Raw genomic sequence first — 128,780 nt, 5'->3', positions numbered from 1 at the left:
GAAGATGAAGGTGTGATGGTTGTCATGGGTGGACTCACAGAACTTGTGATGTTGGAGTGTTAAGAAGTGAGTATCAAGCAAGTGAAGATGAAGGTGTGATGGTTGTCATGGGTGGACTTACAGAACTTGTGATGTTGGAGTGTTAAGAAGTGAGTATCTAGCAAGTGAAGATGAAGGTGTGATGGTTGTCATGGGTGGACTCACAGAACTTGTGATGTTGGAGTGTTAAGAAGTGAGTATCAAGCAAGTGAAGATGAAGGTGTGATGGTTGTCATGGGTGGACTTACAGAACTTGTGATGTTGGAGTGTTAAGAAGTGACTATCTAGCAAGTGAAGATGAAGGTGTGATGGTTGTCATGGGTGGACTCACAGAACTTGTGATGTTGGAGTGTTAAGAAGTGAGTATCAAGCAAGTGAAGATGAAGGTGTGATGGTTGTCATGGGTGGACTCACAGAACTTGTGATGTTGGAGTGTTAAGAAGTGAGTATCTAGCAAGTGAAGATGAAGGTGTGATGGTTGTCATGGGTGGACTCACAGAACTTGTGATGTTGGAGTGTTAAGAAGTGACTATCTAGCAAGTGAAGATGAAGGTGTGATGGTTGTCATGGGTGGACTCACAGAACTTGTGATGTTGGAGTGTTAAGAAGTGACTATCTAGCAAGTGAAGATGAAGGTGTGATGGTTGTCATGGGTGGACTCACAGAACTTGTGATGTTGGAGTGTTAAGAAGTGAGTATCAAGCAAGTGAAGATGAAGGTGTGATGGTTGTCATGCGTGGACTTAGAGAACTTGTGATGTTGGAGTGTTAAGAAGTGAGTATCTAGCAAGTGAAGATGAAGGTGTGATGGTTGTCATGGGTGGACTCACAGAACTTGTGATGTTGGAGTGTTAAGAAGTGAGTATCAGGCAAGTGAAGATGAAGGTGTGATGGTTGTCATGGGTGGACTCACAGAACTTGTGATGTTGGAGTGTTAAGAAGTGAGTATCAAGCAAGTGAAGATGAAGGTGTGATGGTTGTCATGGGTGGACTCACAGAACTTGTGATGTTGGAGTGTTAAGAAGTGAGTATCAAGCAAGTGAAGATGAAGGTGTGATGGTTGTCATGGGTGGACTTACAGAACTTGTGATGTTGGAGTGTTAAGAAGTGACTATCTAGCAAGTGAAGATGAAGGTGTGATGGTTGTCATGGGTGGACTCACAGAACTTGTGATGTTGGAGTGTTAAGAAGTGAGTATCAAGCAAGTGAAGATGAAGGTGTGATGGTTGTCATGCGTGGACTTAGAGAACTTGTGATGTTGGAGTGTTAAGAAGTGACTATCTAGCAAGTGAAGATGAAGGTGTGATGGTTGTCATGCGTGGACTCACAGAACTTGTGATGTTGGAGTGTTAAGAAGTGACTATCTAGCAAGTGAAGATGAAGGTGTGATGGTTGTCATGGGTGGACTCACAGAACTTGTGATGTTGGAGTGTTAAGAAGTGAGTATCAAGCAAGTGAAGATGAAGGTGTGATGGTTGTCATGGGTGGACTCACAGGACTCGTGATGTTGGAGTGTTAAGAAGTGAGTATCTAGCAAGTGAAGATGAAGGTGTGATGGTTGTCATGGGTGGACTCACAGAACTTGTGATGTTGGAGTGTTAAGAAGTGAGTATCTAGCAAGTGAAGATGAAGGTGTGATGGTTGTCATGGGTGGACTCACAGAACTTGTGATGTTGGAGTGTTAAGAAGTGAATATCAAGCAAGTGAAGATGAAGGTGTGATGGTTGTCATGGGTGGACTCACAGAACTTGTGATGTTGGAGTGTTAAGAAGTGAGTATCAAGCAAGTGAAGATGAAGGTGTGATGGTTGTCATGCGTGGACTTAGAGAACTTGTGATGTTGGAGTGTTAAGAAGTGAGTATCTAGCAAGTGAAGATGAAGGTGTGATGGTTGTCATGGGTGGACTCACAGAACTTGTGATGTTGGAGTGTTAAGAAGTGAGTATCAAGCAAGTGAAGATGAAGGTGTGATGGTTGTCATGGGTGGACTCACAGAACTTGTGATGTTGGAGTGTTAAGAAGTGAGTATCTGGCAAGTGAAGATGAAGGTGTGATGGTTGTCATGGGTGGACTCACAGAACTTGTGATGTTGGAGTGTTAAGAAGTGAGTATCAAGCAAGTGAAGATGAAGGTGTGATGGTTGTCATGGGTGGACTTACAGAACTTGTGATGTTGGAGTGTTAAGAAGTGACTATCTAGCAAGTGAAGATGAAGGTGTGATGGTTGTCATGGGTGGACTCACAGAACTTGTGATGTTGGAGTGTTAAGAAGTGACTATCTAGCAAGTGAAGATGAAGGTGTGATGGTTGTCATGCGTGGACTCACAGAACTTGTGATGTTGGAGTGTTAAGAAGTGACTATCTAGCAAGTGAAGATGAAGGTGTGATGGTTGTCATGCGTGGACTCACAGAACTTGTGATGTTGGAGTGTTAAGAAGTGACTATCTAGCAAGTGAAGATGAAGGTGTGATGGTTGTCATGGGTGGACTCACAGAACTTGTGATGTTGGAGTGTTAAGAAGTGAGTATCAAGCAAGTGAAGATGAAGGTGTGATGGTTGTCATGGGTGGACTCACAGGACTCGTGATGTTGGAGTGTTAAGAAGTGAGTATCTAGCAAGTGAAGATGAAGGTGTGATGGTTGTCATGGGTGGACTCACAGAACTTGTGATGTTGGAGTGTTAAGAAGTGAGTATCAAGCAAGTGAAGATGAAGGTGTGATGGTTGTCATGGGTGGACTCACAGAACTTGTGATGTTGGAGTGTTAAGAAGTGAGTATCAAGCAAGTGAAGATGAAGGTGTGATGGTTGTCATGGGTGGACTTGCAGAACTTGTGATGTTGGAGTGTTAAGAAGTGAGTATCTAGCAAGTGAAGATGAAGGTGTGATGGTTGTCATGGGTGGACTCACAGAACTTGTGATGTTGGAGTGTTAAGAAGTGAGTATCAGGCAAGTGAAGATGAAGGTGTGATGGTTGTCATGGGTGGACTCACAGAACTTGTGATGTTGGAGTGTTAAGAAGTGAGTATCAAGCAAGTGAAGATGAAGGTGTGATGGTTGTCATGGGTGGACTCACAGAACTTGTGATGTTGGAGTGTTAAGAAGTGAGTATCAAGCAAGTGAAGATGAAGGTGTGATGGTTGTCATGGGTGGACTTACAGAACTTGTGATGTTGGAGTGTTAAGAAGTGACTATCTAGCAAGTGAAGATGAAGGTGTGATGGTTGTCATGGGTGGACTCACAGAACTTGTGATGTTGGAGTGTTAAGAAGTGAGTATCAAGCAAGTGAAGATGAAGGTGTGATGGTTGTCATGCGTGGACTTAGAGAACTTGTGATGTTGGAGTGTTAAGAAGTGACTATCTAGCAAGTGAAGATGAAGGTGTGATGGTTGTCATGCGTGGACTCACAGAACTTGTGATGTTGGAGTGTTAAGAAGTGACTATCTAGCAAGTGAAGATGAAGGTGTGATGGTTGTCATGGGTGGACTCACAGAACTTGTGATGTTGGAGTGTTAAGAAGTGAGTATCAAGCAAGTGAAGATGAAGGTGTGATGGTTGTCATGGGTGGACTCACAGGACTCGTGATGTTGGAGTGTTAAGAAGTGAGTATCTAGCAAGTGAAGATGAAGGTGTGATGGTTGTCATGGGTGGACTCACAGAACTTGTGATGTTGGAGTGTTAAGAAGTGAGTATCTAGCAAGTGAAGATGAAGGTGTGATGGTTGTCATGGGTGGACTCACAGAACTTGTGATGTTGGAGTGTTAAGAAGTGAATATCAAGCAAGTGAAGATGAAGGTGTGATGGTTGTCATGGGTGGACTCACAGAACTTGTGATGTTGGAGTGTTAAGAAGTGAGTATCAAGCAAGTGAAGATGAAGGTGTGATGGTTGTCATGCGTGGACTTAGAGAACTTGTGATGTTGGAGTGTTAAGAAGTGAGTATCTAGCAAGTGAAGATGAAGGTGTGATGGTTGTCATGGGTGGACTCACAGAACTTGTGATGTTGGAGTGTTAAGAAGTGAGTATCAAGCAAGTGAAGATGAAGGTGTGATGGTTGTCATGGGTGGACTCACAGAACTTGTGATGTTGGAGTGTTAAGAAGTGAGTATCTGGCAAGTGAAGATGAAGGTGTGATGGTTGTCATGGGTGGACTCACAGAACTTGTGATGTTGGAGTGTTAAGAAGTGAGTATCAAGCAAGTGAAGATGAAGGTGTGATGGTTGTCATGGGTGGACTTACAGAACTTGTGATGTTGGAGTGTTAAGAAGTGACTATCTAGCAAGTGAAGATGAAGGTGTGATGGTTGTCATGGGTGGACTCACAGAACTTGTGATGTTGGAGTGTTAAGAAGTGACTATCTAGCAAGTGAAGATGAAGGTGTGATGGTTGTCATGCGTGGACTCACAGAACTTGTGATGTTGGAGTGTTAAGAAGTGACTATCTAGCAAGTGAAGATGAAGGTGTGATGGTTGTCATGCGTGGACTCACAGAACTTGTGATGTTGGAGTGTTAAGAAGTGACTATCTAGCAAGTGAAGATGAAGGTGTGATGGTTGTCATGGGTGGACTCACAGAACTTGTGATGTTGGAGTGTTAAGAAGTGAGTATCAAGCAAGTGAAGATGAAGGTGTGATGGTTGTCATGGGTGGACTCACAGGACTCGTGATGTTGGAGTGTTAAGAAGTGAGTATCTAGCAAGTGAAGATGAAGGTGTGATGGTTGTCATGGGTGGACTCACAGAACTTGTGATGTTGGAGTGTTAAGAAGTGAGTATCAAGCAAGTGAAGATGAAGGTGTGATGGTTGTCATGGGTGGACTCACAGAACTTGTGATGTTGGAGTGTTAAGAAGTGAGTATCAAGCAAGTGAAGATGAAGGTGTGATGGTTGTCATGGGTGGACTTGCAGAACTTGTGATGTTGGAGTGTTAAGAAGTGAGTATCTAGCAAGTGAAGATGAAGGTGTGATGGTTGTCATGGGTGGACTCACAGAACTTGTGATGTTGGAGTGTTAAGAAGTGAGTATCAAGCAAGTGAAGATGAAGGTGTGATGGTTGTCATGGGTGGACTTACAGAACTTGTGATGTTGGAGTGTTAAGAAGTGAGTATCTAGCAAGTGAAGATGAAGGTGTGATGGTTGTCATGGGTGGACTCACAGAACTTGTGATGTTGGAGTGTTAAGAAGTGAGTATCAAGCAAGTGAAGATGAAGGTGTGATGGTTGTCATGGGTGGACTTACAGAACTTGTGATGTTGGAGTGTTAAGAAGTGAGTATCTAGCAAGTGAAGATGAAGGTGTGATGGTTGTCATGGGTGGACTCACAGAACTTGTGATGTTGGAGTGTTAAGAAGTGACTATCAACCAAGTGAAGATGAAGGTGTGATGGTTGTCATGGGTGGACTCACAGAACTTGTGATGTTGGAGTGTTAAGAAGTGAGTATCTAGCAAGTGAAGATGAAGGTGTGATGGTTGTCATGGGTGGACTCACAGAACTTGTGATGTTGGAGTGTTAAGAAGTGAGTATCAAGCAAGTGAAGATGAAGGTGTGATGGTTGTCATGGGTGGACTTACAGAACTTGTGATGTTGGAGTGTTAAGAAGTGAGTATCTAGCAAGTGAAGATGAAGGTGTGATGGTTGTCATGGGTGGACTCACAGAACTTGTGATGTTGGAGTGTTAAGAAGTGAGTATCAAGCAAGTGAAGATGAAGGTGTGATGGTTGTCATGGGTGGACTTACAGAACTTGTGATGTTGGAGTGTTAAGAAGTGACTATCTAGCAAGTGAAGATGAAGGTGTGATGGTTGTCATGGGTGGACTCACAGAACTTGTGATGTTGGAGTGTTAAGAAGTGACTATCAACCAAGTGAAGATGAAGGTGTGATGGTTGTCATGCGTGGACTTAGAGAACTTGTGATGTTGGAGTGTTAAGAAGTGAGTATCTAGCAAGTGAAGATGAAGGTGTGATGGTTGTCATGGGTGGACTCACAGAACTTGTGATGTTGGAGTGTTAAGAAGTGAGTATCAAGCAAGTGAAGATGAAGGTGTGATGGTTGTCATGGGTGGACTCACAGAACTTGTGATGTTGGAGTGTTAAGAAGTGAGTATCAAGCAAGTGAAGATGAAGGTGTGATGGTTGTCATGGGTGGACTCACAGAACTTGTGATGTTGGAGTGTTAAGAAGTGAGTATCAAGCAAGTGAAGATGAAGGTGTGATGGTTGTCATGGGTGGACTTACAGAACTTGTGATGTTGGAGTGTTAAGAAGTGACTATCTAGCAAGTGAAGATGAAGGTGTGATGGTTGTCATGGGTGGACTCACAGAACTTGTGATGTTGGAGTGTTAAGAAGTGAGTATCAAGCAAGTGAAGATGAAGGTGTGATGGTTGTCATGCGTGGACTTAGAGAACTTGTGATGTTGGAGTGTTAAGAAGTGACTATCTAGCAAGTGAAGATGAAGGTGTGATGGTTGTCATGCGTGGACTCACAGAACTTGTGATGTTGGAGTGTTAAGAAGTGACTATCTAGCAAGTGAAGATGAAGGTGTGATGGTTGTCATGCGTGGACTCACAGAACTTGTGATGTTGGAGTGTTAAGAAGTGACTATCTAGCAAGTGAAGATGAAGGTGTGATGGTTGTCATGGGTGGACTCACAGAACTTGTGATGTTGGAGTGTTAAGAAGTGAGTATCAAGCAAGTGAAGATGAAGGTGTGATGGTTGTCATGGGTGGACTCACAGGACTCGTGATGTTGGAGTGTTAAGAAGTGAGTATCTAGCAAGTGAAGATGAAGGTGTGATGGTTGTCATGGGTGGACTCACAGAACTTGTGATGTTGGAGTGTTAAGAAGTGAGTATCAAGCAAGTGAAGATGAAGGTGTGATGGTTGTCATGGGTGGACTCACAGAACTTGTGATGTTGGAGTGTTAAGAAGTGAGTATCAAGCAAGTGAAGATGAAGGTGTGATGGTTGTCATGGGTGGACTTGCAGAACTTGTGATGTTGGAGTGTTAAGAAGTGAGTATCTAGCAAGTGAAGATGAAGGTGTGATGGTTGTCATGGGTGGACTCACAGAACTTGTGATGTTGGAGTGTTAAGAAGTGAGTATCAAGCAAGTGAAGATGAAGGTGTGATGGTTGTCATGGGTGGACTTACAGAACTTGTGATGTTGGAGTGTTAAGAAGTGAGTATCTAGCAAGTGAAGATGAAGGTGTGATGGTTGTCATGGGTGGACTCACAGAACTTGTGATGTTGGAGTGTTAAGAAGTGAGTATCAAGCAAGTGAAGATGAAGGTGTGATGGTTGTCATGGGTGGACTTGCAGAACTTGTGATGTTGGAGTGTTAAGAAGTGAGTATCTAGCAAGTGAAGATGAAGGTGTGATGGTTGTCATGGGTGGACTCACAGAACTTGTGATGTTGGAGTGTTAAGAAGTGAGTATCAAGCAAGTGAAGATGAAGGTGTGATGGTTGTCATGGGTGGACTCACAGAACTTGTGATGTTGGAGTGTTAAGAAGTGAGTATCTAGCAAGTGAAGATGAAGGTGTGATGGTTGTCATGGGTGGACTCACAGAACTTGTGATGTTGGAGTGTTAAGAAGTGACTATCTAGCAAGTGAAGATGAAGGTGTGATGGTTGTCATGGGTGGACTCACAGAACTTGTGATGTTGGAGTGTTAAGAAGTGAGTATCTAGCAAGTGAAGATGAAGGTGTGATGGTTGTCATGGGTGGACTCACAGAACTTGTGATGTTGGAGTGTTAAGAAGTGAGTATCAAGCAAGTGAAGATGAAGGTGTGATGGTTGTCATGCGTGGACTTAGAGAACTTGTGATGTTGGAGTGTTAAGAAGTGAGTATCTAGCAAGTGAAGATGAAGGTGTGATGGTTGTCATGGGTGGACTCACAGAACTTGTGATGTTGGAGTGTTAAGAAGTGAGTATCAGGCAAGTGAAGATGAAGGTGTGATGGTTGTCATGGGTGGACTCACAGAACTTGTGATGTTGGAGTGTTAAGAAGTGAGTATCAAGCAAGTGAAGATGAAGGTGTGATGGTTGTCATGGGTGGACTTACAGAACTTGTGATGTTGGAGTGTTAAGAAGTGACTATCTAGCAAGTGAAGATGAAGGTGTGATGGTTGTCATGGGTGGACTCACAGAACTTGTGATGTTGGAGTGTTAAGAAGTGAGTATCAAGCAAGTGAAGATGAAGGTGTGATGGTTGTCATGCGTGGACTTAGAGAACTTGTGATGTTGGAGTGTTAAGAAGTGACTATCTAGCAAGTGAAGATGAAGGTGTGATGGTTGTCATGCGTGGACTCACAGAACTTGTGATGTTGGAGTGTTAAGAAGTGACTATCTAGCAAGTGAAGATGAAGGTGTGATGGTTGTCATGGGTGGACTCACAGAACTTGTGATGTTGGAGTGTTAAGAAGTGAGTATCAAGCAAGTGAAGATGAAGGTGTGATGGTTGTCATGGGTGGACTCACAGGACTCGTGATGTTGGAGTGTTAAGAAGTGACTATCTAGCAAGTGAAGATGAAGGTGTGATGGTTGTCATGGGTGGACTCACAGAACTTGTGATGTTGGAGTGTTAAGAAGTGAGTATCAAGCAAGTGAAGATGAAGGTGTGATGGTTGTCATGGGTGGACTCACAGAACTTGTGATGTTGGAGTGTTAAGAAGTGAGTATCAAGCAAGTGAAGATGAAGGTGTGATGGTTGTCATGGGTGGACTCACAGAACTTGTGATGTTGGAGTGTTAAGAAGTGAGTATCAAGCAAGTGAAGATGAAGGTGTGATGGTTGTCATGGGTGGACTTACAGAACTTGTGATGTTGGAGTGTTAAGAAGTGAGTATCAAGCAAGTGAAGATGAAGGTGTGATGGTTGTCATGGGTGGACTCACAGAACTTGTGATGTTGGAGTGTTAAGAAGTGAGTATCAAGCAAGTGAAGATGAAGGTGTGATGGTTGTCATGGGTGGACTTACAGAACTTGTGATGTTGGAGTGTTAAGAAGTGACTATCTAGCAAGTGAAGATGAAGGTGTGATGGTTGTCATGGGTGGACTCACAGAACTTGTGATGTTGGAGTGTTAAGAAGTGAGTATCAAGCAAGTGAAGATGAAGGTGTGATGGTTGTCATGGGTGGACTCACAGAACTTGTGATGTTGGAGTGTTAAGAAGTGAGTATCTAGCAAGTGAAGATGAAGGTGTGATGGTTGTCATGGGTGGACTCACAGAACTTGTGATGTTGGAGTGTTAAGAAGTGACTATCTAGCAAGTGAAGATGAAGGTGTGATGGTTGTCATGGGTGGACTCACAGAACTTGTGATGTTGGAGTGTTAAGAAGTGACTATCTAGCAAGTGAAGATGAAGGTGTGATGGTTGTCATGGGTGGACTCACAGAACTTGTGATGTTGGAGTGTTAAGAAGTGAGTATCAAGCAAGTGAAGATGAAGGTGTGATGGTTGTCATGCGTGGACTTAGAGAACTTGTGATGTTGGAGTGTTAAGAAGTGAGTATCTAGCAAGTGAAGATGAAGGTGTGATGGTTGTCATGGGTGGACTCACAGAACTTGTGATGTTGGAGTGTTAAGAAGTGAGTATCAAGCAAGTGAAGATGAAGGTGTGATGGTTGTCATGGGTGGACTCACAGAACTTGTGATGTTGGAGTGTTAAGAAGTGAGTATCAAGCAAGTGAAGATGAAGGTGTGATGGTTGTCATGGGTGGACTCACAGAACTTGTGATGTTGGAGTGTTAAGAAGTGAGTATCAAGCAAGTGAAGATGAAGGTGTGATGGTTGTCATGGGTGGACTTACAGAACTTGTGATGTTGGAGTGTTAAGAAGTGACTATCTAGCAAGTGAAGATGAAGGTGTGATGGTTGTCATGGGTGGACTCACAGAACTTGTGATGTTGGAGTGTTAAGAAGTGAGTATCAAGCAAGTGAAGATGAAGGTGTGATGGTTGTCATGCGTGGACTTAGAGAACTTGTGATGTTGGAGTGTTAAGAAGTGACTATCTAGCAAGTGAAGATGAAGGTGTGATGGTTGTCATGCGTGGACTCACAGAACTTGTGATGTTGGAGTGTTAAGAAGTGACTATCTAGCAAGTGAAGATGAAGGTGTGATGGTTGTCATGGGTGGACTCACAGAACTTGTGATGTTGGAGTGTTAAGAAGTGAGTATCAAGCAAGTGAAGATGAAGGTGTGATGGTTGTCATGGGTGGACTCACAGGACTCGTGATGTTGGAGTGTTAAGAAGTGAGTATCTAGCAAGTGAAGATGAAGGTGTGATGGTTGTCATGGGTGGACTCACAGAACTTGTGATGTTGGAGTGTTAAGAAGTGAGTATCTAGCAAGTGAAGATGAAGGTGTGATGGTTGTCATGGGTGGACTCACAGAACTTGTGATGTTGGAGTGTTAAGAAGTGAATATCAAGCAAGTGAAGATGAAGGTGTGATGGTTGTCATGGGTGGACTCACAGAACTTGTGATGTTGGAGTGTTAAGAAGTGAGTATCAAGCAAGTGAAGATGAAGGTGTGATGGTTGTCATGCGTGGACTTAGAGAACTTGTGATGTTGGAGTGTTAAGAAGTGAGTATCTAGCAAGTGAAGATGAAGGTGTGATGGTTGTCATGGGTGGACTCACAGAACTTGTGATGTTGGAGTGTTAAGAAGTGAGTATCAAGCAAGTGAAGATGAAGGTGTGATGGTTGTCATGGGTGGACTCACAGAACTTGTGATGTTGGAGTGTTAAGAAGTGAGTATCTGGCAAGTGAAGATGAAGGTGTGATGGTTGTCATGGGTGGACTCACAGAACTTGTGATGTTGGAGTGTTAAGAAGTGAGTATCAAGCAAGTGAAGATGAAGGTGTGATGGTTGTCATGGGTGGACTTACAGAACTTGTGATGTTGGAGTGTTAAGAAGTGACTATCTAGCAAGTGAAGATGAAGGTGTGATGGTTGTCATGGGTGGACTCACAGAACTTGTGATGTTGGAGTGTTAAGAAGTGACTATCTAGCAAGTGAAGATGAAGGTGTGATGGTTGTCATGCGTGGACTCACAGAACTTGTGATGTTGGAGTGTTAAGAAGTGAGTATCTAGCAAGTGAAGATGAAGGTGTGATGGTTGTCATGCGTGGACTCACAGAACTTGTGATGTTGGAGTGTTAAGAAGTGACTATCTAGCAAGTGAAGATGAAGGTGTGATGGTTGTCATGGGTGGACTCACAGAACTTGTGATGTTGGAGTGTTAAGAAGTGAGTATCAAGCAAGTGAAGATGAAGGTGTGATGGTTGTCATGGGTGGACTCACAGGACTCGTGATGTTGGAGTGTTAAGAAGTGAGTATCTAGCAAGTGAAGATGAAGGTGTGATGGTTGTCATGGGTGGACTCACAGAACTTGTGATGTTGGAGTGTTAAGAAGTGAGTATCAAGCAAGTGAAGATGAAGGTGTGATGGTTGTCATGGGTGGACTCACAGAACTTGTGATGTTGGAGTGTTAAGAAGTGAGTATCAAGCAAGTGAAGATGAAGGTGTGATGGTTGTCATGGGTGGACTTGCAGAACTTGTGATGTTGGAGTGTTAAGAAGTGAGTATCTAGCAAGTGAAGATGAAGGTGTGATGGTTGTCATGGGTGGACTCACAGAACTTGTGATGTTGGAGTGTTAAGAAGTGAGTATCAAGCAAGTGAAGATGAAGGTGTGATGGTTGTCATGGGTGGACTTACAGAACTTGTGATGTTGGAGTGTTAAGAAGTGAGTATCTAGCAAGTGAAGATGAAGGTGTGATGGTTGTCATGGGTGGACTCACAGAACTTGTGATGTTGGAGTGTTAAGAAGTGAGTATCAAGCAAGTGAAGATGAAGGTGTGATGGTTGTCATGGGTGGACTTACAGAACTTGTGATGTTGGAGTGTTAAGAAGTGACTATCTAGCAAGTGAAGATGAAGGTGTGATGGTTGTCATGGGTGGACTCACAGAACTTGTGATGTTGGAGTGTTAAGAAGTGACTATCAACCAAGTGAAGATGAAGGTGTGATGGTTGTCATGGGTGGACTCACAGAACTTGTGATGTTGGAGTGTTAAGAAGTGAGTATCTAGCAAGTGAAGATGAAGGTGTGATGGTTGTCATGGGTGGACTCACAGAACTTGTGATGTTGGAGTGTTAAGAAGTGACTATCTAGCAAGTGAAGATGAAGGTGTGATGGTTGTCATGGGTGGACTCACAGAACTTGTGATGTTGGAGTGTTAAGAAGTGAGTATCTAGCAAGTGAAGATGAAGGTGTGATGGTTGTCATGGGTGGACTCACAGAACTTGTGATGTTGGAGTGTTAAGAAGTGAGTATCAAGCAAGTGAAGATGAAGGTGTGATGGTTGTCATGCGTGGACTTAGAGAACTTGTGATGTTGGAGTGTTAAGAAGTGAGTATCTAGCAAGTGAAGATGAAGGTGTGATGGTTGTCATGGGTGGACTCACAGAACTTGTGATGTTGGAGTGTTAAGAAGTGAGTATCAGGCAAGTGAAGATGAAGGTGTGATGGTTGTCATGGGTGGACTCACAGAACTTGTGATGTTGGAGTGTTAAGAAGTGAGTATCAAGCAAGTGAAGATGAAGGTGTGATGGTTGTCATGGGTGGACTTACAGAACTTGTGATGTTGGAGTGTTAAGAAGTGACTATCTAGCAAGTGAAGATGAAGGTGTGATGGTTGTCATGGGTGGACTCACAGAACTTGTGATGTTGGAGTGTTAAGAAGTGAGTATCAAGCAAGTGAAGATGAAGGTGTGATGGTTGTCATGCGTGGACTTAGAGAACTTGTGATGTTGGAGTGTTAAGAAGTGACTATCTAGCAAGTGAAGATGAAGGTGTGATGGTTGTCATGCGTGGACTCACAGAACTTGTGATGTTGGAGTGTTAAGAAGTGACTATCTAGCAAGTGAAGATGAAGGTGTGATGGTTGTCATGCGTGGACTCACAGAACTTGTGATGTTGGAGTGTTAAGAAGTGACTATCTAGCAAGTGAAGATGAAGGTGTGATGGTTGTCATGGGTGGACTCACAGAACTTGTGATGTTGGAGTGTTAAGAAGTGAGTATCAAGCAAGTGAAGATGAAGGTGTGATGGTTGTCATGGGTGGACTCACAGGACTCGTGATGTTGGAGTGTTAAGAAGTGAGTATCTAGCAAGTGAAGATGAAGGTGTGATGGTTGTCATGGGTGGACTCACAGAACTTGTGATGTTGGAGTGTTAAGAAGTGAGTATCAAGCAAGTGAAGATGAAGGTGTGATGGTTGTCATGGGTGGACTCACAGAACTTGTGATGTTGGAGTGTTAAGAAGTGAGTATCAAGCAAGTGAAGATGAAGGTGTGATGGTTGTCATGGGTGGACTTGCAGAACTTGTGATGTTGGAGTGTTAAGAAGTGAGTATCTAGCAAGTGAAGATGAAGGTGTGATGGTTGTCATGGGTGGACTCACAGAACTTGTGATGTTGGAGTGTTAAGAAGTGAGTATCAAGCAAGTGAAGATGAAGGTGTGATGGTTGTCATGGGTGGACTTACAGAACTTGTGATGTTGGAGTGTTAAGAAGTGAGTATCTAGCAAGTGAAGATGAAGGTGTGATGGTTGTCATGGGTGGACTCACAGAACTTGTGATGTTGGAGTGTTAAGAAGTGAGTATCAAGCAAGTGAAGATGAAGGTGTGATGGTTGTCATGGGTGGACTTAGAGAACTTGTGATGTTGGAGTGTTAAGAAGTGACTATCTAGCAAGTGAAGATGAAGGTGTGATGGTTGTCATGGGTGGACTCACAGAACTTGTGATGTTGGAGTGTTAAGAAGTGAGTATCAAGCAAGTGAAGATGAAGGTGTGATGGTTGTCATGGGTGGACTCACAGAACTTGTGATGTTGGAGTGTTAAGAAGTGAGTATCTAGCAAGTGAAGATGAAGGTGTGATGGTTGTCATGGGTGGACTCACAGAACTTGTGATGTTGGAGTGTTAAGAAGTGACTATCTAGCAAGTGAAGATGAAGGTGTGATGGTTGTCATGGGTGGACACACAGAACTTGTGATGTTGGAGTGTTAAGAAGTGAGTATCTGGCAAGTGAAGATGAAGGTGTGATGGTTGTCATGGGTGGACTCACAGAACTTGTGATGTTGGAGTGTTAAGAAGTGAGTATCAAGCAAGTGAAGATGAAGGTGTGATGGTTGTCATGCGTGGACTTAGAGAACTTGTGATGTTGGAGTGTTAAGAAGTGAGTATCTAGCAAGTGAAGATGAAGGTGTGATGGTTGTCATGGGTGGACTCACAGAACTTGTGATGTTGGAGTGTTAAGAAGTGAGTATCAGGCAAGTGAAGATGAAGGTGTGATGGTTGTCATGGGTGGACTCACAGAACTTGTGATGTTGAAGTGTTAAGAAGTGAGTATCAAGCAAGTGAAGATGAAGGTGTGATGGTTGTCATGCGTGGACTTAGAGAACTTGTGATGTTGGAGTGTTAAGAAGTGAGTATCTAGCAAGTGAAGATGAAGGTGTGATGGTTGTCATGGGTGGACTCACAGAACTTGTGATGTTGGAGTGTTAAGAAGTGAGTATCAAGCAAGTGAAGATGAAGGTGTGATGGTTGTCATGGGTGGACTCACAGAACTTGTGATGTTGGAGTGTTAAGAAGTGAGTATCAAGCAAGTGAAGATGAAGGTGTGATGGTTGTCATGGGTGGACTTACAGAACTTGTGATGTTGGAGTGTTAAGAAGTGACTATCTAGCAAGTGAAGATGAAGGTGTGATGGTTGTCATGGGTGGACTCACAGAACTTGTGATGTTGGAGTGTTAAGAAGTGAGTATCAAGCAAGTGAAGATGAAGGTGTGATGCTTGTCATGGGTGGACTTACAGAACTTGTGATGTTGGAGTGTTAAGAAGTGAGTATCTAGCAAGTGAAGATGAAGGTGTGATGGTTGTCATGCGTGGACTCACAGAACTTGTGATGTTGGAGTGTTAAGAAGTGAGTATCTAGCAAGTGAAGATGAAGGTGTGATGGTTGTCATGGGTGGACTCACAGAACTTGTGATGTTGGAGTGTTAAGAAGTGAGTATCAAGCAAGTGAAGATGAAGGTGTGATGGTTGTCATGGGTGGACTCACAGGACTCGTGATGTTGGAGTGTTAAGAAGTGGGTATCTAGCAAGTGAAGATGAAGGTGTGATGGTTGTCATGGGTGGACTCACAGAACTTGTGATGTTGAAGTGTTAAGAAGTGACTATCTAGCAAGTGAAGATGAAGGTGTGATGGTTGTCATGGGTGGACTCACAGAACTTGTGATGTTGGAGTGTTAAGAAGTGAGTATCAAGCAAGTGAAGATGAAGGTGTGATGGTTGTCATGGGTGGACTTACACAACTTGTGATGTTGGAGTGTTAAGAAGTGAGTATCAAGCAAGTGAAGATGAAGGTGTGATGGTTGTCATGGGTGGACTCACAGAACTTGTGATGTTGGAGTGTTAAGAAGTGAGTATCAAGCAAGTGAAGATGAAGGTGTGATGGTTGTCATGGGTGGACTTACAGAACTTGTGATGTTGGAGTGTTAAGAAGTGAGTATCTAGCAAGTGAAGATGAAGGTGTGATGGTTGTCATGGGTGGACTCACAGAACTTGTGATGTTGGAGTGTTAAGAAGTGACTATCTAGCAAGTGAAGATGAAGGTGTGATGGTTGTCATGGGTGGACTCACAGAACTTGTGATGTTGGAGTGTTAAGAAGTGACTATCTAGCAAGTGAAGATGAAGGTGTGATGGTTGTCATGGGTGGACTCACAGAACTTGTGATGTTGGAGTGTTAAGAAGTGAGTATCTAGCAAGTGAAGATGAAGGTGTGATGGTTGTCATGGGTGGACTCACAGAACTTGTGATGTTGGAGTGTTAAGAAGTGAGTATCAAGCAAGTGAAGATGAAGGTGTGATGGTTGTCATGCGTGGACTTAGAGAACTTGTGATGTTGGAGTGTTAAGAAGTGACTATCTAGCAAGTGAAGATGAAGGTGTGATGGTTGTCATGCGTGGACTCACAGAACTTGTGATGTTGGAGTGTTAAGAAGTGACTATCTAGCAAGTGAAGATGAAGGTGTGATGGTTGTCATGGGTGGACTCACAGAACTTGTGATGTTGGAGTGTTAAGAAGTGACTATCTAGCAAGTGAAGATGAAGGTGTGATGGTTGTCATGGGTGGACTCACAGAACTTGTGATGTTGGAGTGTTAAGAAGTGACTATCTAGCAAGTGAAGATGAAGGTGTGATGGTTGTCATGGGTGGACTCACAGAACTTGTGATGTTGGAGTGTTAAGAAGTGATTATCAAGCAAGTGAAGATGAAGGTGTGATGGTTGTCATGGGTGGACTTACAGAACTTGTGATGTTGGAGTGTTAAGAAGTGACTATCTTGCAAGTGAAGATGAAGGTGTGATGGTTGTCATGGGTGGACTCACAGAACTTGTGATGTTGGAGTGTTAAGAAGTGAGTATCAAGCAAGTGAAGATGAAGGTGTGATGGTTGTCATGGGTGGACTTACAGAACTTGTGATGTTGGAGTGTTAAGAAGTGACTATCTTGCAAGTGAAGATGAAGGTGTGATGGTTGTCATGGGTGGACTCACAGAACTTGTGATGTTGGAGTGTTAAGAAGTGAGTATCTAGCAAGTGAAGATGAAGGTGTGATGGTTGTCATGGGTGGACTTACAGAACTTGTGATGTTGGAGTGTTAAGAAGTGACTATCTTGCAAGTGAAGATGAAGGTGTGATGGTTGTCATGGGTGGACTCACAGAACTTGTGATGTTGGAGTGTTAAGAAGTGAGTATCAAGCAAGTGAAGATGAAGGTGTGATGGTTGTCATGGGTGGACTCACAGAACTTGTGATGTTGGAGTGTTAAGAAGTGACTATCTAGCAAGTGAAGATGAAGGTGTGATGGTTGTCATGGGTGGACTCACAGAACTTGTGATGTTGGAGTGTTAAGAAGTGAGTATCAAGCAAGTGAAGATGAAGGTGTGATGGTTGTCATGCGTGGACTCACAGAACTTGTGATGTTGGAGTGTTAAGAAGTGACTATCTAGCAAGTGAAGATGAAGGTGTGATGGTTGTCATGGGTGGACTCACAGAACTTGTGATGTTGGAGTGTTAAGAAGTGAGTATCAAGCAAGTGAAGATGAAGGTGTGATGGTTGTCATGGGTGGACTCACAGAACTTGTGATGTTGGAGTGTTAAGAAGTGACTATCTAGCAAGTGAAGATGAAGGTGTGATGGTTGTCATGGGTGGACTCACAGAACTTGTGATGTTGGAGTGTTAAGAAGTGAGTATCTAGCAAGTGAAGATGAAGGTGTGATGGTTGTCATGGGTGGACTCACAGAACTTGTGATGTTGGAGTGTTAAGAAGTGAGTATCAAGCAAGTGAAGATGAAGGTGTGATGGTTGTCATGCGTGGACTTAGAGAACTTGTGATGTTGGAGTGTTAAGAAGTGACTATCTAGCAAGTGAAGATGAAGGTGTGATGGTTGTCATGGGTGGACTCACAGAACTTGTGATGTTGGAGTGTTAAGAAGTGAGTATCAAGCAAGTGAAGATGAAGGTGTGATGGTTGTCATGGGTGGACTCACAGAACTTGTGATGTTGGAGTGTTAAGAAGTGACTATCTAGCAAGTGAAGATGAAGGTGTGATGGTTGTCATGGGTGGACTCACAGAACTTGTGATGTTGGAGTGTTAAGAAGTGACTATCTAGCAAGTGAAGATGAAGGTGTGATGGTTGTCATGGGTGGACTCACAGAACTTGTGATGTTGGAGTGTTAAGAAGTGACTATCTAGCAAGTGAAGATGAAGGTGTGATGGTTGTCATGGGTGGACTCACAGAACTTGTGATGTTGGAGTGTTAAGAAGTGACTATCTAGCAAGTGAAGATGAAGGTGTGATGGTTGTCATGGGTGGACTCACAGAACTTGTGATGTTGGAGTGTTAAGAAGTGACTATCTAGCAAGTGAAGATGAAGGTGTGATGGTTGTCATGGGTGGACTCACAGAACTTGTGATGTTGGAGTGTTAAGAAGTGACTATCTAGCAAGTGAAGATGAAGGTGTGATGGTTGTCATGGGTGGACTCACAGAACTTGTGATGTTGGAGTGTTAAGAAGTGACTATCTAGCAAGTGAAGATGAAGGTGTGATGGTTGTCATGGGTGGACTCACAGAACTTGTGATGTTGGAGTGTTAAGAAGTGAGTATCAAGCAAGTGAAGATGAAGGTGTGATGGTTGTCATGGGTGGACTCACAGAACTTGTGATGTTGGAGTGTTAAGAAGTGACTATCTAGCAAGTGAAGATGAAGGTGTGATGGTTGTCATGGGTGGACTCACAGAACTTGTGATGTTGGAGTGTTAAGAAGTGACTATCTAGCAAGTGAAGATGAAGGTGTGATGGTTGTCATGGGTGGACTCACAGAACTTGTGATGTTGGAGTGTTAAGAAGTGACTATCTAGCAAGTGAAGATGAAGGTGTGATGGTTGTCATGGGTGGACTCACAGAACTTGTGATGTTGGAGTGTTAAGAAGTGACTATCTTGCAAGTGAAGATGAAGGTGTGATGGTTGTCATGGGTGGACTCACAGAACTTGTGATGTTGGAGTGTTAAGAAGTGAGTATCTAGCAAGTGAAGATGAAGGTGTGATGGTTGTCATGGGTGGACTTACAGAACTTGTGATGTTGGAGTGTTAAGAAGTGACTATCTTGCAAGTGAAGATGAAGGTGTGATGGTTGTCATGGGTGGACTCACAGAACTTGTGATGTTGGAGTGTTAAGAAGTGAGTATCAAGCAAGTGAAGATGAAGGTGTGATGGTTGTCATGGGTGGACTCACAGAACTTGTGATGTTGGAGTGTTAAGAAGTGACTATCTAGCAAGTGAAGATGAAGGTGTGATGGTTGTCATGGGTGGACACACAGAACTTGTGATGTTGGAGTGTTAAGAAGTGAGTATCAAGCAAGTGAAGATGAAGGTGTGATGGTTGTCATGCGTGGACTCACAGAACTTGTGATGTTGGAGTGTTAAGAAGTGACTATCTAGCAAGTGAAGATGAAGGTGTGATGGTTGTCATGGGTGGACTCACAGAACTTGTGATGTTGGAGTGTTAAGAAGTGAGTATCAAGCAAGTGAAGATGAAGGTGTGATGGTTGTCATGCGTGGACTTAGAGAACTTGTGATGTTGGAGTGTTAAGAAGTGACTATCTAGCAAGTGAAGATGAAGGTGTGATGGTTGTCATGGGTGGACTCACAGAACTTGTGATGTTGGAGTGTTAAGAAGTGAGTATCAAGCAAGTGAAGATGAAGGTGTGATGGTTGTCATGGGTGGACTCACAGAACTTGTGATGTTGGAGTGTTAAGAAGTGACTATCTAGCAAGTGAAGATGAAGGTGTGATGGTTGTCATGGGTGGACTCACAGAACTTGTGATGTTGGAGTGTTAAGAAGTGACTATCTAGCAAGTGAAGATGAAGGTGTGATGGTTGTCATGGGTGGACTCACAGAACTTGTGATGTTGGAGTGTTAAGAAGTGACTATCTAGCAAGTGAAGATGAAGGTGTGATGGTTGTCATGGGTGGACTCACAGAACTTGTGATGTTGGAGTGTTAAGAAGTGAGTATCAAGCAAGTGAAGATGAAGGTGTGATGGTTGTCATGCGTGGACTTAGAGAACTTGTGATGTTGGAGTGTTAAGAAGTGACTATCTAGCAAGTGAAGATGAAGGTGTGATGGTTGTCATGGGTGGACTCACAGAACTTGTGATGTTGGAGTGTTAAGAAGTGACTATCTTGCAAGTGAAGATGAAGGTGTGATGGTTGTCATGGGTGGACTCACAGAACTTGTGATGTTGGAGTGTTAAGAAGTGAGTATCAAGCAAGTGAAGATGAAGGTGTGATGGTTGTCATGGGTGGACTCACAGAACTTGTGATGTTGGAGTGTTAAGAAGTGAGTATCTAGCAAGTGAAGATGAAGGTGTGATGGTTGTCATGGGTGGACTCACAGAACTTGTGATGTTGGAGTGTTAAGAAGTGAGTATCAAGCAAGTGAAGATGAAGGTGTGATGGTTGTCATGGGTGGACTCACAGAACTTGTGATGTTGGAGTGTTAAGAAGTGAGTATCTAGCAAGTGAAGATGAAGGTGTGATGGTTGTCATGGGTGGACTCACAGAACTTGTGATGTTGGAGTGTTAAGAAGTGAGTATCAAGCAAGTGAAGATGAAGGTGTGATGGTTGTCATGGGTGGACTTAGAGAACTTGTCATGTTGGAGTGTTAAGAAGTGACTATCTAGCAAGTGAAGATGAAGGTGTGATGGTTGTCATGCGTGGACTCACAGAACTTGTGATGTTGGAGTGTTAAGAAGTGACTATCTAGCAAGTGAAGATGAAGGTGTGATGGTTGTCATGGGTGGACTCACAGAACTTGTGATGTTGGAGTGTTAAGAAGTGACTATCTAGCAAGTGAAGATGAAGGTGTGATGGTTGTCATGGGTGGACTCACAGAACTTGTGATGTTGGAGTGTTAAGAAGTGAGTATCTAGCAAGTGAAGATGAAGGTGTGATGGTTGTCATGGGTGGACTCACAGGACTTGTGATGTTGGAGTGTTAAGAAGTGAGTATCTAGCAAGTGAAGATGAAGGTGTGATGGTTGTCATGGGTGGACTCACAGAACTTGTGATGTTGGAGTGTTAAGAAGTGACTATCTAGCAAGTGAAGATGAAGGTGTGATGGTTGTCATGGGTGGACTCACAGAACTTGTGATGTTGGAGTGTTAAGAAGTGAGTATCAAGCAAGTGAAGATGAAGGTGTGATGGTTGTCATGGGTGGACTTACAGAACTTGTGATGTTGGAGTGTTAAGAAGTGAGTATCTAGCAAGTGAAGATGAAGGTGTGATGGTTGTCATGGGTGGACTCACAGAACTTGTGATGTTGGAGTGTTAAGAAGTGAGTATCAAGCAAGTGAAGATGAAGGTGTGATGGTTGTCATGGGTGGACTTACAGAACTTGTGATGTTGGAGTGTTAAGAAGTGAGTATCTAGCAAGTGAAGATGAAGGTGTGATGGTTGTCATGGGTGGACTCACAGAACTTGTGATGTTGGAGTGTTAAGAAGTGAGTATCTAGCAAGTGAAGATGAAGGTGTGATGGTTGTCATGGGTGTACTCACAGAACTTGTGATGTTGGAGTGTTAAGAAGTGACTATCTAGCAAGTGAAGATGAAGGTGTGATGGTTGTCATGCGTGGACTCACAGAACTTGTGATGTTGGAGTGTTAAGAAGTGACTATCTAGCAAGTGAAGATGAAGGTGTGATGGTTGTCATGGGTGGACTCACAGAACTTGTGATGTTGGAGTGTTAAGAAGTGAGTATCAAGCAAGTGAAGATGAAGGTGTGATGGTTGTCATGGGTGGACTCACAGGACTCGTGATGTTGGAGTGTTAAGAAGTGAGTATCTAGCAAGTGAAGATGAAGGTGTGATGGTTGTCATGGGTGGACTCACAGAACTTGTGATGTTGGAGTGTTAAGAAGTGACTATCTAGCAAGTGAAGATGAAGGTGTGATGGTTGTCATGGGTGGACTCACAGAACTTGTGATGTTGGAGTGTTAAGAAGTGAGTATCTAGCAAGTGAAGATGAAGGTGTGATGGTTGTCATGGGTGGACTCACAGAACTTGTGATGTTGGAGTGTTAAGAAGTGAGTATCAAGCAAGTGAAGATGAAGGTGTGATGGTTGTCATGCGTGGACTTAGAGAACTTGTGATGTTGGAGTGTTAAGAAGTGAGTATCTAGCAAGTGAAGATGAAGGTGTGATGGTTGTCATGGGTGGACTCACAGAACTTGTGATGTTGGAGTGTTAAGAAGTGACTATCTAGCAAGTGAAGATGAAGGTGTGATGGTTGTCATGGGTGGACTCACAGAACTTGTGATGTTGGAGTGTTAAGAAGTGAGTATCTAGCAAGTGAAGATGAAGGTGTGATGGTTGTCATGGGTGGACTCACAGAACTTGTGATGTTGGAGTGTTAAGAAGTGAGTATCAAGCAAGTGAAGATGAAGGTGTGATGGTTGTCATGCGTGGACTTAGAGAACTTGTGATGTTGGAGTGTTAAGAAGTGACTATCTAGCAAGTGAAGATGAAGGTGTGATGGTTGTCATGGGTGGACTCACAGAACTTGTGATGTTGGAGTGTTAAGAAGTGAGTATCAAGCAAGTGAAGATGAAGGTGTGATGGTTGTCATGGGTGGACTCACAGAACTTGTGATGTTGGAGTGTTAAGAAGTGACTATCTAGCAAGTGAAGATGAAGGTGTGATGGTTGTCATGGGTGGACTCACAGAACTTGTGATGTTGGAGTGTTAAGAAGTGACTATCTAGCAAGTGAAGATGAAGGTGTGATGGTTGTCATGGGTGGACTCACAGAACTTGTGATGTTGGAGTGTTAAGAAGTGACTATCTAGCAAGTGAAGATGAAGGTGTGATGGTTGTCATGGGTGGACTCACAGAACTTGTGATGTTGGAGTGTTAAGAAGTGAGTATCAAGCAAGTGAAGATGAAGGTGTGATGGTTGTCATGCGTGGACTTAGAGAACTTGTGATGTTGGAGTGTTAAGAAGTGACTATCTAGCAAGTGAAGATGAAGGTGTGATGGTTGTCATGGGTGGACTCACAGAACTTGTGATGTTGGAGTGTTAAGAAGTGACTATCTTGCAAGTGAAGATGAAGGTGTGATGGTTGTCATGGGTGGACTCACAGAACTTGTGATGTTGGAGTGTTAAGAAGTGAGTATCAAGCAAGTGAAGATGAAGGTGTGATGGTTGTCATGGGTGGACTCACAGAACTTGTGATGTTGGAGTGTTAAGAAGTGACTATCTAGCAAGTGAAGATGAAGGTGTGATGGTTGTCATGGGTGGACTCACAGAACTTGTGATGTTGGAGTGTTAAGAAGTGAGTATCTAGCAAGTGAAGATGAAGGTGTGATGGTTGTCATGGGTGGACTCACAGAACTTGTGATGTTGGAGTGTTAAGAAGTGAGTATCAAGCAAGTGAAGATGAAGGTGTGATGGTTGTCATGGGTGGACTTAGAGAACTTGTCATGTTGGAGTGTTAAGAAGTGACTATCTAGCAAGTGAAGATGAAGGTGTGATGGTTGTCATGCGTGGACTCACAGAACTTGTGATGTTGGAGTGTTAAGAAGTGACTATCTAGCAAGTGAAGATGAAGGTGTGATGGTTGTCATGGGTGGACTCACAGAACTTGTGATGTTGGAGTGTTAAGAAGTGACTATCTAGCAAGTGAAGATGAAGGTGTGATGGTTGTCATGGGTGGACTCACAGAACTTGTGATGTTGGAGTGTTAAGAAGTGAGTATCTAGCAAGTGAAGATGAAGGTGTGATGGTTGTCATGGGTGGACTCACAGGACTTGTGATGTTGGAGTGTTAAGAAGTGAGTATCTAGCAAGTGAAGATGAAGGTGTGATGGTTGTCATGGGTGGACTCACAGAACTTGTGATGTTGGAGTGTTAAGAAGTGACTATCTAGCAAGTGAAGATGAAGGTGTGATGGTTGTCATGGGTGGACTCACAGAACTTGTGATGTTGGAGTGTTAAGAAGTGAGTATCAAGCAAGTGAAGATGAAGGTGTGATGGTTGTCATGGGTGGACTTACAGAACTTGTGATGTTGGAGTGTTAAGAAGTGAGTATCTAGCAAGTGAAGATGAAGGTGTGATGGTTGTCATGGGTGGACTCACAGAACTTGTGATGTTGGAGTGTTAAGAAGTGAGTATCAAGCAAGTGAAGATGAAGGTGTGATGGTTGTCATGGGTGGACTTACAGAACTTGTGATGTTGGAGTGTTAAGAAGTGAGTATCTAGCAAGTGAAGATGAAGGTGTGATGGTTGTCATGGGTGGACTCACAGAACTTGTGATGTTGGAGTGTTAAGAAGTGAGTATCTAGCAAGTGAAGATGAAGGTGTGATGGTTGTCATGGGTGTACTCACAGAACTTGTGATGTTGGAGTGTTAAGAAGTGACTATCTAGCAAGTGAAGATGAAGGTGTGATGGTTGTCATGCGTGGACTCACAGAACTTGTGATGTTGGAGTGTTAAGAAGTGACTATCTAGCAAGTGAAGATGAAGGTGTGATGGTTGTCATGGGTGGACTCACAGAACTTGTGATGTTGGAGTGTTAAGAAGTGAGTATCAAGCAAGTGAAGATGAAGGTGTGATGGTTGTCATGGGTGGACTCACAGGACTCGTGATGTTGGAGTGTTAAGAAGTGAGTATCTAGCAAGTGAAGATGAAGGTGTGATGGTTGTCATGGGTGGACTCACAGAACTTGTGATGTTGGAGTGTTACGAAGTGACTATCTAGCAAGTGAAGATGAAGGTGTGATGGTTGTCATGGGTGGACTCACAGAACTTGTGATGTTGGAGTGTTAAGAAGTGAGTATCTAGCAAGTGAAGATGAAGGTGTGATGGTTGTCATGGGTGGACTCACAGAACTTGTGATGTTGGAGTGTTAAGAAGTGAGTATCAAGCAAGTGAAGATGAAGGTGTGATGGTTGTCATGCGTGGACTTAGAGAACTTGTGATGTTGGAGTGTTAAGAAGTGAGTATCTAGCAAGTGAAGATGAAGGTGTGATGGTTGTCATGGGTGGACTCACAGAACTTGTGATGTTGGAGTGTTAAGAAGTGACTATCTTGCAAGTGAAGATGAAGGTGTGATGGTTGTCATGGGTGGACTCACAGAACTTGTGATGTTGGAGTGTTAAGAAGTGAGTATCAAGCAAGTGAAGATGAAGGTGTGATGGTTGTCATGGGTGGACTCACAGAACTTGTGATGTTGGAGTGTTAAGAAGTGACTATCTAGCAAGTGAAGATGAAGGTGTGATGGTTGTCATGGGTGGACTCACAGAACTTGTGATGTTGGAGTGTTAAGAAGTGAGTATCTAGCAAGTGAAGATGAAGGTGTGATGGTTGTCATGGGTGGACTCACAGAACTTGTGATGTTGGAGTGTTAAGAAGTGAGTATCAAGCAAGTGAAGATGAAGGTGTGATGGTTGTCATGCGTGGACTTAGAGAACTTGTGATGTTGGAGTGTTAAGAAGTGACTATCTAGCAAGTGAAGATGAAGGTGTGATGGTTGTCATGCGTGGACTCACAGAACTTGTGATGTTGGAGTGTTAAGAAGTGACTATCTAGCAAGTGAAGATGAAGGTGTGATGGTTGTCATGGGTGGACTCACAGAACTTGTGATGTTGGAGTGTTAAGAAGTGAGTATCTAGCAAGTGAAGATGAAGGTGTGATGGTTGTCATGGGTGGACTCACAGAACTTGTGATGTTGGAGTGTTAAGAAGTGAGTATCAAGCAAGTGAAGATGAAGGTGTGATGGTTGTCATGGGTGGACTCACAGGACTCGTGATGTTGGAGTGTTAAGAAGTGAGTATCTAGCAAGTGAAGATGAAGGTGTGATGGTTGTCATGGGTGGACTCACAGAACTTGTGATGTTGGAGTGTTAAGAAGTGACTATCTAGCAAGTGAAGATGAAGGTGTGATGGTTGTCATGGGTGGACTCACAGAACTTGTGATGTTGGAGTGTTAAGAAGTGAGTATCAAGCAAGTGAAGATGAAGGTGTGATGGTTGTCATGGGTGGACTTACAGAACTTGTGATGTTGGAGTGTTAAGAAGTGAGTATCAAGCAAGTGAAGATGAAGGTGTGATGGTTGTCATGGGTGGACTCACAGAACTTGTGATGTTGGAGTGTTAAGAAGTGAGTATCAAGCAAGTGAAGATGAAGGTGTGATGGTTGTCATGGGTGGACTTACAGAACTTGTGATGTTGGAGTGTTAAGAAGTGAGTATCTAGCAAGTGAAGATGAAGGTGTGATGGTTGTCATGGGTGGACTCACAGAACTTGTGATGTTGGAGTGTTAAGAAGTGACTATCTAGCAAGTGAAGATGAAGGTGTGATGGTTGTCATGGGTGGACTCACAGAACTTGTGATGTTGGAGTGTTAAGAAGTGACTATCTAGCAAGTGAAGATGAAGGTGTGATGGTTGTCATGGGTGGACTCACAGAACTTGTGATGTTGGAGTGTTAAGAAGTGAGTATCTAGCAAGTGAAGATGAAGGTGTGATGGTTGTCATGGGTGGACTTAGAGAACTTGTGATGTTGGAGTGTTAAGAAGTGAGTATCAAGCAAGTGAAGATGAAGGTGTGATGGTTGTCATGGGTGGACTCACAGAACTTGTGATGTTGGAGTGTTAAGAAGTGATTATCAAGCAAGTGAAGATGAAGGTGTGATGGTTGTCATGGGTGGACTTACAGAACTTGTGATGTTGGAGTGTTAAGAAGTGACTATCTTGCAAGTGAAGATGAAGGTGTGATGGTTGTCATGGGTGGACTCACAGAACTTGTGATGTTGGAGTGTTAAGAAGTGAGTATCAAGCAAGTGAAGATGAAGGTGTGATGGTTGTCATGGGTGGACTTACAGAACTTGTGATGTTGGAGTGTTAAGAAGTGACTATCTTGCAAGTGAAGATGAAGGTGTGATGGTTGTCATGGGTGGACTTACAGAACTTGTGATGTTGGAGTGTTAAGAAGTGAGTATCTAGCAAGTGAAGATGAAGGTGTGATGGTTGTCATGGGTGGACTTACAGAACTTGTGATGTTGGAGTGTTAAGAAGTGACTATCTTGCAAGTGAAGATGAAGGTGTGATGGTTGTCATGGGTGGACTCACAGAACTTGTGATGTTGGAGTGTTAAGAAGTGAGTATCAAGCAAGTGAAGATGAAGGTGTGATGGTTGTCATGGGTGGACTTACAGAACTTGTGATGTTGGAGTGTTAAGAAGTGACTATCTTGCAAGTGAAGATGAAGGTGTGATGGTTGTCATGGGTGGACTTACAGAACTTGTGATGTTGGAGTGTTAAGAAGTGAGTATCTAGCAAGTGAAGATGAAGGTGTGATGGTTGTCATGGGTGGACTCACAGAACTTGTGATGTTGGAGTGTTAAGAAGTGACTATCTTGCAAGTGAAGATGAAGGTGTGATGGTTGTCATGGGTGGACTCACAGAACTTGTGATGTTGGAGTGTTAAGAAGTGAGTATCAAGCAAGTGAAGATGAAGGTGTGATGGTTGTCATGCGTGGACTCACAGAACTTGTGATGTTGGAGTGTTAAGAAGTGACTATCTAGCAAGTGAAGATGAAGGTGTGATGGTTGTCATGGGTGGACTCACAGAACTTGTGATGTTGGAGTGTTAAGAAGTGACTATCTAGCAAGTGAAGATGAAGGTGTGATGGTTGTCATGGGTGGACTCACAGAACTTGTGATGTTGGAGTGTTAAGAAGTGAGTATCAAGCAAGTGAAGATGAAGGTGTGATGGTTGTCATGCGTGGACTTAGAGAACTTGTGATGTTGGAGTGTTAAGAAGTGAGTATCTAGCAAGTGAAGATGAAGGTGTGATGGTTGTCATGGGTGGACTCACAGAACTTGTGATGTTGGAGTGTTAAGAAGTGAGTATCAAGCAAGTGAAGATGAAGGTGTGATGGTTGTCATGGGTGGACTCACAGAACTTGTGATGTTGGAGTGTTAAGAAGTGACTATCTAGCAAGTGAAGATGAAGGTGTGATGGTTGTCATGGGTGGACTCACAGAACTTGTGATGTTGGAGTGTTAAGAAGTGACTATCTAGCAAGTGAAGATGAAGGTGTGATGGTTGTCATGGGTGGACTCACAGAACTTGTGATGTTGGAGTGTTAAGAAGTGAGTATCTAGCAAGTGAAGATGAAGGTGTGATGGTTGTCATGGGTGGACTCACAGAACTTGTGATGTTGGAGTGTTAAGAAGTGAGTATCAAGCAAGTGAAGATGAAGGTGTGATGGTTGTCATGCGTGGACTTAGAGAACTTGTGATGTTGGAGTGTTAAGAAGTGACTATCTAGCAAGTGAAGATGAAGGTGTGATGGTTGTCATGGGTGGACTCACAGAACTTGTGATGTTGGAGTGTTAAGAAGTGACTATCTTGCAAGTGAAGATGAAGGTGTGATGGTTGTCATGGGTGGACTCACAGAACTTGTGATGTTGGAGTGTTAAGAAGTGAGTATCTAGCAAGTGAAGATGAAGGTGTGATGGTTGTCATGGGTGGACTCACAGAACTTGTGATGTTGGAGTGTTAAGAAGTGAGTATCTAGCAAGTGAAGATGAAGGTGTGATGGTTGTCATGGGTGGACTCACAGAACTTGTGATGTTGGAGTGTTAAGAAGTGAGTATCTAGCAAGTGAAGATGAAGGTGTGATGGTTGTCATGGGTGGACTCACAGAACTTGTGATGTTGGAGTGTTAAGAAGTGAGTATCAAGCAAGTGAAGATGAAGGTGTGATGGTTGTCATGGGTGGACTTAGAGAACTTGTGATGTTGGAGTGTTAAGAAGTGACTATCTAGCAAGTGAAGATGAAGGTGTGATGGTTGTCATGGGTGGACTCACAGAACTTGTGATGTTGGAGTGTTAAGAAGTGAGTATCAAGCAAGTGAAGATGAAGGTGTGATGGTTGTCATGGGTGGACTTACAGAACTTGTGATGTTGGAGTGTTAAGAAGTGACTATCTAGCAAGTGAAGATGAAGGTGTGATGGTTGTCATGGGTGGACTCACAGAACTTGTGATGTTGGAGTGTTAAGAAGTGAGTATCTAGCAAGTGAAGATGAAGGTGTGATGGTTGTCATGGGTGGACTCACAGAACTTGTGATGTTGGAGTGTTAAGAAGTGAGTATCAAGCAAGTGAAGATGAAGGTGTGATGGTTGTCATGGGTGGACTCACCGAACTTGTGATGTTGGAGTGTTAAGAAGTGAGTATCAAGCAAGTGAAGATGAAGGTGTGATGGTTGTCATGGGTGGACTCACAGAACTTGTGATGTTGAAGTGTTAAGAAGTGAGTATCTAGCAAGTGAAGATGAAGGTGTGATGGTTGTCATGGGTGGACTCACAGAACTTGTGATGTTGGAGTGTTAAGAAGTGAGTATCTAGCAAGTGAAGATGAAGGTGTGATGGTTGTCATGGGTGGACTCACCGAACTTGTGATGTTGGAGTGTTAAGAAGTGAGTATCTAGCAAGTGAAGATGAAGGTGTGATGGTTGTCATGGGTGGACTCACAGAACTTGTGATGTTGGAGTGTTAAGAAGTGACTATCTAGCAAGTGAAGATGAAGGTGTGATGGTTGTCATGGGTGGACTCACAGAACTTGTGATGTTGGAGTGTTAAGAAGTGAGTATCAAGCAAGTGAAGATGAAGGTGCGGTGACCACTTATCCTGGCTCATTAATTGCTAATCAACATATGACTACATACATTGTGTAACTTTAATCAACATGTAAGTCCAGAAGTGTCTCGTTACCTAATTAGGTCACATAATTGATCATTGTTAATCTCTGTGTTTATTGTAATTGTTCTTATACGTTTCAGGTGAAGGAAGCAGCCATGGCAAATCTTCCTTTGTAGAGACATAGTTGTGAAGGGAGAGAGTCATTTTCAACTCGTGCAAAGAACTGCGAAGGTCCGCAACAAGGACAGCCACCCGTGTCCAGGAGGAGGTATTCACACAGATTACACGTGCAGTTTGGAAAAAGTCACCACAGATGTGCCACGTCTATGAGTAGTTGAACGTCTCGGCAAGGACGCCGTGGAACGTCTCCGCTTGTGCACCCAGCTGACTGGACAAGTTGAATGAACTGTTTTTGACTTGATGTAACTGATCTACATGGATGTCGAATAGTAGTAAAATAGGGGAACCAGAACTCTGAAGTCTGGTAGAAAGAAAACCCATTGAGGAACGTTACATTGACATTCACCTTGTGTATGCAACATTATTTCACGTTAAACCCACACGCAAACACAATGCATGGGAAGCACGTGCACAACGTGGGAGCCTCCTACACGTGCATGGGGCGTCATGAAATTTTGACGTTTCTCAGACAGATCGATAAATCACCCTAGACCATTTTTTTCCGATAATTTTCTTGCATCTGTGCATGGTCAGGGTTTTCAGAGTTAAATCACACACTACTGACTGTAAATTGTAAACCTGAACTTTTCATGTCATTCTCCAGTCACTTAACAAGGGGGATAACTGAACGAACAGCTTTGCTTTGAATGAAATCCATGTAGTGATGCATTTTCCAAACATCCATTATTATTGTATCAACATTGATTCAATCCCATATATCTCCCAATTTCGACAATCGTACATTGAAAGTACAGTTCCCCTACTTTTTTGAAGAGTATATAGTACACAAGTGCAGGTACACTAAGTAAGAACCTATATAAACTACAAACAAATAGTATGGGAACACCCTAACATTTGATAGTCATGTATAAACTTGGACATGGCGAGGTCATCTATACTCTATGGTTAATGCAACTCTGTGTGTGCAATTAAGGGACATGTTGGAACATGCAGTGAAGCAACTGAATCAATATTCGTTGAGCTTGATATGAGTGAAATGAAACATTGTCAAAACAGCGAAAAACGAGAGTGCTGAAAACACACAGGCACCAAGTTTCATTCAAACACCCAAACACAACAGCCTAGCGCGTATACATGCCCTCACCATATGTAGCTTAGCTATACATCTGTCTTCTTGTTTGTTGAACATATGATTTCTTGATGTGTAATAAACATCAAGTTTTGTCTGATACTACTTCTTATAATTAGCAAATAACACAATAGTGTATGGCCATGTTGACTTTTCTGTGGCCATCTTAACGTTTTGGCATGACCATTTTGACTTTCTTGTTTTGTGGCCATGTTGACGTATTGCCATTTTGACTAGGACCACAGGAACGTAGTCACGTATGTTGCCTCTTTAACCAGATCGTACAAGGGTCTTACAGTAAGTGTTTTAAATTTGTGAGTGTTCAGAAAATCAGAGTTTACATCTAATACACGGAGAGGAAAAACGAGAATGAGGTTACGGAAGTGACGTCATAATCTATCGATATATAACTTATCAGATCATCTTGGCAGATCATCATTTTTGGCCGTTTCGCAAGTCCCGTTTGGGTCCGTTTTGGTGAAGGGTCGTATTAACACCAAATAATCCCTTCTAAGCAGAAGAGTTCTCTGTACACACCTTTGAAAAGTACAAGTCAGGTGCGATGGCAGTTCTCAGCGTTTTTGTTGGAAGTATCTGATAGCATTGATACCACTCCTCGAACAGGTGGAGCTCATTGCTGGGCGATGTTAGGTTAGACTCAGTAGATGTACCAAGGTTATGAGAATAATATTTAGACTAATGCTCAATTTACAATTCATGACAACCTGTTTTTGACTTAATTGTTATTTTAGATTAACATTGGTACACAAATCCAGCGTGCTCATTCTTTTTTCACGAAACGTGGAAGTCCGGAAGTAAAGAAAAACAAATTTATTTCGTCCATGAATAATTCCAAATTTTCGAACTGTCCTCCTGCAGGAGGGAGACCAAAACCACAGGGGCTTGTAACGCTGAAAACTGCCATCAAGTATATGTTGTCCCTATTGTAACTACTTTTTTTACTACTATATCCTTTCTTATTGTAGTAATACACCATTAGGGGCAATATATACCTTGATGGCAGTTTTCAGCATCACAAACCCCAGTTACCTTTTATAGTAGTAATACCCCATTAGGGACAATATATACCTTGATGGCAGTTTTCAGCGTCACAAACCCCAGTGACCAAAACCGATACAATACGTCGCTATGCTCAGACTTCATGCTGCACTTTGCCCTGATCAGGCAAACTCAGACTCAAACTTAAATCAAGAGGAACAAATTATTCAATATATTTGCTTTTGCTTCCATAATGTTTGTCATCACCATGACTGTTCTAATTGATTTTAGAGTGATTGTAAACATCCCAGGCCTGCCTTCCTCACATTTTAGGCTGCAACACAGTGATGTCACTGAAAGGGTAAGAGTTCTGTTTGTACCCCCTACCTCCATCGAAAACCAAAATTACAAACTGACATGCACACCTCACCCTAAATATTCATTCGATAAGCAAGAACAGGTGTAACAAACAATCAGTGAACTTATTTCAGTGTTGGAATATTACATCGGGGAAGAACTCTCCTGGAGCAAATTTACTATGTGAAAAATACGGGTGGAGTACGGGGGGATACGGATGGAGCTCTTTCCCACTGAAATAGTGACCAAAGCATATTTAACCAAAGCCACTCCGACCCATGGAGATCTGTACCCCGTTTCACACAGTTCTCATATGCCTAACATCTCGTTACTCGTTAGCAATCATACTAGGGTTTCCAAGCAAACCCACTCATTTAGAACCCCATACTGTTCGTCACATAATCATGGCAGCATGTTGACACTGTGAAGACAGCTCAGAGAAAAGTAAATATCTAGTGTGATAAAAAAAACCTGGGACAACCCCTGTTGATAACTGACTGCTTAACAAGACATTCAGGTATTGATTGTTTGCGATGGGCGTGGCAATAGAAATATGGAGACGGAGATTTGGGTGTTTTTGTCCGCAAGTCAAGACACCTCGGACTATGTACCCCGGTATAAGGTACCTGGGGGTATACAGGTAGGCTTCAGACTGTGTGTGTTGACATTGGCTTTACTGATCATTGCTGGGGACGTAGAGTCCAACCCAGGGCCTGGTGACAGGACCACCACAAGACAGAGTGCAGATAAAGCTATCGTCACAAAATGTATCAGGGCAATACTCTGTACCTACCGATACTGATAAAGACTCTTCTCTCACACTTGCAGACCTTGCCATAACATTGAAAGGTATTCAGACCCAAGTTACCTCCCTTAACACAAAATTTGATCAGTTCACATGTGAATTTAACGAAAGGCTCCAATCAGTTCATACTGAAAATCTTTCACTAAAACCTTGTCTTAGTGAGTTAGAGCTCAGAAATGATAAGATGAAAGCCCACTCCCGGAAATGTAACTTAATGTTCCATGGGCTGCCAAGTAAACATGGGAGTCATGGGAAGAAAGCAAACAATGTGATGGAGTTTTCTTGAAAATACTCTGAAAATGGAAACATCCCACAATATTTCAGCTGAAAGAGCATTAAGGCTTTATTCCAAGTCTCTGAGTCCAACCTTTGACGTCATATTTTCGGTTTTTAAGGAGGAGGCTGCAGTGATGGCATCCTCGATAATTCCAGGGTATATGTTCCGATAAATCTCCACTATACCCTGGACGCATCTGCAGCTCAGTCCGATTAATTTATTACCTCCCTTGGCTGGCTTTTTATCCAATCAGGTGTCCATGCTGGGAAATTGAGCGAAGCAATCACAACTCACTTTCCCTTTTTAAATTAACTAACCGATTAAACTTGGCAAAACAAACCATGAAGAGGTTCTCTGCAAGAGGTAGAAGGGGGTTTTGCATACATTTTTTAAATGTTTCAGACCTATAAATTTGTCTGTATGCTTTCCACCAAATCTGAGTCGCACTGCGAGCAAACCTTCACAGTTGCGACCGTTACTTTTGTTGACACTGGCAAGCTCAGTTATAACGGCGGCCTAGCTGATTGGCTACTGTGAGAATGCGGAGCCAGTGAAGGGAGGTCGGACAGCTGGTAGTCTAGACTACGTACTTTGAGTACCTCTTTGATAAGTGTATATTGGCATGGCTCCCATGGCCGAAAGCTATGATTACACAATGCCATTTAGAAAGTGGTCAAATGCAACATATGTCATATTTGGGACCTCACTTTCTTAGTAAAGTACAAATTCTAGTCCTTTTTCGGTTGAGTCCCATCTGGAACTTTCATTTCGTGGAAGTCGCAGTGGCTGAGTGGGCTAGGCGGCTGACTTTCTGTGCTGGCGATAAGGTGCCTGACTCTGAGGGTGCAGGTTTGAATCCCTGATGGGACTCAACCGACAAAAGTACTAGAATTTGTACTTTGCTAAGAAAGTGAAATCTGAAGTATGACATATGTTGCATTTGACCTCTTTCTAAATGGCATTGTGTAATCAATGGACATTTGGTAGAGTAAGATTAAAAATTGTATCGTATTATAAATATTTAGGCATCGTGTTCTCATCCAGGCCACAGCATGCCATGTTCTTGTATTGCAGGCTTCTAAAGCTGTTTTCCCTGTATAGATTGTTTTATAAGAACAAGTTTTTGTCTTTTTTTCAACAGCATGTATAATTTTTTATGGAAGATTGCACCTATTTTATTGTATGTATTGGAAATATGGGGCCTTCAATATCGTGACTGTATTGAAAAGATGCAAACATCCGATTTCAAACGTTTCATGTGTGTTGGGAAATTTGCAGCATATAAAGCAATATTAAGCAAAATTGGTCATACCAGTATGTTTGTTTTAAGTAGCTACAGAGCTGTTAAATACTGGATTAAATTGGTTAGAATGAGTGTAAACATATATCGGCATCAATGTTATAACATGTTGAAAGATCTAGATGACAGAGGTGAAAGGAACCGGGTTTCAGATATCTGTCTCTTACTGTTTGCTTGTGAGTATTCACACATATGGGTATAATTAAATGTTGGAGACGAAAACTTGTTCCTGTATATGTTAAAGTAAAGATTAACAGATATTTATATCCAAAAATGGCAAGGCAGTGTACAAGCTTCACATTTTTTGAGTAATCAAAGACTTGTAAATTTAGGATTTTAGCCTGAAGCGTATATTACATACCTGTTTCATGATAACGTTACTGAAGGTATTTTGTATATTTCGACTTTCCCTGCATAATTTGAATGTGAATGCAACCAGACAAAATAAGGATGCTGAAAGACAGCACATTTTTTTAACCATTGTAACACTGGACAAGTCCAGGATGAATTTCATATTTCACTACAATGTCCAGAGTTTAATAATTTGAGAATAAAGTATTTAAGATTTCTTGATGGCAAATATTTGTGTACATCCCAAATGAAAAATTTGCTTAATTCACAAAATAGACATACTGTTAAAGCAATAGCAACATTTCTGAAATGTGTACTCTCAAAACAATGTTTGAAACAGTGTCTAAATATGGCTTTTCTATTTTCTTACCACGTGACAACAAACGTGTTGTAACAAGAATTGTAACATGGGCCAGTTCGCCAATATTACAGAATAAAATCTGTCTGTCTGTCTGTCCATAGCTACTATTTGTCCATGGGCTTAATTCCAAAGTGTGTCAATTGTGTCCTTTGCCCTTATTCTCAAACGAACTACGAACGGTAGCCCTAAGAATTCCTAAATTTGATCATAGCCAATGTGTTAAGAATGGGCTAAAGAAGTTAGTAGGACTAAGAACATTTCGAGAATACCTATCCATCATCCCAGTATTGCTCCAAATGGAGAAAAGGTGGTTATAGCAGATCTGAACAGTTGACCACGAGGGATGTCGGATATGCAATGCTCATCAGAAATATGGACAGTGTGGCTTGGAAAATGCCTGCAACTAACTTTGCTCTTTACTATTTTTTTATTATGTGCAACAAATATGGTGTATGCATAAACCATATTATGTATTTTAACTTCAAATTAAACATCTCAAATAATAAAAACATTTTGCACAATTTGATAAATTCAAAAGGCCGGGAGATACATCATGACACTGGCCAGCACATGGTGACTTACGAAATGTTATAGTAACGTAATAATCTATTTTATCTCCCATACAGTACAACTGAGCATGTAGCTTGCATTTTGAAACTGACGGCTAGACAAGGAATTGCACGATGCATTGTGTGACTCCACGAACCAGTAGACCTACTGGGAGGGAGTGGAGAATATAACTTATATGCGAGAGTGATTGCCATGTTAGCTGTTAAGTGCAGAGTTACGAAACACCCTCTACACCAAGGATGATAACTTGTTACAACACAAGTCAGTGTGCCCAAGTTGTGAGCTTATCCGTTTCATTCTAACCTAAACTGTACTGTAACTTTTCTTTAGGTTAAACATAACAAGCAATTAAAATATTTGACACAGTTTGATAAATACAAAAGACAGGAAGATTCGTCATGAAATGGTACATGTAATGATGTAAGTTATCTCTCAGCCCTAATAAAGTAAGAAAAGTATAAATGTTAAAACCTTTTCTCTGAACACTACAATGCAGTCACTTTGTAGACGAAAGAAATCTTAGAATTTCATACTTTTAACTCTGAACATAAGTAAATAATACAACCTGTTTTGCAGGGAGGGCCTTCCCAAACCTTTCCACTGGTTTGATTTTGCAGTTAGTATAGATATCCCAATAGCAAAAATGTGCAAAACCCTAAGTCTTGTATGAAAAGCCCAAGACCAGCCACCCCTTCTAAAGGAATGGCCTGTAATAGTACCCTCAACACTTGCTGACTGGGAAACATGCTGAACTGTAGCTTTGAAAGTATCATAAGTCAAAGCATTAAACTGGTTAAAGGCCTGTCACCCAAACTCTGGTCAAGAATGGAGATGAAATTGGCCATAGCCGAACAGGGTCCAAAGGATCTCCACTAAGGCCTGGCAAGCAAATAGACAAAACCCTTTCTCTAAACTGAAGTTTCTTTGTCAATTTACATAACACTGTATCATGGCTAGCAGCTTGACATACATCCTCTGTTGAAATGTGTTTTGTTACAATCCAACTTGCCTTGACACAAAACGTTCTTGTCTATGTAGACCAAAGAAAAACTAACAAACATGAAATCCATATTGAGGCACCAATTCGGCATGATGTGTCAATCCATTTGTGCAAAATTAACAGATGTTAGGGTGAAATTGGTAAGACCATGTAATAAATACGTCATATATCACTTTTCTGTAACTGGACACACAGTTTGCTATGACATTTTCCCTGCCTGGAACATATTGAACCGGCAATTTAAAGACCAAACAGCCACGTACACTACACCATCTAGCTGCAGCCAGAACAGTTGCCATTGTCTCTTTGATATTAATGTGCATACCCAAAATTTCAGGAATGTCACTATGCCAGTTAACATATAGCTGAATGGATAGAATTCTGCTCCGTTATCAGAAATGAGCGGGCCACTGGAACTTGATAATGCCCACAAAATGCTTGACCGACGGGCCATTATCAAGCCTGTTGTTAGATGACATCATAAGTAGCTCAGCTGTTGAAGGTCAATCACCTATGACTCGTTGGAAGTCTAACATTGTTGAGCATTGAAAACAATGGTGGCTTGTAGTATGGGCAAAGGTCAAGGTCGAATTTCATCTCTCTCAATAGTGATGGCATCTGTGTTCTCTGATGTGTGTATATTTTTAAAAAGTGGGTCAGTGACCTCCGTTGTTTGTTTTTAACAGTAAATGCTGCTAAACTGATGCTTTCGTTTTTATTCTTAATTTATTCAAAATTAAAAATTCTACTCTTTTTAGCTATATAAACAGTAACGCTATTTTTCAAGGCATTATCATTTGCAGGAGCCCAGGGTCTCAGGACCTCAGGTTTCTGCAAATGCTAATGCCCTGAAAAACAGTGTTTACCCTTGTAATGACCATAGTAGTTGGCTCCAAACAGCATTGTACACAGTTTTACACTGTTTTCTTTTGTCATCATACGGAATGACATCAAATTCCTGATGATGCAATAAGTTGCCAGATAATTTATTGAAGGCCACAAGGGCCTGCAAATATGTGAAACTGCCAGCCCAGTACAGTATCAACGAAGCTCTGGGCCTCTGGGCCAGCGGTTATGTCAAACGCTGAGGCGGTGGGGTAGCCTAGTGGTCAAAGTGTTTGCTCCTCCTGCTGAGGACTGAGGTTTGATTCCCTTCATGGGTCCAATGTGTGAAGCCTGTTTCTGGTTTCCCCTGTTGTGACTTTGCTGAAACATTGCAGGCAACCTTTACAATTTTATTCTTTATATTTACATTAAGTAGGGAAACTTATATATGATAATAAACAGAGTGTATAATCAAAAACATTATTTTAAGAGTCCTGTTTTACGTTTATGAGTCCTGAAAGAATTATTGCTGACACATGTTAAAAATACTTTTATTCAGGTCATTCGTTCTCCATAACAAGATAATTGATCTTCTGTGTGTCGTTGTGTATTTGCCACAATACAGACCACAGCTGATATATACATTGCATTATGGAAGCATGTATCTGACCTTAATATTGTGTATTTGGTATGTTTTAGATAGGTAGATGTTGGGCCTGAGGATGTGAGATGTACAATTTGACTGTGAGTGTGGATTACATTCTGCATCAAGTTGGCCAGCTGGACATTGACTACTTACGTTGGGTGGTATGGCTAACGTACCCCATCATCATCTCCTTTCTGCTGCCACTGGTCCTCCTTTTGTTCCTCTATGCCTCAGTCTTGTTCCTACTGGTGTACAGACAGAGACACAGACTCAGAGATGCATATGCTCAAGACTTCTGGGATGGAGCGAGGAAAACTCTAGCAGCTTTGTGGGATGGTCAAGGCAGAATTTGGCATGGTATATGTTTATTGGTTTGATGTCAGTTGATATATATTGCTTCTTGAAAGCAGACTTGATTGTTTTCAGACAACCACCATGTAGATGGAATTTTACTGAGTGCACTGTAAAACTAAACTCACCCTCTAACCATCTCAAAAGTGTTATAATTACTTTGATTAGCATCCCTCTATTACATCATATCTACAAATAATCTGTGATCACATTATGAAGTCTATTACATTTTGTACAAACCTGTTTAGTGCCACATGTTTCAGTAAATAGTTAACCCTTTTCTGAAGTTAATTCAATTATGCATGTGTACGTAGTCACACTGAAATTTTACAAATTATAGATCACGGCAAATATAGATCAAGGCTCAGCTTACATTGAGTTTGCTCAACTTATAGGCCAGTGGTGGAATATAACAGTTTGAAGTTGTAGCTCAAGATGTTTGTTTTGCACCCCACTCTCAAAGGATAAGTTCATAAAAAATCCAAGTTAACAAGACTGAGTGAACTTTGAAGACTAGATCATGTTCAAACTCACCCTCAAACATATTGGAAGGGCACAGGTTGCCATTGTAATCTTCCCACATACACTTATAAATGTAAGGTTGTTTTGTACAACGGCAGCCTGGTCATTATACCCACAGACGATAGCAAGCGTCGACCAATGAGAGGGCTTGGTTTGATCTCACACCCTTTTATGCAGCCTTACGTCCTTGTATCAAGATTGTTTAGTTGAGGGTCAAAATCGGCCTTCAGTCAACCTTTAGAAATAATAATAAAGAACTGGTAGGTGAAGAACATTAGTGGTGAGCGATAGGCCAATCACCCGTGATTATGTTAAATGAAGTTTTAATCAGTTGCCTGCGATGATAGCGTAGCTATCGGCAAAGCAGGCAGATGGGGTACACCGAAGTGTCCGGCCTTGTCTAGATATATTGTACTGTGAAGCATTTCAAGTCAGGGAATATCTCAAAATTTTCATATTTTTAAAAAAAATCTTTAGTCCTCGCAATGACACAAGCATCTGTGTCTGATACATGTAACTTAACACGGCTCGCAAGGCTGAAAGCTATGATTGCAAAATGCCATTTAGAAAGTGGTCAAATGTAACATATGTAAAGATAAGGTGGCAAGTGCTTGGGTAAATCCCAGGTGGTCAGACTTGGAGGGTAAGGTGGCGAGTGCTTGGGTGGTAAATCGCAGATGGTCACATTTGGAGGGAAAGGTGGCGAGTGCTAGGGTAAATCCCAGGTGGTATGACTTGAAGGGTAAGGTGGCGAGTGCTTGGGTAAATCCGAAGTGGTTAGACTTGGAGGGTAAGGTGGCGAGTGCTTGGGTAAATCACATGTGCTCAGACTTGGAGAATAAGGTGGTGTTTGCTTGGGCAAATCCCAGGTTGTCAGACTTGGAGAGTAATTGGTGAGTGCCTGGGTAAATCCAAAGTGGTCAGACTTCGAGGATAAGGTGGGGAGTGCTTGGGTAATCTCAGGTGCTCAGACTTGGAGCGTAAAGTGGCATCTGCTTGATTGCATCCAAAATGTCAGACTTGTAAGGAAGGGTGGTGCCTGTTGTGGCAGATTCAAGGCATCATGAAAGAATTAACTTTTGGTAGAAACAGACTATTTGCACAACTGTTGTCTTTAAATCAGGTGAACATATTTGATGGGATGAAATGTAGTTACTTTTATTTTTACGATATTGATTAGATGGTGTTCATTATTTATTCTCAGAATATTTGGATATCATTGATAAATTTTGTCAAGTGGCTCGCTTTCTTGATATTGTGAATTGTTTTCCACACATCTGCTAACATCCTGACTCCAAAGTATAACTGATTAATGGTTTAGTGAGTGATAACTTGTGTATTTGCTATTTCAGGTTATGAGGTTGTAGGGCTCCAGGAGATACCATGCACTGGACCTGCTCTGGTCATCTACTACCATGGAGTAATCCCAATTGATATATATTATATCATGGCCAAAGTCATCCTGGAGAAAGGTCGTGAAATCAGAGCTGTTGGAGACCGCTTCCTATTCCACATTCCAGGTATCTTACCCTTTTTGAGGAAAGGTTTTTATAAACCTTAAACCTGTTAACGCGTTAACTTATTGTGTTTGTGAAAACCCCCTGTTGTTCAGTTTCATCATTGTCAAAACTTATTGTTTTGTTCACCATGAACATGTCTGTTGTTGCATAAAGAGCTACACCTTCATGCCATGTTCCAAAATAAAAGGCTGGACATATGTTCATGCAGAAGAATATTGATAAAATGTTCAACCAAGAATAGTTTCAAAGCAACACATGAATTTTCAGGTAAAATTTGCATATGTTGTGGTAGGGGACTATGTGTTCAGCAGCATCCGTCCATACATACATACATCCCTTAACACAGGTACATGCATTCTTAACACCATATCTTATGAAGTTTTGCGCTCAATGTCTTCATGGCAGCCAACACAGGGTGATTATGCAGACCTTTGGGTGACCTTGATCTTATTTCCAAGGGCACCAGGACACTTCGACATCTTTTCTAACTCTTGTTAATGCCACATCTGATGTGTTATGAGAAGATTTGCCTGTCTTGGATATAGCTGTTTCAGATTCTCTAGAAGGTTACATTACTTATGATGAATTACTGGAGTTGCTGAAAAACAAAACAAAGTCCTGATACAGATGGTTGTACTGCAGAATTCTTCAAGATGTTTTGGATTGATTTTGGTCATTTTGTGTTGCAGTCAATCAACACTGCTATCGACATTGACAAGTTATCCTTTATTAAAAAATTAGGTGTCATTAATTGTATTGGTACGGGTGATAAACCTCAGCCTTTTCTTACAACTTGGAGGTCCATTTCCTTGCTTAATGTAGTTTACAAAATGGCTTCTTCATGTATTGCAGAAAGGCTGAAATAAGTCCTACCATTTCTTATTAATAATAACCAAACAGGCTCAATATATATATGATTTGCAGGGATTTGGTGGGATGAGCCAAAACCCCCATTACTAATACTACTATTGGTGATAACATAAGAATTGTTTATGATACTTGAGTTTTTACAGAATCACAAAATATCCCAGGTATGTTATTATGAGTTGATTTTGCTAAAGCGTTTGATTCTGTTTCATGGACATTTATACAGAAAACATTATCCTTTGTTTTGGTTTTGTCATAAGAAGATGGATTGAATTTTTTTATAAGGCTATTAATTCCTGTTTCACTATAAATGGCAAAATGTCCTCTTCTTTTGAAGTTCTAAGGGGCTGTAGGCAAGGAGACCCCTTGTGGCCATATATTTTCCTGCTGTGTGTGGAAATATTGGCAGGCATGGTGCGTGAAAACAAGGATATAAAAGGCATACATGTAAGCAATACAGAGCATGTAATTTCACAGTATGCAGATGATACTGATTTTCTTCTTGATGGGAGCAAACGTTCCTTTGAAGCTGTTGTTGAGTCACTGGAAGTCTTTGCTAGTATGTCAGGTTTGAAGATTAATTATGATAAATCCCAGGTAATAGGGATTGACAGTATGAAAAACAGTGCAAAAAAATATTTATCTCATTTAAAGCTTCAGTGGAACCACTCATCATTCAAGGTTTTAGGTGTTACTCTTAGCACAAATATTTCAGATATTGTTCATTCCAAGTTTGACTCCAAACGTTTTGAATTTAAACAGGTGATGAATAAGTGGATAAACAGAATCTTAACCCCATTTGGAAAGATTGCTTTGATCAAATCATTACTTATATCCAAACTGAATTATCTTTTTCAAACTTTACCTAATCCTCCTGATGATTTTCTTAACAAAATGCTATTTAATGTTGTATGGAATCAAAAACCTGACAGGATAAAGAGAGAAACCATCTGTAGACATATTTTAAATGCTAGCTATCCCAAATGTAGTAATTTGATAAGCATGGCAAAGAATTTTTGACAAAAATTGGCTAAAATCTAAAAAAATCCTTTCTGGAATGATTGTTTCAATGCTTTTTATGATTTATCAGGTAAAATTTAGTCTGATAATTTTGAAGAGTTCTTGTCTCAGAATATATTTTACAATAGCAACATTGTTATTGACATGAAAACTTTACATATGAAGGGTGGACATCTCTCAAATTTGTGATCTTGTTGATGAAAACAGCAGTTGTCTGTCTCGGGTCAATTTTATTGAAAGGTATCAATTGAATATGTCTTTTTTAGAATAATATGGAGTCATTAGTTGTATAAGAAAGTATTTTGTTGGCTTGCCAATAGTGAAAAAAACATTGGACATTGTACATTGTAAATTACAAAAAAAAAATCCCAACTCTTGTTAATTTGTCATCTCATGCACTGTTGCATTCAATGTCTTCAAATATGATAGCTGCCTACATTGGGGGATTTTTCAGGCACCAGTCTATTTTGATGACCTTGACCCTAGTTTCAAAGTCATGACACTTTGACCACTTTTCAAGCTTACATAAATGTGGTATTTTTTAAAACATTGTACCCAGTGTCAATAATTATGTTGACAGCTTTCATTGGGGGAATATGCAGACATTAGTCTTTTCAGGGTGACCTTGACCTCATTTTCAAGGTCACATGACACTTTTCAAAATCTCACTCTTCGCAGTACCCAGACCCTTCAAGATCTATCATGAATACAGGTTTTGTATTTGTCTTTGAAGATTTAGACATATTTAAAGTCACCTGTATTGAATATAATACATGGTAAAGATATTCAAAAAGTTTAGCCTCGGGGCTTATAAATTTGGTGTTAGGTATTAACATAACAGGTATCAAGGTAATGGTGGTTGGAGTACCTTGGTAGAAAAATTGGACCCCAGCCTTAATGCACACTTATACTGACAGTGGATCTGCATCTGTGCATTCAAATCTACTATATTCCTGAAATATTAGTTAGCAGAAGATATTGAGAAGTGACCAGACTAAACACAGCATCACAGAACTTATAATCTTCTTTGTGACCAAAGGATAAAAACTAGTAAATATGTTATATTTCATTCTCTTTAGCACATTCTCTTTGATCACTCTCTCTTGATCTGTAGCTCTTTTTTGTATGATTGTTTTAAGAGAGTCTACTCTTTATATGTTATTTCAACGATATTAGTATTAGTATTTATGCTTTAGCCTATGTTTTTCTCTGTTTTATTTATATATCACATTCACTGTACATATGCATATATGTTCATGTAAGTTTTTATACACTTCTCCCAGGTGACAAAGAAAGACACTGTCTACTGAATGGTTCATGTAATGTATCTACTGGTGTTACAGGCTGGCGACTGTTGATGGAGGTGTTTCATGTAACCCCAGGCACTGTGCAGAGTTGTGTAGATGTACTGAAGGCTGGACACATACTCACTATATCCCCTGGTATGTACACCAGTCATCAATTTTCGCGAACAAGTTACCCCCTTCAACTGAACTTGTCCCTTTGAATTCATTTGCAAATTTGGAGAATCATATTCATGAATTATGTCCCATGGGAGACCAGCTTGTGGTTGTTTCGTCATATATAAACAGACTCATATTAGTTTGTGCTTGTAAGGATTGCTTGTCACTGAGCGCAAATTCACTTATGGATTCAAATTGGAAGTTTAGTATTCAGTTGACCAGGCTCTACATATGAAACACTGTGCATTTATCTCCAGAGGGACCTCCACTATTGAATGAACATAATGAATTTTGAGTGGATTATGATAATGGGAATCACATACAATAACCTAAAAACAAATGACAGCATTTTTATGTTGAAACATTGTTAGTATACATGTATTGCGGTGTTCAGGTGATAAACCAATACGGGGTCTTCTGTGAGGAGCTACTCTCAAGATACCCTCAGAGTCATGCATTATTTGTCAATAACCTGTTGACTAACATCCCACGATGCAGGTGTTTACTCGTATTTTTCTTTTATTGTTTCCCTGTCATATAATCATGAAACATGGAGCATCATAGAATTGTTGATTCACAGCTAACCCCATAGTTAAAACAGCAAAAAGTTATTAAATTGGGTTCAAACTACATTGAGTTAAGAAAATATAGAATGAAACAGTTATACATACTTTTACTGAAGGAAACCTAAATCTACATTTCCAGTATTTTATCATGTTTGTTTCTTTGTTAAAAGATTGGATATTAATGTAGAAGCCAGACCTCTGTGAATGTGTATCAAGACATGACATCACAGAGGTCTTATAATTCTTTTGAGTACGTTCTTCTAACACTACATTGCCTTTTTATTCCCCCGGCATGTATGATTGGGTCATGCATTATCATTCATGAGGATAAAGTCAATAATTGCACCAGCAAACAGGATCAATAACATCCAGAGTCTCATTCCTGTAATGCACACCTGTCATTGTGCCTCTACTACATGGAGATTAGTGCTCCCAGCCCTGCTGATACCAAACCATTGATGAGCCAGCTCCCCAGCTGTCCTGTTCAGCAAGTTAACATAATGAAATCCCTCACCTGTTCTTGGCTACACTCGTGCACATCAATCAGTGAAGTGCAAACAGTACCTTGACTCATCTTTGAAGAGTATGAATGCCCAATAATTGACTGTCCTCTCTTGCCCACTCCAGTTGTGCATGTCAGTAACGTCAGGTGGTGTTCTGGAGTTCATTTCGTAGTGTGGTTGCCGTCTCAAAGTGATGCTGAAAGCAAAAGAAACCAGTCATTATGCTGACTTGTGGAGCATGCTCAACTACCTGCATGTCGATGGTTTGATGAACCATGAGTGTGATACTGATTCCAAGCCAGACTCGGGGAGCTTGGACTTTTGGATAGGATCTGTCTGTTGTTCCAAAGAATTGGGAAAGGAAGAAAGTATGATACAGTCCTAGCACAGATTCTTTATAATATCACAGCATATAATAGTTTCAGAGGCCTTTGTGTACCAGAAGAATGGCCTGAACCGAAAGTTAAGCAGTTATGTATAATCAGGTGTAATGTTTTCTTACACTGACAACAAGTCATTAATTTGACAAATAATTTATACTTCAAATACTTCAACATCCTTGCACGAAAACATACAGGTCACATGCAACCAAAAAATCAAACATAATTAAAACACAGTTATCACTTATTCATGACATATAATATACATTGCTGCTTTTAAAAAAACAAACACAATTATAAGCGTACAATCGCGATTCAAAAGTGCAATATTTTGTACTTAGGCTTACTCCCCCCGAAACGAAGCCCTCGGGAGACCGAACTCAGCCATAGCGGGTGGATATGCACTCAAGTGTAACGACGGCTTCCGATTGGCTGTTTCATTTGCTGATATGCTGAGGGTTCATTGTGTGTACAGAAAGATGATCTGTTTGATAGGCATTTTAGAAGTATAGCCAGTCACAAGAAAGTAAGATTCTTTATGGATAACAACTTCTTTTTGTGTACTTGATGCGTCTTTTCAGTATGGAATCATACACTGTTGTCAAACAAAATCATATACACGAAAAGAAGTTATCCATGAAGAATGTATATAGAGATGTTGGGTTTGGAAAATACAAACTCTGAATTTGTGCTCGATCCAATCAAAAATCATGTCAGTAGAGATGGTAAACTACTGCGTGGCTGGAATCTGTCATTCGTCCAAGTACAAAGCAGGACTTGAAACTGACAAGAGTTTGCACCAGTTTCCGTCAGATCCAGTCATCGGAAAAAAATGAATGTAGTTTGTTTGCAGCCCACAGACATAAAAACATGTCATGTGTATCACACGTGCCTAATTACATAATGTGGCAGACACGGGACTCGGGTGCACGAGTCATAAATCAACTTATTTTCTTTATGTCGTATAGTCTGATAGGTGTTAAGTTCAAATTGCACTTGGTCGATGATTAAAGCTGTGTATTGCACGTTGTCTTTAGCAGACATTCAGGCAGACATATAGGAGTGAATAAACCAGACACTGAGCTTTCTCTGTGACAGTGACTGCTTACCACACATCAACAAGTTGTTTTACGTGACGAGTAGATTATTTAATTGTGTACACAACCAAGAGTAGACTACTGCTCACGACGCTGGGCATGCATACTGTTTCAAGCTCCGTGAACCTATTCACTGTGCATGCGTTATGGACGCAGCGCAGCACAGCTGTTGAAACCAGTTTTCCCCCCAGCACTGGGGGGAATTTAGTGAAACGTTTGAACTCCGATTTCGCGGGCTTTTTTTTCATCACATTTTTTTTTCAACTTTATAGGTTGAATTGGCATTTTTTATGATTTGTTTCGGTAAGTGCATACCAAAAGGTACCAGAATCTTCAAAGTTGTGTTTTACGTTTCATGTGACCTTTAATTAAGCATTTTTTGTTGTCAACAGGTTTCTGCTAACATTATTTGTTGAATACTGATGGCAACGTAAAGTAAACTTATGTTCTGTTAATGATCATGACACCAGTTCTACTTTATGTAATGTGACAATGTTCATGTATATTAGGATTCTGGCAACTTTTACAAAATGGTCATGAAATTGGTGCTGTAAGTATGCCAGAAACACTCTGCCAAGCTGTCTGGAGAATTACCTGGTGCACTCTGTCAGTATGAGGTCTGAAGTATGGTATCTTGTTTCGAGCTGGAAACCCTTCCAAATGGCATGCCACTTGTTATGGGGAATAACAATGATGTATTTTATGAGAACAGAAAAGCATGCTTAATAACCTTCCTGAATACCCTTTATTGATGTCAGCAAGCGGATAGCCTTGAAATTCATGTAGTGTTGTTGTATTTTTATACAGGTGGGGTACGAGAGGCACTTTTCGGAGATGAATATTATCATGTCATGTGGGGGAAAAGAACTGGATTTGCCAAAGTTGCTTTGCAAGCAAATGTAGTAAGTATTTTTGAATGCAAACATTTAGAAAATTCTACATTGTGAATATGAGAACCTGCAGTCTGTAAGTTTTATTAAGAGAAAGTATGCCAGACCAGACATGTTATAAGGTTCACTTTTGAACAAATTTGAGTCAAAGTTCCACAATAGTAGAAACATAGTATAATGAAACATGGATGTAGTGAATTCAAAGTACACAAATATGCCCGTAATCATATCTGAAACATCTAAAATGGGGAACAAATAAAACTAAACTACACCTCTCAGATGATTTCATGCGTCTGATTAGTTATGATCCATGATTTTCCACGGAAACAATTTGGACTTTGCCTCAAAAGTGAATGGTTGGCTTCATTTCTGGAGCACAACTCAAAAACCATTCAGTATGTTTCAACAAAATTTGGCATCTATATATCAAACAGATCTTGAAAATGGTGCCTTTTGCATTTTGATCATTTTTGGCATTTATTTTTTTCATGATTTCCATGGAAATGATTTGGACTTGGTCTAAAAACATGGACTTCAAGTAAATGGCAGATGATTTGTTCTTCAATAAGATGGCATTGTCTCAGATTCCGGAAAATAGGTGTTTGTAATGCCCACCTACGTCTTCATAATGCCCATGGGCCATGCTTTATCCAACTTGTAAACTGACCGAAGATAAACCTCAGATAGAATTTCAATATTTGGTACTCACTGATGAAAATCAGCTGTGTTGAGACTGACAGTCAAGGCCTCGCATTGCACTTGCAGTGCATGTATTGTGAGGAACACATGGTTCATACCGAGAACAATCTCATTCTTCACAGCAATCCTTCATAGACTAGAGGAACAAACCACTAAGTAGCGAAGGGATGTGGTATGTGGGTTCAAAACCAGATGTCAGCACTATGAAAATTGTCAATAATGTTATATTTTACGTTCATATTCAGAGATGGCAGGACAAAGTCATATCTATCTTCAAAACAAGTAATAATTCAAAGTTCGGGGGCAGAGGGACAGTACTGAAGTAATATTCAGGGGGAGAGGGATGATATTGAAGTAATGACCCCTCATTGACGGTCACCAGGATATGACAAGAAATATTCCTCACGAGAACAATAGAGTGACGTCACTGGAGGTTTATATTTGGTGTTGGCAGTCGCTGAGGACAGGAAGACAACCAAGATCCTTTAACTTACAGGGGCATTTTCAACAGACCGAGTATTCATTTAGCGAGCATGCGTCACTGCTCTCAAGTGGTCACATGTGTATTCAGAAAGGGTCTTTGGCATACATTGCTGGAAGACCATGGAACAAAGTTTAACAGAATCCTGGGATCTAAATGTGGAACTGCATGTATGTTTTTCGTGAGGAGATCTAGAGAAGCACTCAACACCTGATCTTTCTAAAACCTCAACTCGAGGATTTTCCTTTTGCCATTCTCCACAGTGGCTCAAGTTACTGAACTTCATGTTTATGACATCTCAGGTTGCTTTTTAAGATGGGTATGCAGGTGGCAATTCATTGTTGGCTGTGTAACCCCATGTCTTTGATTTTTTGTGCCCATACTCAATGAGCCTGCTGGTCCGGACCCACTCAGAACAAACAATCCCCATGAGAATAGGGTAGTAGTGCCCATGATTTCAATTGACAGCATCTCTGCTGCTCAAGAAATCATGAAAGGGTGTTTCTGGAAATCAAAGAGTCTTCACCAGCCCTTCCTTCAATAGCATTAGCCAACATCAAAGGTTGTCGCTGGACAGGTTGCTGTAACCTAGGTAATTAACTCATTGGAGTTCCTTGTGAGGGAAAACCGTGTTCATGTACCGTCCTAATGCTCTGTCCATCAGATTATGTTTACTTACCTTAATATTATGGAACGAGGTGGTCACATCCCAAATCGGACATGTTTGACACCCAGTATTCCTAGTAACGCCTTGTTCCCAAATATCTGATTTCAGATCATATATAAACTCACACGCAAAAGAAACGCAAGTCTGACATGTAGCATCACTGTATTTCTTTTTCAACAGTTAAGTATACAAATACGAGTAGAGTCAGATGTACAGAAATTTGAGCAAACACAGTTCATTGGTATCCATACTCAATAAGGTCTTTACAATTTGTGTCAGCAATTGCATTTTCCGATTTCGATCATTTGAATTACGTCATTCAATACCTGGTGTGCCCACCATTAGCATTGATCACTGCCACACATCTCCTGTACATAGAGTTGATCAGACGATTTGTGAAGGCCCTTGGGATCATTCTGCACACTTCCAGTACAGCTGTACGCAGGTCATCAGCAGTTGCAGGCGCTGGTTGCACTTGGTGGAGACGCCTCTGAATCTCATCCCACAAGTGCTCGATGGGGTTAAGGTCAGGGCTAAGGGCCGGCCATTGCATGACGTTTATGTTGTGCTGTTGAAGAAAGGCCATGGTAAGTCTTGCAACATGCGGACGAGCATTATCTTGCTGGAAAATGTGATTCCGATGTCGGGCAAAAAATGGAGCAACATGAGGTCTGATGACTTGGTCAATGTAACGCTGAGCTGTGATGCCGCGTCCTCGACCTTGACCCACATTCTGGAAGCACATTGGTCCAAGCCTAGCATTAAGTCCAATTCCGGCCCAAATCATGACACTAGGACCACCCCATGCATCCCTTTCCAACACGTTTCGGTCAGCAAAACGCTCTCGTTGATGTCTCCAAACCCTGACCCGTCCATCTGCATGTGACACACAAAAGCGACTCTCATCAGAGAAGATGACACGTCTCCACTCACGCTGACGCCAATTTTGATGACCCTGTGCCCATTGAAGTCATGCTTGTCTATGGTGTGGTCGGAGTATTGGACGACGTGCTGGTCGGCGACATCGTAGGTTGGTGGCGCGCAGCCGTCAGATAACGGTGTCACGGCTGATGCGTCGATTATGTGTCCCGACAGTATCACGAGCAGTTTGGCTTGCTGTTAAGAAAGGATCACGCTGGTGTTGCCGTGTCATGAGACGATCTTGCCTAGGGGTCGTGACCCTTGGTCGGCCGCTTCGTTGATGGTCATTGGTTGACTGTGTTGTGTTATAGCGATGCTGGAGACGGTAGATTGTCGTTATGTTGACGTTAAAGTGCCGAGCAATGTGTTGGACAGACTCTCCAGCGTGTAAACGTCCGATAGCCCGATTCCTCTCATGTTGGTTTAGTCGCGGCATTGTTGAACAATGAAGGATATGCCAAGTTCTTGGCGGTTTTTATACCCACTACGGGTAGTGAAAAATCGTGCATATTCAATTCCACGTGGGAAGTGTGCATCATGACCACATCTTCATTTGAGTGGTGCATTTTGGCGATTCGTTTTCGTCTTGTTGTGATCACATTGATCTTATAAAATGATACAGAAAATGTTCCAAGCATCGCCAAGCATCGCCAAGCATCACTATGTACCGAAGGTATTATGAAATTAGGGGTCCAAATTTGGTTCTTCAGTTCAGATAGAAACTTGCGTTTCTTTTGCATGTGAGTATATAAATTTGTGAAATCTTTTTTTATTTATTGGAGCTCTGGATTAGTGAAGGATCCTCAAGTAAATATTTCTTGTTTCAGATAATTATGATGCTCTGACAATGTTAAATGTTCTAAAATGTGTGAAATTCTGTTATTCACCGGAAATTGTTACTATTGATGGATTTCAAGGTTATACTTCTTGTTTCAGACAGTATGACTATTTCAAAATGTGTGAAATTCTGTTATTCATTGGAAAATGTGAATAGTGATGGATCTCTCTCATAGCAAGGGAATGATTGTTCTACATGAGTTTGACATCCTGATTGTTTAAATCCGTGTCTGATTTACTTTTAAGAAGTGGGCTCTTATCCCATGTTTAATTAAAATAGTGGGACATTTGCCATTGTAGATGGGTCATCAGATAAGACAAGGGAGACAATGCATTCACTATGCAATCTTATTGAATTTGTCATGCAAACAGCTGTTCAGTTCTGTCAATTAAAGTGTTAATTTAAATTGAATCACTGTCTTTTCTTTACCATGAAGCATATTTTTCACTGCCTCTTTCATTTGTCCCTTCAGCCATTCAGCCTGGACAGCAAGTTTGTGGTCGGCACTATAAGCATGTCTCTTGAGCATGGAAGTACAGAAATTATCAGTTCCAACAGTAAAAACACTATGTTTTCCAATTTTCAGACAAAGTGCACAAGTCATTTTGTTTTTACACTCATTATTGGGAACCCCTGGGAAATACACTGGTAGGGGACGTAACTCCTAACGTATAATGAAACAGCACGTCATGAATAAGCTATGTTTTATAAGCTCCATGCATTGATTTGGAAACTGCATTAGATATGGGAAATCTTGTACAGCACTGCAGGGATTATGAACGCTGATTTATGTCTCGGAATTGTGAAAATATGTTAAATATTAAAAGGTTTTTAGATGCATGTTTTTACATTATTGATATGAATCAAATTATTTTTATAGTGCGCCAATGACACCCAACAAGTTAGTGAGTGAGTTAATATTTAACGTCACATCGGCAATATTGCAGCCATATCGTGACTCCCAACAAGTTAAAGAACAGTGCATCATATTGTGCCAATGATGCAAGGGCAGAGTCTAAATTTGACTCTGTAAATGCACAGTTTATGGAACTTTGGAAACTTTATTAACTGGAAATTTGGACATTTTGCTCCTACTTAATGAATAGTATTCATATGCTTGTCAATTGCATACTGTACAAAAGTGTATCACATTAGTTATATTTTGTTGACGTGTCTCATGTAAAAGGGAATTAAATATGACAGTTTCGGAAATCATCATGTAAGATTGAGATGTAGCGATCATTATTCCCTACAGGGAAGGTGCACGGTCCAGTCTAAGCAAACCTATCCTCAGTACTTTTTGTTACACTCCCCTACTGAGTAACCTTTGAAACTGACCAATCAGAACACAGCTTACCAAATCACGAAAGTGCTTATTTGCACATACCTTTTAAACTTTTTATCTCGAAAAGGTTCATACCCGAACGATTCTGAATGCTATATAACATACGCTTGCTTCCGGATGATGCACACAGCATACGTACAGCAATGACAACAGTGAGTAAACAGTTGCTGAAAATAGTGTTTTGGCAATATTCATGAATGTTATCTTGCGAAAATATTAGCTAATGGTAACCATGTCAACAGAACCTCCAAAGCATAGATACTGCAGGTCAAATAACTGTGTTATATGTGGATTTTTGTTTTTGCAGAGATCTGTGTCAGTGACCCGAATGTTTTGATAGTCCCTCTGATCCCTAAACAGTAGCTGTTGTCTGATTAGTTAAATCTTTTTAGCCGTCATTGGATGGTCATTGGTCACTCAATGGTTACCTGACACAACCTTCTACTTGGTTTTGTTAGACTCAGTGGTGGAGTGTAACGAAATACACTGAGACTAAGTTTACTTAGACTGTTGCACGGTCCAGTTGGTTTTGCTGACCTTTACATAATTTTCAAGGTCATGGTGACACTAAGAAGGTTTCAGCATGTTAAGCTGCATGTAAAGATTGTCAGCACAATATCTCAAAAACCATTCACTGGACTTCTTCATATGTTCACATCAAGCCTCATCTAGTGAAGGCACAAGGCCCAGTCAGTTTTGGTGACCTTCACATTATTTTCAACATCACAGCAACACTTTGAGGACTTCAGCTTGTTATACCACAGACCATATAATAGATCTGTTAAATCGTCCCTGGTTACACTGCATGTTAAGATTGTCAGTGAGATATCTCAAGAACAGTTCACTTGATTTCACTCTCACACCCGCAAAGTCCCAGGGTAGAATAGAAGAACCTATGCTTGCCATAAGAGGCAACTAATGGGATCGCATGGTCAGACTCGCTGACTTGGTTGACACATGTTGATCACTGGTTTGTCTGGACCAGACTCAATTATTTACAGACCTCTGCCATATAGCTGGAATATTGCTGAGTGTGGCATAAAACTAAACTCACTCACTCACTTATAGACTTTCAAAACTTCCCTTGAATGTTTATCAATAAGGAATGTCTTTACACTATAGAGCATGTACTCTAAACTACAACACTTGTGTCAAGGTCAAAGTGAGTCTTGACGTTATTGGTGTGTTTGAACACCTACAGAGCGGTTTAATGGTCATGTTTTTGTTGACATTTAACTTCATCTTAAACTACGACCTTCACTTCCATTACTTGTCTAGTTTGATTTGCTAATTTGTGGCAGGGCATTATGTCACCTCAGTGACAGTGCTTGTCTAATATTTGTTTCGCATAACATGACTAGGCAACTAAGAAGTCAGGCCCAAGGTTTTGTAAATCAGTTTTGATGTTCTCAAAACTATATATTTACATTATTTTTCATTTCTGATTTCCTGAGAGCATAAGAATGATGCCATTACTTACACCTATTACTTTCAGGACAAGCAGCAAATAGACGGAAGTGTCCTACTTTTCAGGAAAGATTATGTCTGTGCAAACTTAAAATGCATTTCAGTGCTCGTATAAGAAGGCACTTTACATGCTTCCTGCGTTTGTCTAGCAAAACAGTAATAATAATTATCTTGTTCTCAAGTATCATGTTTCATATCAACAATAGATAAAAGAATTGAAACTGTATCTTCTAACTGACTAATTGCAAAAGAGAAGAAAGATAAGGGGCCGTGCTTATCAAACAACTTAAGTCATTAACAAACTTAAGTCTGTTCAATAACTTTTTCTTGGTTTTTCGACTAAGTTTTGTGTAAAAACTTAAATCATATTTATCATCAGACTTCAGATCTATAAGATTTGTCATTTTTGACTTAACTATTTAAGACTCCCCTTGCTAGGCTTAAATCAACTTGTTTTGACTTGAGTCATGTAAAACAAAGATGGCTGCCACGCGTAATCCAAGAGTATTTAATGAAAGAACAGACGTTCTGCATACATTAGATGATACTGACCTGCTCCAAAGGTACAGATTTGACAGAAACAGTATTGTTTACATCTGTGATCTACTTGAACACGATTTAAGTCCCGTAACGCATCGGAGTTGTGCAGTGTCCTGCATTACAAAAGTTCTCGTCACTTTACGTTATCTTGACGCTGGCAAATTTCAAATGTGCAATGGCGATGACCATGGACTCAGCCAACCCACCATTTCAAGAGTTGTCGAACAAACGCTTAATTCACTCACAAGCCAGCGTATGGTCAGAAGATTTGTCACCTTTCCCACACAAGCCCAAGAAGTAAGACGACACCAGCGTCAATTCTATCAGACAGCAAACTTCCCCAGTGTAGTTGGTGTAGTTAATGGCATGCACGTTCAAATTCAGGCCCCATCAGTTAATGAGAATGAATTCATTAACAGGCACCACTATCACAGTATTAATACACAGCTAGTGATTGACAGTGACGACCGTATCATCGACATCGTAGCACGTTGGCCTGGCTCAACACATGACTCCCGCATCTTGACAACAAGCGGGTTATGTCGGCTGTTTGAGGGGAACCATGTTCCCGTAAGATGTCATCTGCTTGGCGACAGCGGTTACCCATGTTGGAGGTGGATTCTAACACCATTTTTATGCCCTCTTCCTGGACCACAGGCAAACTGCAACAGGTATTTTGGTCATTTCTTCGAGTCAATTTCGAGTGCTAACCAGTATAGAGTAATTTCCCTTGGTTATATGAAATTCAACATCCAACATAAAAATGAAACGTAAGAGTTACATATCTGCTAAGTGCATTTTTCGGATAATATGTCGTACATTGTGTACTTCCTCAGTCGTAAATGCATCCTAGGTGACTTATCAATGAAATGATACATTTGGTCAAAAAGCGTGTGTCATGATATAACCATTTTGACATAATACCACCCATAAACATTATAAGATCATTTGATGATTCCAGCTATATTTATTGCAAATTTTCAGATCTCATAAAAAGACCAGAAATTGTGTGGAAAGAGGTATTGGACAACTGAAGCAATGGTTCATGTACTACATGGAGAAATCAGACTCTTCCCCGTAGAAGGCTTGCAAGGTATAGCATTACAAAAATGTTTTTCCCAGGACTCTATTGAGGTAACAAAAATCATAATCTGAATGAAATCTAAATACACCTATAATTTCCCCAATAATACCCTAAGGTGTTCATATGCATTGGATAAAAATAGCTAAAACAATTATTAAGACAAACAGTAACATTTATTTAATGAAGACCGTAACAATTATCAAACATGAATGTAAAAATGTCTATACTTTCTACAGTCAACAGTAACATAAAGAAAATGGACAAGTTAGAAATATGTGATCTTACTGTCAATAGGACCTCACTCAATACAGACAAATAATAATTACATAGTAAAACATTGCCACAGGATGAAATACTCTAAGTGTGAGATTAGTAAGGGTTGGAATTTTACCATCACTTTATTATATGTGAAGTGCACCCTTTTAAAGATAATGATGCCAAAAAAATTATTTTTGAACAAATAATTTTTATAGATGAAGGCCACAATGATTGATGAATACCAGGGGTTGGGTATTCAAATACAATAAGTTCCATGGACGACTTTCTCACAAACATTCAAACATTTAAAATTACACATTTCTTGGTCAAATACATGTAACAATAAGTCATCTACATCCTACATTTAAATTAAATTGACAGAAGTATCTTGAAAATTTGTTGTGTCAGTATATACTATTTTTTTCCAATATTCACCTAGGTAATAATTGCCTGTGCTGTACTACACAACATCAGCAAGGACAGGAATGTCCCAATGCCAGCTCCATGTGGAGGCATCACTCAACCTGGACAGCTTAATCACAGATGCAAGGTCTTGCACCAATTGCTCCTACAACAACAGGAGCCAGATACAGAGAACAGTTTGCGATCAGCTTCTTCTAATGTACATATTTCTAAAGGTACGGTTCCATGGTTGTCCGAGATTTTGCATTGATTATTAATATATTATTTTCATTTTCCAAAGTGCAAGACATCTAATACCAGTTATTGCAGGGTTTATTCAGACCACCCTATACTGTGAATACTGCACATTCTACTCTTCTAGTTTCTTATTTCTTCTTGTAACATACTCTATTTTCAATTTCAAATATTCAATCTCTAATTCTAGCTTTTCTTTCTGTATTGACTCCACAGAAGGCTGATGCTGGCACTGGCAGGCTGTTGTCATCTCTGGCAGTTGGTGTGTAATCAGCGTGTCCTGGACATCGTTACTGACCATGATTGGGCTATAAGAGATGAATCAGCATTTGTGAAATATATAACCGAATGAAACATATTTTATTTCCGCATCCTGAGCCTTGTTTCATTCAGATTCATGACAGATCAAGAAGGAATGTATTTCAATCATAAAATCTAATTTCACACAAACTTTAGAACATTATATAATTTATACAGGGCAATATTAAGTTTTTGTGTTGTTTGGTTGATAAAAGTGGAGGCCTGAGAAGGTTCAGTATTTTCAGATAGCTGAGCTTACACTAATCCGGGCCTAATTGGCACCTGTGATTAGTGTACTGACAGACCTCACATCTACTCAGGGATAATCTACAACATTGTAGTCTCCCTGACCTAATGTGCGAGTCGGTATTTCAGGGATAATCTACAACATTGTAGTCTCCCTGATCTAATGTGCGAGTCTGTATTTCATAAGGAACTGTGAGGTCATTCTGAAAAAAATATTGGAGTGTTTTAGTGCTGTATAAAATCAGATTGACATTAGAATGTATATCACATGTACCTTTCCTTTGATGTGATGGAATCACGCTGTTGAAGGGCAGAGGAATCACAAGAATCTGAAATTCCTGTCAGGTTCACATTTTCCCTTCCAATAGCCTCAACAACTGCACTGGTCACCGGACTAACTGGCGTGGGAGGTGGTCCACCTCCTGTAAATGCAAAAAGAACTTTATAGATTAATTGCTTAAATATGATGATAACAGTTGGAAATATACCACAAACATATCAACATCACTGTAGGTGTATGTTGTAACTTGTAACATATGTCATGTTTTGTATCACACTTCCTTACCTAAGTACAGATTCTAGAACATGTGATGGGATTCAACCCATGCCCTCATAGACAGGCACCTAATCACTTGTTACACTTGACCACTTTTTAAATGTCACTGGGTAATCATAGGTCTTTGTGACTTGAAAATGTTTAGTGTACACAAGCACTGACTATGCAGAAGTGGAAATATTGTGTGCATGACACTTTTTCCCACTTTGACATGTGTGACATCATTTATGTAGCCATTATTCATAATTACAAGTAATATTGTACACATAATCAGGTTTACCAGTAGCAATGGTTTGCTGCCTGAACTTGGAATGTCTTCTTCGATGAGCTTTTCAAGTTCTTCCATTTTTTTCAACCTCTTCCCTGGTCCTTTTTTGAGTCAGGCTTGAGTTGAGGCTGTCTGTAATCATCTAAAATGTAAACAGAAAATATCAAATGGGGAAAAATCTCATCAAATTACATTAAATATATTTAATTTAATCATGGTACAAATACGTGTCCTTTTACATGTGAGCTAGTTACCAAGCGCATTTGTGTTCTTATTATGACACTAACATGCAGTATGCATTTTCAAAATATATAATTCTTTTCTAACAGATCAAATGCTATAATTTTAGTGTGGGAATAAAATGACGTACATACGTTTTTTTTGCAAATGGCACCAAAAGTCATCGGGAAACAGTACCCAACATAACCAGAATTGACCACGACATTTGCATCTAAATGTCTGATTTTATCAGTTAGGTAATGTGAAGCGAATCAATCAATAGCATCAAAATAACACTCGCTATCGTGGAACTTCGAACACGTACCTGCCACGCCTCCTGTCGTTTCATGGAGGTGATGCCTGGCCCAAACTTGCCATCTAACCACCACTCTGTTGGCCGCAACTAGCTCTGCTAGCAAAAGTGTCTCTTCTTTTGTGAAGTTAGGCCGCCTCTTCTTCGTATCGTCCGTCATGTTATCTTATTCGATACTGTTCGCTGATGTCATCTGCTAGATATCCGGGAATTTCCCTCGCCGTTTTTCTGTCTCTCAGAAAAAAAGAGTTCCACTGGTTGGCTATAAATAACCGGGATATCCAATAGTGACTACGTGATCGCATTCGGTGAAATCGACTTAGTTTGTGTTGTCGGACTTAGCTAAGTTTCAGACTTAGCCCGTTTGTTAATACAGTCTTAAGTTTTTGACTTGGCTAAGTAAGTTTTAGGAAACTTAAAGGTCACATGCAACCAAAAATCAAACATAATTAAAACACAATTATCACTTATTCATGACATATAATATACATTGCTGCTTTTAAAAAAAACAAATAAACAAAATTATAAGCGTACAATCGTGATTTAAAAGTGCAATATTTTGTACTTGGGATTACTTCCACCGAAACGAAGCTCTTGGGAGACCGAACCCAGTCATAGCGGGTGGATATGCACTCAAGTGTAACGACGGCTTCCGACTGGCTGTTTCATTTGCTGATATGCTGAGGGTTTATTGTGTGTACAGAAAGATGATCTGTTTGATGGGCATTTTAGAAGTATAGCCAGTCACAAGAAAGTAAGATTCTTTATGGATAACAACTTCTTTTTGTGTACTTGATGTGTCGTTTCAGTATGGATTCATATACTGTTGTCAAACAAAAATCATATACACGAAAAGAAGTCGTTATCCATGAAGGATGTATATAGAGATGTTGGGTTTGGAAAATACATGTTCTCTGAATTTGCGCTTGATCCAATCAAAAATCATGTCAGCAGAGATGGTAAACTACTGTGTGGCTGGAATCTGTCATTCGTCCAAGTACAAAGCAGGACTTGAAACTGACAAGAGTTTGCACCAGTTTCCATCAGATCCAGTCATCCGAAAAAAAAATGAATGTAGTTTGTTTGCAGCCCACCGACATAAAAACATGTTATGTGTATCACACGTGCCTAATTACATAATGTGGCAGACACGGGACTCGGGTGCACAAGTCATAAATCAACTTATTTTCTTTATGTCGTATAGTCTGATAGGTGTTAAGTTCAAGTTGCATGTGGTCAATGATTGAAGCTGTGTATTGCATGTAATCTTTAGCAGACAGGCAGACAGACATATAGGTGTGAATAAACCAGACAATGAGCTTTCTCTGTGACAGAGACTGCTTACCACAATCAACAAGTGTTTTTACGTAACGAGTAGATTATTTACTTGTTTTGCGTTATGGACGCAGCGCAGCGTTTAGTGAATTTCGCAGGCTTTTTTTTCGTCGCGGTTTTTTTTCAACTTTATAGGTTGAATTGGCATTTTTTATGATTTGTTTCGGTAAGTGCATACAGAATCTGCAAAGTTGTGTTTTACGTTTCATGTGACCTTTAAGTGTTTTTCTTAAGTCAAAACTTAGTTGTTTGATAAATACGGCCCCAGGAACATCTGGAGAAAGCATAAGGCCTCAATCATATGTTTGCCAGACATCCATACTATGAGGAATGAATAGGGTTTAAAATGAAAGGCCATTTAGGTCAAAGTCTAGAGGTGTTGTGGTTACACAATGCCATTAAGAAATTGTTCAAATGGTTAGGGGCTATGATTAATAGTAAAAATATCACTTGTAGTGAAAATACTCTTCCTAATCCACCAAAAGTATTTATTAAAGACAGATAACCATTCTTTTATTTATTAAGCTGAAATAGTTGTACTGGAGAGATGCCATTGTAGAGCTACCTGAAACAATCCCTGCCATGTTCCTATTAGACCATTACTTCATTTAGGGGCTAATATTGATCAATTTAAGAAAGCTGATAATCTTTATGGGAAAGATGGTTTTTCATGCATGGAAGAGGTATAGATCTTTCTTCAGAGTTGACCAGTGTGATCATCAGAAAATACTTCATTGGTTCAATAAGGGTGTGACCAAGATTAGGGACTTATGTGACTGTGACAGGCTATTATCATTTAATGAATATAGAACTGGATTCTTAGGTAAAGGTACTCTTTTCGATTACAGCAGAGTTTTGAGCAATAAGAGACAATGAGTATGCATAAATTATGACAATCTCATCTTTGTCCCACCTCCTGTGCTGACATCTAAACTCATGGTATGTTCATGGAATGTGCAAGTGTCCAGAAACAAGTGTGAGGATATTTTGATAACTATCACTGATAGCAATATTGATATCATGATCCTCACAGAAACCTGGCAGAGAGCAGATGGAGATGCCAGTATGGCACCCCCTTGATTCAGGTTCTTCCATCAGCCAAGACAGTCTCATGAAAGTCAGGTGAAAGTCACCTTTCACAGAAGATCTACAACTTGAAGTTGATCTAGAAGGCCAAACGTACATCGTGTGGTCTTAAACCCCATCCCAACCAAAGTTCTGTTGGACAATGTTGATTTCCTGCTCCCATCTCTCAGAACATCTTAAGACCCATCATCTGTATGACTTGTTCCAGCCTGAAACAGCGCTTCTCAGAGTACTGAATGACATGCAACTAGGCGTGGATAGCAGGCAGTTAGCTTTGCTGTGCTTCTTAACCTCAGTGCCGCTTTCAACACTATTGACTAGAGTCGCCTGCCTCAAATGGAATATGATTTTGGTATCTCTGGAATTGCTTCTATGTGGATCAAGTCCTACCTCTCACAACGATACCAGTATGTGCTTGTTGATAGTTCAATTGAGAATTGTTTTTAAAGTTCTGTGCATCACCTATAGGTGTGTTAGAGGTACTGCTCCTGTAAACTACTCCAGCTGTACACACCAGCAAGATCTCTCAGATCTGCTTCACAGAACCTTTTGTGTGTACCCTGATTCAGAACCTCCAGGTTTGGCCAAAGATCCTTTGTGTTCTATACTGCCACCGAATGGAACACCCTTAGAACTGTACCATCATACTCAGCTTTCAGGTCAAATCCGGAAACTTATCACTTTCAAAAAGCCTACCCTACATGCTGAAGTGTATCAAATGATCTTATTTTAATCCTGTACTGTGTGACTGTGAACAATGGGCACTTTTAGCATGTATTATGCATGGAGAAATGCGCATTACAAATGGAACATTATTAATATTCCCATTGCTTGAAAGCCACAATACACAATCATAAACTCAAAAACCAAAATCTTGGTATGTGATATCAATACTACTTTCACCCACTAAAGGTTGTGGAATATTTTATGATAAACTGATGAAAACTGATAGACTTCCTGAAGTTGGCAGAAGGCGGGACATTTAGAAAAACATTACTTTAACCTTAGGCTGCTATTTTTTAAATTATAGAAAGTGTACAAATGATATTAAACTCTTAGACATTTCAGTACAGATTTATTCACAAAGTTATTTATATACAAGAATTGGTAAAGATAAAAATAATAGATATTGACTGCTGTACAGTCTGTAATAAAGAATCAGAAAATGTACATTTGTATGCATTCTTAGTGATATTGTTTGGACATTCTGGAACGGTTTAAGTTTATATCTTAATGATACTGTCAATATTAACATCTCATTCACACACAGACTTCCCAATATTGTTAAGGATCAACAGTGGCTATCCTTTTGTTAATCATATTGTTTTTGCTGGAAATAGGTGCATATACCTAGCCAGTATAAATGACAGAAAACCGACTTTTGACAAGGTCCTAAATGCGCTAAAAAATCTTTTATCAATCGAATGATACATAGACAGGAAAAATAACAACATGGCAAATGGCCCAAGGAAATGACATTATGTCCTTAGCCTGACTGTACTTTCTCTTATAAGCGTATGATTTAATTTTATCCCTCTAGCATGTAATGGGGAGAATATAGTCGAAGCCTTGTCTGTTTGATCGTCTGTCCATCTGCTTACCCGTTCGACCGTAATCATTTTGTTTCCAGGGCATAACTTAAAAACTGGTCAATATTTTTGGACCAAAAGTAGCAGATATAAAAAACTGAATCTGTGGTTGTGCCTTTTGCTATTTACAGATTTTTGTTTTGGTCTTAGTCTAACTGGAGGGTGCGCTTCATTTCCGGAGCATAACTCAAAAGCTGTTCAATATTTTTCTGCAGAACTTGGTAGATATACCAATCAGAACCTAAAGTGGTGCCTCTTGCTATTTACAGCTTTTTATCTGTCTGTCAGTAATCATTTTGTTTCTGGAGCATAACTCCACCATTCAATATTTTTAGACCACAATTGGAAGATATAATAAACTGAACCTATGGTTGTGCCTTTTGCTATTTACAGATTTTTGGCATTTTTATTTTTATTTGTTTTTCCATGGAACGTTTTGGTCATAGTCTAATGGTAGGGGTGGGCTAAAAACATCAAGTAACTGTCAGATGATTTGACCTTTCAAATAAGTGGGGGCCGGGGGATATGTCTTTGTTTAGTATTTTCGCTTTTTCCATGGAAACATTTCAAATACTTGTCAGATGTGTGAGGCAGATCCTAAAGTGGTGCTTTTTGCTGTTTACAGATATTTGTCATTTTTAATTTTCCTGGTTTCTATGGAAATGATTTGTCCATTGCTATATGTCGGGGCTGGGGAGATTTGTCATCTTCTGATGACTCTTGTTTAAAAATTGTGATACATTAGGCACACTGTTTTTCCCAACCAGAAGTGAAATGCATATAGCTTAATGTGCAGACCAGTGTTTTCTTAAAATGTCATTTAACTGAAAGTGCACATATGAGTGAGGGAGTGAGTTTAGTTTTACGCCGCTTTTTAGCAATATTCCAGCAATATCACGGCGGGGGACACCAGAAAATGGGCTTCACACTTTGTACCCATGTGGGGAATCGAACCCGGGTCTTTGGCTTGATGAGCGAACGCTTTAACCATTAGGCTACCCCACCGCCCGAAAGTGCACATATGGTTTCACTAACCATAAATAACAGATGATTAGAAGTCCTAACATCACTCAGTTAAAGCTTTGAGGGACTCTGCGGTGTTGCATTTTCTCAAACCTTTTAAGTGTCATTAGATCTGTCACACTTCATGTGTTTAAGTTCTTCATGTAATCTCAGTTAAGTATTTTCAATCTGGTCTGAGGTATTCCCATTGTATCCGACTTGAAACATGGTGACTTTTAATCCTGTCTGACAGTCAGGATCCTTTTGGAAATGCTGATGAAGGACCTGTTTTTTTTGTAAATACATGTAAGTTTACGTAAGGAGAAAGTCATGCTGTTTGTAATATGAATTTCACTAAACTGGGAACTTACAATGCTATTAATTTCATTTCTTTCTTGCCAGCCTGTCATTCCAATGTTCACAATGAATTGTCGGGAAGCCTTCCGAACCCCTGGCTGGGGAAGATGTAAGTATGTTTAATCTCATTTGTTCTGCTGGCAATGGAGTACCATGTTGTCTGATGCTACCTACTGATCAACTGTTATAAACTCTTATGAAATGCAGTACTAATATACTTCTCAAAAAAAATTAAGCAACACATTTTTAGTGTCATTACATTTTCATTTGTTGAAATTACAATGAATGATTCAATGGAATGATGCAATAGAAAGATGAAACACATGTACACATGGTCAACAAAATGAAATGATTTTGAGCAATATTAGAATGACAAATCATCAAAAGTGAGTACCCATGAAACAGTCATGCAAAATGTGATGCATTCATGGGTAAAATGTTAACAATAAGGTTCAAGGCAGTTTGTGACAGTGAAGCAGTATTCAGTAACGCGTATGACCACTGTGAGCTAAATGTCAGCTTCTACGTGTCTTTGCATAAACCCAATGAGTTTTTATAGTTGCTGTAGTGGAATGTTCTACAAAACTTGGTAAATATGTGTGGCAGACCCCAAAGTGGTGCCTTTTGCCATTTACAGGTTTTCATGATTTATCATTTTCTAGGTTTCCATGGAAACGATTCTGACTTAGTCTCAAAACTTGGGATGGGCTTCGTTTCCGGAGCACAACTCGAAAACTTCTCAATATCTTTCAGCAAAACTTGGCAGAGATTTGAAAATTTATCATTTTCTGGATTTCCATGGAACTGACTCAAACTTAGTCTCAAAGGGGAAAAGAGGGAGGGATGGGTTTCCTTTTTGGAGCACAGCTCAAAAACTTCTTAATATCTTTCAGTAGATTTTGGCAGATACATGAATCTTGAAGTGGTTTTGAAGAAGGCCTTTTGCTATTTGCAGATTTTTGTCATTTTTATTTTTCTGGGTTTCCATGGAAACGATTCAGACTTAGTCTCAAAGGGAGGAAAGGGCTCCGTTTCCCAGATCACAACATCAAAACGCCTTAATGTAATATCTTTCTCCAAAACTGTGAATAGTTTCGCGGACCTTGAAACAGCATGAACCTTCCTGGAGTATGAGGTCATGAGCAGTAATCTAATCTTGGTTGTGTACAGAAACAAGTAAATAATCTACTTGTTACATAAAAAAACATGTTGATTGTGATAAGCAGACTGGTTTATTGACACCTACATGTCTGTCTGGATGTCTGTCAATGACAATATGCAATGCACAACTTCAGTCACTGACCACATGAAATTAACACCTATCGGGCATCTGAGCCATAAACAAAGAACCAGATAAGCGTATCGGCAAATGAACCAGTGGCCAGTGAAAAAGCTTTGTTACACTTGAGTGCACACCCACTGGCCCTGACTGGGTTCGGTATTGTGGCTGCTTCATTTTGAGGGAGGTAAACCCAAGTACAAAATATTGCACTTTTCATTTGCGATTCTTAATTTTATATATCATGAACAAGTGATAACTGTGTTTGAATTATGTTTGAGTTTTTGGTTGCATGTGACATTTCAACTACAACCTTCACTTTCATTATGTTTTACGGTTGATTTGATTTGCAGCTGGGGATTATGTCACCTTAGTGACAATGCTTGTCTAGTTTAAAATCACTTTCAACTGTGATCAAGAGTGAATACTATCCTAAATATATTATCTTTGTCATTGAGACACCCATCAGAAAGCTGTTTTTACCAGAGGCACTTTCTGTGTGTACCACTTCTGACTGACCAACAAGATTCAGATATCTTTCATAGTATAATAAGTTTCATGGTTAACTTTGTGTTCAGTAAACAGGCCTTCTGTAGGAGGGTACAAACTGTACCAAAGGTATCTCTACCCATGCTGAATGGATGTTCTTCACTGCCCTTCTTAATGATATAGTTTTCTTTTTCAGCTCTGTTGAGAAAATTTTATGAAATAACAAGACTGCCACTTGTTCCTATATATGGATTTTTCCCAGTAAAATTGAAGTAAGTTGATGATTCTCCTCTTGAGTTGCAATGTTCACCTGTCAATGGTTGGGGTAATCACTGTCTCCTTGCCTCATCACTAATACATTTACTTGTTTGTCCTCTGTTTAAAGAAGGCATAAACTTTGGGGGTTTTTTGTCCTCTTTTACATATGAAAGGTTTGTGGTTAGTCTTAAGCAGACCAGGGCGGTGGGGTAGCCTAGTGGTTAAAGCTTTCGCTCGTCACGCTGAAGACCCGGGTTCGATTCCCCACTTGGGTACAATGAGTGAAGCCCATTTTCTGGTGTCACCCGCCGTGATATTGCTGGAATATTGCTAAAAGCGGCGTAAAATTAAACTCACTCACTCACTCTTAAGCAGACCACCAAGTTCATTCTTAAGAAACTTGGTTGATTAATGCTGAGCATAATCATGAGCAATGAAGAGCTGCCAAAAAGTCATTTGTCTAAAAGTCGTTGCCAATGAAACCACTGACAGGTTAGGTAACTCTGGTGCCAGAGTGCTGCAGCGAACTGAAATGATGTAATGTGAGGAAGGATTTTGGGTTAGTTGTATTTAAACTGTGTAACAAGCTCATCAATTTGTTGATTTCTCGACATCAACAAAGACATGCCGAATTGTTGCGCTGTTGTCAGTTGCCCCTAGGGGTCAGTTGATGGTGTCACTATGCACAGATTTCCACCTAACCCCACAGTTCGTGGAAAATGGGTTATGTTTGTGCTTTGAAGATAGAAAATGCAATTTAGATTTGTTTTCATTGAGTTAAAAAATCAAAACTACTTACTAGTTGTAGTAAATGATTGATGACCAAACAGATTTTGCATGACACAACTTCTTACATAACAATGTATGACCATTGTGACAACAAGCTATTTTGACAGATTTGTTAGATGTCGGAAGTTAGTCAAAGCAGGGGACAAGATTTAATGACAGTAGGTTTTTGAAAATATAAAGCTTTCGTTTTTCACTACAGTTGTCACGATTTCAGGATATGACAAAGCTGTAAACAAGATAATTTACACTGGGAAATGTAAATGAATTCTGCAGTTGCAGTGCCCCACATAGGCATACGTCTCCTCTCTGATCGGTTAAGATTTCGTTCCTGGCAGGGAATTGTGCACTGTTGTTAAAGAGGTCGATATAAGGTAATTAAATGTTGAAATGAGTAGTTATAATGATGAGGTTTCTTTCATACTGATACCAATAACTGATTTATGTATTTGTACTTCCCTGGAGTATATCAGATGTTTAAACTCTTCTGTCTCTCTTCTCAGAACAATTTGATGCTATAATGTCATTCAAATTAGAAATGTGAAATATTGTGATTACAGCTTTCACTCACGGTAGTTACGTTGATGCAGTTATTTTTGCATACCATAAACAAACAAAAAACATTTCGACATGTATTTCTGTTTGTGACTTCCACACATCTTTAAAACAAATATAACGAACAAATTATGATAATATATGAGAGCTGGTCATCTCTTACATGATTTGGTAAAGTCAATAATTCAATAAACATTACTCTGTTAGAAAATGGTTCTAACTTCTGATTTTGCATAGATTTCTTGCTTATTTTATCACAAACGTACTTACATATTAACTTTGTCAAGTTTGTGTGTAAACATCACCTTTAGTGAAGCATGGAACAGCCAGAGTTTTACCAGCATGGACATGTTTTAATTTTTTGTTACCAATGTTGCCCATTATTACATCCGACTATTTATGAAGTAGTATAAACAATGGGGTTATTGGACCACCTCATATAACCCATGGAATAAAAAACTGTCCTTCCCTCACTCTTATTAATTTATAAACCCTGTGATATTTGAGCATCGCTACATAAAAAATACAATAGAGCTTTAAACTACATAGACGGTGCTTATACCACCCTAATGACAACTAGCATGGGATTAGGAGCAGGAGGAGTTGGATTGTTGACAACCATCGTAGCCACCCGGGTTGTTTTAGGACTTGAATTAGCAGCTATAGTTACAGGAACAGCTGGGTCAGTGTTTAAATTTATAACCCGCAAATTGATTCTTAAGGCAAAGAAACACGATGAAATTAGAATTCTTGCTGAAGCAAACTTAAACATGATAAAGGACCATATTTCCACCACACTCAATGATAATTAAACTCAGAAGAAGGGTTTCGTTTGATCCTAGGTGAACTAGAAAAATACAACAAAATGAAAGAAGATATCTTCATTCAATCAAAGATTCATAAAAAAAAGTTCTATCAGCGAGGACGAGAAAAAAACATATATAAAACAAGGGATACTGCAAGCCCAACAAACATTTATTACGAAACCCAACGACATAATAGAAGATACACGTTAAACTGTTTTGCTGAAGTCAATGTTTTAAATTGACATGATTACTAATTTATTCCCTTCCTATATAAACTAGTCCCCATACCCAACAGTTTTCCTCTCACTAGGAACACGGTTGGGTACTTTACAGGGGAGATGAAAAGTAGTCCTGTTGTGGGGTGTATAAATTAATATGAGTGAGGGAAGGATAGTTGTTTATTCCATGGGATATATGGGTTGTTTATACTACTTATTATGTTATGTTGTGCCAAAACTTTCATTCTTAATTTTATTTTCTGATTCGTGTAATTATGAATATATCGTGACTGTAATATTGCAAATACATAATCCAGAAATATTGCTATGAAGTGTTTTGTAGGGTCATGTGTATGACTCAACTAGTATGCATATATGTTGTTGGCAGAACATACTTAGGGAAGCCTCTTTACCCAGCATCAGATGACACACCAGATTCCTTTGCTTCAAAGGTAAGAGAATCCAACAAGTGTATTTCAGTTTTGTTCTTATCAGCAATTGGATTGTGATGGGATATATTTGGGAATTGTTTGTTCCCTTACATACAAATTTTTAGCAAATCCTGCATTAATTACTTCCTGCACTCATTGCTTATGTCTCAAAAAGCATGGCTTGCCAGATGTGTTAAAAGACATAGAACTGCAGTCACTTCCTGGTCTCAGCTACTACTTGTCTGCGGATGGATCTTATGCATTACAGTGTCTGAGGATACAACACTTGATGCTCCATCCTACATTGTTGCCAATGTTGTCACCGCAACATCCGATGGGTCACCAGTTTGTGCTGTATCAGACGCCTCAGGCTCCTATGTCGCAGTCCTTTCCAGTGTTCCTGGGGTAGGCGCCTTACGTGTATTGCATACCTATGGGTTGTTAAGCGTCTCGGGTGTCTATGATGCAGACATCTTACGGTCAACTGCAGTTTGATATATCCACACTCAGCACTCTCTTGATCTTATTATCAGATCAGGCCAGTATGTCAGCACATATGTCATTTATTCCTCTACATCCTGCAGCACCTATGACTCCTTTGCAACCTTTACTACCTCTGGCACTTTCGGTGCCTATGTCTCCACCATGAACACCTATCCTGTCTACTGTGTGAGCACATGTGCCTCCGTCTCCTGTTGCTTCACTTCCCTGGCAGGCTTCTTCGTTATAGGTCACGACCTAGGAGCAAGGGGTCTCCTAAGGCGTCATCTGAGTGTAACTGCTCCCCTCTGCCATTCTGTTCACCTTCCTTGTGGAAAGACTTGCCCCAGACTGAGAATGATACCGGATCTAATCACCTCTGGTTATGATTAATGTCATGACAAACAAGAGTTGACTGGATTGCTGATCATTTAGTAGCTTCTGTTCATTCAACGGGACCTGATCTTGAAAAGTCGCTCACCATTTAGGACTTGCCCTCCTTAATGTTACTGACACATTAGGTGCTGAGGGAGATTATATCTACACTTGATGAGTCTTTTGTAGAGATGTCTTTCAATATGACTATTAAAACATCTCGAGCCCATCTTTGGTTTGGACTTTGCTCATACAGCGACTATGGTGGATGAGGAGATAAAACATGTGACAGGTTCTTCCTTCATTTCCCCCTATAAAGTTCAAGATTCAAAAGTGGCGACTTTGGAATGTATCCACGTTGACATCAGAAACTGATGCTATAGCTCAAGACTGTGTGGAGGTGAATCCCAATAGACTGGACCATCAATCAACCATGATGATGTGACAAGGTAAGGTGCTCACCAAACTTCATGAGTCTCAGCTCCCCCTCCTCACCAATCCACCTCTGACATTCCAACAATGGTACAGTCACTCCCAGATTCAACACAACCATTTAACAGAGAACATAGCTATAAGAAACATCAAATTACTTCCTCAGCCCGTCACAGCACTAGGGTTTCATTCTCTAATATTCTTAGTGCAGAAGAAAGGGTCCAAGAAAATGAGGATGATCCTCAATCTGTCCTATTTCAATGAGATCTTCCTGGAACATCCTCCACAGTTCTGAATGACTTCGCTCAAATGCCTCAAATCTTGGGTATGCATCAATCATTTCCTCATCAGTCAGGACCTTCTTTCATGCTTACCTTCATGTTCCAATGAACCCCAGTGACAAGAAGCACTTTTATTTTAACAAGCAACATTTCCAATGGGCTGTCCTCCATTTGGAATTTCAGTGGCCCCATGGTTGTTCACACATATCACAACTCCAATTTCCCGGTATCTTCATTTGAGATGCATCAGTTTCAACACGTATCCGGATGACTGCACCTTTTGGACTGTCTGCTTTTTACAACAATGGGGTTTCACACTCCATCTGTTACAGCAACTAGTTTGGCTTGTCAACATGGACAGGTTGCAGCTTATCCCATATCACAATCTGACATCCAGCAGATTCAGTCTCTGATCCCACATGCTCTCTCCAAACCTTTTTTTCTTTGTGAGTGGCTGGCACTTTTAGGATTGTTAATGTTGACGTAACACCTAACAAACAGAGTATGACTTCAACTTCATCTCCTTCAGTGTTTTCTTCAGCTGTACATCCACCAGGTGGAAGTTCATCAACATTTCTATCTTTTGCCTCAGTTTCCCATCCTGAGAAGTCTAATGGTAGGCGATCCTCTTCCACTACCCCAGTGAGTGAGCTTCATGCCTTCAAAGTGACTATTGTCAAGTTTGAGAGTCATAGTCATGGTTCTATACATTTGGGACTTTTTGAGGGTTTAGAAAGCAGTTACCAGGAAAACTGGATCAACAATTTTCCATTTTTCCGTTATCATCTATTGTCGGCAATGAAGATGATGTTGAGTTGTTGTTATGTTATGCTCAAAACTTACGTTGACCACACCAAAGGCATATATGGTAAACAGAAACAATTACTTCTTCCCGTCCTGGGCGTCGCACGCAGATGTCAGTAAAAACACAGTTGCTTTATGTGAGTGGGCCCCATCAGTGTGGGATAGGCACTTGTAGGAGAAACTAAAAGAGGCTGAATGAACACTTCGCCGACATAACTCACAACAGAGACAAACATGTTGCGATTCATTTCAATTCAGAAAAGCATGGCAAATCAGATCTCACTTATGAGATCATTGCACAACTCAGAGAAGACACTGAACTTGTCAGCACCACCCAAAAGAGGAGATCCCTCGAACTTAGGTGGATATTCAGACTCCACACGTTCAACCGCAAGGCCTCAACGACAAAATAGTTGGCTGAGGTATCCCCATAGTCTTCTTTACAGTTGCCTTATGGTTAAGAACTACCATTCTTCAGGCATAACACATGAGCAGTGAATAGATTTGCAGAGGTTGAAACAGTATGCATGCCCGGAGTATGAGGTTGTGAGCAGTAGTCTAATCTTGGATGTGTACACAAACATGTAAATAATCTATTGGTTACATGAAAAAAAACTTGTTGATTGTGGTAAGCAACCTCTGTCACAGAGAAAGCTCATTGTCTGGTTTATTGACACCTATATGTCTGCCTGCCTGTCTGCTAAAGATAATATGCAATACACAGCTTCAATCATTGACCACATGCAATTTGAACTTAACACCTATCAGGCTATATGCCACAAGCAAAATAAATTGATTTATGACTCGTGCACCTAAGTCCTGTCTCTCCCACATTATGTAATTAGGCAGGTGTGATACTTGTACACATGACATGTTTTTATGCCTGTGGGTTGCAAACAAACTACATCCATTTTTCTCGGATGACAGGATCTGACGAAAACTGGTGCCACTCTTGTCTGTTTCAAGTCCTGCTTTGTACTTGGACAAATGACAGTTTCCAGCCACACAGTATTTCACCATCTCTTCTGAGATGATTTTTTATTTGATCGAACGCAAATTCAAAGAACATGTATTTACAAAACCCAACATCTCTAAATACATTCTTTATGGATAACTACTTCTTCTAGTGTATATGAATTTGTTTGACATCGGTATATGAATCCATACTGAAACAGTGCAAGTACAATAAAAGAAGCTGTTATCCATAAAGAATCTTACTTTCTTCTAACTCGCCATACTTCTAACATGCCCATCAAACAGATCATCTTTCTGCACACACAATGAGCCCTCAGCGTATCAGCAAATGAACCATCCAACCGGAAGTCGTCGTTACACTTGAGAGCACAGCCACCTACTATGACTGGGTTCGGTTTGCTGAGGGCTTCGTTAAGAGGGAAGTAAGCCCAAGTACAAAATATTGCACTTTGGAATCGCGATTGTACGCTTATAATTGTGTTATTTGTATTTTTACGAGCAGCAGTGTATATTGTATGTCATGAGTAAGTGATAATTATGTTTTAATTATGTTTGATTTTTTGGTCGCTTGTGACCTTTAAATATTCAGTACAATCAAGCAATGAGTGCAGGAAGTAAGTAGATCTAATGCAAGATAAGTACTAGTATGCAAATATAAAAAATATGTAGATTTTACTGATTTCAGTGAATGTAGTGGACAGAAAATGTTATACAATTTTAGTTAGATAACTAAAATTAATAAAATGATAAAATGAAACTTTTCAATTTCCATGTGAATGTTTTTGGGGGGGTTTTGGCCAAACATGAAATGAGAATGTACATTTGTATACATTATATATGTTTGTTCTACCCTTTGAATGATATGTAATTTTACATTTTAGAAAAGAATGTCTTGTATGTGTTGTAAATATATAAGGGTTGAACCATTTTTTTCATACAATACTGGTGTCTGTTTATACAGTAAGTATGATCAAGTTATACTTTGGGGATAAGTTCACATTATTAATGTTAAAACACATAGTGGCTGTGTGGGCTTAATGGGATTTGAGTGTATAAGTGATGTAGTTATCTACGTTTGGAGTCATTGTGCCCGTGGCAGCTGGGAACATTTCTTGCTTGCTCGGCTAGGTGGCAACAACCTTGTTGAAAGCAGAAATATAATCCAATTCCAACCAAACTTCATTCTTAATATCTTGAGAGTCTTTACCTGGAAACAAATTACCAATTACAACTAGGTTTCCCTTTGGATTTATAGCCAGTATCCAACAACTTTCTCATGAGAAGAAGCTTCAACCTTATCAAGTCCACACTTGTTAGCAACCGCTCTTTTGATCTTATCAGGCTTACCAATTTAAATAGTACTTAGTAATTCATGCAGGAAGTTCCCTGGGGATTAGGGGAGAGTGAGAAACAGATACTTCAATTTGAAATTAGTAATGATTTTATAATAGCAATTCCGCCAAGTGCTGTAATTATTCTTTTCATCATGCCCTTTTGGTCCAGTTTGGCTCCCAGCTCCTACAAAAAATTATGGGGAACTACTTTTCCGTGTCTTGGACTACTTTTTATGTTCAGCGTGTTGGAGTAGTATAGTAGTGGGAAAACCCAGTGGAGGTGCACCTCCTATCTTTAGTCTCTAAGTGCTCCAAACAAACTAGACAACTCCCCACTTACATTTGGTAGACAATTCCATATGCAGGAAAGATTCTACCAGCTGGCTCGGAAAGATACTACTACCTGTCTTCTGTTGCAGTAAATTGTATTTTTCTGCATATAGAGAATGGAGCTTGAAAAGTGATCCTATACCCAGAAATGTAGTCCACTATATTTTTGTAGGTGCTGGGAGCTGACTTGAACCGTTTTGAGTCTCTTTGAGGCATGGTGCACCTCCACGGTCTAGAATCACTCTTCCCCCTACTATTGGTGGACATCACTATTGTCAAGGAAATGCCCTCCTGCTATGGAGTATCCATAGTGGAAACGTATATTCATTTTTTTCAAACAAAAATGCTGGTTTTGACAAAGTGTCAGTATAGGCAGTTTGCCTCATGACGCTGACGCACAACGGAAGTCGTACTGTCTTGTTAGCATTAACAACATGTTCGAATAAGGAGCAAGGCAGAATGCAGTCATTTATTACTCATTTTCAAATAATAACTAGGTTGTTCACATTGTAAAAAAGTCACTGATCTTGCTTTGTATTTTCTGTGCCAATGCCTCGAGTGCAATATCCTCAGCTACACTTTCCAAGTTCTGCACATGATGTAGAAGTTGTACTTCCTGGCTGGATGCGAAGTGTTTGATCTGAGTGCACATTCTCAAAACATCAGTTACAGTCAGTTTAGGAAACACATTTTCATTTTCATCTTTGACTTCTCTCAACTCACGTCTTGCACGTTTTGCGGGCCGAGACATTTTGGCAATACTGACTGTTACACTACTGACATTATACAATTTTCCTTAAATACCCTCTAATTACTCTGTGTATGTGACACGCACCACTCACTAGTTAACAAGATACTGATTGACACTTCCCGTTTCTGAATAATCTCTTATAGTAACCTTGAATGTGTGTTGTTACATTATTTGGGCCTAATTGCATCAAAGGGTTGCTCCGTCTTTCATGTGTCAGTTTTTACGGAGTTGTTTTCATAACAATTTGTTCATTGGAACTGAAAAACAATGCCGATATCCAGAGTAGACAGAAGCCGATGTTTACAGATGTTTCTATATGATAATTAAGTGCATGTCTGCCGGGACTGAAACTTTGTGCCATTGTAGACAGAATGCTGATGTTTACAGCAGCCAATATTGGCAGAGTCCACTGTATATTCTGAGTTGAAGTAGAGATTACCACAGTTGTAGTCCACAATATGACAGAGCAAAAGTTTCTGCCAGAGCGTCAGTTCAGCTTGATAACCTCCTGTTGAACAGTGAAGCAGTTACATTTGGACACCTCATCATTGTAGCAGCATTTACTTGCCTCATGGATTGATTCCTCACATGTGTTAGATGTTCAGATGTACCTCTACAGCACAGGGGTGAATCAATATTGTCATGAGATAACAACCCAAACAGCCGAGATATCAAAACAGTGATTATACCGCTGCAATAATGTCTTACAAACATGACAGCCTAGTAACCATGAGGGTCTTCTGAAACAAGTCCAAAGTGATAGTGGCAGTGTTCATCCACCTAGCAGGATTTGTATTTATGTGCTAAATAGATATGTAAACAGTGGGAAAATGAAGAGACATCTTAACTGAAGAATGTTTACATGGCGTTATGTTAGTGAATTAAATTGTTGTGATAACCCACAACTATATGTGTTGCAGGTTCAGAGAGCAGTAGAGGCACTAATCAACCATCATCAGCAGGTGCCAGGAAGTGTTGTCAAAGCACTTTTAGACAGAATACCATGGAAGATAAAAAAGAGTTGACACTATACAGAATATTTATGGTTTTATCAGTATAAAATCATCATTTTCTCTTAGTTTTGTTGTGTAATGAATGTTTTTGGTCTCTGTAATGAGCTGTGACTTCCTAATTGGTTATTGTCATGCAAAGAGTTCTTGACATTGACTGAACATGCTTTAGAATGTGTATCCCACAAACTCTGGGTAACAGTGTCTGTATTTATTCCACTTCCATATATCACAATCAACAGTGCCAAGTGACAAGATACCTTGACACAATGGACACAGCCTTCACAAGCACACCATCCCACTCTCACCTGATATTCAGAATCTGACCGTCCCACAACCTCATACAGTCTATACACACAATATAGAGAAAAAGTATCCAAGGATACAACTAAGAGGAAGTAATACCATACAGGAGAATAACATGCTGATCTCTGTAGAAAATGTGCCCAAGGAAAACTGAAAAATAGCCTGAGGTTTTCTTGAGTTTAACACTGGTAGCAAAGACTAGTGAAGATCCAATGTTCATATTACGTCCATTTCTCCTGTGATGCTGATGGCCATCCATTCTAGTCGCCTGCATGTTTACCTCACCTGTCTGTGTCAAATGAGCTTACTCTGAGCCTTGCTTGGCAACATATCTCCTCAGAAACCATTCGACCAAAGAACACAAACTGCACATTCTTTGTAATACTACTAATAACACCACATGGGTTCATGGTATGTGAATCCACAAAATGTTCCAATGACCTTACTCAATCAGTTTTGTTTGTTTCTTTAGGTTTTTACAAGGTTTGAAATTTTGACATTGATTGATCTCTGAAATTTATTGCACTGTAAACATCTCCTTTAAAGTTGCTGAACATGAATGATCTGTTTCATTGTCATTTTAGACTTTGGCGAGTAACAAAGCACACTTGCTTGACCTTGGCATATGAATCTGAATCTTTACAGAAACATCACTTCATAATGTAATAAACAAGTTGTCATCCATAAAATAGCTTGTCCTCATTTAATTCAACATGAAGTTCAACATGAACAGGTTCCTGATTGGGGGACCTGTGAAGATCAAGCATAGAATAGGTCTTCAGCAACCTATCCTTGCCACAAAAGGCATCTATTCTTGTCATTAGTGGCAAATAATGGGATCCGGTGGTCAGGCTTGCTTGACACGTCATCAGTTCCCAATTGCACAGATTGATGCTACTGTTGTTGATCACTGGATTGTCAGACTCAATTAGTTACAGACCACTGCCATTTAGTTGGAATATTGCTGAGTGTGGTGTGAAACTAAATTCACTCACTCACTCACTCTTGGTAGGGGGCTTCTGAGGGGATGATATTTAAAGTGTAAGGCGTCAAAGATGTGTGGTGCAAAGGTCAAACCAAGGTCAATGTATAAGAGTTTTTCAAAGTGCATTCACTGATATGGTAGCAGTTAGATGGGATTTTTATTATTGGTGAAATGTGATCATTTTAAACTGATTTCAGATAAGTGAATATTATGTGGTCATGTATATATATATATATACTCAGAGGCAAATTTGATTTCACTTTGGAATTTGCGATGACTTTTTGTGCCAAACAAAGAGTATGTTGAAACAGAGCTTTCTTGTGTAAAATTTGCAAGAAGCATGACAGGTTAGAGAAAAATAGCCAGTCATGTCCACTTTGAAAGGCCAGACAACTAGATGCTTAGGCCTTTTAATGCAATCTTCAGGAGCTGATTCATAGTTTTGTGCAGGGGCTTATATAGTAAATATCATCTCCATGGAAAGTGCATGCTAATTTGTTTAACTATTCATAATTGTAATCAATATTGCATATGGATTCAGAAAGAGAACTTCATTTTTTCTGATTATTACAAGTGTCATTCAAGGTAACTGAACATTTGTACCCATAATCCAGCTGCATCACCAATATGAGGAAAAGCGTATTATTACGTACCATCACAACAAAGTTGTGTAGTATATCAAAATGTACCTTGTGATGGGTACTCTGCCAAAACGAAAGGTTTGTTGCAGCGGGTATACAATCAACCTTGCTTTTTTCTGTGTCTGTGTATGTATTTGTGTGTTAACAGCTGTATTCAAAACCTATTGGATGGATTTCATAGTAACTCACTTGATCCCTTAGGCATGCTCCCAGGGCCTCGTGGTTAAACTGTTCGCTCGTCACACACGCTTCAGTTCCCCACATGGGTGCAATTTGTGAAGCCCATTTCTAGTATCCCCTCGCTGTGATATAGCTAGAATATTGCTAAAAGAGGCGTGAAACCAAACTCACTTACACTAGCCCCTGAATATTGTGGAAAACAACTTAATCTCAACCTATGCCATGCCACCGCTTACAAAAAGTATATGTAAGGAGACGTTCTCAACACGGTGACAGCAGGGGAGATTTGCTTCGCACCGGCCGTCCACACGTGCCGTCACGTCAGCATGACAACCACATTCAGCAGACCAGTCTAAGGAATCGATTCCAGACTGTCAGTTTGACTGCTCGGGCCATTGCTTCCAATTTCCTGGCTTACGTCCAATCAGTACCAGGACTGTATAGAACGCATAAGACCCGGCCCCGGCGGTCCGCAATACATCCAGGTGTGCTCCGACGTCACTGACCGGCACATCTTGTCTGGTTCAAAGCATTTACGGCTCTGGAGACAGTGTTTTGTTCACTTAGGAGTACCTCAGGATAAGATAGCTCAGATGACTGGGCAAGGGTGCACAGACGGCGATATGAATGCGGAGGTGTTATGGTATTGGGCGACATTTGCCTCGACACAACATGGCAGTGGCAATCTGACAGGTCCGCTATCCTGGGATGTATTACTGGGCCTCATGTGCAGCCGTTCATTCAAGAACAGGGACATAACTTTGTGCTTCAGGAAGATAATGCCCGTCCACGTGTCGATCGTGTTGTGACAGGCGACAACAAAGCATACCGGTACTCCCCTAACCTTTCTCCGGAGTTGCCCCTTTCACAGCACGCTTTGGGACGAAGGAGCTATGTTCCAGCCCAGTATCAGCCATTGACGTTGGCTGAATTGGGACACGCGTTGGTTCAGAAATTGAACAACTTTCATATGAAGTATATAACTCTTGCTGCCACTAGGCGCACTTTTTTCTTTTTTTTCCCGCTCTTTCATCCTAATGATGTACCCAGTTCTGGGTGGACTGGGACACATACGTAGTTACAGTACTTTGTCCAGATTTACTGCACGTCGCTGCAGACGCAACTAGGTGTGTGTGTAGTAGCGTTAGGATGCGGACAAAACCACAAAGCCACTGGGGTGTGAGGAGGTGGATATTTTATTACATAAATGTAATAAAGACGATTTAGCCTGAAATATGGTAAAACAAATCTCATTACTACATACTTACTACATATTCACAAATACTAAATGCAAACACACACATGCGCATATATTGCTAAACATATATGCATTACCATGACAACTTCTGATATTCATATGATTAGCACCATCATAATACATTAATTACATTACACGAGTCTGATAATGTAAACATTACACTTATTGTAGACATTAGAATATACGAAAAAGAATGTACTTTAAACAATGAAAACATACCAGGTTGGTGACACCTGTGCTATTGCCAACTTGACACACCTACGTCATCCTGCCCACATTATCTGTAGGATGAATAAATGCCTTGTGCAGATAGTAATATGTATAACAAACTATTAAAATAGCAACTATGGTAAAAATACAAACAACCACATCTAACTACACATACGCACATACATCTATACAAGCATTCATTTTATTGTAAGGCCGAGGGTACTAACGGCAATTATGTTTCAACATAGCAGGAAGATGAGAAGATTATTGAGACTATACTTAAGTGAAATAGAAACTAATAACTACATGTGATACTATAATATAGGTAATTATGTAACATAGCAATTACACAACTCACTGTACTGTGAGTTACCATCATTTAAACTATTTACACATAATGAAGAGTAAATGTTGAGATATCAACAATGCTATAAACAATAGCCAACCACCAACTATGAAACACACATAGCAAACCACAAGAAATACATACAAGACTAGGCATTACTAACCTTCATATATGAAACACAGTCCAGATCACCATGATCTCGATCCCCCAAAAAACACAACCTGTCTGACGCTGACCACATAAGATACGGACATGAAACTAGATCAAATTAAACTTTAAATACCATGATACCTTACATGCTTGGATGAACACAGAACAATAGAACTTACACGCTAGCCTGAGCGAAGGACATGTTTTAAGAGGGATTGACAGGAGAAAAGCATGCAGTGCAAATGAGTATTACTGAAATAGATTACATTGAGACTAGATTGGTGTTTAGAGAGCTAGGGTTAGGATATAAAATGTTGAAGGTAAAATAACTGATAAATTTAGATAGATTTAGGCTATTTAATGAGTTAGTATATCTCATCAAAATAACACCATGACACGATACTTAAAAAGTTTCACATGTTTATTATATTTACAGCAGTAACTATATACAAAGTTGACTCTGCCACATATGCACGTATTCATGTGGCCACCATCTGGTCTATACCAACTGATTCGTGGGTTCTTTTAAATGCACGGGGTTGTGTACTGTACACTAGGGGTTGTGACAACACACAAAGCTGACACCAATGATTTTACACCCGGTCACAGGTGAGTTCGATCCCGACACCTGGGCCTCGTCGGATCACTAACCTGCCATGGCGCTTTAGCCTGGTGCTTCGGCCAGCTCACATACCGCGTCCCCATCACATCAAGTCCCTGACATCTACATACTTATAAACTGTGCCGTTTTCCCTTTGTTGTATAAAGGAAGATCTTGATCAAGATTATATTTTTCCAGGGGAAACTTTCTCTAAATAGGGATTTCTATGAAAACCTGACCGTTCTATCATCTGAACAAACCCTACCCTACAACGGAGGGCTTAGTCTCTAATCGCCTACATCTCATTCGCCTACGTCCGTCTCCAATCGCCAACAAAAGCAAAGCTGACTAACTAGGGTGAAAAAATGCACCCATACTCTCATAATGAAACCGCCTGACCAGGGCTGTAGTGATCTCGATAAACTGATGTTATAAGAATATTTACTGGAGTAGGAAGACAAGTATATCCCATATGAAATCACAGCTGGGGTCTTGCTGTACCTACATCCTACATAATATGTGTAAAATGTGACTCATGTACCACCGTTGAGTAATAAAATTGATACCGATAGGCGTCTAGACATACCACGTGAACAACTTGTCATTGGAGGAAACTAACCCCTTCAGTCCCACGACGCGACTGGCCACCTCATCAAGTTGAGTTAAGAATGGACATGAACTTTCAAGTAACTGTGACTAAAATAGGTAGGTGTAAAAAAGTCACGATTTGGAAAATCAAAGATTTTACAAAACAACAAGTGTTCTTACTAATCTAATCCAGTCAAATGATGAAAAGCAAGCACCCGTTTTGTCAAATTTAGAAATTCATCACGCGTTTTATGGAAATCCGTGCTGTATGTGTAATAATTTAATTTGTTAATATGTCACCACACATAGCTACATCATTGTGCTCTATGGCAATTTGGCGACATTTGTATGTCTCATAAATATTGTCCAATGTACGTTCCGACTTTGTCCTGTAATTTAAGAATGTTGTAAGTCATCAAGCAGTAATGGCACCAGTGTTGTGCGAAACCATGAGAGTATCCTGTCCCCTGGTGGCCCTCGAAATGTGACCAATTGTTTTCTTGAAAAAACACGCGATGTTTCCTTGCACACTTAAATCGGACGTCATTTTGGTCCCCAGTGGGATCGAGTTAGACGGGTCGTGTCCTATGAGCAAGAATAACGCTATCGGATAGCGATCGACATTAAGGAACACTAGATGTAGTGATGCAGCTGTACAAAATAACATACGACTTGTGACGGGCACATTTTGTGTTGTCAGGTAACCTGGGTGGACAGACGGGCATCTAGCTCGGAGCCAGCATTCTGACTTGTGCTGAACTCAGAATATTTCACCCACTGACTCTTAGGTTACAGAATTTCGTAACAAAAGGTGATAGAGTGGGAGGTTCTGAAACACAAATTGAGATTTCTTTGATGGACAGTTTAGAAGTTGAGATGATGAAAAAATATGACAGTTTTATGGATACAGAACTTCATTTTTCAGTTTTTAATTGTATATACATGCTTAAAATCAGCATTCATGTACATTACTAGTATATATATATCCTGCACAGCTGTTAGCATCCGACGATGAGGGCAGTTAAGGAATAACCCTGAAACGTTGTGTAAATAATGAAGAAGTTGACATCCATAACATTTTGTCTCATACTAGTATTAGAATATCAAGAACCTCTCAAGAACCTCACTTTACCAAGAATAATTTACAGCATTTACTTTTCTCCCTGTTTTCACAAACCATCGATGATAATCATTCTCTTAGCAGAACAAAACTGATGATTTCCGTATTTTTATTCGCGAAAATCTAAACAATACATGTTCTTTGGATATTCGTGGCCTGTAATCATCAGCGTGTATATTGTTCAACAGTTCCTTTAATTCATTTGAAAAAAAAGTTGTGAAATCTGGTATAGAATCCATTTAGTTGATATACTTATTTTATACGTTGCTTTCAACGTAAGTTTAGGAATTTTACAAAATGAGTAAAAAATGGAAACAAATGTGCACATGTATTTTTTCTTTAATTTCTCACATACAAAAGCCCAAAATTCGAACATACATAGGCTCAGTGCTTGTAACGTAAATTTATCATGACCGAAGTCGTGCATATTTTACTGGGTCCACCACTCATTAGTGATATTATTATGTAAATATACGCTTCGTAAGATAGGAATTTGTTAGATGACGTAACAAATTCCGCTTCGTAATTCCTTAATCGCTTTTGAAATACGGAAACCAGCAAGCTGCGACAAGCTTTGGATTTTATACTCACCCGTGACCTTAATCGTCCTTGACCGCAACACACACCTCCACACGGAATTGTGGGATTGATATAAAGGTGACTGGGTGTTATGTGGCGTATTGTTGTTTGGCCATACCTGGATGCTCTAAGACAGAATGTGGATTTCTTTTACTGGCTGTGGATAACGCGAGTTATTCACAGCCAGACGAAGCTCACGTCATCAACCCCCAAGATAAGCAGATTTTAGCGGTCACTTGGATAAAGGGCAGTTATACAGTCTAAGTAGGTCACGATTCACTTTTGCGGTTTGCACATTATATATTATATTATGGAGGTTTTCTCTTGTCTTATCATGTGAAATGTTATTAGTTGACTTTATTTGCTCTGAATTTTGTTTACATATATAAAACAAAGAAAAGGAAATACAGTACAGGACACGCTTGCAGTACTTACCATTGACAGTATTTTATATATCTAGATACTGCATTTGAACCCCCGTGACATCTTTTCCACCGCGAAGCATGTAGTGCTAACAGTGGCATTCGTTTTATTGATCTTACTTACTACTTCCAGAGTTGGAGAAAGGCTATACTAACCTATGTGATCATCCCCGTTGAACTATTGTTTTATCACGACCTGCTGTGTACATACGCACTTGAGATATGCTAGTCATATAAAGAAACTGTGCACACAGAAAATGCAATCAACACATCAAAGACGAAATGATGTAGACACTTTTAACTTTCTCAGCTGAAGTATGGGACCACAACCAAATGTCAAGAGAACATGAACAATATCCGTAACGATCAAGTTCAAAATCAAATAAGGGGTCAGACAACGAAGTCACAAAGTCATGAAACTGTATGACCACTGTGTGTGGACTCAATGATGATGTGTCAGAATTGATCATAGGGCATCGTGGTCGATTCCAAAACTGACGTAAGTGACGATCTCTGGCAGTTTTCGGATGTATACATACGGCACAGTTCTGTAATGGTCATGGACATGGTCACGGACGTCTGGAATCTGTGTCGGGACGTTCAGAATGAAGGTGGACATCAACGTCATTAGTGTTTTGATAACGCCTGACCAATATGCATACAATGTAACATGTTGCAGTGGCACTGGAAATGTGCTGCACTTTTTGTTGTCTCAATCCTGCTTGAACAGTGGAGTCATGATGTTGATCAGATGTTAATCTTGGCATGATGTGACCTCTCATGTGAATTTGTGAACATTTGAATGACCTAAGATCAAGCTTTCGACAGTGACAGCAATTTCTGAGTTTTTGCAGTTTCTGAGTTATTGCAGCTGTACTGGCTGAACTGGCAGTAACACACTGCAAGTCCACAGGCCACCATCAATGACGTCACGTCGCCTGGCACATGAATGAGCATTTGACTTTCTCAAATACTTGCTCTTTTCACACTTGTATTAAGGTATAAGGACACTGTGTGCCTATGTTCATATTTACGGTGTGACCCGTGAAGGTCCCGGGGTAGAATAGGCCTTCAGCAACCCATGCTTGCCATTAAAGGTGACTATGCTTGTCGTAAGAGGCGACTAACGGCATCGGGTGGTCAGGCTCACTGACTTGGTTGACTCATGTCATTGGTTCCCAATTGCGCAGATCGATGCTCATGTTGTTGATCACTGGATTGTCTGGTCCAGACTCGATTATTTACAGACCGTCGCCATATAGCTGGAATATTGCTAAGTGCGACGTAAAACTAAACTCACTCACTCACCACTATTTTCGGTGTGCAGAGTTTCTTTTTGTGGCAAGTATGTGTATATATCATTTATTATTATGCTTGTTAGAGAAAACAGTTCTGTTTGATGAGAGTATGTCTGCGTGAATTGGATAATTATCACCAGATTGATGATACATCATTATACTAGTGAGAAGAAAGAAAGTGGTGGTTTAACGACTTGAATCTTCAATACAATTACCTAGGCTGCCTGTCTCCATTCAGTGTTTAATTTTCATGAAACAGATGATGCATTATTATGGATTGCCTGTGTCAGGTACTGATAAGGCTTCTTGTGAAACACCTTTCTACATGGCATACTGGTTGTTGTCGGCAATTAGCTTAGCAAACGGTCCAAAGGCACAAGAAGCTAATGACAATATTATTAAAGGTCACATGCAGCATAAAACGCAACTTTGCAGATTCTGATACCTTTCAGTATGCACTTACCTATACATATCATCAAAAATGCAAATTATCTTCCCAAAGAGGTTACTTGTCATGTCTTCCTACGAACCTCTGTTCTCATATAATCTCCTAGTGGCAAAAATGGCAGCAGATTTATCTCCCTTTTTTTCTGTCCAATCAGAACATGCATTCCACTGACTTAGATTCAACTTGACAAATGCAAGCAATGTGGAGAAACAAGTATGACTTGACTCCCGAGCGTTGGGTGAAAAAATGGTTTCATCAGCTATTCTGCGCTGCACCCATATCGCATGCACAGTCAGTAGGTTCGCGGAGCTTGAAACAGTATGCCTGCCCAGAGGATGAGGTCGTGAGCAGTAGTTTAGTCTTGGTTGTGTACATAAACATGTGAATAATCTACTCTTTACATATTTATATAAAGCATGTTGATTGTGATACGCAGACACTGTCACAGACAAAACTCAATTTCTGGTTTATTGACTGACACCTATATATCTGCTTGGCCTGACAATATTCTATGCACAACTTCAATTCCTGATCATTTCCAATTTGAAAATATAGTTGCAAGCAACAATGAGGGCTCCTTGCCGTGAATACAATTCAGTTATTTGTAACTCACACGTTGACGTTAAAAGTACTAATGGTTTGTTAATGTGAATATTACTTATAGTTGAATGCTCTTCAACAGGAACTACTGGAAGTTTGTCGAAGCTGTTCTCAAAACCTTTGAAAAAATATCACTTAGGTATCATGAATCTGAAAAGAAAGGGAAACTTTGTTCAGACAGTCACAAAACTAGAAAATTTAATAATGAAACAAGTTTCCCTAATCATGCTAATATGCAAGTGATACAGGGTTGTGTCTCGGGTTTAGGCCAATGATATCAGTTTCAGTGACGAAGGCCTTTTATTGGATGCCTTATTGTATACAGTACATGAAGCATGGTTGCTTACTACCTCCTGTGAAGTATCATTGAAATCAAGTGCATTGCAGAAACTAAGACACTTGTCCATGCTTTTGTGATATATGACTTGATTATTGTAATTCACTGCTGTCTGGATCAATTCAATTATGTCTGCGCAAACTTCAGAAGGTACAGAACTCAGCTGCAAGAGTGATAAAAAGAACACGTAGACATGCACAATTGCGCCCATCTTGTAAGCCTTCCAGAAACTGATGTTCGTGTTTAAAGCTCTGCACTGTCTAGCCCCTCTGCATCTGGAACAGCTGCGGTCAACTTCTTTTCAGCAGCTTAATGTTACCAAAACACGGTGACTTAGTTTTGCCAACGCAGGAAGCAGGCCCAGCACTTTTTCATTCAAATGTGAAAATATGACTAAAAATGGAAGTAGTTTTTACGTCAAGTCGCAACAGCGGCCTGACACAAATCAAACAATCATGTGATCGATGGAGAATAAATCCTTCGTGAAATCTGGAGTCTCTTCTGTTCAGAGCTTCCTATGCTTTTAAATTAAGAAACACTATGGGACAGTTTGAGTGTCTCTGAGCATGTATTTCTCTTGTAGCTGACTCAGCATAGATGTGTTACTAAGAAAGTTTGGTTCACAATATCCGAGACCAAATAAACATTTGTTCATTTAGTAACAAAATGTAACAACAGTTTATTCTTCATACAGCTTAGGATGTCAGTGGAATTTTGTTATCAGAGGTAATTCTATTAGACCGTTTGACAACTCAAGCAGAGACCGCTATTACTGGAAGAAGCAGGACTTGACTCATTGGAAAATATAACCCAGGAACAGTTTACCAAACTCCAACATGTCCAAAACACTGATGAAACATGGATCGTGACCCAAACTAAGAAGTAAGCACAAACAACACAAGTGCTAACCTTTGAGTTCAAAACAAGATTCTGACCTTTTCGTATAAATGTTCCAATCAAACTGTTTATTTTATAAAATTGATTGATGTATGAATCTCCTTGGTCAGTAATATCAGCTGATCAGTTTTTTTTAAAGCATTCAAAACTTACTATTATTAGCTCTTTTCCAAACATTATATTGTTATACTCTTGATCTGCATTGCTTGCCGAAACGTACTTGACATGTTGTGAATCACATTTAACTGTCAGTAATCACAGCCTTTGTACCATTTTAAACTTTATGCAGTAAGCGATAGTACTTTTAACATTTACCATGCGCATATTTTTTTATACATAAAGTAATCAAACATATTGCCAACTCGGTGATACCACCACACTACGAGAGGAGAAACGCATGTGCCTGCACAAGAAAAACATGCAAAATCACGCGTTGGATAAGAATAGGCATGAAATGTACAACTATTGAGTCGGCATTTAGGTAGCTTGAAGGATGGGTCCCAGTAAACTGCAAATCAGTTACAAACATTACCATTATGTTTTTTTCAAAATGAGGGGTAAGTGGAAGGCCCCCCCTCATTAAACTGCGGGCGTATCAGCCCATTCACACATTAAATATCAGGATAGCTGTTACATACACAAAAGCACATATATTTATACATATATTACTCAACTTTGAACGAACGTGCAGACTAAGGTGAATGGTGATGTGTAGTCCTGCGCAAAGATCTCTAGGTTGTCTCCATGAAACAGCTCCACGAAGTGATTGAAGAAGCGACCATAATTGTCATATGCTGAGTGATGGTAATCTCCTGTAGCTTTTCACATGTTCCCTCACGTATCCCTGGGCCGTCGGCGATATAAAGAAGTGCCTGTTTCCTTAATCTGCCGAAACTTGTAGGTTTTGAGAGCCACTATTGTTTATCATGACTGGTACATTCTTTCAAGCTTTTTTGCATGATTCTCACTGTCTTCTGCCTTGAGCTGTGACTGACATTGTTTCGCACTCTTTTCTTTCATTTGGGGCACGTCTCAAATGTAGTGTTGTTCTTTTAGTAAAAACAGGCTCTTTCAGTGGCCGGAAGGTGCATTTTTAGCAACCCGACATGCAAGATAGGCACAAAGTCTGGAAAGTTTGAAAGCCGTAGCTCTTGCAGTTTGTTTGCAGCAGATTTTGGGAGTAAAGCGGTCGGGATTTTGCTTGAAAAACAGCACCAAAAACTTGAATCTAAAATAGCGGCCAAACGGTGTATTTTAGCACCTTAACCTGTCCAGGCAACATTCTAGACATTTTGATTGCGCATCTGCTCAAGAAATCTGGAACTCATAGGATCAGTAGTTTTGGAGATATTGAAAAGTTGAAATTGAAAAAATTTAATTAATTTTGATTTATCTCCCCTTTGCTATTGGGCCTAGAGCCTTGAGATTTTAATGGGGAATATCTACACGTTGATGGGCATCTGCCTGATTTTTTCAAGCGATTCTGTCCACTGGTGCTCTTTGTAGCTCTGGTACAAAATCTGTCAGAATAATAAATAATAATAATAATTAATAATGATAATAATAATGATAAATAATTACCAACAGACAAGGAGTAAACCATCTTTCAACTCCGCAGCCCAGTCAGCCTTCCTCCGGTAGTGACACCAACCACACTGGAGATGGGACTTGCCCCAGGGGAAGGCACAGAACCCGACCAAGAATATCTTGGTCAAAACATCTAAAATCCACACTACTTGAGTGTGCGATGACGACTGGATGGCTTGATAATCCACGCATCAATGGCAAGTCGCTTAAGCTGCATTGGGACAGCGCCATGCCCATGTATGCTTACCTGACGGAGCAAAATCTCCAAGATCAATTCCAGCGGCTAAAACATCTCATGCCCTGTGAGCCAGTTCAACCCACAACTGGTGCCCGTCAGGAACCTTTGCAAGAGCAAAATGCTCAAGTGGCAGACCCAAAACTTCTAATGGACGTCCGTGTCAACCTCTTTCCTCTTCCTGGTGGAAACTCTTCCGAGAAAGAGCCAATTGGCCCCAAAATTTTGGACCCTCACTCTTCCTCTTCTTCAGTTGCAGACCTTACCAAAAATCCTGTTTATATTTTGTTTACTTCTATTTATGAGGAAATTTGTGATTCACCTTTAGAGAAGCGGAAGCCAATTAAACAACTAAACATGTCTTTTCCCAAAAATGAAATTGACTTACTTAATGAAATTATCTCTTTAAAACTACCTGGGGACTGTTCATTACATGAAGTAAATTGTTGTGTCTATGCTGCCGCTCGAACCTTGGAGCTCAAAGGGAAGTGTTCTAATACTAAAAACAATAAACCAAGAAAAAAACGGTTTCAAGTAAAATTAACAGAAACTAGAAAATATATTTCCTGGATAGATCTGTGCCCGAAATTAAGGTCATCAGGCAATCCCATGTCTAAACGTCAAACGGCAATTCCGAGAAAATTAAAATTACAGTACAAAACAAGAAAAGAAAAGGTACTTCAAATTGTCGATTCCCTTAAGGCCAAAATAAAAATTTGGACTGAAAGAAAGAAAATATGGGAAAAGAGAAACAAATTTATCTAACAAAATAAACTATTTAGAAATAATGAAAAGCAATTTTACAGGCAACTCAAGACAAGTGGTGTTGATGAGCATGATAAACGGCCTCCCATGGATGCCAATGAAAGGTTCTGGAAACAGTTGTGGTCTATACCCGGCAACTGTAACCTGGAGGCACCATGGGTCAGTGATTGTGACCATGCAATGCATGAGAGAGTATCTAGGTCGTTTGTGTGTTACATCTCACCAGATTGCCTGAAAAGTGTCATTAAAAAGTCCAAATCTAATACAGCTCCAGGGCCTGATGGCATTCGAAACCGGTATTGGAAACTGTTTCCCTATGTCCAAACACCATTACTTCACTGTTTTAATTCTCTTGTACACACAGGTGATGTTCCTCCATGGTTCTGCAAAGGTTGCAAAATCCTTCTTCCCAAAAAAGGAGACTTGACTGATCCCAAAAACTTCCGCCCTATCACATGTCTAAATACTCAATACAAATTATTCACAGGGTGTTTGACAAACCTCGTGTCATCTTACTGCTCTTCCAATGAGATAATTTACAGAGAGCAGAAGGGGGCGAGAAAGGGATGTTGGGGGTGCAAGGATCAACTTCTTGTACAGAAAATGGTTTTGGAAGAGGCTAAAACATACCACTGCAACCTCTCCATGTGCTTGATAGACTACAAAAAGGCATATGACTCTGTCCCTCACGAATGGATTCTGAAGTCTCTTCAGTGTATTGACCTCCCTGAGCGACTACTTGATTTACTCAAGTCTTTAATGAGTTGCTGGTCGTCTCAACTTGAGATGTATTCGCAAGGGCAGGTGCAGACTTCAGAATCTATTCCAATCAGAAGGGGAATATTTCAGGGGGACTCCTTCAGTCCTTTGCTTTTTTGTCTGTCTCTAAATCCTTTGAGTTTTCTCCTCAACAGGGAGGAAGGGTACCATCCCTCCTCAGCACAGATCCCCAACACCTCTTACTCATCTCCTCTACATGGATGACATCGAGCTCCTTGCCAAAGGAGATACCAATTTGAAAGAACAGGTTCTCCTTGTCGAGTCCTTCTCTAATGATATTGGCATGACATTTGGACTTGACAAATGTAATACTCTTCATTTGAAACGTGGCAAGGTAACTAATGATGGATCGGTCACGTTACAAGGGGGAGGAGTTATTGAGCATCTTGGGGAAGATCAGGCCTACACCTATCTTGGAATGCAAGTTCGAGACAAGCTCCAGAATGCCCAGATTCAAGATAAACCGGGCCGAGTATAAATATCGTTTAAAGAAAATCTGGAGCTCAGAGCTAAATGCTCGAAACAAGGTCAAAGCCACCAATACTTTTGCTGTGCCAGTCCTCTCCTATTCCTTTGGAGTAGTTGATTAGACAAAACAAGACATCCAGGGTCTTGACCGCCTGACCAGAAGGATCATGTCTGATAACAGAGCACACCACCCTCGTTCCTCTCTTAATCGTTTATATATGCCAATCAATACGGGAGGACGGGGTTTGATTAATGTGGAAGCTCTTCATGACAGGATTTTATTGTGTACTTTTGCACATATTTATTTATCGGATGATCCTCTGGTGAAGCACGTCAAGACGTCACGTCATGATGAAACAAGGAATTCCACAGCTATTTCAAGCGTGCCAAGGTTGTTGGACACAATCTGAAATTTGAAGTTGATTTTGTTGATAGCGATGTACTGCTGGACGGTACAGTGATGGGAGTAAACCAGGTGAAGTCTTTCACCAAGTCTGCCCAGAGTCGGTCCTTTGTGGAGAAGCTGTCTGAGAAGCCACTGCTTCGTGTGTATATGAAGTGTGTGGAACAGAACAGCAATCCAACCGACTCCTTCGCCTGGATGAAGTCGGCTGGTCTCAAATGTGAAACTGAGGGTTTCCTTTTTGCTGCTCAGGACCAGTCACTTCTTACTCGCAATCGCCAGAATGTTATTCTTAAAGAAAATATGAATATGAAATGTCGTCTTTGCAATGAATTTACAGAGACTGTCCAACATCTTGTCAGTGGATGCCCTTCCTTGGCACAAACAACTTATCTTAAAAGACATGATGGCATGGCTCGCTGCTTTTACTATCGTCTCTGCCATGCCTGTGGCTTTGACCCCGAGGTCCATCCATGGTACGACCCTGAACATGTCCAGGGCGTCCTGGAAAATGACAGCTATAAACTTCTCTGGAATAGGCCAATATACAGCCTGAGACGAATTCCAGCCAACAAACCTGATCTTGTCCTTTTTGATAAAGCCAATGAAATTATTTATATCATAGAATTTTCTGTCCCTTTTGACAGCAATGTGATTGGCAAGATTCAGGAAAAGCATGATGAATATGCGGACCTCGCCTTTGAAATGTCTCGATTGCATCCCAAGTACACTGTCGTCAGGCTCCCCATTGTTCTCGGTGCCCTTGGTTTGGTACCTCCTGATCTCTTGACACAGATGAGGAAAGTGTCTAGGTTCTCCACCGGGAGCACAGCCCTTCTGACAATCTGGGTAATGCAGAAGGCTGCACTGTTGAGGAGCCTCCATATTCTCCGGAAAGTTCTTGGTGGGTTCGACTAGGCAGTGTTTCCTGGGAGAAGTCCCATTCGCTGTCTGGGCTGCGTGTAGAGGGGGCGAGGGCCCTGAGCTGATGATGAGCTTGACCAGCCAGACTGCCAGGATCACCCGAACCCTATCTGCTGCATTTCAATATGTAATCTGTATAAAATAATTAACACCTAATTAACACCTATCGGGCTTATAAGCCATAAACAAAGACCCGTCTAAGTGTATAGGCAAATGAACCAGTGGCCAGTGACAAGGCATGGTTACACATGAGTGCTCACCCACCGGCCCTGGCTGGGTTCGGTATCATGGCTGCTTCGTTTCAAGGGAGGTAAACCCAAGTACAAAATATTGCACTTTTGATTTGCAATTGTATGCTTATAGTCTTGCTTATTTGTTTTTTCACAATCAGCAATGCATTTTATGTGTCACGAATAAGTGATAACTGTGTTTTAATTACGAACAGAATGACATATGGTGGCTACAGAGGGTCAATACAAACCCTTGGGTCAAGGATGAAACCATAACCAGTGTTGGAGAATCATAACCCTACTGCCTATATTTTGATGACCCAAATAAGTATGTATTGAGCAATAAAAAGAATTTGGTTGGTTGACCGTACAAAATTAGGTTTGCTCTAGAATACCTACAATAATTGAAATGACTAGCTAAAGGGGAATATTTAATCCTGCTAATCCTAAAGGAACTAGATCTAGAACTGTTGACTCATTTACTGGATGCATGGGTGATTATGGTATTACAATAGGCACACTTACACAGAGCTTAATCTTAACTTGATAAAATAAATTAAGGCAATTTATTAAACAGTGTTCATATGGCCTCATTCTTACTGAAAAGTGTGTCTAAGAGATGAGTCCTTATTACCTTAGCGTAGGATTTATCTGGAAACATCTTTTAAACTAAGTAATCGTTACTTGTACCTTTTTGAATAGTATGTCTGTAACATGAGTTTTTATTTCTTTTGACAGTTATCTTTTTTCTAAGCTATTCATGATCATGGTGAAACAGATATTCAGTATTTAACTTTATTTTCCTAATATCTGAATTCTAGTTTGCTTGTAGTGGTAATAACAATAATACAGGTCTATATAAATAATGCTCCTTGATAGTATCATCTGTGGAGGATGTAACATGAACACTGTCCCACTGATACACTCTGACACACACTGACACACATGAGCGACATACTTTATCTCTTGACTGCCTGTCAGTGCACTGTGTAATTCTACCTGTAGCACAAAAAAGAATCAGCATTTCCTGTTTAACAATATAGTCTAACAAGATCAGGTACAGAAATATAAATAATAAACATTGATAATTACAACAGTTATCTAATGGCATGAAAATAAAAAATGAAAAATATGTGTAATTGGAAATAGAATTAAATTAGCTGAGCTTTCAATATTTATCATTGCACTTATTTTTTTTAATCAGATATCAGATAAGTATTTTCTGGAAGTGTAGTCATGTAAGCAGTGTAATAAGTTAAACATTTGAATTGTTGTTTTTCTTGTTTCAGTCAGGTTTCCTGTTTTTATATATATACCATTGTTTGTTGCTATTCTTTGAAAGTGAACATGATAAAAAGAAACTTCAGTACAGTTTGAAAATCTTTTAACATCTGTTTTTCAGAAATAGGTTCATGACGGACAAATAATTGTATCAAAAATATTTTTACATGATGCTATATGCATGGTGATCAGCAACTGGATATAATGATGACATTACATATGGTGTGAGAATAGCTTCAATTTAGAACTGAAAGCAATTTAAGTGTGTGGCAACACAAATTGTTGTTCGTTCAGTCAATCACTGGATTTTATACAGTGGACTGCCATGATATACATACAATATTTCTGTTCAGCTGACTTGATTATAAGCAATTACTGATTTGTTATTTCAGATGCAAGTTGGACCCTAAATGTTGTCAACATGGTACTGGAAGGTGCACGAGACTGGTACCACAACTTGGTGAAAAAGGTGGATGAGCGGTCCAGTTCACAAGTTCTCATCCAAGTGGTTGTCTTGAATGCAATGAAGCCTCGTCGCCTGTCTGCAAGGGTTATTTTGCAGGCCAGTGTTTACACTGTTATTATCATTGTGCTAGCATTTATTCTGCTGTACACATTTCTACTCACCTATGTGGACAGACATTTGAAGATGGCTGCCTCTAGTGAAAGTCATGCTCATCTACCACAAGAGATTCCTCACAAAAATACTCATAACAGTCACAAAGTGAAATTTCAGTCCAAATCCTCAGGAAACCATGGACTACGTAATGTGGAAGAAGGTGGTGGGAATGAAAATGCTCTCCATTTTCATACAAGTAGTAACTCTCACAGAAAGGTGTTGTGGAATTCTTCAGACTTTTATGATGTGTTCAGTACCAGTCCAAAGTGTCAGACAAATGCATCACTATTGACAATCATCATCACATCATCACCAGATCACTTGAATGAGAGGAGTCAGATTCGCCAAACATGGTGTAATGCATCAGCAGCAGGACATCAGAATGGGGCATGGCAGTGTATTTTTCTGATAGGCCAGACATCCTTCTCTTACATTGATTCTGCAGTGCAAGAAGAGGCTGACAACTTCCAGGACATTCTCAGGGGAACATACATAGATTCATATCGCAATCTTACATTGAAGGTGCTGCATGGACTTAACTGGGTCAGCAGGTTATGTCCTACACAGTACACACTCAAGACAGATGATGACTGTTTTGTTAATACGTTACAGTTGTATGACTTTCTTCTGCATAGTAATACCATCAAGAAAAATCTGTATGTGGGCAACATTTTTTACAAAGTTCAAAAAAGGAAAGTGGTACGCAGTGTGAGTAGCAAGTGGTCAGTTTCTAAGTCTGACTATGGTCCTGACTATTACCCCCCTTATGCTAGTGGGACAGGTTATGTATTCTCCCAGGATGTGGTGGACAGAGTTGTTGTGGAGAGTCAGTATATTAAAGCCATTCCTAATGAGGACGCTTTCATAGGTATTGTGGTCAATTCACTGAGAGTGGAACCAACATCCAGCTTCCGATTTACTTTGTTCAGTGAAGGACTGAGATTGTGTAACTACCTGTATGTTTTGGTGGTGCATCGTGTGCAGCCAGAGCAGCACCATATTTTGCATGCTACCATGTTGAAGGCACCACAAGCATGTCAGGGGGACACTGGGGATCTTCACTCTTGGTCATGACATAGAGTTGACTACATTGGTATGTATTACCTACTACAGTTAGCATGTCAAGAGATTGTCAAATGAATCACTACAAAACCATTCAAACGAACACGTCTACATCTATTAGCTCATATCACTTGAGACACGAGAATGTCATTCAGCACAAAGTGCAGTCAAGCAGTCATGGTTTTTAATGTATTGTTCATAAATGCTTTGCAAAACATGTTCCACTTTTCACTCTTGTTCCTTGGATTCATGCTGACTACCTGTAAATGGATTTGATTCTGATTATATGTTATTTGTTTTGTTGGGTTTTTTTTCAGGATATTTTGCAGAAGGAAGAGGTTTTCAATTCATGCTGGACATGCTGTTGTTGAGTTTTTGTAATGGTGGCTGCATCAGTATTTGACTTATATTGTTTGTTTATCCAATCTCTGGGAATTTTTTATAAAATTCACATTAGTGTTTCCAACTGAATTTTTCTTTTAACTTGGAAAAAATTGATAATTATCTTTTGTGTTTTGTGTTTGTTTTAAGCAGTTGTGTTGTAGAACACAACTAAAAGAAACACTGAAAATGTGTTTCTGAACATATATTTTCATGTTACAAATACTAAGTTATGTACATGTGTTCATATGTTAAACAAATTCCGACTGGAACATGCAGATGTATAACCTCATTTGTGTACATGCTTGTTGCTCTATTACATCATCAAATGCACATATCCCAATGCAAGTAAATATGTTTCAGAATGAAATGAATGAAATGCAATTATTGATATTCTCTAAGAATTTTAAGATTTCCCTGATTTGTTTTAATTTGCTTTGAAATTATTGAGTGCATGTTTTGTGTTTGTTAAATGTGATGTTGTGTTTGCAATACCTGAAACCTGTGAATAAGGTGGAGTTCCATGAGATGTGAGTGTAATTATGCTACTCCACCTGCTGATGCTGTACACTAGTTATCATGGTTAGATGATGATGATGATGATGATGATGATGATGATGATGATGATGAGTGCTTTCTACTTAAAACATTCCTCATACTTCCTCAACTGTATTTATTCATATGTTTGCATAACATACTGGCCAGCCATTATTCTGTAGTGAAGATTGTCATTAATGTCAAGGGGTTTACAGAAATTATTTCACAGAGTGATTTTCAAACGATGTATTTTAATTTGTGGGTTTTGAAGCCTTACTTAGAAGTTACTCTTTTCATAAAACTCTTTAGTGCTAATACTTTGTCAACTGATCTGGGCCCACTTGTACAAAGTGAACTTAGCACTACGACTGTCTTAACCCTATGTTGGAGAATGGGAGTTACAGTTGTTGTAGTGCTAACATTGCTTTGTGCAGGTAAGCCAATATTGACAGTTATTGCATGTTATTACCAAAACAAACACCACAGTTCCATACAATCTTTGTGCTCCTGTACGTTGCACTTGACATTCCTGGACTTTCTTATGTTTGTTGTGGTGATCAACCTAAATATGTGATTTCATTTACACTCTTATCACAACTGAATGCAAGAAATCTATATGCCATAAAGGTTGCACATGTATTACATTGTGTTGTAAGTGCTATTTTCGTGCCATGTGTTTTTGCAGGTGTAGTTCTATATAATTGTACTAATAGGCATGTGTTGGCTGTGATAGGAGACTTTGGTACAATGGTTATATGGAACATGAGAACACTGATTGTAAAGTCTGTGGTTGTGAGAATCTTAATCAGTTAAGTGTCAGATTCTGAAGGTTGTATTTTGGCATATTGGAGGCACTTTTAACATGTTTAATCAGGTTTCGTTGTACTATAGACAAGTATTGATGTTTACAAAGTTGCAAAGCATCTAGACTTACCTCTCTATTTATTAAATCTGATTTTGCAGATTGATCCACTTTGGCTCATGGAGGATGAGTGCCTCCGAGTGTTTTTGTACAGGAGCATATTGAAAGTACATTTCTTATGAGTTTGCATAGGATAATGGAAGTGAATTTCATAGACTATTTGTGTGTGAATATTGAAAACGAATTTCATACAATATGTGTATGATAGATGTTAAATCTGAATTTTTAAGAGTCTTGTATAGGAGAATGTTGAAAGTAAATCTGCATGTTTGAGTGGACATTGAAACTCCTGGAACCTGTGTATGTTTGAGTGGATAAAGAAGGTGAATGGAACCTGTGCCAGTGTAAGTGGACAAAGAAGGTGAATGTTCCTGTGCTTGTGTGAGTGGACAAAGAAGGCAAATGTCCCGAGGCCTTTGCTTGTGTCTGTGGACGTAGAAGGTGAATCTCCTGAAGCTTTTGAATCCCCAGGAGCCTGTGCATGTGTGAGTGGACAAAGAGTAAGTATCTGCAGGAGCCAGTGTATGTGAGTGGACAAGGAAGGTGAATCTACTGGAGCCTGTGCTTGTGTGAGTGGACACAGAAAGTGAATCTCCAGGAGCCTGTGCTTGTGTGAGTGGACAGAGAAGGTGAATTGCCAATAGCCTGTGCTTGTGTGAGAGGACAGAGAAGGTGAATCTCCTGAAACCTGTGCTTGTGTGAATGTATGTCAGTGTTCAAGATTAACTTTTTTAGCAAGTACTTGCTACCTGGTTTAAAAACAGCATTGTTCAGCATATCTCCAAACAAACTGCCAAACTGTGCCTTTTCCTTTGCCAGCCCTCAACTGTGGAACTCTCTTCCAAAGGAAATCAGGTAGCCAAGTCCCTTACCTGGTAGCAGCATTCTTTCATATGGCTGTTAATCCCTCCCACTCACCCATTTTCAGACACATGTTGGATATCCATCTTGTTCCAACAGGAAACTGAGCTATTTTATCCTTACTGAAATCGTGCAGACAGAACACCTTATTTTCTTCACAAAATAATTATTTTCACCACTCTCAAGAATTAAGTATATGCCATTTTCTTTAAAATATAATTTCCACTTATGCACTGTTATGACAGGCCCCACTGAGGTAATTGGGTTAGATTTTGATGTTTTAGTGATCAAGAAGGAAATAGTCATCTTGACTCTGACTTGTCTGTGTAAAACCACCATTATATACCATAATTAAAATTTGTATTTATGAAAAATATAATAATTTAACATTGACCAGTTGACATTTAAAATGAAAATGAATATGTAAATGCACCATATAATCAATTCATAGCATGTTAAGTACTTCTGCATACAGGTATTGATCAAGTTATGTGAAAATAGTACCTTTACTTGTACTAGCAGAAGACGTTTTATCACCCTCAGGATACGCTTCAGGAAATGACAAATGTCCATTATCAAACACGTAAGCAGTAATGGTTTTCTTATGTGCATGTACGCAGAGTTGACTGATTCTCTTTTGCAATTATGTGAATTTTGCTATGCATTAGTGACCAACAGAAGCTCCAAAAGGAGCATTTTGTTTTAAATTAAAATACCAGTATTGGTAAGTTTGCAAGTGAAAGTGCACAACTCTGTCCTTTGAAAATGGCGTCTAAATGATGAACGTAAGTGGTTTCTTTAAACAATACCAGGTAGCAAGTTGTTACTACTGTGGGTTTGTTTTTTTTTCAGGAAGCAATATAAAATTTTGAATAGAGAATTGCTAGTTCAAAGCATTAATTTTGAACCCTGTATGTCTGTATGTGTTTGAAAGAAAATGTTCCTAAATTCAGTTTGTAATATACAAGATGTGAATGTTGAAAATATTGGTTGGTGTATTGTTACTTCAAATTGCCAGGTGTTATTTATTCCCTGCAATAAAACGCCACACGGCAGCATTTTATTTTGTGCAAAGAAGTCCATTTCCCTACCTCTTTTAGAAAAACTAGCATATTACTAGAAGTTGCCTGTGCTGCCTATGTTGTTGAGTAGCAATTATCAGGTTCCCTCAAACAAATAAAGCATGTTGTGCACACATACCAAGTCAAGGGCTAATCAATCTGTTGCAATCATGTCAATAGTGATGAAGGTAGTCTGACTGAAGGAGAAAAAGTAGTGAATACAATCCAGTTGCAATCATGTCAATAGTGATGAAGGTAGTCTGACTGAAGGAGAAAAAGTAGTGAATACAATCCAGTTGCAATCATGTCAGTAGCGATGAAGGTAGTCTGACTGAAGGAGAAAAAGTAGTCAATACAATCCAGTTGCAATCATGTCAATAGGGGTGTCCCCACAGAGGGAAATGTTGGGGTGGTTTGGTTAGTGTCCCCTCAGAGCAGGGGAGTACACTAACATGTTGTGTTTGTTGTAGCACATTATAATGGGTTTTCATGTGAACCTTGCTTACTTCCAAGGTGTTCTGAAGGCATGAGGTAAAAGGATTTATGTTTTTCCATTGCTGTGTTACTGATAGTTGATGATGGCACTGGTGTATTATCGATGTATGGTGTTGCACCTGAATGCAGCATCAGAACCACAAGTACTGATAATTTGATAGCTACAATTTTTTCTATATATATAATATGCTGGTAGTAGCTGCAGCCGTAGGGTCATTGTAGTCACAGATACCAGACTTTTGTACCACAGGTATGTGTCTGTTTACGGAAATGTACCCTAAACAAGATGAAAATACCGTATCATACCCAGTACCCAAAACAGGGGACAAGACCTTATTCTGCAAATTAAAAGTAAACTAAAACCGAAATTGTGTGTAGTTATTCCTATTCAGCTGATTGCAAGTGGTATTGCAAAATATTTCTTACTGTATATCCTTGTTTCTTATTTAATGCACTTAAATGTATCTAATAGCAAAGTATGACAGTTTTGATAAAAAAAAAACGCACAATGAAGAATGAAACCATCCTTTCTGTATTTCGATTTTGACTAGGGTCTTTTTCTGTATATAGAAATGAACCTGGGGTGCATACCCATGCCACTGACGATCCCTTTAATGTAACTGGAGCATGAAGCTCATTGTTATCACTCCGCAATGTATTTTGCAGGGTTGGGGGTCGGTGGGGTGTTGTGGGGTATTTTGATGCACTCCGTTCGTCCGTCCGTCCATCCACATACCTTTATCTTTTCTGGGGCAGAACTTTAAACCTGATCAATATTTCTTCACCAAACGTGGCATATAGGTAGATCTGGTGGTGTATTGGTGCCTTTTGGTAGTTTTGGAATTCTGAATAAAATATTTTGGTGTCTCCACCGCAACAAGTTTGACTGAGACTGATATTGGTGATAGTGTTCTTTTCCGGAGTAGAAGTCTGAAATCGTTCACTACTTCTTCACGAGACCCAACATGACACAAAGATTGGTCTGGTGGTGTACTGGTGCCTTTTGATAGTTTTGAAATTCTGAATAAAATATTTTTTGCATTTTCAAAGCACTAAGTTTGACTGAGACTGAAATTAGCGGTTGTGCTCTTTTCCGGAGTAGAACCCTAAAACTATTCTCTATTTCTTCACCAAACTTGGCACATAGATAGGTCTAGTGGTGTACTGGTGCCTTTTGGTAGTTATAGAATTCTGAATTAAATATTTTTGCATTTCCATGGCACCAAGGTTTACTTAGACTGAAATCGGTTGTAATGCTTTTTTACTGGAGCAGAACTCTGAACTCATTCACTGTTTCGTAACCAAACTTGGCACATAGATAGGTCTGGTGGCATATGCAAGGATGACAACTTTGGTGTGTGTTATTGTTTGTAAGTAGGAACAATGAGTAATTTTTGTTGAGAATTACATACAAGTGGCCCAGTGGTGTAATATTTTCCTATGTGGATTTTGGGTAGTTTTGGATTTCTGAATAAAATATTTTTGGCATTTCCATGACAACATGTTTTACTTAGACTGAAATTGGTGGTAGTGCTCCTCTCTAGAGCAAAACTTCAAAAATCTTTCCTTCCACTTTTTTATCTACACACCAAAACCTTTGACATAACTATGACATGTAGACATATTTATGAAGAGTTTTTTTGCCATTGCAGGGGATATTGATGACTTTGTCTACTTGTTATACATACTATTGGCATTTATGAGGGTGGCAGCCCGGTGACAGTACCATGTACATTCAGTCAGTCTTGCTCTTCATTGTCTCACTTTTTTCATCTGTCACAAGATATAAGCATCATGGTGTCAAGGATTTCATGAAATGTTTGTTTATGTTTGTATCCAAGAGGATCTCCATCTCTATACTCCTTAAATACTATTGCTATGTTTTGCAGTGGGTAGATTGAGTAACTGCAATATGTTTGTAGATAGTTTTGAGGAATCTGAATACATATACTCAATAGTGACAGCTTTATCAGATCTTCTAACATCACTATGTAAGCCTGTAGTTGCTCTAGCTTTCTTCTGGGTGTAAGGAGCCTGAGGTAGGTTAATGCATGGTGTTGACTAGAGCCAGATCTAACACTGCTCACCCAATTTGTAGCAGACCTTACAGGTTTACAAGGAGTATTAGAACTTTACATGATTTCTTATACAGCCACATTTGTGCCTTTATGATATCAGCTCACAAACATTCCAATCCTGTTGTGGGGATATTTAATTTCCATTTTATTAAATATTCAGTAACTGTTTTAATATCAGCCTTTGTTAACAACATCTGTGATGAACAGTAGTCTATTTATGGAGGTGATATATCCCAAACTGGTTACATTTGTTTAAACCTGTCACACAGGTTATTGGGCCGTTATTTTCAGTACAGATGTGACGGCATATAGTTGCATGATTGCTCTCCCCATTTATTGAGGTCACATGACATAACTGTAACTGAAAATGTCTTAGAAGATGTGAAAGGTGGAGGTAGATAATTTTCAACTTGACAGATTGGTTTCATTTGAACTGTATTTTTTTCTAATTTCATTATCATTCTTCAGGCTAAAAACTTAATCAGCTTTTTGTTCTGCCCACCTCAGCAGCAGAAGCTCTTTGTTTTCTGAGTCAGGGACAGGTCACAAGTTTGTCCTATGAGTTTTGATGTCGTGGCCTGTTTGTCTGTCACTGGTGCAGTGGCATTTATAAACTTCTCAGAAACCACTGGACCATAGAGCTGATACTTCACACTTTAGAAATTGTTCCTGTAATAGAGGACACCTATATTTGTGGTAGAAAGTGCAATCCTTTTCTCAGTGTCTTACAACCCCATTTATTGACCAGTCTTGAGCCACCTATGATGTGTTGTATCATGATAAGAAACTCCCGAAAACTTTCAGCCAGACTGCAGATCTGGTTACATGTACCGGTAAAACCTCCAGGCCTGACCAAAACTTTCCTGCCCATAAAATATCTTTATTTACATGCCTAAATATCAACCTACTGGTGGGGCAGGTGAATTTGAGAATCTGGTAGTCTGTGTTGAAAATAACCTGTCCCGGGTGCCTGGGCAGGCAGGTATTTCAAATTCTGGTTGTAGGTAGTAGTGGGACTAAAATACAGTCATCCTTCACCTTGGGTCGGTCAAAAGGCATTCTTGGGTCTGTCAAAAGGCATTCTTGGGTCTGTATACCTCTGTTCCTGTAAAAGTATGGGAGTAGCAAGCTTGTTTCTCTAAATTTTGTTCAAATCATTGAGTATGTCATGCAGACATGGATATCTAAGAAATAAGCGATCATACAGAAATGGTTTGAGCAACATTGGGAGAGACTTTACTTTCACCATCTTCAACCTTGTAGTAGAAGAGAAATTGCTATTAAAGAGTCAAATTATGCTCTATTAGTTAGTCGGGCTGGTCAAAACAAATGCACCCCTTCCTTTGCGCATTAGGCACTTTAAAAGGAGAATCTTACTTGTGACAAGCTACTTATAAGGTGGCCAAATAGCCTCAGGTAACACCTTCACTGAATTTTCCAGCAAAAGAGCTTTGCACACTACCTTGGCTTCCTTTAATATTTTCTCTGAAACTATTTAACTGGTGAAACAGTTTTCCTTTTGTTTGTATGGGTTAAAATCATTATGATCTAATTCAAATGTATTGACAAATTTTGAACTATTTTTTGTTTTTGTTTATTACAAATGTTTTTATCTAAAGAAACACAAAGTACAGAAAGATGAAACATTGTTTCCATTAATAATGGCTCTAAGAAGATTAAGGATATGCCACTTAATTTTGCATTCTAGATGCTTTCAAATATATGTTCCTTGTTGATATTTTTTTCACGTTTTGAAGTTAAGCCACTTCCATTCCATGCTCTGAAAATATCTTCCACTGAACTGATGGAATAAGAAATTGCAACCTGGTGTTTGAAGGGTTTTTTAGTTTGTATGGGAAGCAGATAACTGGAACAGCACTTGAGCCACTTCAGAGCCATGTTCTGTCAATTTTTGTAGAGATAAGCAGAATCCTCTATACATACTTTTGTATTGCTAAGATGGTTGTGTATACCCTTCTTGATTTAGATTGTCATGCTTGATTCATATGACTGTATTGCATGTTCCACATTTCTTCCCATGTGTGTATATTGGCAAGACATTTTTGTGCATTTCATCTAATGATGAAATGTGTTTATAGTCCTTGAATATTTCAGAGATTTCCTCTGTGGATTGGTTTCAGTGGTCAGTAAATCTCAAAACATTGCTATCAAGATTTTGATTTGATTTTTTGAGTGCCGACCATGGCAGATATTCATGTTATCCATGTGGTATCATCGCTGGCAGAAGTGAAACAAAGTTCTTTTCATAATCTGTATACAGGAGTGTCAATATTCCAGGATCATTCAAGTGATCTATAGAGTGTGTCCAGGTAATGGTAAGCAAGATAACAATGATGATGGATAACTTAGCCATAACATAAGGTCAAAGTGTTATCAAAGTTAGAAATGATCTATATAAGAAGTTTCATCGGTTGATCGAAAAAATATTTTCTAAAGTTTCAACTCAAATGTCCAAGTGATGATAATGTCAGTGGATATCTCAAGATGTGAAATATGTTTCAATGAATTAAAGTCTCACATTCACAAAAATGAGTTTTCTCAACCTTTTGGAGTCATAAAGTCTCTACCAAGGACAGAGACTTGCTGTAATGATTTAAATATTACACTGATGATTCAGTTACTTGGGCTTTTTTCCTGAATCTTAAATATTCATGTATTGCATGTATTGACATATTTATGTGTTGATTACATATCCAAATGAGCCACAGGGAGTGTTATTTATGTAAGTTGTGAAGCATGATGTATGCAAGTGTTTTAAGCAGAACTCAAGTACAATACGTGTGAGGTTCACTTCAGTCATGTCAAAAAAGGAAAAGTCTTTCACTGATGGTACTTTCAGTGGGAGCTTAAGGGTTTCATATGAAAATAAAGAATTATTACTCATGAGCTAAAAATGTTGTTTTGTCATTCAATGAACACTATTAATTACACTGTAAAATACAAACGTATTTTTCATAGCCATATTGTTCAGACAGACACACAGTTTATTCAGTATTTTAGGCCAAACGACCCGTAGTACAGTTACATGTTTTTTCAAAATTTCCATACGTATCGCGTTTTACCTCTGGAAATAAACACATTGTCCAGAGAACGTGCAACGGAGATAATAACATCTTCATTCCTATAATTTAATAGATTTATCATAGAATGTTGATCTTTATACCCTGTACATAAGTGCGGAAGATATTTATTTCGCAGGTCTCGGTAGGTAAGAGGGTAAGATTCTTTATGGATAACAACTTCTTTATTGCATATGATGCGACGTTTCGGTATGGATCCTTATACCGTTGTCAAGCAAGAGTGGAGTAATACATCACAGAACAGACTTATATACATGGACAGGGATAAAGTAATAACAACACGTAGGTATGAATCAAAGGCGGGGGATTAACAACAACAACAATGGGTGGTAGTAATGATGAGACAATAAGAGGAAGCCAATGGTGGCTGTAGCCGTGACAAAGTATACATGGCTGATAGGGTAATTAGTAATGGTGGCTGGTGAGCTCCAATCTGTTATTTTTATGAGTTCATTGTATGCAGTTGGGATGAGATATCCCTGATTGGGATGATATCCCTCGCATCATATGCAATAAAGAAGTTGTTATCCATAAAGAATCTTACCCTCTTATCACTTACAGCTTCTAGTAATGCCAATCAAACAAATGGTCTCGGTAGGGCTTGCACACAAATAACACACAATATTCATCCTCGACCTCATTGCTATTACATTTTACACATAAAATTTCATTTGGATTACGTTCAGACTGTACACTGAAATCATGCAAGGAGATACTGAATTTACAGAAAGCTCTTCTCAAAGATTTGTCATGTAATACAGTTAAATATTTTTCTGGTTGTAGTGACGATTTTACAAAAGCATAATGGGAAAGATATTTAGATGAATGTACATAAGCATGCCAATCTTGGAAATATGTCTATAAGTCTTTGTTTAGAAATTAAATTAAACAGCTTTCTATCACCGACATCCTGTGATCTCCAAACATACGAAAACCCACACTTAAAAAGAATATTTCTGATATCAGACACCCAGCTGTTTTGACCTTTATCATCTAGTTGTTTTAACGTGCGATAACATTGATGTGGGTATCTATAAGCATCCATACGTAATAACTTTATCCAATAGTTGACTGCTCTTAATTGTGTGGAAACAAAGATAGAATATCTGCCTGTATCGCCAAGAATTGCTCTGTTGGAAGCATATTTAACGACACCTAAGTATTTCTTAAAATATGATGTTTGCATTTTTTTTTCTATTGACTCATGGTATTTTAGACCCCAAATTTCAGAACCATATAATAGAATGGGTGCAATCGTATTATCAAAACTAGAAGAGGCCACAATAAATGACATAAAGTCATTTAGCTTGAACAAATTATACACAGACATTATTGCTTTGGATGCTTGGAGTGCTAACTGCTTACATGCAACAGACCATACTAATCTGGAAGATATCACCAATCCTAAGTACTTATAATATGAAACTACCTTCCTAGATATATTACAATATGTCCATTTTTCAGATCGTTTTACAACAACACCATTTCTAAAAACAATCACATTTGATTTATCTAAGTTCACCGTTAAGCCCCATTTGGTACAATAAGACTGTCATACATTGAATTGTTTCTGTAGGTCACTAACTGAAGAAGATAACAAAGCAATATCATCTGCATAACGAAGAAGCATTATATCTATGATTTCCTGGGAAGCAAATACGCCATGATCACATTCATTATACATTTCAGATACAAGTTCATTCATGGAAAATATAAATAACACTGGGCTAAGGACACATTCTTGTCTAACACCACTTGAAGTTGTAAAACAATCAGCAATACCTTTTCTGTCCTAGGCCTGATACATGCTTTGACTGATGCATACATATTCTAAATGCAATTGCTATTTTTTCTTTTAAGCCATTTTGAATCAATAAATACAGCATTTTCTTCCCATCCACATAATCAAACGCCTTTTTAAAATCAATGAATGAGCAGTAGAAACGCCCCTTTGATCTGCTTAGGTATTTAGTAGATAGAGCTTGAAGGACAAATACATTGTCTACTGCTGAATAAGTAGGTCGAAATCCTGCTTGGGATTCTGATAATAAGTCATTTACATCAAGCCATATCCTGATACGTTTTTCAAGTATAGCAGAAAATAGTTTACGTTAACATTTAATATCGATATACCCCTATAATTGCTGGGTTCCAATTTGTTTCCAGACTTACAAAGAGAAATCATCATACCTATATTCCATGCATTTGGAAATACACCAGCATCCAGAATCTTATTAAACAGTAGTTTAAGATACGGAATTATAAACTGACTTATACTCTTCAGGAACTCAGGTGATATTCCATCCATACCAGGAGCTTTACCAACCTTAAGTTCATTCAGTGCTTGTTTAGTCTCATGCTCACTGATTTCACCTGACAAGAGTTGATCCGTAAAAGGAAAGTCATTACAATCTGAGCACGAGTGAGAATGGAAATATTCGGATACTAATTGATCAAATTCACTCATCTTTGTTTGTTTCTGTTGGGTTTAGAAGACCCTGAAAGTATTTGTACCACACTTTGGGTGCTACATCTTTTTCATTAGCATTTCCCCTCAAATAATTCCTTAGAGTTCTCCACAATTCTTTACAATCACCATATTTGGCAGCGTCATTTATTTCATTACCCATTTTCATCTTGTATATGTTTCGCTTATATTTGGATTTTGCATTCAAGTAATTTTTTTTATTCTCATCACATTTAAAAGTTCTGAATTTGTTTAAGAGGTAATACTTCTTAGTCTTTAATTGTAAACATTCTGTATCAAACCACAATGGTTGATTTTTTTCTATACCTCTTCTTGGACTTATGCATAATGCACCTGCCTTTTCTCCACAGGAAATAAGTATATCTGATAACCTTTCACCGCCAATATCAACATCAATTTGTAATGAAGAACAGAATTCAGTAAACACGTGTGTACACTCATTACTTGAAATGTGTCTTATATAATCAGGTATTCGCTCACTTGGCAAGCGATATTTGGGAACAGCTGTAATTAAAATGGGAGTTTGTATCTCATCAACATGATTATCTCTCTGTGTACAGGAAACCAAAATAGTTTTCATTGAACATAACACTGGCAAATGGTCACTTTCTGTTCTACTTTGAACAGAAATGAAATATGTCTCAATGAATTAAGGTCTCACGTTCTCAAAAATGAGTTTTCTCACCTTTTGGAGTCATAAAGTCTCTACCAAGGACAGAGACTTGCTGTAATGATTTAAATATTACACTGATGATTCAGTTACTTGGGCTTTTTTTCCTGAATCTTAAATATTCATGTATTGCATGTATTGACATATTTATGTGTTGATTACATATCCAAATGAGCCACAGGGAGTGTTATTTATTTACGTTGTGAAGCATGATGTATGCAAGTGTTTTAAGCAGAACTCAAGTACAATACGTGTGAGGTTCACTTCAGTCATGTCAAAAAAGGAAAAGTCTTTCATTGATGGTACTTTCAGAATTATTACGCATGAGCTAAAAATGTTGTTTTGTCATTCAATGAACACTATTAATTACACTGTAAAATACAAACGTATTTTTCATAGCCATATTGTTCAAACAGACAGACAAACAGACAGACAGACAGTTTATTCAGTATTTTAGGCCAAACGACTCGTAGTACAGTTACATTTTTTTTTTCACAATTTCCATAAGTATCGCGTTTTACCTCTGAAAATAAACACATTTTCCAGAAAACGTGCAACGACGATAATAACATCTTCATTCTTAGAATTTAATAGATTTATCATAGAATGTTGATCTTTATACCCTGTACATAAGTCTGGAAGATATTTATTTCGCAGGTCTCGGTAGGGTTGCACACAAATAACACATCATATTCACCTCAACCTCATTGCTATTACATTTTACACATAAAATTTTATTTGGATTACGTTCAGACTGTACATTGAAATCTTGCAAGGAGATTCTGAATTTACAGAAAGCTCTTCTCAAAGATTTGTCATATAATACACTTAAATATTTTTCTGGCTGTAGTGACGATTTTACAAAAGCATAATGGGAAAGATATTTAGATGAATGTACATAGGCATGCCAATCTTGGAAAATATGTCTATAAGTCTTTGTTTAGAAATTAAATTAAACAGCTTTCTATCACCGACATCCTGTGATGTCCAAACATACGAAAACCCACACTTAAAAAGAATATTTCTGATATCACACACCCAGCTGTTTTGACCTTTATCATCTAGTTGTTTTAACGTGCGATAACATTGATATGGGTATCTATAAGCATCCATACGTAATAACTTTATCCAATAGTTGACTGCTCTTAATTGTGTGGAAACAAAGATAGAATATCTGCCTGTATCGCCAAGAATTGCTCTGTTGGAAGCATATTTAACGACACCTAAGTATTTCTTAAAATATGATGTTTGCATTTTTTTTTCTATTGACTCATGGTATTTTAGACCCCAAATTTCAGAACCATATAATAGAATGGGTGCAATCGTATTATCAAAACTAGAAGAGGCCACAATAAATGACATAAAGTCATTTAGCTTGAACAAATTATACACAGACATTATTGCTTTGGATGCTTGGAGTGCTAACTGCTTACATGCAACAGACCATACTAATCTGGAAGATATCACCAATCCTAAGTACTTATAATATGAAACTACCTTCCTAGATATATTACAATATGTCCATTTTTCAGATCGTTTTACAACAACACCATTTCTAAAAACAATCACATTTGATTTATCTAAGTTCACCGTTAAGCCCCATTTGGTACAATAAGACTGTCATACATTGAATTGTTTCTGTAGGTCACTAACTGAAGAAGATAACAAAGCAATATCATCTGCATAACGAAGAAGCATTATATCTATGATTTCCTGGGAAGCAAATACGCCATGATCACATTCATTATACATTTCAGATACAAGTTCATTCATGAAAAATATAAATAACACTGGGCTAAGGACACATTCTTGTCTAACACCACTTGAAGTTGTAAAACAATCAGCAATACCTTTTCTGTCCTAGGCCTGATACATGCTTTGACTGATGCATACATATTCTAAATGCAATTGCTATTTTTTCTTTTAAGCCATTTTGAATCAATAAATACAGCATTTTCTTCCCATCCACATAATCAAACGCCTTTTTAAAATCAATGAATGAGCAGTAGAAACGCCCCTTTGATCTGCTTAGGTATTTAGTAGATAGAGCTTGAAGGACAAATACATTGTCTACTGCTGAATAAGTAGGTCGAAATCCTGCTTGGGATTCTGATAATAAGTCATTTACATCAAGCCATATCCTGATACGTTTTTCAAGTATAGCAGAAAATAGTTTACGTTAACATTTAATATCGATATACCCCTATAATTGCTGGGTTCCAATTTGTTTCCAGACTTACAAAGAGAAATCATCATACCTATATTCCATGCATTTGGAAATACACCAGCATCCAGAATCTTATTAAACAGTAGTTTAAGATACGGAATTATAAACTGACTTATACTCTTCAGGAACTCAGGTGATATTCCATCCATACCAGGAGCTTTACCAACCTTAAGTTCATTCAGTGCTTGTTTAGTCTCATGCTCACTGATTTCACCTGACAAGAGTTGATCCGTAAAGTATTTGTACCACACTTTGGGTGCTACATCTTTTTCATTAGCATTTCCCCTCAAATAATTCCTTAGAGTTCTCCACAATTCTTTACAATCACCATATTTGGCAGCGTCATTTATTTCATTACCCATTTTCATCTTGTATATGTTTCGCTTATATTTGGATTTTGCATTCAAGTAATTTTTTTTATTCTCATCACATTTAAAAGTTCTGAATTTGTTTAAGAGGTAATACTTCTTAGTCTTTAATTGTAAACATTCTGTATCAAACCACAATGGTTGATTTTTTTCTATACCTCTTCTTGGACTTATGCATAATGCACCTGCCTTTTCTCCACAGGAAATAAGTATATCTGATAACCTTTCACCGCCAATATCAACATCAATTTGTAATGAAGAACAGAATTCAGTAAACACGTGTGTACACTCATTACTTGAAATGTGTCTTATATAATCAGGTATTCGCTCACTTGGCAAGCGATATTTGGGAACAGCTGTAATTAAAATGGGAGTTTGTATCTCATCAACATGATTATCTCTCTGTGTACAGGAAACCAAAATAGTTTTCATTGAACATAACACTGGCAAATGGTCACTTTCTGTTCTACTTTGAACAGAAATGAAATATGTCTCAATGAATTAAGGTCTCACGTTCTCAAAAATGAGTTTTCTCACCTTTTGGAGTCATAAAGTCTCTACCAAGGACAGAGACTTGCTGTAATGATTTAAATATTACACTGATGATTCAGTTACTTGGGCTTTTTTTCCTGAATCTTAAATATTCATGTATTGCATTTATTGACATATTTATGTGTTGATTACATATCCAAATGAGCCACAGGGAGTGTTATTTATTTACGTTGTGAAGCATGATGTATGCAAGTGTTTTAAGCAGAACTCAAGTACAATACGTGTGAGGTTCACTTCAGTCATGTCAAAAAAGGAAAAGTCTTTCATTGATGGTACTTTCAGAATTATTACTCATGAGCTAAAAATGTTGTTTTGTCATTCAATGAACACTATTAATTACACTGTAAAATACAAACGTATTTTTCATAGCCATATTGTTCAAACAGACAGACAAACAGACAGACAGACAGTTTATTCAGTATTTTAGGCCAAACGACTCGTAGTGCAGTTACATTTTTTTTTTCACAATTTCCATAAGTATCGCGTTTTACCTCTGAAAATAAACACATTTTCCAGAAAACGTGCAACGACGATAATAACATCTTCATTCTTAGAATTTAATAGATTTATCATAGAATGTTGATCTTTATACCCTGTACATAAGTCTGGAAGATATTTATTTCGCAGGTCTCGGTAGGGTTGCACACAAATAACACATCATATTCACCTCAACCTCATTGCTATTACATTTTACACATAAAATTTTATTTGGATTACGTTCAGACTGTACATTGAAATCTTGCAAGGAGATTCTGAATTTACAGAAAGCTCTTCTCAAAGATTTGTCATGTAATACACTTAAATATTTTTCTGGCTGTAGTGACGATTTTACAAAAGCATAATGGGAAAGATATTTAGATGAATGTACATAGGCATGCCAATCTTGGAAAATATGTCTATAAGTCTTTGTTTAGAAATTAAATTAAACAGCTTTCTATCACCGACATCCTGTGATCTCCAAACATACGAAAACCCACACTTAAAAAGAATATTTCTGATATCACACACCCAGCTGTTTTGACCTTTATCATCTAGTTGTTTTAACGTGCGATAACATTGATATGGGTATCTATAAGCATCCATACGTAATAACTTTATCCAATAGTTGACTGCTCTTAATTGTGTGGAAACAAAGATAGAATATCTGCCTGTATCGCCAAGAATTGCTCTGTTGGAAGCATATTTAACGACACCTAAGTGTTTCTTAAAATATGATGTTTGCATTTTTTTTCCTATTGACTCATGGTATTTTAGACCCCAAATTTCAGAACCATATAATAGAATGGGTGCAATCGTATTATCAAAACTAGAAGAGGCCACAATAAATGACATAAAGTCATTTAGCTTGAACAAATTATACACAGACATTATTGCTTTGGATGCTTGGAGTGCTAACTGCTTACATGCAACAGACCATACTAATCTGGAAGATATCACCAATCCTAAGTACTTATAATATGAAACTACCTTCCTAGATATATTACAATATGTCCATTTTTCAGATCGTTTTACAACAACACCATTTCTAAAAACAATCACATTTGATTTATCTAAGTTCACCGTTAAGCCCCATTTGGTACAATAAGACTGTCATACATTGAATTGTTTCTGTAGGTCACTAACTGAAGAAGATAACAAAGCAATATCATCTGCATAACGAAGAAGCATTATATCTATGATTTCCTGGGAAGCAAATACGCCATGATCACATTCATTATACATTTCAGATACAAGTTCATTCATGAAAAATATAAATAACACTGGGCTAAGGACACATTCTTGTCTAACACCACTTGAAGTTGTAAAACAATCAGCAATACCTTTTCTGTCCTAGGCCTGATACATGCTTTGACTGATGCATACATATTCTAAATGCAATTGCTATTTTTCCTTTTAAGCCATTTTGAATCAATAAATACAGCATTTTCTTCCCATCCACATAATCAAACGCCTTTTTAAAATCAATGAATGAGCAGTAGAAACGCCCCTTTGATCTGCTTAGGTATTTAGTAGATAGAGCTTGAAGGACAAATACATTGTCTACTGCTGAATAGGTAGGTCGAAATCCTGCTTGGGATTCTGATAATAAGTTATTTACATCAAGCCATATCCTGATACGTTTTTCAAGTATAGCAGAAAATAGTTTACGGTAACATTTAATATCTATATACCCCTATAATTGCTGGGTTCCAATTTGTTTCCAGACTTATAAAGAGAAATCATCATACCTATATTCCATGCATTTGGAAATACACCAGCATCCAGAATCTTTTTAAACAGTAGTTTAAGATACGGAATTATAAACTGACTTATACTCTTCAGGAATTCAGGTGATATTCCATCCATACCAGGAGCTTTACCAACCTTAAGTTCATTCAGTGCTTGTTTAGCCTCATGCTCACTGATTTCACCTGACATGAGTTGATCCGTAAAAGGAAAGTCATTACAATCTGAGCACGAGTGAGAATGGAAATATTCGGATACTATTTGATCAAATTCACTCATCTTTGTTTGTTTCTGTTGGGTTTAGAAGACCCTGAAAGTATTTGTACCACACTTTGGGTGCTACATCTTTTTCATTAGCATTTCCCCTCAAATAATTCCTTAGAGTTCTCCACAATTCTTTACAATCACCATATTTGGCAGCGTCATTTATTTCATTACCCATTTTCATCTTGTATATGTTTCGCTTATATTTGGATTTTGCATTCAAGTAATTTTTTTTATTCTCATCACATTTAAAAGTTCTGAATTTGTTTAAGAGGTAATACTTCTTAGTCTTTAATTGTAAACATTCTGTATCAAACCACAACGGTTGATTTTTTTCTATACCTCTTCTTGGACTTATGCATAATGCACCTGCCTTTTCTCCACAGGAAATAAGTATATCTGATAACCTTTCACCGCCAATATCAACATCAATTTGTAATGAAGAACAGAATTCAGTAAACACGTGTGTACACTCATTACTTGAAATGTGTCTTATATAATCAGGTATTCGCTCACTTGGCAAGCGATATTTGGGAACAGCTGTAATTAAAATGGGAGTTTGTATCTCATCAACATGATTATCTCTCTGTGTACAGGAAACCAAAATAGTTTTCATTGAACATAACACTGGCAAATGGTCACTTTCTGTTCTACTTTGAACAGAAATGAAATATGTCTCAATGAATTAAGGTCTCACGTTCTCAAAAATGAGTTTTCTCACCTTTTGGAGTCATAAAGTCTCTACCAAGGACAGAGACTTGCTGTAATGATTTAAATATTACACTGATGATTCAGTTACTTGGGCTTTTTTTCCTGAATCTTAAATATTCATGTATTGCATGTATTGACATATTTATGTGTTGATTACATATCCAAATGAGCCACAGGGAGTGTTATTTATTTACGTTGTGAAGCATGATGTATGCAAGTGTTTTAAGCAGAACTCAAGTACAATACGTGTGAGGTTCACTTCAGTCATGTCAAAAAAGGAAAAGTCTTTCATTGATGGTACTTTCAGAATTATTACTCATGAGCTAAAAATGTTGTTTTGTCATTCAATGAACACTATTAATTACACTGTAAAATACAAACGTATTTTTCATAGCCATATTGTTCAAACAGACAGGCAAACAGACAGACAGACAGTTTATTCAGTATTTTAGGCCAAACGACTCGTAGTACAGTTACATTTTTTTTTTCACAATTTCCATAAGTATCGCGTTTTACCTCTGAAAATAAACACATTTTCCAGAAAACGTGCAACGACGATAATAACATCTTCATTCTTAGAATTTAATAGATTTATCATAGAATGTTGATCTTTATACCCTGTACATAAGTCTGGAAGATATTTATTTCGCAGGTCTCGGTAGGGTTGCACACAAATAACACATCATATTCACCTCAACCTCATTGCTATTACATTTTACACATAAAATTTTATTTGGATTACGTTCAGACTGTACATTGAAATCTTGCAAGGAGATTCTGAATTTACAGAAAGCTCTTCTCAAAGATTTGTCATGTAATACAGTTAAATATTTTTCTGGCTGTAGTGACGATTTTACAAAAGCATAATGGGAAAGATATTTAGATGAATGTACATAGGCATGCCAATCTTGGAAAATATGTCTATAAGTCTTTGTTTAGAAATTAAATTAAACAGCTTTCTATCACCGACATCCTGTGATCTCCAAACATACGAAAACCCACACTTAAAAAGAATATTTCTGATATCACACACCCAGCTGTTTTGACCTTTATCATCTAGTTGTTTTAACGTGCGATAACATTGATATGGGTATCTATAAGCATCCATACGTAATAACTTTATCCAATAGTTGACTGCTCTTAATTGTGTGGAAACAAAGATAGAATATCTGCCTGTATCGCCAAGAATTGCTCTGTTGGAAGCATATTTAACGACACCGAAGTATTTCTTAAAATATGATGTTTGCATTTTTTTTTCTATTGACTCATGGTATTTTAGACCCCAAATTTCAGCACCATATAATAGAATGGGTGCAATCGTATTATCAAAACTAGAAGAGGCCACAATAAATGACATAAAGTCATTTAGCTTGAACAAATTATACACAGACATTATTGCTTTGGATGCTTGGAGTGCTAACTGCTTACATGCAACAGACCATACTAATCTGGAAGATATCACCAATCCTAAGTACTTATAATATGAAACTACCTTCCTAGATATATTACAATATGTCCATTTTTCAGATCGTTTTACAACAACACCATTTCTAAAAACAATCACATTTGATTTATCTAAGTTCACCGTTAAGCCCCATTTGGTACAATAAGACTGTCATACATTGAATTGTTTCTGTAGGTCACTAACTGAAGAAGATAACAAAGCAATATCATCTGCATAACGAAGAAGCATTATATCTATGATTTCCTGGGAAGCAAATACGCCATGATCACATTCATTATACATTTCAGATACAAGTTCATTCATGAAAAATATAAATAACACTGGGCTAAGGACACATTCTTGTCTAACACCACTTGAAGTTGTAAAACAATCAGCAATACCTTTTCTGTCCTAGGCCTGATACATGCTTTGACTGATGCATACATATTCTAAATGCAATTGCTATTTTTCCTTTTAAGCCATTTTGAATCAATAAATACAGCATTTTCTTCCCATCCACATAATCAAACGCCTTTTTAAAATCAATGAATGAGCAGTAGAAACGCCCCTTTGATCTGCTTAGGTGTTTAGTAGATAGAGCTTGAAGGACAAATACATTGTCTACTGCTGAATAGGTAGGTCGAAATCCTGCTTGGGATTCTGATAATAAGTTATTTACATCAAGCCATATCCTGATACGTTTTTCAAGTATAGCAGAAAATAGTTTACGGTAACATTTAATATCTATATACCCCTATAATTGCTGGGTTCCAATTTGTTTCCAGACTTATAAAGAGAAATCATCATACCTATATTCCATGCATTTGGAAATACACCAGCATCCAGAATCTTATTAAACAGTAGTTTAAGATACGGAATTATAAACTGACTTATACTCTTCAGGAACTCAGGTGATATTCCATCCATACCAGGAGCTTTACCAACCTTAAGTTCATTCAGTGCTTGTTTAGCCTCATGCTCACTGATTTCACCTGACATGAGTTGATCCGTAAAAGGAAAGTCATTACAATCTGAGCACGAGTGAGAATGGAAATATTCGGATACTATTTGATCAAATTCACTCATCTTTGTTTGTTTCTGTTGGGTTTAGAAGACCCTGAAAGTATTTGTACCACACTTTGGGTGCTACATCTTTTTCATTAGCATTTCCCCTCAAATAATTCCTTAGAGTTCTCCACAATTCTTTACAATCACCATATTTGGCAGCGTCATTTATTTCATTACCCATTTTCATCTTGTATATGTTTCGCTTATATTTGGATTTTGCATTCAAGTAATTTTTTTTATTCTCATCACATTTAAAAGTTCTGAATTTGTTTAAGAGGTAATACTTCTTAGTCTTTAATTGTAAACATTCTGTATCAAACCACAACGGTTGATTTTTTTCTATACCTCTTCTTGGACTTATGCATAATGCACCTGCCTTTTCTCCACAGGAAATAAGTATATCTGATAACCTTTCACCGCCAATATCAACATCAATTTGTAATGAAGAACAGAATTCAGTAAACACGTGTGTACACTCATTACTTGAAATGTGTCTTATATAATCAGGTATTCGCTCACTTGGCAAGCGATATTTGGGAACAGTTGTAATTAAAATGGGAGTTTGTATCTCATCAACATGATTATCTCTCTGTGTACAGGAAACCAAAATAGTTTTCATTGAACATAACACTGGCAAATGGTCACTTTCTGTTCTACTTTGAACAGAAATGAAATATGTCTCAATGAATTAAGGTCTCACGTTCTCAAAAATGAGTTTTCTCACCTTTTGGAGTCATAAAGTCTCTACCAAGGACAGAGACTTGCTGTAATGATTTAAATATTACACTGATGATTCAGTTACTTGGGCTTTTTTTCCTGAATCTTAAATATTCATGTATTGCATGTATTGACATATTTATGTGTTGATTACATATCCAAATGAGCCACAGGGAGTGTTATTTATGTAAGTTGTGAAGCATGATGTATGCAAGTGTTTTAAGCAGAACTCAAGTACAATACGTGTGAGGTTCACTTCAGTCATGTCAAAAAAGGAAAAGTCTTTCATTGATGGTACTTTCAGAATTATTACTCATGAGCTAAAAATGTTGTTTTGTCATTCAATGAACACTATTAATTACACTGTAAAATACAAACGTATTTTTCATAGCCATATTGTTCAAACAGACAGACAAACAGACAGACAGACAGTTTATTCAGTATTTTAGGCCAAACGACTCGTAGTACAGTTACATTTTTTTTTTCAAAATTTCCATACGTATCGCGTTTTACCTCTGAAAATAAACACATTTTCCAGAAAACGTGCAACGACGATAATAATATCTTCATTCTTAGAATTTAATACATTTATCATAGAATGTTGATCTTTATACCCTGTACATAAGTCTGGAAGATATTTATTTCGCAGGTCTCGGTAGGGTTGCACACAAATAACACATCATATTCACCTCAACCTCATTGCTATTACATTTTACACATAAAATTTTATTTGGATTACGTTCAGACTGTACATTGAAATCTTGCAAGGAGATTCTGAATTTACAGAAAGCTCTTCTCAAAGATTTGTCATGTAATACACTTAAATATTTTTCTGGCTGTAGTGACGATTTTACAAAAGCATAATGGGAAAGATATTTAGATGAATGTACATAGGCATGCCAATCTTGGAAAATATGTCTATAAGTCTTTGTTTAGAAATTAAATTAAACAGCTTTCTATCACCGACATCCTGTGATGTCCAAACATACGAAAACCCACACTTAAAAAGAATATTTCTGATATCACACACCCAGCTGTTTTGACCTTTATCATCTAGTTGTTTTAACGTGCGATAACATTGATATGGGTATCTATAAGCATCCATACGTAATAACTTTATCCAATAGTTGACTGCTCTTAATTGTGTGGAAACAAAGATAGAATATCTGCCTGTATCGCCAAGAATTGCTCTGTTGGAAGCATATTTAACGACACCTAAGTATTTCTTAAAATATTAAGTTTGTAAGTTATTTTCTATTGACTCATGGTATTTTAGACCCCAAATTTCAGAACCAGATGATAGAATGGGTGCAATCGTATTATCAAAACTAGAAGAGGCCACAATAAATGACATAAAGTCATTTAGCTTGAACAAATTATACACAGGCATTATTGCTTTGGATGCTTGGAGTGCTAACTGCTTACATGCAAAAGACTATACTAATCTGGAAGATATCACCAATCCTAAGTACTTATAATATGAAACTACCTTCCTAGATATATTACAATATGTCCATTTTTCAGATCGTTTTACAACAACACCATTTCTAAAAACAATCACATTTGATTTATCTAAGTTCACCGTTAAGCCCCATTTGGTACAATAAGACTGTCATACATTGAATTGTTTCTGTAGGTCACTAACTGAAGAAGATAACAAAGCAATATCATCTGCATAACGAAGAAGCATTATATCTATGATTTCCTGGGAAGCAAATACGCCATGATCACATTCATTATACATTTCAGATACAAGTTCATTCATGAAAAATATAAATAACACTGGGCTAAGGACACATTCTTGTCTAACACCACTTGAAGTTGTAAAACAATCAGCAATACCTTTTCTGTCCTAGGCCTGATACATGCTTTGACTGATGCATACATATTCTAAATGCAATTGCTATTTTTCCTTTTAAGCCATTTTGAATCAATAAATACAGCATTTTCTTTCCATCCACATAATCAAACGCCTTTTTAAAATCAATGAATGAGCAGTAGAAACGCCCCTTTGATCTGCTTAGGTATTTAGTAGATAGAGCTTGAAGGACAAATACATTGTCTACTGCTGAATAAGTAGGTCGAAATCCTGCTTGGGATTCTGATAATAAGTCATTTACATCAAGCCATATCCTGATACGTTTTTCAAGTATAGCAGAAAATAGTTTACGGTAACATTTAATATCGATATACCCCTATAATTGCTGGGTTCCAATTTGTTTCCAGACTTATAAAGAGAAATCATCATACCTATATTCCATGCATTTGGAAATACACCAGCATCCAGAATCTTATTAAACAGTAGTTTAAGATACGGAATTATAAACTGACTTATACTCTTCAGGAACTCAGGTGATATTCCATCCATACCAGGAGCTTTACCAACCTTAAGTTCATTCAGTGCTTGTTTAGCCTCATGCTCACTGATTTCACCTGACATGAGTTGATCCGTAAAAGGAAAGTCATTACAATCTGAGCACGAGTGAGAATGGAAATATTCGGATACTAATTGATCAAATTCACTCATCTTTGTTTGTTTCTGTTGGGTTTAGAAGACCCTGAAAGTATTTGTACCACACTTTGGGTGCTACATCTTTTTCATTAGCATTTCCCCTCAAATAATTCCTTAGAGTTCTCCACAATTCTTTACAATCACCATATTTGGCAGCGTCATTTATTTCATTACCCATTTTCATCTTGTATACGTTTGGCTTATATTTGGATTTTGCATTCAAGTATTTTTTTTATTCTCATCACATTTAAAAGTTCTGAATTTGTTTAAGAGGTAATACTTCTTAGTCTTTAATTGTAAACATTCTGTATCAAACCACAACGGTTGATTTTTTTCTATACCTCTTCTTGGACTTATGCATAATGCACCTGCCTTTTCTCCACAGGAAATAAGTATATCTGATAACCTTTCACCGCCAATATCAACATCAATTTGTAATGAAGAACAGAATTCAGTAAACACGTGTGTACACTCATTACTTGAAATGTGTCTTATATAATCAGGTATTCGCTCACTTGGCAAGCGATATTTGGGAACAGTTGTAATTAAAATGGGAGTTTGTATCTCATCAATATGATTTGTCTCTCTGTGTACAGGAAACCAAAATAGTTTTCATTGAACATAACACTGGCAAATGGTCACTTTCTGTTCTACTTTGAACAGAAATGAAATATGTCTCAATGAATTAAGGTCTCACGTTCTCAAAAATGAGTTTTCTCACCTTTTGGAGTCATAAAGTCTCTACCAAGGACAGAGACTTGCTGTAATGATTTAAATATTACACTGATGATTCAGTTACTTGGGCTTTTTTTCCTGAATCTTAAATATTCATGTATTGCATGTATTGACATATTTATGTGTTGATTACATATCCAAATGAGCCACAGGGAGTGTTATTTATGTAAGTTGTGAAGCATGATGTATGCAAGTGTTTTAAGCAGAACTCAAGTACAATACGTGTGAGGTTCACTTCAGTCATGTCAAAAAAGGAAAAGTCTGTCATTGATGGTACTTTCAGAATTATTACTCATGAGCTAAAAATGTTGTTTTGTCATTCAATGAACACTATTAATTACACTGTAAAATACAAACGTATTTTTCATAGCCATATTGTTCAGACAGACACACAGACAGACAGTTTATTCAGTATTTTAGGCCAAACGACCCGTAGTACAGTTACATTTGTTTTTCAAAATTTCCATACGTATCGCGTTTTACCTCTGAAAATAAACACATTTTCCAGAAAACGTGCAACGGAGATAACAACATCTTCATTCTTAGAATTTAATACAATTATCATAGAATGTTGATCTTTATACCCTGTACATAAGTCTGGAAGATATTTATTTCGCAGGTCTCGGTAGGTTTGCACACAAATAACACATCAATTTCACCTCAACCTCATTGCTATTACATTTTACACATAAAATTTTATTTGGATTACGTTCAGACTGTACACTGAAATCTTGCAAGGAGATTCTGAATTTACAGAAAGCTCTTCTCAAAGATTTGTCATGTAATACAGTTAAATATTTTTCTGGCTGTAGTGACGATTTTACAAAAGCATAATGGGAAAGATATTTAGATGAATGTACATAGGCATGCCAATCTTGGAAAATATGTCTATAAGTCTTTGTTTAGAAATTAAATTAAACAGCTTTCTATCACCGACATCCTGTGATCTCCAAACATACGAAAACCCACACTTAAAAAGAATATTTCTGATATCAGACACCCAGCTGTTTTGACCTTTATCATCTAGTTGTTTTAACGTGCGATAACATTGATATGGGTATCTATAAGCATCCATACGTAATAACTTTATCCAATAGTTGACTGCTCTTAATTGTGTGGAAACAAAGATAGAATATCTGCCTGTATCGCCAAGAATTGCTCTGTTGGAAGCATATTTAACGACACCTAAGTATTTCTTAAAATATTAAGTTTGTAAGTTATTTTCTATTGACTCATGGTATTTTAGACCCCAAATTTCAGAACCAGATGATAGAATGGGTGCAATCGTATTATCAAAACTAGAAGAGGCCACAATAAATGACATAAAGTCATTTAGCTTGAACAAATTATACACAGGCATTATTGCTTTGGATGCTTGGAGTGCTAACTGCTTACATGCAAAAGACTATACTAATCTGGAAGATATCACCAATCCTAAGTACTTATAATATGAAACTACCTTCCTAGATATATTACAATATGTCCATTTTTCAGATCGTTTTACTACAACACCATTTCTAAAAACAATCACATTTGATTTATCTAAGTTCACCGTTAAGCCCCATTTGGTACAATAAGACTGTCATACATTGAATTGTTTCTGTAGGCCACTAACTGAAGAAGATAACAAAGCAATATCATCTGCATAACGAAGAAGCATTATATCTATGATTTCCTGGGAAGCAAATACGCCATGATCACATTCATTATACATTTCAGATACAAGTTCATTCATGAAAAATATAAATAACACTGGGCTAAGGACACATTCTTGTCTAACACCACTTGAAGTTGTAAAACAATCAGCAATACCTTTTCTGTCCTAGGCCTGATACATGCTTTGACTGATGCATGCATATTCATTAATACAGTTGCTATTTTTCCTTTTAAGCCATTTTGAATCAATAAATACAGCATTTTCTTTCCATCCACATAATCAAACGCCTTTTTAAAATCAATGAATGAGCAGTAGAAACGCCCCTTTGATCTGCTTAGGTATTTAGTAGATAGAGCTTGAAGGACAAATACATTGTCTATTGCTGAATAGGTAGGTCGAAATCCTGCTTGGGATTCTGATAATAAGTCATTTACATCAAGCCATATCCTGATACGTTTTTCAAGTATAGCAGAAAATAGTTTACCGGAAACATTTAATATCGATATACCCCTATAATTGCTGGGTTCCAATTTGTTTCCAGACTTATAAAGAGAAATCATCATACCTATATTCCATGCATTTGGAAATACACCAGCATCCAGAATCTTATTAAACAGTAGTTTAAGATACGGAATTATAAACTGACTTATACTCTTCAGGAATTCAGGTGATATTCCATCCATACCAGGAGCTTTACCAACCTTAAGTTCATTCAGTGCTTGTTTAGTCTCATGCTCACTGATTTCACCTGACAAGAGTTGATCCGTAAAGTATTTGTACCACACTTTGGGTGCTACATCTTTTTCAGTAGCATTTCCCCTCAAATAATTCCTTAGAGTTCTCCACAATTCTTTACAATCACCATATTTGGCAGCGTCATTTATTTCATTACTCATTTTCATCTTGTATATGTTTTGCTTATATTTGGATTTTTCATTCAAGTATTTTTTTTTATTCTCATCACATTTAAAAGTTCTGAATTTGTTTAAGAGATAATACTTCTTAGTCTTTAATTGTAAACATTCTGTATCAAACCACAACGGTTGATTTTTTTCTATACCTCTTCTTGGACTTATGCATAATGCACCTGCCTTTTCTCCACAGGAAATAAGTATATCTGATAACCTTTCACCGCCAATGTCAACATCAATTTGTAATGAAGAACAGAATTCAGTAAACACGTGTGTACACTCATTACTTGAAATGTGTCTTATATAATCAGGTTTTTGCTCACTTGTCAAACGATATTTGGGAACAGTTGTAATTAAAATGGGAGTTTGTATCTCATCAATATGATTTATCTCTCTGTGTACAGGAAACCAAAATAGTTTTCATTGAACATAACACTGGCAAATGGTCACTTTCTGTTCTACTTTGAACAGAAATGAAATATGTCTCAATGAATTAAGGTCTCACGTTCTCAAAAATGAGTTTTCTCACCTTTTGGAGTCATAAAGTCTCTACCAAGGACAGAGACTTGCTGTAATGATTTAAATATTACACTGATGATTCAGTTACTTGGGCTTTTTTTCCTGAATCTTAAATATTCATGTATTGCATGTATTGACATATTTATGTGTTGATTACATATCCAAATGAGCCACAGGGAGTGTTATTTATGTAAGTTGTGAAGCATGATGTATGCAAGTGTTTTAAGCAGAACTCAAGTACAATACGTGTGAGGTTCACTTCAGTCATGTCAAAAAAGGAAAAGTCTGTCATTGATGGTACTTTCAGAATTATTACTCATGAGCTAAAAATGTTGTTTTGTCATTCAATGAACACTATTAATTACACTGTAAAATACAAACGTATTTTTCATAGCCATATTGTTCAGACAGACACACAGACAGACAGTTTATTCAGTATTTTAGGCCAAACGACCCGTAGTACAGTTACATTTGTTTTTCAAAATTTCCATAAGTATCGCGTTTTACCTCTGAAAATAAACACATTTTCCAGAAAACGTGCAACGGAGATAACAACATCTTCATTCTTAGAATTTAATAGATTTATCATAGAATGTTGATCTTTATACCCTGTACATAAGTCTGGAAGATATTTATATCGCAGGTCTCGGTAGGTTTGCACACAAATAACACATCAATTTCACCTCAACCTCATTGCTATTACATTTTACACATAAAATTTTATTTGGATTACGTTCAGACTGTACACTGAAATCTTGCAAGGAGATTCTGAATTTACAGAAAGCTCTTCTCAAAGATTTGTCATGTAATACAGTTAAATATTTTTCTGGCTGTAGTGACGATTTTACAAAAGCATAATGGGAAAGATGTTCAGATGAATGTACATAGGCATGCCAATCTTGGAAAATATGTCTATAAGTCTTTGTTTAGAAATTAAATTAAACAGCTTTCTATCACCGACATCCTGTGATCTCCAAACATACGAAAACCCACACTTAAAAAGAATATTTCTGATATCAGACACCCAGCTGTTTTGACCTTTATCATCTAGTTGTTTTAACGTGCGATAACATTGATATGGGTATCTATAAGCATCCATACGTAATAACTTTATCCAATAGTTGACTGCTCTTAATTGTGTGGAAACAAAGATAGAATATCTGCCTGTATCGCCAAGAATTGCTCTGTTGGAAGCATATTTAACAACACCTAAGTATTTCTTAAAATATTAAGTTTGTAAGTTATTTTCTATTGACTCATGGTATTTTAGACCCCAAATTTCAGAACCATATAATAGAATGGGTGCAATCGTATTATCAAAACTAGAAGAGGCCACAATAAATGACATAAAGTCATTTAGCTTGAACAAATTATACACAGGCATCATTGCTTTGGATGCTTGGAGTGCTAACTGTTTACATGCAACAGACCATATTAAATCTGGAAGATATCACCAATCCTAAGTACTTATAATATGAAACTACCTTCCTAGATATATTACAATATGTCCATTTTTCAGATCGTTTTACTACAACACCATTTCTAAAAACAATCACATTTGATTTATCTAAGTTCACCGTTAAGCCCCATTTGGTACAATAAGACTGTCATACATTGAATTGTTTCTGTAGGCCACTAACTGAAGAAGATAACAAAGCAATATCATCTGCATAACGAAGAAGCATTATATCTATGATTTCCTGGGAAGCAAATACGCCATGATCACATTCATTATACATTTCAGATACAAGTTCATTCATGAAAAATATAAATAACACTGGGCTAAGGACACATTCTTGTCTAACACCACTTGAAGTTGTAAAACAATCAGCAATACCTTTTCTGTCCTAGGCCTGATACATGCTTTGACTGATGCATACATATTCTAAATGCAATTGCTATTTTTCCTTTTAAGCCATTTTGAATCAATAAATACAGCATTTTCTTCCCATCCACATAATCAAACGCCTTTTTAAAATCAATGAATGAGCAGTAGAAACGCCCCTTTGATCTGCTTAGGTATTTAGTAGATAGAGCTTGAAGGACAAATGCATTGTCTATTGCTGAATAGGTAGGTCGAAATCCTGCTTGGGATTCTGATAATAAGTCATTTACATCAAGCCATATCCTGATACGTTTTTCAAGTATAGCAGAAAATAGTTTACCGGAAACATTTAATATCGATATACCCCTATAATTGCTGGGTTCCAATTTGTTTCCAGACTTATAAAGAGAAATCATCATACCTATATTCCATGCATTTGGAAATACACCAGCATCCAGAATCTTATTAAACAGTAGTTTAAGATACGGAATTATAAACTGACTTATACTCTTCAGGAATTCAGGTGATATTCCATCCATACCAGGAGCTTTACCAACCTTAAGTTCATTCAGTGCTTGTTTAGTCTCATGCTCACTGATTTCACCTGACAAGAGTTGATCCGTAAAGTATTTGTACCACACTTTGGGTGCTACATCTTTTTCAGTAGCATTTCCCCTCAAATAATTCCTTAGAGTTCTCCACAATTCTTTACAATCACCATATTTGGCAGCGTCATTTATTTCATTACTCATTTTCATCTTGTATATGTTTTGCTTATATTTGGATTTTTCATTCAAGTATTTTTTTTTATTCTCATCACATTTAAAAGTTCTGAATTTGTTTAAGAGATAATACTTCTTAGTCTTTAATTGTAAACATTCTGTATCAAACCACAACGGTTGATTTTTTTCTATACCTCTTCTTGGACTTATGCATAATGCACCTGCCTTTTCTCCACAGGAAATAAGTATATCTGATAACCTTTCACCGCCAATGTCAACATCAATTTGTAATGAAGAACAGAATTCAGTAAACACGTGTGTACACTCATTACTTGAAATGTGTCTTATATAATCAGGTTTTTGCTCACTTGTCAAACGATATTTGGGAACAGTTGTAATTAAAATGGGAGTTTGTATCTCATCAATATGATTTATCTCTCTGTGTACAGGAAACCAAAATAGTTTTCATTGAACATAACACTGGCAAATGGTCACTTTCTGTTCTACTTTGAACAGAAATGAAATATGTCTCAATGAATTAAGGTCTCACGTTCTCAAAAATGAGTTTTCTCACCTTTTGGAGTCATAAAGTCTCTACCAAGGACAGAGACTTGCTGTAATGATTTAAATATTACACTGATGATTCAGTTACTTGGGCTTTTTTTCCTGAATCTTAAATATTCATGTATTGCATGTATTGACATATTTATGTGTTGATTACATATCCAAATGAGCCACAGGGAGTGTTATTTATGTAAGTTGTGAAGCATGATGTATGCAAGTGTTTTAAGCAGAACTCAAGTACAATACGTGTGAGGTTCACTTCAGTCATGTCAAAAAAGGAAAAGTCTGTCATTGATGGTACTTTCAGAATTATTACTCATGAGCTAAAAATGTTGTTTTGTCATTCAATGAACACTATTAATTACACTGTAAAATACAAACGTATTTTTCATAGCCATATTGTTCAGACAGACACACAGACAGACAGTTTATTCAGTATTTTAGGCCAAACGACCCGTAGTACAGTTACATTTGTTTTTCAAAATTTCCATAAGTATCGCGTTTTACCTCTGAAAATAAACACATTTTCCAGAAAACGTGCAACGGAGATAACAACATCTTCATTCTTAGAATTTAATAGATTTATCATAGAATGTTGATCTTTATACCCTGTACATAAGTCTGGAAGATATTTATATCGCAGGTCTCGGTAGGTTTGCACACAAATAACACATCAATTTCACCTCAACCTCATTGCTATTACATTTTACACATAAAATTTTATTTGGATTACGTTCAGACTGTACACTGAAATCTTGCAAGGAGATTCTGAATTTACAGAAAGCTCTTCTCAAAGATTTGTCATGTAATACAGTTAAATATTTTTCTGGCTGTAGTGACGATTTTACAAAAGCATAATGGGAAAGATGTTCAGATGAATGTACATAGGCATGCCAATCTTGGAAAATATGTCTATAAGTCTTTGTTTAGAAATTAAATTAAACAGCTTTCTATCACCGACATCCTGTGATCTCCAAACATACGAAAACCCACACTTAAAAAGAATATTTCTGATATCAGACACCCAGCTGTTTTGACCTTTATCATCTAGTTGTTTTAACGTGCGATAACATTGATATGGGTATCTATAAGCATCCATACGTAATAACTTTATCCAATAGTTGACTGCTCTTAATTGTGTGGAAACAAAGATAGAATATCTGCCTGTATCGCCAAGAATTGCTCTGTTGGAAGCATATTTAACAACACCTAAGTATTTCTTAAAATATTAAGTTTGTAAGTTATTTTCTATTGACTCATGGTATTTTAGACCCCAAATTTCAGAACCATATAATAGAATGGGTGCAATCGTATTATCAAAACTAGAAGAGGCCACAATAAATGACATAAAGTCATTTAGCTTGAACAAATTATACACAGGCATCATTGCTTTGGATGCTTGGAGTGCTAACTGTTTACATGCAACAGACCATATTAAATCTGGAAGATATCACCAATCCTAAGTACTTATAATATGAAACTACCTTCCTAGATATATTACAATATGTCCATTTTTCAGATCGTTTTACTACAACACCATTTCTAAAAACAATCACATTTGATTTATCTAAGTTCACCGTTAAGCCCCATTTGGTACAATAAGACTGTCATACATTGAATTGTTTCTGTAGGCCACTAACTGAAGAAGATAACAAAGCAATATCATCTGCATAACGAAGAAGCATTATATCTATGATTTCCTGGGAAGCAAATACGCCATGATCACATTCATTATACATTTCAGATACAAGTTCATTCATGAAAAATATAAATAACACTGGGCTAAGGACACATTCTTGTCTAACACCACTTGAAGTTGTAAAACAATCAGCAATACCTTTTCTGTCCTAGGCCTGATACATGCTTTGACTGATGCATACATATTCTAAATGCAATTGCTATTTTTCCTTTTAAGCCATTTTGAATCAATAAATACAGCATTTTCTTCCCATCCACATAATCAAACGCCTTTTTAAAATCAATGAATGAGCAGTAGAAACGCCCCTTTGATCTGCTTAGGTATTTAGTAGATAGAGCTTGAAGGACAAATGCATTGTCTATTGCTGAATAGGTAGGTCGAAATCCTGCTTGGGATTCTGATAATAAGTCATTTACATCAAGCCATATCCTGATACGTTTTTCAAGTATAGCAGAAAATAGTTTACCGGAAACATTTAATATCGATATACCCCTATAATTGCTGGGTTCCAATTTGTTTCCAGACTTATAAAGAGAAATCATCATACCTATATTCCATGCATTTGGAAATACACCAGCATCCAGAATCTTATTAAACAGTAGTTTAAGATACGGAATTATAAACTGACTTATACTCTTCAGGAACTCAGGTGATATTCCATCCATACCAGGAGCTTTACCAACCTTAAGTTCATTCAGTGCTTGTTTAGTCTCATGCTCACTGATTTCACCTGACAAGAGTTGATCCGTAAAAGGAAAGTCATTACAATCTGAGCACGAGTGAGAATGGAAATATTCGGATACTATTTGATCAAATTCACTCATCTTTGTTTGTTTCTGTTGGGTTTAGAAGACCCTGAAAGTATTTGTACCACACTTTGGGTGCTACATCTTTTTCAGTAGCATTTCCCCTCAAATAATTCCTTAGAGTTCTCCACAATTCTTTACAATCACCATATTTGGCAGCGTCATTTATTTCATTACTCATTTTCATCTTGTATATGTTTTGCTTATATTTGGATTTTTCATTCAAGTATTTTTTTTT

At 38.6% G+C, this 128,780-nt stretch overlaps 2 protein-coding genes and 2 pseudogenes across 9 annotated transcripts; 3 read left to right on the top strand and 1 right to left on the bottom strand.

Annotated features, from left to right (window-relative positions):
• Positions 1–31,007: 31,007 nt before the first annotated feature.
• On the top strand, positions 31,008–76,096 carry LOC137290842 (DGAT1/2-independent enzyme synthesizing storage lipids-like). Of its 8 annotated transcripts, none has more exons than XM_067821992.1 (10): positions 31,044–31,166; positions 31,900–31,969; positions 38,154–38,457; positions 40,326–40,493; positions 43,724–43,822; positions 47,197–47,291; positions 63,553–63,616; positions 65,472–65,547; positions 68,287–68,350; positions 75,012–76,096. In XM_067821992.1, the coding sequence occupies exons 3-10, from the start codon at positions 38,184–38,186 to the stop codon at positions 75,114–75,116; spliced, it is 945 nt and encodes a 314-aa protein (XP_067678093.1). In that variant the 5' UTR covers positions 31,044–31,166; positions 31,900–31,969; positions 38,154–38,183; the 3' UTR covers positions 75,117–76,096. The 8 variants fall into 8 exon arrangements, with proteins under 8 accessions (XP_067678091.1, XP_067678094.1, XP_067678093.1 ...); XM_067821994.1 differs by having other exon boundaries at positions 31,122–31,233; XM_067821996.1 differs by having other exon boundaries at positions 31,131–31,260.
• LOC137290841 (putative nuclease HARBI1) lies at positions 54,178–56,485 on the top strand (annotated as a pseudogene).
• Positions 56,352–58,298, bottom strand: LOC137290844 (uncharacterized; annotated as a pseudogene).
• A 6,020-nt stretch (positions 76,097–82,116) lies between the features above and the next one.
• LOC137291842 (beta-1,3-galactosyltransferase 5-like) lies at positions 82,117–103,665 on the top strand. Its single transcript, XM_067823386.1, has 3 exons — positions 82,117–82,329; positions 93,133–94,452; positions 94,739–103,665. Exon 2 carries the CDS (start codon positions 93,162–93,164, stop codon positions 94,431–94,433), a length of 1,272 nt encoding a protein of 423 aa, XP_067679487.1. The 5' UTR covers positions 82,117–82,329; positions 93,133–93,161; the 3' UTR covers positions 94,434–94,452; positions 94,739–103,665.
• Positions 103,666–128,780: the final 25,115 nt, after the last annotated feature.

The sequence above is a fragment of the Haliotis asinina genome, chromosome 7, assembly GCF_037392515.1.
Source record: "Haliotis asinina isolate JCU_RB_2024 chromosome 7, JCU_Hal_asi_v2, whole genome shotgun sequence".
NCBI classification, from domain to species: domain Eukaryota; kingdom Metazoa; phylum Mollusca; class Gastropoda; order Lepetellida; family Haliotidae; genus Haliotis; species Haliotis asinina.
The sequence above is the reverse complement of the archived record's forward strand: the minus strand, read 5'-3'. Positions and strand labels throughout refer to the sequence as shown.

What these genes read in the sequence shown, in the direction of transcription:
- LOC137290842 (XM_067821990.1), top strand. Translation starts at nt 38,184, where the DNA reads ATGTACAATTTGACTGTGAGTGTGGATTACATTCTGCATCAAGTTGGC. An exon ending in CATACTCACTATATCCCCTG is followed by an intron (nt 43,823 to 47,196) that starts GTATGTACACCA and finishes ATTTTTATACAG; the next exon opens with GTGGGGTACGAGAGGCACTT. An exon ending in TTGCTTTGCAAGCAAATGTA is followed by an intron (nt 47,292 to 63,552) that starts GTAAGTATTTTT and finishes CTTTCTTGCCAG; the next exon opens with CCTGTCATTCCAATGTTCAC.
- LOC137291842 (XM_067823386.1), top strand. Translation starts at nt 93,162, where the DNA reads ATGGTACTGGAAGGTGCACGAGACTGGTACCACAACTTGGTGAAAAAG.